Here is a 144179-nt window from a genome sequence, read left to right as displayed (position 1 = left end):
GCCAATTTGCTTCTGAGTCCAATTCAAGGTCTATAAGGTCCTATATGGCAAGGTGCCAGGCTACCTACAGAACCAGCTTCATCCTATCACATCAGCTTTTCTTACCCAATCAGTCAGGCAAGATATGCTGCAGATATGCTCAATCAAATAATTCTGATTGGCAGGTTCTAGGAAGATAGCTTCTCTGCTATTGTCTCTGTCCTATGGAATATTCTCTCCCAGGAGGTGAGACGGGCCCTCACTCTCCTGGCCTTCCAAAAAAGGGTTAAAAAATTGCTCTGTGACCTTGTATAGGGAGCAGTCATGGGATTGGTTGGTGTCATGAGATCCTTCCCTTTGCCTTTGTCAACTAATTTTAACAGGATTTAATTATTCTTGCCTCCTTGAAAATTGTTGTAATTTTAAAATGTTTAATTCTAAATGTTTAACCCTAACATTTTAATTTTTATATACTTTTTATATGTTGATGCTATGTTGTACACCATTCAGAGTTCTGCTTTGCGGGAGATGGGCAGTTCAGAAATGTGAAATATAAACAACTAAAATAATGTTTTACCAAGTTTTCCTTCAAAGTGAGTAGTGTCAAATCTCCCCATTCCTGTGCCTATAATAATATGGCCACTGTAATCATATATTGAAATAATCTTCAGTAGCTTTTTTCTAACTGTTTATCCATTAGTCTTAAAAAAAAAACTTGTTACCCTCCTACATTGTTCTGGCATTGCTGCTCTAAACTTTAAGCAAAATACTTTTCCTGTCAGTTCCAGTAAATTGTCCAAATCTTTCTCCATCTGTCTGTTTATAACTTCTGCTTATTTCCCCCTAAAAAATTAATCAAATTATTGACCACTGGGTCAATAATTTGTTTTAAGTTTGTGGCCAGTTATACTACAGATTCTTCAGTCCTCTTAATTTCTTTCAAATCTTTTTTATTCCACTTTCTTCCACTTCCTTTTTAACTACCGCAGTCAACTTTTTGCCAAATTCTTCAAATGATTTTTGAGATAAATCTGATGAAATGACATCGTCTGCAAGTTGTTCTAGTGAACCCTTGCCTCCTTCTAATAGAATAGAATAGAATTCTTTATTGGCCAAGTGTAATTGGACACACAAGGAATTTGTCTTGGTGCAAATGCTCTCTGTATACATAAAAGAAAAGATAAATTTGTCAAGAGACAAGAATCATAAGGTACAACACTTAATGATAGTCATAGGGTACAATAAGCAATCAAATTATACTAGGAAATGTCAATATAAATCATAAGGATACAAGCAACAAAGTTACAATTATACGGTCACAAGTGGGAGGGGATGAGTGATAAGGAGTGATGAGAAGATTAACAGTAATAGTAGTGTTGTAAATAGTTGAACTTTGTAAATAGTTGAACAGTGTTGAGGGAATTATTTGTTTAGTAGAGTGATAGCTTTCGGGGGGTGGGGGGGAATTGTTCTTGTGTTCTGATGTGAAGTGTTCTATAGAGTCAGTTTAAGGGAAGGAGTTGAGACAGTTTATGACTGGGGATGTGAGGGGTCTGTAAATATTTTCACAGCCCTCTTTTTGACATGTGCAGTATACAGGTCCTCGATTGAAGGCAGGTTGGTAGTAATTGTTTTTGCTGCAGTCCTAATTATCCTCTGAAGTCTGTGTCTGTCCTGTTGGGTTGCAGAACCAAACCAGACAGTTATAGAGGTGCAGATGACAGATTCAATAATTCCTCTGTAGAACTGGATCAGCAGCTCCTTGGGCAGTTCGAGCTTTCTGAGTTTTTTTTTTCACTTTTCATAAGTCAGACTAATAGAAATTTTTTGGAAACCTATAGCAGCGTGATACTCCAAAATCATTTTAATGTATGTGCCTTATCTATTTTTTCTTTCTGAAAGGATAAAAATAGATACCCCTGCAAAAATGCTGATAATCAGTGACAATGTGCCAGGCAGCAGCAAAGTCTAATTAAATTAGTGCAAGGAGAACTGTCCATAGTACAGTACGGATTTTTTTTTATAAATTATTGCCTAAATTAAATCTTTCCTTCTGGAGCAACTGATTTGCCTGAAGTCATATGGTGCATAATACTTTAAGAACTAACCTATTTTTGTACACAGCATTGTGAAATATTTCCATTAATTTAGAATCTAAACACGGAGCTATTCAATTATATATTTTTAAAGTTTAATCTACCACACACACACACACACACACACACACACACACACACACACAGATTTACACTGAATTTTCTTTATAGCTGACTGTAGTTGAATATCAACTCTAGAACCTTTTTCGCATGAGATGACAGTTCTCTTCTTTCATCATTTATTTGTTTGTGCATGTTTTTTTTATAAAAGGACAGATGCTGTAATTAAAGCCAACAGGAAATAAAAATTCTATAGAAAAATGTACTCAGATCAGCACATCTGGAAACATCCAGTCATCAAAATATGCATTTTGTATAAATACAAACAACAGTGCATGATTTGTATATGTCAAAATGATTTTATTAATCTTTATTGGAAACAAGCACATTTGCTCAACATTCCATTAAGGAAACACAAAAACCACCCAAATTGAAACTTTTTATTACATATTGTAATATTTTAAAATGCACTGCTACCAGTAGGAAAATCTCATTTATACAAATATTGATGTTAACATCTATATTAAAATAATATGAAATGTTTAATAAGGGAAAAACAGGAAACTGAGAGTAATTTTTAATCTTCACCTTAACCAAACATCAATTTCTCCAGAACCGAGGGACTTTTGCAGAAAATGTGATTGTACTTAGTTAAGTATAATATGTTTAATTTTATGTTCCTAAAAGGGTCCAATTTCTATTGCCTACTTTTCTGCTACTATGGATAAAGAAAACTAAGAAAAAAATTATCCCACCTATAAAATATTATAATAAAAAAAAAAAAAAAATTCCCAAAAACCTAACCCCTTCCAAATAAAAAAAAAAAAAAAGAACCTTCCTGCAATTGTCTTCTCTGCTTGCCACACAGTCCTGGGAACTTCTAAATGGAATACTATGTGTTAGGTCTGGTCGGTGGGTCCCAGGAATAGCCCAGGATTGACCAGGAACCTAGCTCTATAAGATAGATTCGAACAGAATGGCCTCGCTCCTATATACAGCTGGGCTACTAACCATTGGCGAGCCCAATTTTCCCGTCTGGTTTTCCAATCCGGCAAACCCTGTAACCCTAAGTGGAATTGCAGCCCAAGCCATATCCGACTGGATTTTACCAGGAACCCGATAAGTCAGACTCAAAAAGTTAGTGCCCTCCTAAGCATACCAGTGGGCTATGAATCCATTGGTGATGTCCATTTTCCTGTCTGAATTCATGGAGAGCTAACCCTAACCCTAAGTGGAATTGCACCCCAAAGGGATTTTCCCATGTATTTTACCAGGAACCGCCGATAAGCCAGACTCAAAAAGTTAGTGCCCTCCTAAACATACCGATGGGCTACGAATCCATTGGCGATGCCCATTTTCCTGTCTGAATTGATGGAGAGCTAACCCTAACCCTAAGTGGAATTGCACCCCAATGGGATTTTCCCATGTATTTTACCAGGAACCGCCGATAAGTCAGACTCAAAAAGTTAGTGCCCTCCTAATCATACCGATGGCCTACAAATCCCTTGACAATGCCCATTTTCCTGCCGGAATTCATGCAGAGCTAACCCTAACCCCTGTGTGGAATTGCACCCCAAAGGGATTTTCACATGTATTTTACCAGGAACTGCATTTAAGTCAGACTCAAAAAGTTAGTGCCCTCCTAAGCATACCAGTGGGCTACGAATCCATTGGTGATGTCCATTTTCCTGTCCGAATTCATGGAGAGCTAACCCTAACCCTAAGTGGATTTGCACCGAAAGGGATTTTGCCCTGTATTTTACCAGGAACCGCCAATAAGACAGACACAAAAAGTTATTGCCCTCCTAAGCATACCAGAGGGCTACGAATCCATTGGTGATGTCCATTTTCCTGTCCAAATTCATGGAGAGCTAACCCTAACCCTAAGTAGAATTGCACCCCAAAGGGATTTTCCCATGTATTTTACCAGGAACCGCCAATAAGTCAGACTCAAAAAGTTAGTGCCCTCCTAAGCATACCAGTGGGCTACGAATCCATTGGTGATGTCCATTTTCCTGTCTGAATTCATGGAGAGCTAACCCTAACCCTAAGTGGAATTGCACCCCAAAGGGATTTTCCCATGTATTTTACCAGGAAGCGCAGATAAGTCAGACTCAAAAAGTTCCTGTCCTCCTAATCATACCGATGGGCTACGAATCCATTGCTGATGTCCATTTTCCTGTCTGAATTCATGGAGAGCTAACCCTAACCCTAAGTGGAATTGCACCCCAAAGGGATTTTCCCATGTATTTTACCAGGAACCGCGGATAAGTCACACTCAAAAAGTCAGTGCCCTCCTAAGCATACCAGTGGGCTACGAATCCATTGGTGATGTCCATTTTCCTGTCTGAATTCATGGAGAGCTAACCCTAACCCTAAGTGAATTGCATCCCCAAAGGGATTTTCCCATGTATTTTACCAGGAACTGCCGATAAGTCAGACTCAAAAATTATTGCCTCCTAAGCATACCAGAGGGCTACTGAATCCATTGGTGATGTCCATTTTCCTGTCTGAATTCATGGAGAGCTAACCCTAACCCTAAGTGGAATTGCAACCAAAGGGATTTTCCCATGTATTTTACCAGGAACCGCAGATAAGTCAGACTCAAAAAGTCAGTGCCCTCCTAAACATACCAGTGGGCTACGAATCCATTGGTGATGTCCATTTTCCTGTCTGAATTCATGGAGAGCTAACCCTAACCCTAAGTGGAATTGCACCCCAAAGGGATTTTCCCATGTATTTTACCAGGAACCGCCGATAAGTCAGACTCAAAAAAGTCAGTGCCCTCCTAAACATACCGATGGGCTATGAATCCATTGGTGATGTCCATTTTCCTGTCTGAATTCATGGAGAGCTAACCCTAACCCTAAGTGGAATTGCACCCCAAAGGGATTTTCCCATGTATTTTACCAGGAACCGCCGATAAGTCAGACTCAAAAAGTTAGTGCCCTCCTAAGCATACCGATGGGCTACGAATCCATTGGTGATGTCCATTTTCCTGTCTGAATTCATGGAGAGCTAACCCTAACCCTAAGTGGAATTGCACCCCAATGGGATTTTCCCATGTATTTTACCAGGAACCGCCGATAAGCCAGACTCAAAAAGTTAATGCCCTCCTAAGCATACCAGTGGGCTACTAATCCATTGGTGATGTCCATTTTCCTGTCCGAATTCATGGAGAGCTAACCCTAACCCTAAGTGGATTTGCACCGAAAGGGATTTTCCCCTGTATTTTACCAGGAACCGCGGATAAGTCACACTCAAAAAGTCATTGCCCTCCTAAGGATACCGATGGGCTACGAATCCATTGGCGATGCCCATTTTCCTGTCTGAATTGATGGAGAGCTAACCCTAACCCTAAGTGGAATTGCACCCCAATGGGATTTTCCCATGTATTTTACCAGGAACCGCAGATAAGTCAGACTCAAAAAGTTCCTGCCCTCCTAATCATACCGATGGGCTACGAATCCATTGCTGATGTCCATTTTCCTGTCTGAATTCATGGAGAGCTAACCCTAACCCTAAGTGGAATTGCACCCCAAAGGGATTTTCCCATGTATTTTACCAGGAACCGCCGATAAGTCAGACTCAAAAAGTTAGTGCCCTCCTAAGCATACCGATGGGCTACGAATCCATTGGTGATGTCCATTTTCCTGTCTGAATTCATGGAGAGCTAACCCTAACCCTAAGTGGAATTGCACCCCAATGGGAATTTTCCCATGTATTTTTACCAGGAACCGCCGATAAGTCAGACTCAAAAAAGTTATTGCCCTCCTAAGCATACCAGAGGGGCTACGAATCCATTGTTGATGTCCATTTTCCTGTCTGAATTCATGGAGAGCTAACCCTAACCCTAAGTGGAATTGCACCCCAATGGGATTTTCCCATGTATTTTACGAGGAACCGCAGATAAGTCAGACTCAAAAAGTCAGTGCCCTCCTAAGCATACCGATGGGCTACGAATCCATTGGCGATGCCCATTTTCCTGTCTGAATTGATGGAGAGCTAACCCTAACCCTAAGTGGAATTGCACCCCAAAGGGATTTTCCCATGTATTTTACCAGGAACCGCAGATAAGTCAGACTCAAAAAGTCAGTGCCCTCCTAAACATACCAGTGGGCTACAAATCTATTGGTGATGTCCATTTTCCTGTCCGAATTCATGGAGAGCTAACCCTAACCCTAAGTGGAATTGAACCCCAAAGGGATTTTCCCATGTATTTTACCAGGAAGGACAGATAAGTCAGATTCAAAAAATTAGTGCCCAACTAAGCATACCGATGGGTTATGAATCCATTGGTGACGTCCATTTTCCTGTTTGAATTCATGGAGAGCGAACCCTAACCCTAAGTGGAATTGCACCCCAAAGGGATTTTCCCATGTATTTTACCAGGAACCGCCGATAAGTCAGACTCAAAAAGTTAGTGCCCTCCTAAGCATACCAGTGGGCTACGAATCCATTGGTGATGTCCATTTTCCTGTCTGAATTCATGTAGAGCTAACCCTAACCCTAAGTGGAATTGCACCCCAAAGGGATTTTCCCATGTATTTTACCAGGAACCACCGATAAGTCAGACTCAAAAAGTTAGTGCCCTCCTAAGCATACCGATGGGCTACAAATCCATTGGTGATGTCCATTTTCCTGTCTGAATTCATGGAGAGCTAACCCTAACCCTAAGTGGAATTGCACCCCCATGGGAATTTTCCCGTGTATTTTACCAGGAAGGCCAGATAAGTCAGTTCCTGCCCTCCTAATCATACCGATGGGCTACGAATCCATTGCTGATGTCCATTTTCCTGTTTGAATTCATGGAGAGCTAACCCTAACCCTACGTGGAATTGCACCCCAAAGGGATTTTGTCATGTTTTTTACCAGGAACCGCCGATAAGTCAGACTCAGAAAGTTAGTGCCCTCCTAAGCATACCGATGGGCTACAAATCTATTGGTGATGTCCATTTTCCTGTCTGAATTCATGGAGAGCTAACCCTAACCCTAAGTGGAATTGCACCCCAAAGGGATTTTCCCATGTATTTTACCAGGATTCGCGGATAAGTCAGACTCAAAAACTTAGTGGCCACCTAACCATACTGATGGGCTATGAATTCATTGGTGATGTCCATTTTCCTGTCTGAATTCATGGAGAGCTAACCCTAACCCTACATGGAATTGAACCCCCATGGGAATTTTCCCAGGTATTTTACCAGGAACTGCCTATATCTCAGATTCAAAATGTTAATGCCCTCCAAAGCATACCAGTGGGCTACTAATCCATTCGTGATGTCCATTTTCCTGTCTGAATGCATGGAGAGCTAACCCTAACCCTAAGTGGAATTGCACCCCAATGGGATTTTCCCATGTATTTTACCAGGAACCGCAGATAAGTCAGACTCAAAAAGTTAGTGCCCTCCTAAACATACCGATGGGCTACGAATCCATTGGCGATGCCCATTTTCCTGTCTGAATTCATGGAGAGCTAACCCTAACCCTAAGTGGAATTGCACCCCAATGGGATTTTCCCATGTATTTTACCAGGAACCGCAGATAAGTCAGACTCAAAAAGTTAGTGCCCTCCTAAGCATACCAGTGGGCTACGAATCCATTGGTGATGTCCATTTTCCTGTCCAAATTCATGGAGAGCTAACCCTAACCCTAAGTGGAATTGCACCCCCATGGGAATTTTCCCATGTATTTTACCAGGAACCGCAGATAAGTCAGACTCAAAAAGTTCCTCCCCTCCTAATCATACCGATGGGCTATGAATCCATTGGTGGTGTCCATTTTCTTGTCTGAATTCATGTGGAGCTAACCCTAAACCTACGTAGAATTGCACCCCAAAGGGATTTTCCCAGGTATTTTACCAGGAGTCGCAGATAAGTCAGACTTAAAAAGTTCCTGTCCTCCTAATCATACCGATGGGCTACGAAACCATTGCTGATGTCCAGTTTCCTGTCTGAATTCATGGAGAACTAACCCTAACCCTGAGTGGAATTCCACCCGAAAGGGATTTTCCCATGTATTTTACAAGGAACCGCAGCTAAGTCAGACTCAAAAAGTCAGTGCCTTCCTAAACACACCAGTGGGCTACAAATCCATTGGTGATGTCCATTTTCCTTTCTGAATTCATGGAGAGCTAACCCTAACCCTAAGTGGAATTGCAACCCAAAGGGATTTTCCCATGTATTTTACCAGGAACCGCAGATAAGTCAGACTCAAAAGTTAGTGCCCTCCTAAACATACCGATGGGCTACAGAATCCATTGGTGATGTCCATTTTCCTGTCTGAATTCATGGAGAGCTAACCCTAACCCTAAGTGGAATTGCACCCCAATGGGATTTTCCCATGTATTTTACCAGGAACCGCAGATAAGTCAGACTCAAAAAGTTAGTGCCCTCCTAAGCATACCGATGGGCTACGAATCCATTGGTGATGTCCATTTTCCTGTCTGAATTCATGGAGAGCTAACCCTAACCCTAAGTGGAATTGCCCCCCCATGGGAATTTTCCCATGTATTTTACCAGGAACCGCCGATAAGTCAGACTCAAAATGTTAGTGCCCTCCTAAGCATACCGATGGGCTATGAATCCATTGGTGATGTCCATTTTCCTGTCTGAATTCATGGAGATCCAACCCTAATCTAAGTGGAATTGCACCCCATTGGCAATTTTCCCATGTATTTTTCCAGGAACCGCCGATAAGTCAGATTCAAAAAGTTAATGCGCTCCTAAGCATACCAGTGGGCTACTAATCCATTGGTGATGTCCATTTTCCTGTCCGAATTGCGCATGGAGAGCTTAACCCAACCCTAAGTGGATTTGCAATCAAAGGGATTTTCCCATGTATTTTACCAGGAACCGCTAATAAGCCAGACTCAAAAAAGTTAGTGCCCTCCTAAGCATACCAGTGGGCTACTTAATCCATTGGTGATGTCCATTTTCCTGTCTGAATTCATGGAGAGCTAACCCTAATCCTACGTGGAATTGCACCTCCATGGGAATTTTCCCATGTATTTTACCAGGAACCCCAAAAAAGTCAGAGTCAAAAAGTTAGTGCCCTCCTAAGCAAACCAGAGGGCTACGAATCCATTGGTGATGCTCATTTTCCTCTCCGAATTCATGGAGAGCTAACCCTAACCCTAAGTGTAATTGCACCCCAATGAGATTTTCCCAGGTATTTTACCAGGAACCGCCGGATACTTACACACTCAAAAAGTCAGGCCCCTAAGATACCAGTGGGCCCATTGGTGATGTCCATTTTCCTGTCTGAATTCATGGAGAGCTAACCTAACCCTAAGTGGAATTGCACCCCAAAGGGATTTTCCCATGTATTTTACCAGGAACCGCCAATAAGTCAGACTCAAAAAGTTAGTGCCCTCCTAAGCATAACAGTGGGCTACGAATCCATTGGTGATGTCCATTTTCCTGTCTGAATTCATGGAGAGCTAACCTAACCCTAAGTGGAATTGACCCCAATGGGATTTTCCGTATTTTACCAGGAACCGCATGGATAAGTCAGACTCAAAAAAGTTAGTGCCCTCCTAAGCATACCAGGGCTACGAATCCATTGGTGATGTCCATTTTCCTGTCTGAATTCATGGAGAGCTAACCTAACCCTAAGTGGAATTGCACCCCAATGGGATTTTCCCATGTATTTTACCAGGAACCGCCAGATAAGTCAGACTCAAAAAGTTAATGCCCTCCTAAGCATACCAGTGGGCTACGAATCCATTGGTTATGTCCATTTTCCTGTCCGAATTCATGGAGAGCTAACCCTAACCCTAAGTGGAATTGCACCCCAATGGGATTTTCCCATGTATTTTACCAGGAACCGCCGATAAGTCAGACTCAAAAAGTTAATGCCCTCCTAAGCATACCAGTGGGCTACTAATCCATTGGTGATGTCCATTTTCCTGTCCGAATTCATGGAGAGCTAACCCTAACCCTAAGTGGAATTGAACCCCAAAGGGATTTTCCCATGTATTTTACCAGGAACCGCAGATAAGTCAGACTCAAAAAGTTAATGCCCTCCTAAGCATACCAGTGGGCTATGAATCCATTGGTGATGTCCATTTTCCTGTCTGAATTCATGGAGAGCTAACCCTAACCCTAAGTGGAATTGCACCCCAAAGGGATTTTCCCATGTATTTTACCAGGTAGCGCAGATAAGTCAGACTCAAAAAGTTCCTGCCCTCCTAATCATACCGATGGGCTACGAATCCATTGCTGATGTCCATTTTCCTGTCTGAATTCATGGAGAGCTAACCCTAACCCTAAGTGGAATTGAACCCCAATGGGATTTTCCCATGTATTTTACCAGGAACCGCCAATAAGAAAGACTCAAAAAGTTAGTGCCCTCCTAAACATACCGATGGGCTACGAATCCATTGGCGATGCCCATTTTCCTGTCTGAATTGATGGAGAGCTAACCCTAACCCTAAGTGGAATTGCACCCCAATGGGATTTTCCCATGTATTTTACCAGGAACCGCCGATAAGTCAGACACAAAAAGTTATGCCCTCCTAAGCATACCAGATGGGCTACAAATCCATTGGTGATGTCCATTTTCCTGTCTGAATTCATGGAGAGCTAACCCTAACCCTAAGTGGAATTGCACCCCAATGGGATTTTCCCATGTATTTTACCAGGAACCGCCGATAAGTCAGACAAAAAAAGTTATTGCCCTCCTAAGCATACCAGAGGGCTACGAATCCATTGGTGATGTCCATTTTCCTGTCTGAATTCATGGAGAGCTAACCCTAACCCTAAGTGGAATTGCACCCCAATGGGATTTTCCCATGTATTTTACCAGGAACCGCAGATAAGTCAGACTCAAAAAGTTAGTGCCCTCCTAAGCATACCAGTGGGCTATGAATCCATTGGTGATGTCCATTTTCCTGTCTGAATTCATGGAGAGCTAACCCTAACCCTAAGTGTAATTGCACCCCTATGGGAATTTTCCCATGTATTTTACGAGGAACCGCAGATAAGTCACTCTCAAAAAGTCAGTGCACTCCTAAGCATACCGATGGACTATTAATCCATTGGCGATGTCCATTTTCATGTCCGAATTCATGGAGAGCTAACCCTAACCCTAAGTGGAATTGCACCCCAAAGGGATTTTCCCATGTATTTTACCAGGAACCGCCGATAAGCCAGACTCAAAAAGTTAGTGCCCTCCTAAACATACCGATGGGCTACAAATCCATTGGTGATGTCCATTTTCCTGTCTGAATTCATGGAGAGCTAACCCTAACCCTAAGTGGAATTGCACCCCAATGGGATTTTCCCATGTATTTTACCAGGAACCGCCGATAAGTCAGACATCAAAAGTCAGTGCCCTCCTAAGCATACCAGTGGGCTACGAATCCATTGGTGATGTCCATTTTCCTGTCTGAATTCATGGAGAGCTAACCCTAACCCTAAGTGGAATTGCACCCCAAAGGGATTTTCCCATGTATTTTACCAGGAACCGCCGATAAGTCAGACTCAAAAAGTTAGTGCCCTCCTAAGCATACCAGTGGGCTACGAATCCATTGGTGATGTCCATTTTCCTGTCTGAATTCATGGAGAGCTAACCCTAACCCTAAGTGGAATTGCACCCCAATGGGAATTTTCCCTTTTATTTTAGCAGGAACCACAGATAAGTCAGACTCAAAAAGTTAGTGCCCACCTAAGCATACTGGTAGTCTACGAATCCATTGGTGATGTCCATTTTCCTCTCTGAATTCATGTAGAGCTAACCCTAACCCTAAGTGGAATTGCACCCCAATGGGATTTTCCCATGTATTTTACCAGGAACCGCCGATAAGTCAGACACAAAAAGTTATTGCCCTCCTAAGCATACCAGAGGGCTACGAATCCATTGGTGATGTCCATTTTCCTGTCTGAATTCATGGAGAGCTAACCCTAACCCTAAGTGGAATTGCACCCCAAAGGGATTTTCCCATGTATTTTACCAGGAACCGCGGATAAGTCAGACTCAAAAAGTCAGTGCCCTCCTAAGCATACCAGTGGGCTACAAATCCATTGGTGATGTCCATTTTCCTGTCTGAATTCATGGAGAGCTAACCCTAACCCTAAGTGGAATTGCACCCCAAAAGGATTTTCCCATGTATTTTACGGGGAACCACAGATAAGTCAGACTCAAAAAGTTAGTGCCCTCCTAAGCATAACCGTGGGCTACGAATCCATTGGTGATGTCCATTTTCCTGTCTGAATTCATGGAGAGCTAACCCTAACCCTAAGTGGAATTGAACCCCCATGGGAATTTTCCCATGTATTTTACCAGGAACCGCAGATAAGTCAGACTCAAAAAGTTAGTGCCCTCCTAAGCATACCAGTGGGCTACGAATCCATTGGTGATGTCCATTTTCCTGTCTGAATTCATGGAGAGCTAACCCTAACCCTAAGTGGAATTGCACCCCAAAGGGATTTTCCCATGTATTTTACCAGGAACCGCCGATAAGTCAGACTCAAAAAGTTAGTGCCCTCCTAAGCATACCGATGGGCTACGAATCCATTGGTGATGTCCATTTTCCTGTCCGAATTCATGGAGAGCTAACCCTAACCCTAAGTGGAATTGCACCCCAATGGGATTTTCCCATGTATTTTACCAGGAACCGCCGATAAGTCAGACTCAAAAAGTTAGTGCCTCCTAAGCATACCAGAGGGCTACGAATCCATTGGTGATGTCCATTTTCCTGTCTGAATTCATGGAGAGCTAACCCTAACCCTAAGTGGAATTGCACCCCAAAGGGATTTTCCCATGTATTTTACCAGGAACCGCCGATAAGTCAGACTCAAAAGTTAGTGCCCTCCTAAACATACCAGATGGGCTACTAATCCATTGGTGATGTCCATTTTCCTGTCTGAATTGATGGAGAGCTAACCCTAACCCTAAGTGTAATTGCACCCCAATGGGATTTTCCCATGTATTTTACCAGGAACCGCCGATAAGTCAGACACAAAAAGTTATTGCCCTCCTAAGCATACCAGAGGGCTACGAATCCATTGGTGATGTCCATTTTCCTGTCCGAATTCATGGAGAGCTAACCCTAACCCTAAGTGGATTTGCACCGAAAGGGATTTTCCCCTGTATTTTACCAGGAACCGCCGATAAGACAGACTCAAAAAGTTAGTGCCCTCCTAAACATACCGATGGGCTACAAATCCATTGGTGATGTCCATTTTCCTCTCTGAATTCATGGAGAGCTAAGCCTAACCCTAAGTGTAATTGCACCCCAATGGGATTTTCCCATGTATTTTACCAGGAACCGCCGATAAGTCAGAGAAAAAAAGTTATTGCCCTCCTAAGCATACCGATGGGCTACGAATCCATTGGTGATGTCCATTTTCCTGTCTGAATTCATGGAGAGCTAACCCTAACCCTAAGTGGAATTGAACCCCAAAGGGATTTTCCCATGTATTTTACCAGGAACCGCCGATAAGTCAGACTCAAAAAGTTAATGCCCTCCTAAGCATACCAGTGGGCTACGAATCCATTGGTGATGTCCATTTTCCTGTCTGAATTCATGGAGAGCTAACCCTAACCCTAAGTGGAATTGCACCCCAATGGGATTTTCCCATGTATTTTACCAGGAACCGCCGATAAGTCAGACTCAAAAAGTTATTGCCCTCCTAAGCATACCAGTGGGCTACAAATCTATTGGTGATGTCCATTTTCCTCTCTGAATTCATGGAGAGCTAAGCCTAACCCTAAGTGTAATTGCACCCCAATGGGATTTTCCCATGTATTTTACCAGGAACCGCCGATAAGTCAGACTCAAAAAGTTAGTGCCCTCCTAAGCATACCGATGGGCTACGAATCCATTGGTGATGCCCATTTTCCTGTCTGAATTCATGGAGAGCTAACCCTAACCCTAAGTGGAATTGCACCCCAATGGGAATTTTCCCATGTATTTTACCAGGAACCGCCGATAAGTCAGACAAAAAAAGTTATTGCCCTCCTAAGCATACCAGAGGGCTACGAATCCATTGGTGATGTCCATTTTCCTGTCTGAATTCATGGAGAGCTAACCCTAACCCTAAGTGGAATTGAACCCCCATGGGAATTTTCCCATTTATTTTACCAGGAACCGCAGATAAGTCAGACTCAAAAAGTTAGTGCCCTCCTAAGCATACTAGTGGGCTTTAAATCCATTGGTGGTGTCCATTTTCCTGTCTGAATTCATGTGGAGCTTACCCTAAACCTACGTAGAATTGCACCCCAAAGGGATTTTCCCATGTATTTTACTAGGAACCGCCCATAAGTCACACTCAAAAAATCAGTGCCCTCCTAATCATACCGATGGGCTACGAATCCATTGGTGATGTCCATTTTCCTGTCTGAATTCATGGAGAGCTAACCCTAACCCTAAGTGGAATTGCACCCCCATGGGAATTTCCCATGTATTTTACCAGGAACCGCCGATAAGTCAGACTCAAAAAGTTAATGCCCTCCTAAGCATACCAGTGGGCTACTAATCCATTGGTGATGTCCATTTTCCTGTCTGAATTCATGGAGAGCTAACCCTAACCCTAAGTGGAATTTCACCCCAATGGGATTTTCCCATTTATTTTACCAGGAACCGCAGATAAGTCAGACTCAAAAAGTTAGTGCCCTCCTAAGCATACCAGTGGGCTACAAATCCATTGGTGATGTCCATTTTCCTGTCTGAATTCATGGAGAGCTAACCCTAACCCTAAGTGGAATTGCACCCCAATGGGATTTTCCCATGTATTTTACCAGGAACCGCCGATAAGTCAGACTCAAAAAGTTAGTGCCCTCCTAAGCATACCAGTGGGCTACGAATCCATTGGTGATGTCCATTTTCCTGTCTGAATTCATGGAGAGCTAACCCTAACCCTAAGTGGAATTGCACCCCAATGGGATTTTCCCATGTATTTTACCAGGAACCGCCGATAAGTCAGACTCAAAAAAGTTAATGCCCTCCTAAGCATACCAGTGGGCTATGAATCCATTGGTGATGTCCATTTTCCTGTCTGAATTCATGGAGAGCTAACCCTAACCCTAAGTGGAATTGCACCCCAATGGGATTTTCCCATGTATTTTACCAGGAACCGCCGATAAGTCAGACTCAAAAAGTTAGTGCCCTCCTAAGCATAACAGTGGGCTATGAATCCATTGGTGATGCCCATTTTCCTGTCTGAATTGATGGAGAGCTAACCCTAACCCTAAGTGGAATGGCACCCTAATGGGATTTTCCGATAGATTTTACCAGGAACCGCGGATAAGTCACACTCAAAAAGTCATTGCCCTCCTAAGGATACCAGTGGGCTACGAATCCATTGGTGATGTCCATTTTCCTGTCTGAATTCATGGAGAGCTAACCCTAACCCTAAGTGCAATTTCCCCCAAATGGGAATTTTCCCTTTTATTTTAGCAGGAACCACAGATAAGTCAGACTCAAAAAGTTAGTGCCCTCCTAAGCATACCAGTGGGCTACGAATCCATTGGTGATGTCCATTTTCCTGTCCGAATTCATGGAGGGCTAACCCTAACCCTAAGTGGAATTGCTCCCCCATGGGAATTTTCCCATGTATTTTACCAGGAACCGCAGATAAGTCAGACTCAAAAAGTTAGTGCCCTCCTAAGCATACTAGTGGGCTATGAATCCATTGGTGGTGTCCATTTTCCTGTCTGAATTCATGTAGAGCTAACCCTAACCCTAAGTGGAATTGCTCCCCCCAGGGATTTTCCCATGTATTTTACCAGGAACCTCAGGTAAGTCAGACTCAAAAAGATAATGCCCTCCTAAGAAAACCAGTGGGCTATGAATCCATTGGTGATGTTCATTTTCCTGTCTGTATTCAAAGAGAGCTAACCCTAACCCTAAGTGGAATTGCACCCCCATTGGATTTTCCCATGTATTTTACCAGGAACCGCCGATAAGTCAGACACAAAAAGTTAGTGCCCTCCTAAGCATACCAGTGGGCTACGAATCCATTGGTGATGTCCATTTTCCTGTCTGAATTCATGGAGAGCTAACCCTAACCCTAAGTGGAATTGCCCCCCAATGGGAATTTTCCCGTGTATTTTACCAGGAAGGGCAGATAAGTCAGACTCAAAAAGTTCCTGCCCTCCTAATCATACCGATGGGCTATGAATCCATTGCTCATGTCCATTTTCCTGTCTGAATTCATGGAGAGCTAACCCTAACCCTAAGTGGAATTGCACCCCAAAGGGATTTTCCCATGTATTTTACCAGGAACCGCCGATAAGTCAGACACAAAAAGTTAGTGCCCTCCTAAGCATACTAGTGGGCTAGGAATCCATTGGTGGTATCCATTTTTCTGTCTTAATTCATGGAGAGCTAACCCTAAGTGGAATTGCTCCCCCATCAGAATTTTCCCATGTATTTTACCAGGAACCTCAGGTAAGTCAGACTCAAAAAGTTAGTGCCCTCCTAAGCATACCAGTGGGCTACGAATCCATTGGCGATGCCCATTTTCCTGTCTGAATTGATGGAGAGCTAACCCTAACCCTAAGTGGAATGGCACCCCAATGGGATTTTCCCATAGATTTTACCAGGAACACTGCGGATAAGTCACCTCCAAAAAGTCAGATGCCCTCCTAAGGATACCGGATAGACTACTCTGATCCATTAGCGATGCCCATATTCCCTGTCTGAATTGATGGAGAGCTAACCCTAGCCCTAAGTTTAATTGCACTTTGAATGGGGTTTTCCCATGTATTTTACCAGGAAAATTACTCGTTCCAAGTTTCAGCACAGCTTATTTTCCTATTTCAACCAAATTACATTATCTGAAACTGAGTAACTATATTATGTACTCAATGACTTATTGTGACCACCTTCACATCATATTCTTTTTTTTTTATTTATTATAATAATTATCCCCTTTTTTTTTATAAATTATTTTATTATTTTATTTTTAATTTTAAACCCAAAAAAAAATTTTGTTTTTTTTTTCTCCCCGGGCTTGAAAACCCCCCTTCTTTTGAACCCCAACCATACCACAAAAAAAAACTGGTTTTTTTTTTTTTTTTTCTATATTTTTACCCCCAAAAAACCACAATTTTTTAATCCCCATTGATATTCTTGTTTTTTTTATTAAATTGACAAAGTAATTAGAACTGTCATGATGTGAACAAAATAAGTTAGTTGTCCTCCCCACCATGGATTTAGTTATTCTTAGCTACTACATGAGGTAATTCTTTTATCTTATAATAATTGCAGATTTAGTCAGCTGTGCTGTTTGAAATCAACTAATATATAAACTTAATATAATTTTAAATTACTGTTAGGAATCATAAGAAAATCAGATTTGGTAACTTTCTCTTTGTCAATGAAGTGAATAGTTTTGCTAGCTAGTTAAAAATGATCTTGCAACAGGTGTTATATTAAAACTAAATAGATATTTTATGTGCCTTATTTATTTTAGATATTTTTATATCTCACTGTTCACAGATGGGCATATTTATTCCAAATTAAAACAATTGTTATATTAAATTTCAAACTAAATATCTATCTTTAGCTAATTATCCTGACATTTTGAGACAATTTAATTTCATTCAAATGTTCCTATATTGTGACATACAATATATGGAGTCTCCTTATCTTACTAAGATGACTACTATGTTAATCTCTTTATCTTATAATTCTTGGAATGGGCGGAAAATTTCTCTATCTCTGTTTTGGCAGTTCCACCTGAATGAATGTGAACTAGCTATTTAATTACAGCAAAGAGCTACTGAGGATAGCAAATAAAAAATCTGTTGAACAACATTTACCTGTTTTTCCACATTGGATATTATAATTATATTCTACATGTGTTATAATTAACTTCTTTGAATCATAGAATATGAAATTCCAAATTCTTATGAATTCCCTTAATTACAGTTGCAATATTTTTATTTTACTAAAAACATAGATTATGTTTTAGATAACTTTTTAAATAATAAGGTTATTTTCCTTGCAAAGAGCCTGAGTGTGTATCTATACATGACCCATATCAGGGCTGTCAAATTCCCGGTCCATGGGCTGGATACATCACGCACTGCTCAAGCCCTGGCCTGGTTTAGCGAAGCGGAAAGAAGTCCCAATATGTCACGTGACGCTGCCATAATGATGTGAGTTTAACATCCCTGATCTATATCAAACAGGAATAGAGGATCATGTAGGTGCCACAAAATTTTATCCAAGATTTAATACAGGTAGACCTTTATTTAGGATCACATTAATTAATGACGTTCAAAGTTATGATAGACCTACCTGGGGGCTACTTATGTCCCAGAATCAAGGTTCCAATGTTTGGGTTCCCCTTGCGGTCACATGACCAAACTTTAGGCACTTAGCAACCAGGCCCTATTTATGTCTGTTTGCAATGTCCCAGGGTTCCATGCATGCATGGCAATACCTGGCATTTTCTTCTGCTTTTTAGGCAAAATTGTACCCATAGTAAGTCATTGGTTCACTTAATGACAACAGTGTTTGCTAAATGACCACTGCAAACAAAGTCATAAAATCAGGTTGGTCAACACATTTTCATGACTATCATGAATTATGACTGTAATGGGTAGGGTCAATTATGGTCGTGTCAAGATGCATCTGTACTGGTTTGCATTTTATTAATAACTTGAATATATAACTAGAAAGACTGCTTATCAGATATGCAGGTGATTCAGAACGTAGTGGGAGGATAGTTAATATTTTAGAAGATGCTAAAAGGGTCCTTATAGGTTGGAGAAATAGGTTGAAAGTAATGCAGTGGAACTGAAAAAAATAAAATAATAAATGTACCAGGATATACAAAAAGAAAGACCTTGGGGTAGTAGTCTGATCACTAGCTAAATGCAAATTTGCAGTGATTGCCAAAAAGGCAAATGCAAATTTTTAGATGTAGCAATCAAGGCACAGTTCCCAAATCATCAGCAGAAAAAAGCCAGCTCTTTTCTGCATTAGTGGGATCCCACCCTGAGGGTTGGTATCCAACCCTTATGGTCACTGTGCAACAAAGTTGTACGAGGAAAGGTGGCAAGAACCATGTACTATGGTGCTTAAATGTTTACAAACCATTTTGAATTTTTAATGTTTCTGCACTGTCGTGTGATCAAAATTGTAATCAAGGTGTAAATACAACCAACATGTATTACTGTAGGAGATGATCAGGCTGAGCCCAAGGGAGGGGGTCAAATGCATCATTCCCACAAGAGATCTGAGTTCCAGCCCACTTTCAATTCTGTTGACTCTTAGCTATCACGCCTATGGAGATTCTCAGTCATCCAGGTCATGGTTGTCCCATAGGTGCTTTTTTAAGAGGCAACTGGACTTTTTCAGTTGCCTCTTGAAAAAGCACCTTGAGGTCTTGGTCTATCACCAACTCACTTTCACCATTAATAGTTCGGATTCTTGTAGAGAGCTTTACTATGCAATAAAGTAAATATCCATTTAAACTGCCTGGACTCCAGATTTCCTGTGATTGACAATGTATTTGTGATGGTTGCAGTGTTCCAGGGTCATGTGATTGCATTTGGGGCCTTCCCAGCTGGCTTCTGACCGAGCAAAATCAATGGGGGAAGCTGGATTTGCCTAAAGATCGCATAATTCACCTAACAACTGCAGTGATTCATTTAACAACTCTGTGTGTGTGGAGGGGGGGAGATCATAAAATTGAGTGCAGCTCATTTAACAACTGCCTTATTTAACAATAGGAATTCTGGTCTCAGTTGTGGTTGATTACCTGTCTGGTTCTGACTCATTTGTTATTAGATAAGAGTTTTAGGATTTGGATCAGGTCATATTTATGCAGAAATATTGAAATTAAAAAAAAGTTTCACAAACTTTTACATACAATTGCAGAAGTGGTATTCAGCAGGTTCTGACTACTTCTGGAGAACCGGTAGTGGAAATTTTGAGTAGTTCAGAGAACCAGCAAATACCACCTCTGACTGGCCCCACTCCCATCTATTCTCTGCCTCCCGAGTCTCAGCTGATTGGTGGGTCTTCTTTTGTTGCCCTGCACAGGAGAACAGAACTGGAAAGCAGGTTAGTGGGATGGGAAAGAATGGGGATTTTGCAGTAACCTTCCCCCAGGAGCGGGGAGGGAATGGAGATTCTATAGTATCCTTCCCCAGCCATGCCCACCAAGCCACGCCCACAGAACCGGTCGTAAAAGTTTTTGAATCCCACCACTATACAATTGGCTGTTTAGCCTTTGAATAGGAGACTGAGAGGGATTATAACCGCCTAAAATGTAGCCCATGGAAGAATGCATGACCTGTTTTTTATTCTCCCAGAATCTGATTTAAGGTTAGGATAAAAATTCTGTACTCAAAGCAATAACCTAGGGAGGTAGAAATTTGGATGTGTTCCAGATAATTAATTTGGATTCCTGTGCTGAGAAGGGTGTAGGAAATGATGGCCTAAATTTTCTCTTCCAACTTTGTGATTCTTTGATAAGGGAAATTATACCTGCGACATATTGTGCAATTAGTGCAAGTGTAATTGCAGAACGGGGTTTCATTTTCCCACACATAGAAATGCACATTTATTTCTACATAGCCTCTTTGAAACTACAAATGAATTTACAATGCAAAAGTTACATTTCAAATATATAGTTCAAATATTGGAAAAAACAAGTACAGTCCAAGACTTAAGACAACGATGGAGCCCAACATTTCTGTTGAGACATTTGTTAAGTTGGTTCCCCCGCATTTTAGGACCTTTCATGCCATAGCTGTTAAGTGAATCACTGAAATTGTTAAGTTAGTAACACTGTTGTTAAGTGAATCTGGCTTTCCCTTGACTTTGCTTGTTAGAAGGTTGCAAAAGGGGATCCCAGGACACTGCAACCGTCATAAGTAGGAGTCTATTGCCAAGTATCTGAATTTTGATCATGTGACCATGCAGACGCTCCAACGGTTGTGTGAAAAACAGTCATAAGTCACTTTTTCCACTGTTGTAACTTTTAACGGTTATTAAATGAACTGTTGTAAGCTAAGGATTACCTGTACAATAGGTGTGTGTGGTATGTATCAGAAGACTGGGTTGAGATTGTAACAGTTCATAGGATTCCTTAGGGGAGCACTCATCTGTATGCTATAGATCAACGAGTGAAGCTGGATAAAGGAAATTTATTTTGTTTGTAGGAGACTATGATCCTACTGATAATGCTGATCAACCACTTCTGACAGCCATCACTGCTAGCCATACTGGTTAGAGATATTGGGTGTTGTAGTTCGACAACAGCTGATGTGACAAGATTGCCTATCTTTAGCCATGCCTGCATGTGTGTTACAGAACTATAAAGAGAAAAACAAATGCATCAAACTTAAATTGTTGTAAGGGGAGAACCATGTTAATTTTATGATGGGAAAAAATTAGAAGTTATTTGGTAGCACCTTTTCTAACACATTTTATTAAAAGGCAATTCTATCAGCAGACATACAGCTCACAAAAGCTTATGACTTTTAATAAGGCACAAATAGAAATGGTGCTACCAGACGTCTGATTTGAAGCTTATGATAGTGTAGCCTCAATGCAGCAAGGTACCAGTCACAAACCTGGAAGTAAAAATTAAACAAAGTCATGGAGGCTATGGCTTTTAGGCTACTAGTTGGAAGTGTGTTTTTTTAAAAGGAAATGCCTCTTGGTTAACATTTGTTATGAAACCTGAATTGTAGAGTGCTATTTATACCCTTATTTGTGCTTATGAGCTTTCGGTTACAAATTCTGTGCTGTGCGAGTAAAACATTTGACTAGATCGACCTTTGCTTTGTGCCAACTTGGCTCTTATAATAATGTGAGCTCATAAAGTGTCATGGATGTTGTTCAAAACATTCCCACTCTTTGGAGAGTAAAACCACAAGCATGTTTGCTAGGACTAATAGATCTGGGTAGCAAAAGTATGGATAGTGCTTTTGTGACAATGAAGAAACGAAGAAAACACTGTTTGCTGTAATCTAGCAGTGCTGGATCTTGCAGCTCAATTCTGCCAGCTATAATATTTGCATCGTGAAGGAAAAAAGTGGTTTACTAGGTCAAAACCTCACATGGGATCTATAAGAACAGTTGTAGGCAGTAGACACTTGTTTCTTTTGCTGAAATTAGTGTGTTCGTTTACAGATTCCTTTCAGGTAGAATTCAGAGTTCTGGTCTCTGAATGATTGAGGACCGAGATATTAAAAGATTGCTTTTTCTTGTATAAACCTGTTCATTTATTGACATTGTTTTTTTATTTATTCCTCTAAAGAAAGAAGTGAAAATATATTTAAAATAATTAAAACATACTGATGGATATTTAAAAAAACAACAAACAACCAATGTTTAAACTTTAATCAGATGATTAAAAATGGGTCCATTTGTTCATTGGAGCACTATAAAAAATTAATAGATAAAGGATGATTACATATCATCAAGCCAGCATTTAAACTGGGTGTAATAAGAGTCTTTGCACTGAAATAAAAACATTTTTCTTATAGATCCAAAGTTTTTGATGAATGAATTCCAGATTTTCAGTATATTTTAATGTTGTATAATTTTACACTTTCTCTTTCTAACACCATATGAATATTCATAAGAATATTTCAGAAATATGTCACAACTATAGAATAAACCCAAATTATGTATATCAATATCCCCTTATTAGATTAAGTTTCCAACAAGCTGAAATTGTCATTTAGTCTTTGTAAATATCCTTTAGTTGATAATCATCAACTAAACTTACAAAATGTTCCGTTGAATTATTTTCATATAAAAGTCATATAAAGAAAGCCAGTTTGATCTAACAGTTAAGGCATCAGGCTACAAAGCAAGGGATCATGAGTTCAAGTCCTGCCTTAGCCATGAAAGCCAGCTGTGTAACTTTGGGCCAGTCACTCTTTTCAGCCCAACTCAACTCATAGCACTGCAGCTTGTGGGGAAAAATAGGAGAGGAAGGTGTGTTGGATAGCTTCTTCACCTTATTTGTAAAAATAATAAAATGTGGGATACAAATTAAATTAATAAAGAAGAAGAGATACAATTAGCTTTATTTAAAATTCTATTTATTGGTTTGTTAAAGAAAATATCCTAACTCTATACCAAATTTCTTGCAGATATTCAATTTATCTTAATACTCTTCAAATGTCTTCAAATTATGGAGTTAGTTTAGTATAACTGAAACCTCTTTCCAGTGTTAATATAAGTTTTTTGGTCATAAGATATTTTAGTTGAATATTGCCTTTTAGCAATTTTAGGCAATCTAAAAAATACTTCTTGAAGCACCTCAAATGTTTTAAAGATTGATCAACACTAGATATAAAAAAAGATAAATTGTAGTTCAAAAGCCCTCTCCCAAATTACCTGAAATTTTCAAATTAAATTAACCAAAAGTATAGTTATTTTTACAGTACATCCAAATGATTCTTGTGGTCTTTACTAATGGAAAAACTCTGGTATCTCTGAAGTTGTGCCCAAAATGATAGCTGAGATAAAGGGCATGAGATCTAGAAAGAAATAGAAATAGAAGTCCAATAATATTGTTGAAAATCAATGTACTATAGATCAGGAATGTCAAACTCACGTTGTCACAGTGGCGTCATATGACAGATTGCAACTTTCCTTCCCTTCACTAAACTGAACTTGGGAATGGCGCATGACACGTCTAGCCCCAAATTTTATCCTTCATTATCAAAACTACTTAGCAGAAAGGCCTTATTTCAATGTCCCTATTGTGACTTGATAATGGATTTATGTGTCATTATCCCCCCCCCCCAAACTCTCCCCCTTTTACCCAATTTTGGGTAGTTTACCTGGTTTTGGGAAGCATTGCTTAGTTGATAGGTAGCATTTAAATATTTTAATAAACTAATAAAAGACATAAAGACAGAGACAAGGGAACTGCAAATTGAGCAACAGGGCATGAATGAAAAGATCATGAAGGAGATGGAAAAAATGCCAGAAACTGTTAGACCTCGAGCATTAACATTATTAACATAGGTTAATAAAGCATAGGGAAAAGATAGGTAACTTGGTGCCCTCTAATTAGGTATATCTAGAGGGCACCAGGTTACTTATCCTTTCCTTATGCTTCCCTTTAAAACATCTGACTCGGTATCTATAATCAGAGGTTTTAAAGGGGCTGATTTTGTCCAACATATCATTGCTATTTTAACTATGTTTTATCATGACTAACTTTTCTGGTTTTATATATCACAGCACACCATCAATTGACCATCTCAATTGACATTGCATAAAACACTTTAACTGAAATATAATTGCCTCAGAAATGATTCAGAAAGAAGTGCTTCGGATCTTCAATGAGCATAACACCTTTTTGCAGCTCATTAAAATCTGAGTGTCTTTTTTCAGGTCTTTTGTGCAAGTGTAAAAATGATGTTGCTGCTCAAGAGCATCCAGAAGGAAGAGCAAACGATGAAAATAGCCTTGCAGTGAGGCAACACAAGCTCTGCATCTTCTGTGCAAGCTGTGTCCCTTATAAACAAGCAGTCATGGAAGAGATAGAGGTTGCATTGCGACAATGTGATCTTATGTTCAACTTTTTGATAAAAGCGCTCGAACCTCAGGATGCCTTTGCTACTGCTGTAATGAAGTAAATCATTAAAGCAGTATATGTTTAATGCAATTCTTAAAAACAGCAGCATTATTTCTCAGACTCTCATGGAAAACTGGAAAAAAGGCTCGTGTGATTTAATAAATCATACAAAGGTGCTATGTTTGAGCGAAGTCAAAAGCAATTCTTCTGAAGCTATGCACAGCACTCATGCAATGCATTTAGTTAGTTTGCAGATTAATGCGCTGGTATGAACACAGCTGGCTTGTTTATGTGACAAAGTAAGGCAGATTCAGCATTAATCATCATTAAGGGCCACACCTAGCAAACTACAGACATGTCTTGACAATGTACTGTTTCACTTGGTAACCTAGTCAACTTTGTTGTGCTTAGTAAGTCAATTATTCCTGTTTGTTTTTATTTATTTGAATTATTGAAACAAATCATGGTAGTTCAGTGAGGTAACATGCATGCAAAGCTAATTTACTCCTAGCCTCTTTGTTTTGAAAATAGCTCCTTGTGTACCTGGGGATGGAAGCAGCAGCAAAAAACAGACAGAGGAAATCCTTCTACTCTATAAGACCCACTCTGGTTTGTGATTGTATTGCTTTCTTCCCTACCATTTTTTTCTGAAGAAATTAATTCCTAAATCATAATTTAATCCAGGGGTCTCCAACCTTGGCCACTTTACGACTTTGCGAATGCTGGCTGAGGAATTCTGGGAGTTGAAGTCCACAAGTCGTAAAATGGCTAGGGTTGGAGACCCCTGATTTAACCAACAGTCTAAGACTAGTTGTCTTGCTGTACTAAAGTGAACTAGCCTTCAGTGAAATCATGGTTACAAATTGTGATTAAGCTCTTCTTTTAGCACAATTTAACTTACAGTTTAGATTTTGATCCAATTGATTCAGAAAACTCGCTAAGCCAAAATGAAGTGTGCCTTTGATTTAGTATGATACTAAACTTATGTCCTCAACTTATTAGTTTAGTAACTGTTAAAAGTTAAGACAGCACTGAAGAGTCGTACAACCAGTTCTTGTACTTACAACTGTTGCAGCATCCTCACAGTCACATGATCAAAATTTGGGCTCTTGGCAACCAGCATGTGTTTAAGATACTGTCCTTGCATTGGCCCGGAGTCCCATGACTGCCATTTGCCACCTTGCCAACTGGATTCCAACAAAGCAAAGTCAATGGGAAGGAAACTGAATTTGCTTAATGACTGCAAGATCTAACAACCACAGCATAAAAGTTTGTAAAATCTGGTAAAATCATTCACTTAATGACCATTTTATTTAGCCACAGAAGCTCCAGTCCCAGTTGTAGCCATAACTCAATAACTGTATATAAATAGAAACTAGACAAACATGAATTGAGTCTAGACACTGTGATCAAATCAACTTGGTATTCACACTGAACCACAGAAATGGATCGGTAAAGACCTACATGGATTCCTAATTGCACTTGGAGCTTTACCTGAGGCTTAATGCATCATATAATCTTGAAATTGTCACCATTTTGAATGTCTGTAAATTGGAAGTGAAATCTTCAATTTGATTTTAAATTGTTTTTTTTACACATCCAAAACTGGACTTGTTTAAGATTCAGATATATTAAACCTCTATTATAAAGAATTACATGTATACCAGAATGGGGAGAAGTACGAAAATAGAATACTTTGCATGCTGCTAAAAGAAGTCTTACAAATACAATGAGTCCCTGACATCAGGATTGCAATCTATATGGAAAAAAGTTAAAGTGTTGGCAAGGAAATGATTTTTAGCAAGGCCTGTGATTGAGAGAGAATGCTCACGTTTAAAAACCAGCTATTGTGATTTGAAAAAATTAAGCAATTGTAATTGGGATTTTATCATTGTTACAAAATTATATACATTTAAATAGGTGTGTTTACAATGACATACTTAACCATTGTTAACTTACTGAATTTAAAGGATATGTAATTATCCATTAGCAGAGCTCATATAATCTGGACAAATACTCCATATTCAATGTGTTCATGTCAACAGAACCAATGTTTATTTTAATTTTTTAAATAACTGGTTTGAATATTGAATATGAAAAAACAAATTAATTTGAAAACAGTTAATTGTACCAAGTGACATATTTGCACAACAGCCATAAATTATTTATTTTAACCTAGTTGTGTGAGTGCAGTTCCTGGGTAATTTAATGCATCATGTGAATCCAGGAAATTGGGCTGAGTAACAATCCATTAACTAGAGGAGTTTCACAAATGCAACCTTTTGTTCAGTGGGACTTACTCCCATGAACAAAGCAGAATTGGACTATAGCCCAACTAATTTAAATGATGTTCTGTAAATCTCCTGCCCTTGTACTGTTGTTTCCTCAACATTTAAGTTTGACCTTGGATTTGCTAATGTTGCTCTTGTTGATTTGTACTCAACCTTCCAGTTCAAGATAATTCTAAATTTTGTTTTGTTTGACATGTCTCCTCCTGGTATCGTTAATGAAAATACAGGAGGTATTTGTGGCAAAGGGAACGAAGGACTGAAGAACTATCTGCAAACTGATCCTCACTTACACTGGAATAAATCTCGAATAAACTGCTTAATAAACAGTTATAGAATATATATATTATTCCGAAGGAAATGAATACTGTACACGGTTTCCGCCTCGATTTCTTGCTGCAACAATTTCGCAAGATCTATGTCTCTTTGGCATTTCCAAAGGTGTGAAATAAAAGTTTTCCCACTCGTCCCGTGGACTAACGATATCCAATTTTGCTTTAGATTTCTCGTCTTTCTCAGGTAAAGCTACTGGCTGCTTGCTTTTTCACTTCTTGCCTTTCAACGTTATGCTTTCACCCCTACCTCCCTTCCTGGAGGGAAAATCTGCACAACTTAAATTTCCTTCGGTGGCCGAGGCCTCTCTATTTAGTCCTCGGGTGAGTTTTTAATCCTTTAAAAAAAAAAAAAACCTACCCGGAAACAGCGCCAGCAGCGCATTCCCAGGGAACGGGCAAGCACGGTTTGCCAGTCGCCAACCAAGAGCTTCAGTGCTTCCTTCTGCGCATGTCTCCCTGTCGCGCGTTCCCAGTTTGCGCCTGCGTAGAGCGCCCGGCTGGCCGTCAGCCTTTCTCTTGGTCAGGCCCATTGGAAGGCAGCTCCACCCCTCTCATTCCCTTTTCCCCTCCCCGGCAGCGCGGCGGCGGCAGCGGCTGCTGCTACACCGGGTAGGTTTCCAGTCAGTATGGCCGCTCCTGCTGCTGCTGGGGAAGGTAAGAGCGCGCGGGCGAGCTGGCGGGCGGGCGGAGGGCGCTGAGGCTCGTACGTTCCGCTGTCCTTTCGCCCTGCGCGCCTCGAGCGAGCCGAGAAACCCCGCGAGGGGCGGGCGAGCCGGGGCCCGCCTGAGCCCAGAAGGCTGACCGGGTTTGTTTTGATTTTACAGGTCGAGGGAAAGTTTTCGTGCACAGCGGCCGCTTGACACCCAGTTCGTAAGGCGTCCGGCCTCCAGGCCTCTCCTGGGGCGGGAGCGGGACAGAGCTCCGGCAGGGCGAGAAAAAGGCGCCTCAGGAAGGGAGTGAAAATCCTCCCCCCTCCCTTTCGCAGCCACCTGCAGTCCCGACTCTTGGTCGCCCGCGGTTCCACCGGCCTTCGCCCTCCCAGTTTCCTGAGGAGATTCTGCCGCCGTTTGCCCCGAGACCTCCTCAGCGAGAGCCGCCGGATGGCTTCCTCCTCTTTCCCCGATAAGTTATCTGCGCTGGTTTAAGAGTCCCTCGGCGGAAGGGACCCCAGTGGAGCCCTGCTTTTCATCCGACGTCCGCATCTGGCTGACCAGCCTCCTGTCCGTTTCTCTCTCCGCTCGAGAGAGACCCGTGGTATTCGCTGGCTCGGATATGTGGCCAGGTGTATTGCGCTAAGATGTATGGGGAAATACTTGCATTTCCTTCATGATCGCACTGGGGTTTCCGTTGGCTCCTTGAATATTGGAGTCTGGGCCTATGCTGCCTAGGGAGGGGGGGGAGAACCTTTTTTTTTGTTTTTGTTTTAGCAAGGCATCCTCCCTTTTCTGATCCTGCTGATGTGTGAACGGATGAACCACAGACTTATCCCTGGATCGTTCTCCAGTTCTTAACTCCTCTCTTGTAAAACCTCTTTGAGTCCCTCTCTCTTGAAATTTTTTATTGCTCCTCTGGTGAAGAAAAGCTTGGGCAGTGATTACGGAAGAGGATAAGAGTGCTGCGTATGGATAAGAGTGCTGTGTACATCCCAAACAAGTATTTTTTGGGTGAGTCATTCACTTGGATTTACAACTATCTCCACCTTAATTTGAACAAGTTTTGTTTCTTTTTGGAGTGGTCATATGCTTGTTCACATCATTGAGGGAGATGGATTAAAGTGGAACTACTTAAACTTGCTACAGACCTTTTTTAAAGAAAGCAATGGGGCTTCTCTGTTGGATTATTGCCTGCGTTAGTTCACAGACTGGAGGTATGAGTTGTTAGATCTTGATGGCAGGTAATGTTTGTCCTGCTTTAATGTGAAGTATAGTGGGAGCTTTGCTTATCAACTGTGGAGGGGAGCTTGGATCAAGAAGAGTTTCTCTTCTTTCCTGATTGGTGTGGCACCACATATCTATCCTCAATGCCTTCAGCCTTGGCTATCTTTACTTGCCGCCCGAACTCTCATCCATTTCAAGAACGCCATGTCTACCTGGATGAGCCTGTCAAAATTGGACGATCAGTGGCTCGATGTCGACCAGCTCAAAATAATGCCACCTTTGACTGTAAAGTCCTGTCTCGGAATCATGCACTTGTCTGGTTTGACCACAAGACTGGAAAGGTAAGACATTTTAAATTTCTCAAGAAAATTTTATGAGCATGCTTTCTTTAGTATTAGTTACTTTAATATTGCTAACTCTTTGAAGACTGAAATGTTGATTTGCATGTTTCAGATTTTATAAAATTTTGCCCAAGGGATTGGTTTTTAAGAAATTATTTATCAATGAATAAACAATTTTATTTGGTAAAGTGTTTAAAAATAATTGTTGAACTTATTCTGACAACAATCTTCTCATTGCACCATTATACACTTGAAACTGAGAAATGACTTGTATGCAGATACTGCACATCCATCTCAAACAGTTACTATTGACTTATTGTCTCCAACACTGCATTTGTAATATATAATTTGATGTCTGAAGAACAGTGGGTATTTCCATACCTGATCAAAAGTACCTTACTCATTGGTTCTATAATAAATCTTTTAATTTAAAAAAGAAATCAATTTTTATCTCCACTATCTGTGCTTAGATGGTTTTTTAAATTGTAATATGGTTTAAAATTGGACAAATATTCCAGTTTTTAGTAATTGAATGCTGTAGCTATTGATGCAGCTAGTTTTTTGCTTGTCATTCTGAGGAAAGCAATACTTAAGTGAAGTATTTTTTTAATATTCTGAAGCTATAATTTAAACCTCCAACTTTACATGGCAAGCAGATGCACATTTTATTGAGGATTCCTTTGGCTAATTTTTATATTCACCCTTCATAAAATATAACTGATTGTATCTGAGCAATGTATCTCTATTTGGTTTGTATGTTTTAAAATATATTTAAGCAAGACTGTTCCAGTTTTAAGAATACACAATTTAATTTTAAGCAGTTAACACAAAAATTTGGAAATACCTTTACAGGGTATTATAGTTTATATTAGTATCATAATGGAACTGGGTTGTATACAAATTAAGCTTTTTAAATCAGTGGTAAAAAGGTAAGTCATAACTAAGTTCTCAACTGATTGACTTTGGTGTGATCATACTTGTGACTAATATCATCTAAGACATGTCAGTTGTTTCCTGAAAGGTACAATGAGAAGTCTAGGTTTCTTGTAAAAACTTCTTTGTTGGTAAGACTATGTTGGGTTGCATAGGCACTCTATATTATTTTAGCTTTAGCTTATATTAAAAGTTTTTGTGGTATAAAGGCAGATACTCTTTAAATGTTAAGCATGCAATAATACCTATCTTTCTCAAGTAGAAACTAAAATAGGATATTCAGATGTTGTAATATGTTCAAATCAATGCTTTAACTATTCAAGTTGTAATTACATTCTTTAAAGTACCGGTAGTCCTCAATTTATGACCACAATTGATCCCAAAATTTCCTTTGCTAAACATGATAATTATTAAATAAGCTTTGCCCCATTTTAAGATCTTTGTTGCCAGCATTGTTAAGTGAATCACTGTTAAGTTAGTAACATGGTTCTTAAATATATCTGGCTTCCCCATTGATTTTGCTTGTCAGAAGGTTGCAAAAGGTGATCACATTATCCTGGGACACTGCAACTGTCATAAATACATGTCAGTTGCCAAGCATCCAAATTTTGATCAAGTGACTGTGAGGATGCTGCAATGGTGTAAAAACTGTAAAAAATAATCAAGTTACTTTTTTCAGTGCTGATGTAACTTTGAACAGTCATTTAATGATTACAACCAATCAGTAAATGAATGGTTATAAGTCGAGGATTACCTGTAGTATTTTTAGTGACTATAAAATAAAATGTTAGTGTGCTGTCAGGTATTTGTATGCATTTATTATTTTGAAAACACTTTCACTCTTTTGGTTTATTTTAATGAAGGCTACTAATCAATATATTATTATTACCACCTGGCACAGTATAGCATGGGCATGATAAGGATGTTTATTTTCCTGTACATTATGCAATAGGGAAAAAACAGAACAAACTGAAAGTTGAATAAGTTGTAACATGAATGTCATATGACATTCATGTTACAACTTGTATTTAAGATGTCAACTTGTATTTAAGATGCATAAGGTTCCACTTTGAATTATTTTTAATGGTGAAAATTAACATTAAATAAGGAACAAAGTATTAAAATAATACTGGTTAATTTGTCTCTAAAGTTGGTCTTCAGTCCTAAAATCAAATCTTTCTAGTTAGACTGAATATGCTGAAATACCTTCTGCAAGTGTGTCTCTATATCTTTGACTTAATTTATTCTGTACATTATTTTAAAACTATACTACACTGTTCAGCTGAGGTACAATTTCTATTTCAATCTGGCTACTACAATCTTGGAACAAATAAGAGATTTTGCATATTCTGCTCTATTTAGTTGTCCCTTTTCACCTCAGGCTCAAGTGGATGCACTTACTTGAAGTTATCTTCCTACAGGTTGTCACAGGTATTTATCTTGGTTCACAGTGGATAGGTGAGCAGTGCTACATGTATATTCTGTATCTTTGACCTCTTGAACATAATTCAATATTATAAGCTCTTGAAAATAGGAATGGAGCTACATATGCAGTTGTAAACAGTTGAATTTGGAAAGCACACATAGTGTAACGGTTGAAATGAGATTGAGATCTGTTTAATCTGAATTTAAACATTAGGCCTTTTATCATTTAATGCTTTCATAGTTGATATCTGCAAGATTGCTGTCCTCCATGATGGCCTTGAAAGATAATATGGCCACACTTGTACTCTATTCATCTGGCATAGTCACAATAATGATAGAGTATTAGGAGCTACCATGGTTTTAACTAGCAGAATCATCCGTGAGATTTTTGACATTGCACAAGGGTAAAAAGACAGATTTCACATTATTGTTTGGAGTCTCTGGCATGCTTTGGCCCAAATATCCCATTGGCCTCTGTGACTGCTGGAACTAGAATGATTTGTCTAACTTATATTTTCTGTTGTGTAGCAGAGCTTTTGGCAGAAAGGTGATCCTTGCTATGCTTTTGTTTACATATTTAGATTCTGTCAAAGAATGAAAACAGTCTGGGCAAATATATTGTACCTTGCACAATTGTGTTCTGTGATCTATATAGTCAGTTTCTCATTATCAAGACTGTAATGACTCTGGCATATCATTTGTCAGTTACTAAATATTCTATATATTACACCTGAATACTTGTGCACAGTAAATTAACATCAGACCAGAGTTCAGATTTTGCTGCAAATCTGATGAATGGTAAATATGTAACTATTAAAACATTTTAAGAGTTGAATATGTCTGATTTAGGAGTATTTATGGGAACACCTAACATGTAATGTAGTACAATATCTTAATCAATCAAATAAAGTTTCATCAATAAAAAGTCAGAATAATTATTCTAGGATAAAAAGTACAATATTTTGGTCAGATTTAATCTGTGTTCCTAAATGTTACAAGGCATTTCTTTTTCCAGATTTTGAATGTTCTCAGAAGCAGTGTCTAGTTAGTAATTTATAAAAAAAGCATTGGTTACAAGAGGAGAAAATTGTTCCTCTTATATTAAATTAAAACAGCTTTACTGTTAACAGTATTTTATTTTAGAATTTGGAAGAGAAGTGACATCAGCAATTAATAGCTGGGAGATGTTACTGCCTACTGATCAGGATTTTCCTGCAGAGATACTAATGTAGTCATTGCTGCAGAGCTAATACTGTAATTGTTGGAGATGCTCCAGTATATTCACATAGCTTTAGTTTTCTTGAACCTGGACAATTCAATGAAATTTTATATCTCTCAAAAGTTCACCTTTAGCTTTCCAGTGTTGATTTAAAATGGACATTAAGCATTTTAGTTAATGTTAATTCAGATGTGGACTTACAGTAACTATAGAAACAACAGAAGGCTATCAGTTTTAATTGTTAAAATGCATGTGATAATTTGCATATGCATAAACAATGCAAAAGAGGATAATCTCAACTGGTCAAGGCTAAAAACTCTGTTCTTGTGGCAATGGTGGACAAGTAAAACTGATAATGTTTAGGCCCCAAAGCCATAAAAATTGCGATAAAAATATAATTAAAAATAGTTTAAAGGATATTGATTAGTTGTAGCAGATACCCAAACAATTTTATTTCTGTCAAATTTCATTATTTTCTTCTTCTTCTTAATCTATACCCTCTTGTTCCCTGGCCAATTATGGTGCTTATGTGCAGTGTCTGCTTTGGCCTTCCCTGGGCATACCAGCTCTGCTGCATCATTTAGTACTAGAAGAAAAAAAAATCTTATTAATCAATATGTATGAATATAGTATTCTGTGGGCTGGCTTTTGCTAGTTTATGCTGAAATTAATGAAGATACTGTTTTAGTTTCAAACTATGTTCAAGCATGATGAGTTGAGTTCTATAGTATGGTTTGAGACCATCCAAATGAGTTCACTGCAGAAATAGAATATAAATGTATATTTCTTGTGTTCTGGAACCAGGAATTGGTACTTTTAGGTTAAAAAAAAATATTAAAAGGAGCTCTATTTTAGCTATCTAGAATAGAAATGCTTACATTTGAAGATTTATTTATATATGATATATTATAGATATTCAATATTAGTTATTACTTTCTGTAATTCTCATTTGTACATAACATTATTGATGTTATCAGAATTGATTAGTAATACTAACAGCACCGATAATATCACAAAATACTTCATCCAACATTTTACACAACCTAACATTAAGATTCTGTGCCTAGTCCAAACAGGAAATGACAGAAAAATGAAGCTCAATAACCACATGTACTAATCCAGCCTAGCCTCATGCAACAGGAAGGGATTTTTATGGAAGCTATCAGTGCTTATTGTGGTGTAAGCAGTCAAGTTCTAGAGAGCATCTCTCAGAGCATCATCCCTACCATCCTTAGTACAATAGCTCAGCAAGCAACAAAATACATTTGTAATTAAATTGTTGTCAAACATTCCTGTTTATGTCTGCATACAAATTGGAATATATTGAGGGAACCCAAAATGTTGAGGTTATATTAACTTTAAATGGGAAAATTAAATGACAGTAATAATTAACCATAGAAATTTATTACAAATTTTATTATAAGCTTTTACAGGAGAGAAGAAAGATATATTATGCCTGCTCTGTATGATTATATCAATCATATTGATATAATTGCTTTATAATTATGATGGAAGTAGTACTTCTGTCAACATTGGAATACCATAGGATTAGCTTCAGTGTGGTTGGAACAGCCTGTTCTGAATTCAGAATCATGAAATGTTTTGTACACCTTTTGTATTTTTATTTTATTTCAGAGTAAAGGAAAACAAATACCTTTTTATTCTGATTGACACGTTGGCTAATGTTAGTTATAAGGTACCCTGGTATATTAACATTTGGTACACTGAGTTTATATATCACACACAACTATAATATGATATGTTTAGGTTCACACGTTGTATTGCTAAACCTAACTATATTATGAACAGTAAGTTCATGATTTAGTGCTTTGCATAGAATCCAACCAATTTTTTAGTCCACAGAATTAAACAAATTTCTGTAGATTAGTTTCTTACATTGTACTAAACTATGACTTTCAACCATGATTTATTGAACAAACTGTAGTGGGTTGATTTGCACATAATGATAAACTATAAGACAAGGTTTGCCAAAAGCTGGTAGTATAGTAATCAACTTCAGTTACAAAATTTTGATGTTTCCAGATCTGGCTGTTAACAGTCAGTGATGAAGAGATGATAGCTTGTTAAAGTCATTATGAAGTTATTTAAAAAACTATGGTATTTAGATATGCATAATATACAATAATGGTTTCCAGATGCACGTCAACCAAGATTGCCTGTTCTGAAGAATGATTTGCAAATGAACATTGAAATTGTGTAATTAAGGATCTGCTCATATTGAATGTAGCAATTGAAAATTATCCAAAGTACTTAGATCCAAAAAGAACTAGAGACTTCACTTAGGATCGCAAAACATACAGCAATTTGGGATAGATTCAGGATGAGGTTTAAGAAATACATGTCTCTTGTAGGAGAAGAGCAGGCAGAACTGACGAGCAGAGTTAAATAAGTCATCTTTACAGATGCCACGAACGATCAAAGTTCATTCCTGTCACCCCTGAATTCTGTTGATCCTCTCTAGTGCCAATTTAATGCTGATCATTAGTTGCCTAGATTGAATAAATCTTCTGTACTTCAGATGATCCTGACACTTCTGGAGATAAATAAACATTGGATTCTTTGCTTTAATGTTGGCTAATTAAGTCTCCCATGGAGAAAAACTTATCTGTTAGTTACTTGAAGCTGAACAACAACAACAAAAACAATCATAGGACTGTAAAAGGACCTCAGAGATCTAGTCTCCCTGCTCAAGGTAGGAGACTATATACTATACCGGCCATATGGTTGTACAGTTTATTTTTTTGAAAACTTTCAGGCTAATTGTACACCCACAACTCTGGGAGGCAAGTTATTCCATTGATTAATTGTTGTCACTGTCAGAAAATTTCTCCTTCTTTCTATACTGGATCTCTTAAGGGAATATCATCATCAACAACAACATCTCAATCTTTCGAAGACTGAGATTTTGAATCATAGTTAAACAAATGATACGAGTTCAAAAATAATGCTTTGACCTAAGGATTTAAAACTTAAAACATTGCTCATGATACCTGAGAACTGGTTCATTAGCATAAAGATAACATTGAAGCCTTATGTATGTTGATACAAAAGTCCTTACCAAGTCAAAATGAGAAAATGAATATCAGATAGTCCATTAATCATACATTTAATAAATAAAGCCACATTTCCTATAAAAGAAAGTCATTTCATTTTGGGAATTTAGCTGGCAGCATTTTTAATTAATTAGAACAATATTTATTTTTTACGTCCTGTGATGACTGCATCGTTAGTCTTGCTTGCAATTATTTATGTCAGCCGTGATATCAATATTCATTTGTTAATTTGAAAAAAAAAACTATATAGTTTCCAAACATTGTTAGTATTTTTTGTAGAAGTAGTATATAACTTGGCAACTTTTTCTGGAAAGAAAATTGTAGAAATCAGTCCATCCATCTCTGTCTCTTTCTCTCTCCCCTTCTTCCCCTCTCTCCATTCTTTGGAGAAAGAAAAAATATGACCATCTGAGGAGCCACTCACTGCCTTGCTGTTTCCTTCTCCTTGCTGCTTCCTTCTCCTTGCTATGACTTCAAGTGCAACTCTGCATTGAGGCGCTACCACAGCCAGAGCTGGGACATGCTCCAGCCTCCCTAGCTCCTCCTTGTGCAGCCATGCCTGAACAGTGAATTGACAGGCCATTAACTTATTGGCACACAAGATAGTGGTGGTCCACTATAATTAGAAAGCTAGATTTTCAGTTCAGGACAAATTAATAGAGAAGACAAATCTTTTGGAAATAGTCTGAAGTTGCACAGAGGCAACTTTCCTTGCCCAGGAAAATATCAGTAGGCAAATGATTAACACACTCTAACCCTCACAAGCAAAAGAAATTTAAAATTAATTGCAGTGTCTAACTAGAGCAGCTATCTGTTACATAATTCAGTTAAGCTGAATTATGTAGTCCTTTGTCCCTAGACCTACCCTGTGTACTTGAGATAACTCCTCCAATCATTTATCAATCCGCTGAAGAGAGGGGTGCATTCTTCCTGCTTTCTGAACTCAGGCAGAAAAACTTCTTGTTTCAAATCTCCCGAAGTTCTGCCTTTTCAAAGATCAACACTTTTTCTGTTACCTAAGAAGGGGAGTGGTTAATGAAATCTCTTGTGTATTCATGGTAAAGGCCATGCCTAAGAGTAGGTATGTATTCAGTCTCAAACACTTCCTAAACTAGCAAGGAGACTAATATTGTGAATGCTGACTATTCACATCATAGGTATTTATTTGTTTGTTCCTTTATATTATTTATAAGAATATGTAAATGTATATGCAACTGTCACGGAGAACAAGGTTATTCCTTCCAAACTTCGTAAGAGGACACAAAAGTTACAAATTGCTTTTTAAAGGTATTACTGTATAACTAGGGGTTCTATAAAATGATTTTGTTATTAACCACAAACCCTGCTCTTACTGCATCTTCTCTAGGATTTAATATTTTTCAAAATATAATTTGGCAATGCTGTTTTAAGTTATAAAACTTTTTCCTCTTAAATTTTTGTACTAATAGCGTCATGTTTTTCATACTGCCTGCAGTCACTCATACCATCATGACCTCTTGTCTGGATTACTGCAATGCACTCTACATTAAGAGCATTCAGAAGTTGTTGCAGAATATGGCTGCATGGGTAGTTAAGGGTATCATATATTTGACACATATAACATCACTGCTTTGTGAGTTGCATGGTTTGCTAGTTTTGTTTCCATGCACAATTCAAGGTGCTGGTTATCACCTTTAAAGTTCTTCATGGCTAGATATTGTGTTATGTAAAAGTCTTCTCCCAGTTGCTTTTCCATGTCTAATTCAGTCAGGAAGATTTGACATGCTGCAAGAGATTCTCCTAAATGCTGCTGCGAGAGCCCAGGATGGGTTAGACTCCTGATGACATCATCAAGCTGGATCTGTCTTGTATAAAAAGGACTGCCTGTGGGAGGTTCCCCCCAGCTTTGACTCAGCTTCTTTCAATGACCATAAGCTGGTGTCTCTGAAAAGCAGTTTAGTTAGCCAAAGCGAAAGCTATCTTCATCATTGGCATCCACTCTCCTGCAACAAGGAATCAACATTTTCTTCAACAGAGGGAGACTGTAAATAGGGAGTAACCCTTGATCCTCCCCCACAGTTTTCACTTTGTGAATTTGTGCTTTTTGAAGTTGGGATATTCAATAAAATATGAAGAGATTGGTGTGATAGAATGGCCAAGTATGTTCAATAACATTGATAGATGCACAATGATGATTTAGGGTTTCTGTAGACATTGGACTGGGCATGTGTTGGACAGGTTCTTGTGTGGAGAAAGATGAATTCACCTTTTCTTACTCTTGCTTTGTTTTCCTGTGCTGGGATTACTAATTGTACTATTGCTCTGCTATGATACACCTGTAGAGAGCAAAGGAATATGACCATTTCACAGCTTCAACCAGAGGCAGGAACTGCTCACTGTCATTGCCATTCCTGCTCCAATCCTCCAGATAGGATTGGGATTTTCTAACCCCCTTAGCTCTTTCTTGTGCAGCTCCATGTGTGAGCAGCAAGTTGTCAGGCTTGGGCATTTTATTGTCCTGAATGCTATGTTTCCCACTCTTAAATCTATAATAGGAGGAGCTATTGCAGTGGTGGTAGGAAATGCCTTTATTTGCCCCAGATAGGATTGCAAGTATGCGATCCTTGCCATGCTTTTTTCTCAGCCTAATTGCCATACACTAAATAAATGTTGGCCTAATAACAGATGAGAAAGCTGCTTTTACAGTTATTGCTGTATGTGAACCCACAAAATAAGTTGGAGGTTTCATGAAGGGGAACTTACCAAATTTGCAGACGATACTAAGCTGGCAGGAATAGCTAACACCCAAGAAGATAGGCTCAACAGAAAAACCAAAGTACACATATAGACTGGGTGAAACTAGGCTCAATAGCAGTAACTGCGAGAGGGATCTTGGAGTCTTAGTGGACAACCAGCTAAATATGAGCCAGCAGTGTGCAGCAGCTGCCAAAAAAGCTAATGCAATCCTAAATTGCATTAATGGAGGGATACAGTCAAGATCAAGGGAAGTACTAATACCACTCTATAAAGCCTTAGTAAGACCACACCGAGAGTACTACATCCAGTTTTGGTCACCACATTATAAAAAATATGTTGAAACACTAGAAAAAGTACAGAGAAGAGCAACCAGGATGATTAGGGGACTGGAGGTTAAAACATAGAACGAACGGTTGCAGGAACTGGGCTTGGCTAGTCTAGTGAAGAGAAGAGAAGGACCAGGGGAGACATGATAGCAGTCTTCCAATATTTGAGGGGCTGCCACAGAGAGGAATGGGTAAGGCTATTTTCTAAAGCGCCTGTAGGCCAGACAAGGAATAATGGATGGAAACTGAACAAGGAGAGATTTAACCTGGAAACAAGGAGAAGCTTTCTGACAGAACAATCAACCAATGGAACAGCTTGCCCTTGGAAGTTGTGGGAGCACCATCACTTGAGACTTTCAAGAAGAGATTGGACTGCCATTTGCCATTTGGACTGCCGCTTGGGCGGGAGGTTGGACTAGATGACCTACAAGGTCCCTTCCAACTCTGATTATCTGTATCTGTATCTGAAGCCATGGACCATAAATTTGCTTTAATCTAATAATCTTTCTTTTCTCCCTGAATTTTAGATTGACTAGTTTAGATGTTATGTAGCACATTTCTTTTGGGTCATTTGTGTGTCTGTATATGTGTGTAGAACCCCCCAAAAAAAAAAAGTACAGAAATCATGGTGGATGAATCTAATAACAAGGAAATAAATTGCAAGTAAATGATGTCTTTTGGCACAAGTCATTAGGGCAAAGGGACATAGCAGATAATGATTTTATATGCAGTTGCTTTCATTTTATAAAAAACCATGGGTTTCTGCAAAAACCTGATAAGACTAAAGTCATTTAAAGAGTGTGGGTTGGAATGGGGATGGGCCTAAAGATAGGGCATCAAATGTTTTTGAGGAGAGGCATCATAGACCTTCTGGACCAAGGCATAGCTGTTTCTTCCTCCACAAATAGAGAACGCTGTCTTATCTCCCATGAAACATTCAAAAATTGACAATATGTTTTTTTTTCTTAACTCTGTCAATTAACAAGGAATAACTGCTAATACCATATAACATTAGGAAATGAATTTGTTAGTTACATTTGAAATGGCAAGGGAGAAATAGCATATTTCTGTACATTTATACACCCCCCCATACTACCACATCTTACTATACTAGACAACACAGTATCAACAATAGAGACCTTCAAATTTCTAGGTTCTATTATATCATATGACCTAAAATGGACACCTAACATCCAAAACATCATCAAAAAAGCACAACAAAGAATGTTCTTTCTGCGCCAACTCAGAAAGCTCAAACTGCCCAAGTAGTTGTTGATCCAGTTCTACAGAGGAATTATTGAATCTGTCATCTGCACCTCTATAACTATCTGGTTTGGTTCTGCAACCCAACAGGACAGACACAGACTTTAGAGGATAATTAGGACTGCAGAAAAAACAATTACTACCAACCTGCCTTCAATTGAGGACCTGTATACTGCACGAGTCAAAAAGAGACCTTTAAAAATATTTACAGAACCTTTCACATCCTGGACATAAACTGTTTCAACTCCTTCCCTCTACACGATGCTATTGAGCACTGCACACCAGAACAACTAGACACAAGAACAGTTTTTCCCCGAATGCCATCACTCTGCTAAACAAACAATTCCCTCTGCACTACTATTACTATTAATCTTTTCATCACTCCTTATCGCCCATCCCCTCCCACTTGTGACTGTATGACTGTAACTTTGTCACTTGTATCCTTATGATTTATATGGACTGTGTCCTAGTATGATTTGATTGCTTATTGTACCCTATGACTATTATTAAGTGTTGTACATTATGATTCTTGACTCTTGATGATTGTATCTTTTCTTTCATGTACACTGAGAGCATTTGCACCAAGACAAATTCCTTGTGTGTCCAATCACACTTGGCCAATAAAAAGAATTCAATTCTAATTCTAATTCTAATTCTAATTCTAATTCTAATCTATTCATTTTAGCATATAGTTCCAATAGAAAAGAATATCTATAACTTGGGGCTGGGTTGTAGAGTTCTTGGAAGTATTCTCTGTGCTTGATTGTTTGCTTGCTTGCAGTTACCATCATCATCAGTTATTAGCTCAGTAATGAAATGTCTGCAAACAAACAGTTTATGTCCAGGATGTCCAGAGAGCACCAAAAATTCCATATAGTTTATTCTCCAAATTTACATGTTTGAATTATGTAAAGATATTTGCTTAAGACTTGAACAATGTTAGGTATTTAAAATATATAATTACCTGTAAGTAGACAATGTCTAATCAAATGTTTATTATCTATATTTAAATTTTCAAAATTAAAGTAAATAAAATTAATATTAAAATGAGAAAAAATCAGTGCACCTGCTGTTCAGTGAAACAAATGCTTACAGGCAATGCATAAGGGAAGTGCTCACCTTATAGCTTGATTAAATTTTACATGTTCTGTCATTATGAAGAGCAAGATAAAAAGGGAAGGGTTGAAAAGGAATACTTGTTTTCCTTTGAATATGCTAAAATTTCTAGCTAGCTGAAAAGCTCTATGACTTGAAGAGGAGAAAAACTACTGCTAACTTTGAAAGGGGAAACAGTAGTCAGGGATTACACATCAATCAGTCTAACATATCTGGGAGGATTTTAGAGCAAATTGTAAAATAATTCTGTAAGGATCTTGATTTTTAAAATATTGATATTTTAGCCTACCTAATATTCAAATGTAAAAAAGGTGTTCTAAAGTGGGGCTAAAGTAGAGGCCTGGGTATGGTGACAGCTTTCTTTATTTCAGCAAAGCTTTTGAAAAAAATTCTCCATGACATTCCATAACATGTTTGTTAAGTGTGTACATGTTTGTTAAGTTTGTAATAGTATGAAAATGTAGTTTTTCTTTCTATTTCTCCCATTCAGTCATATCTGAAACTCAGAAACTGGACAAGTCTCTGTAGTTTTCTTGTTAATTTTCAGAAATTGATTGTCTTTGCTTCCTTTTTAGGGCTGAGAAAGTGACTGGCAAAAGGTCACCTAGCTGGCTTGGTGTCCAAGGTAATACCAGAACACAGTCTCCAGGTTTCTAGCCTAGTGCCTTAACCACTACACCAAGCTGGATCTTAGTGGATATGTAGCTAGCTAAAAATTGTAGTCAGCGGCCTTAGATAATCTGTAGGGTGAGTCTGTGATAACAAGAAAGAGGAGTTAATAGACTCGGTCAACTAACCTCTACAACTTTAATTTTAACTTAGAACAGATTTGATCATGAACACAAACTAATTTCATCAATCATTTACATTGTGAAAATACCTAAACCCAACTAGTTAGACGTTTTCATTCTTAGTTCACTAAGAAGACTACTAGTAACTGGTAGAGAATTAATTACTAAGGCCTGATGTGCAGAATATATCCTTAATACAAATTATGTGCAGTGGCTAAATCTGTTGCCTGTTAGGCCAGTGGAGAAGAAGATAGTGTTTGAAAGTGTTCTTTCTCCAGTGAGCTTTTCCAAGCATCCAGGTCAGGGTTGTACTTCCATCTGCTGTTCAATAGGCTGAGCAAAGATCTGAGGACACTCCTCCTTGCTGCTTGTCCCCAGTTTTAGCTCAACCTGTTGTTTGAGCTAGATGTGCATTTCTGACCAGGATCAATGGAAAGCTACTACTAATTCATTGACAAGCCTTCAGAATTTGGAAGGTTCTTATTTCTATATTTTTTCCCTTTTCTAAACCGCTGACAACTAACGTCAATTATCAGCTGTTCATTGGTTGAAGCAGGTCCCTTATCAAGACCTCAGTGGCATGAAGAGTGGGAGCGCAATTCCACTGCTGTAGCCTCTTTAATTGCAAGATACTTAACAGTAGACTGACCTGAGTGGAAGAAACAAGGCTCTGCTCGGTGCTTACACGAGCGCCGAAAGAATCATTGTTGTTTCCCTTTATGTTACAAGCTTGCACCAAGGCTCCCAAAACTTCCCATGCAGTTTGAATTGTGTGCAGGCAGTTTTAGCAGCTGGCACCATTTTGGATCGGCATTTTTTTTCTTTTTTTCGTGCCAAAATTTAAAGAACAACCAAGGTGCCCTCATTTAAAAACAGCAGCGAGTCTTTACCCCCAACAGCACAGCTTTGAGGAAAAGCCTGATTGCAAATAGCCTCATTTGTTTTATCAGGCATATAGAACCTTTACTAGCCTCTGAAATTACTCTCCAATGAAGGGTCTCATCTGGCATTATCAGGGCAGTTTATAGTTTGCACCTAGGCCATTGTCAGCCTACGCCCTTACTGTTTATTGATACAAAAGGCTACCTTCTTGGGGAGCTACAGGTGGAGGGGTTCATTAAAATTCTCCCCCCCCCTCCCCAGCTGGGACAGGTCAGTCTCTAATTTTACATCTCAAAAAAAAATTTGGGAGCAAAAGATTTGCTAATTTTTGATTTGAATACCTACTAGGTCCTGACTCATATTAATAGGAGTCACTGCCCGCATTCTGGAGCAGACTCCCTGGTGGGCGAATAGCTGCATCCCAATAAATATTTTCACAGTAAACACACCTGTATTTTGAACATGAAATGGAGGAGGAAGTCTCGGTTTGTTCCAACAAGTCCGGATCCAGAATATCAGCCTGAGCGATGACAAGAAACAAATTTAAGGTCTCGCAGACCAAGAAGACAAGGCAGCCGAAAAACATGAAAAATGCTGCTTGAAGGCACTGGAGAAACACCTGAAGAGGAGCCTGAGAGAGGCAGAGAAAAACTGGCAATCAGCCTCCCCACTGAGTGCAATACCTTCTCCTGGGCCCATGTCAGTCCCACCTTTGTATCTTTCAGTCATCACCAGAGACGGTGACAACTTGCGGACCCTGTCTTGGTCATCAAGAGGAGCAGCACCTGAGGCCTGCATTCCTCAGGCTCCGAGCCATGGGTCAGGCTTACCAAATCAAGAGGACCAGACTAGCACCAGAGACCACTTTCATACCTACTGCAGTGGGGCTCTGTGCAGAGGAATGCCGTCCTCCAGACATTCCCCCTTCCATGCAATTCTGGATGTCAGAAGTGATCAGGCAAGGCATTGCCGAAGGTGTGCAACAGACCTACCAGATGAGGTCTCAGATGTCAAGACCTATCCATAATCAAGGGCAGCCTCCACCCATGCAACTCAGGGTGAATACACCTGACTTCCAGGTACCACCCCAACCCATGTACCCTACAGGGCATTTAAATCAATTTCAACCACAACCTCATCCCATGCAACTCATTGGGGAACATCGGAGGGCCAAGAACTTTACTCTTTTGTCTCACCAGATGACACTGATTCCTCCCCATTGGAGGCAGAGGGCCAACTTGACAAAGATATGTCAGAGGATGAAGGACTGGCTCCCGAGTAGCCTACATTCAAGGGGGCTATTCTGTCTGCAGCTTTTCAAGTCCTTGTTGTTCAAGGCTAAAAACACTACATGCCTTGACAACCCGTCCATCCCATCAGAGCTCATCTTGAAGGATGGGGAGTCAGAGGATTTAATTTTTTCTGAATCTATCACAGAGACAGAAGTCATACCAGTCCTGAAGATGTTCATAGATATAGACAAGAGGCAGTGAGCTTCTACAGGCTCCTACAACCCCACGGGGTACGATAGGAAATTTTACAATCTGGCTCAGGAACTGTCTAGGTCGCTTCAGGCACCAACAATTGATGAACCAGTGGTGGTCCTAGCATTTTCCTCCACCGTGCCCAGCGAGATGGAGGTTATGTTGAGACCAGAAGACAAGAGGGCAGAGCTAGCACTCCGCAAGGTGCACCAGGTGGATGCCTGGGCCATTAAGGCAGTCACTGCCGCATCATTTTTCACCTGTACTCCCTAAGGTCGTCACCTACAGGAATCTATTCCAACCACCAACATCAGAGCCCACAAGGACATAGCGAAGCTAGTAGCGGCCACTGAATTTTCCGTAGATGACATTCTTAATGTGGTTAAATTCTCATCCTGAGTCATAGCCTCCCAAGTTATAGCCCATCGCCTACTATGGCTCTGCCATTGGCAGGCAGATGCTAAACATAAGTCGAGGTTGGCAGCTGCCCCCTTCAATGGGACCAAACTATTTGGGGCCGCCTTGGATCCTGTCCTGGTAGAAACACAGGACAGGAGGAAGAGTTTATCTTTCCAGTCCTGCAGATATGATTATTGCTCAGCCCAGTCCTTTTGGAAGAATTCATTTTGATCTCCCTACCAGGGAAACAACTTTCAAAAGACCCAAAGGTCCTTTGGATTCTGACAGGGCCAACATCCTGATAGGACAGGGTTCAGAGACAGGAACAGGTGGGGAGTCCAAACTAAGAGGCCTTTTCACGGAGCTGGCAACAAACCATTTCATCACTCCAAGTGATCACCTAACCGATCCTCACATTGGCGGCTGGTTGACCTTTTTTTGCCAATCAGTGAAATAGGACTACTTCAGATGCCTGGGTCTGAGACCATATGATCAGGTCTCTCTCTGGAATTCATCGCCACTCCCCCAAACTTTTTTCTACCTTGCCTGGTCTCACGGGATTCCACAAGAAGAAACCTCATGGAGTCCGCAATCCAACATTTGCTGGAGATCCATCCCCCAGATCAGCAGGGACAGGGGTTCTATTCCCTCCTTTTTGTGGTCCCAAAGAGTTTGGTGTGTGTGTGTGGAGAGCGTTTCTAGACCTGAAGCGACCTGAGTTCCCTGAAATCTATTCTTCTAAATCTTAGGCAGGGAGACATCTTGACCTCAGTGGACCTGACCAGAGCATATCTGCACATTCCAATAAGACCTTCACACAGAAGATTTGTATGATTTTATTATGCCAACTGCCATTATGAGTACTGCACTCTACCATTCGGCTTGGCTTCGGCCCCTCAGATTTTCCCAAAGGTGCTGGCGACCCTAATAGCACATCTCTGGAGCATACTGACTCGTCTACAATGCTATTTAGATGACATATTAATACAATCCTTGTCTCATCTGCAGGCAGAGACGGATCTACAAATCACACTCCGGGTCCTTTGGGACCAAGGCTTTTCAGTCAACCTGGACAAAAGCCATCTAATACCTACCACTTGATTTTTGCACCTGGGCGCTGTAATCAATAGAATGACAAGTGAGGTTTTCCTTTCACAGGACCATCATCAGGGAATTGTCCACGCGCATTCGGTCTCTCAGATGAATGCCCCTCACCCAGTTATCTCAACTCTGGGAAAGATGATTTCCTGTATTGCAATAGTCCCTTGGGCCTAACTCCATGCCAGCACTTCGCAATGGTTTCTGCTCCCATTTCAGAGATCCTGAAGGAGCAATTCTATGACCAAGGTCTTGGTCCCGCAGAAAGTTCTCCTTTTGCTCCAATGGTGGACTTCCGGGAATATCAAAAAGGACGGCTTCTTCAGAGAGGTGCACCAATTAGCAATTACTACCGACGCCAGCCTCTACGGCTGAGGAGCTCATCACCAATCCCTAGTTGCACAGGGCCGCTGGACTCCAACAGATCTCAAGTACAACATCAATTGGCTGGAACTCAGGGCAGCTCATCTGGCTCTATGCCAGTTCCAACAGAAGATCCAGGGCCAACATATCCTTCTCACAGACAGTGTGACCACCAAGGCCCACATAAATTGACAGGGGGACACGCATTCAAAGTCACTCATGAAGGAGGTGGAAAGACTTTGCCGCTGGGCAGAGAGGCATCTCCAATCCATCCAGGCAGAGCATATCTTGGGACAGAGCAATATCCAAGCGATTGGTTGAGCAAGTCCACTGTTGACCATTCTGAGTGGTGCCTGCATCCGAGTCTCTTCTGGGAGATAGTGGATTGGTTCGGCCTCCTGATCTTGCATCTCTATGTCTCACCCCACAACACTAAACTACCAAGGTTTTTCTCGAGGTTCCCGACTCAGGGAGTGGAGGGAGTCAATGCTCTCAGCTGTCCCTGCCCCCGGGGCTTCCTATACACATTCCCTCTCCTCCCCTTGATACCCAAAGTAATCAGGAAACTGTTAGAAGGGAGGGCAGAATTTTCCTTCTGGCACCATACTGGCCCAGATGCCTGTGCTTTGCGGACCTCATGGACCTCTCGTTTGTTGATCCTTGAAGAATCCCACCAGATGGGGTCTCCCTCAGCCAGGGGCCCATACAACACCAAGAGCCACAGTAGCTTCAACTGCCCGTCTGGTGCTTGAGCAGAGACTTCTGAAAGGTAAGAATCTCTCCAACAAGGCCATCGAGTCTATCTGGGCTGCGAGACGATCTGTATCTATAACACCATATGGAAGATCTTTTGCAGGTGATGTGACAAAAATAAGATAGACCCCACTTCAGCATCAGTGGCAAATATTCTGGACTTTCTCCAAGAGGGATTAGATAATGGCCTCTCCCCCAATACACTGTGTAGGCAGATAGTGGCCCTAGCTTCAGTCCTCTCCTGTGGTGGATTACAATCTCTAGTTCACCATCCGAGAGTACATAGTTTTCTACAGGGGGCCACTAACTTAAGACTTCCTGTGGTCCATAGATACCCCACCTGGGATTTGAATAAGGCTCTTACAGCGCTCTCCAAACCATCCTTTGAGCGTTTGAGGGTTACCAGTCTAACATATAAGGTGGTTTTCCTGGTGGTTATAAGCTCTACCAGGAAAATATCTGAGCTAGCTGCTCTCTCGGTGAGGGAAGATCTTTGTGTCTTCCACTAGGATAGGGTGGTCCTTCATCTAGACCCAACGTTTATACCCAAGATCAATACTTCTTTCCACCAAGTACAGGAGTTGATTCTTCCCAACTTCTGCCCTAGACCAATTCATGCATTAGAGAGACAATGGCATTCCCTAATTCTGCATAGGGCCCTCCACTTTTACATCAAAAGGACGGTTGCCCACAGAAAGTCAGGCCCTTCTGGTTGCTCCTGGTCAAGCATGATGAGCAATGTGAAGAGCACAGTGGAGTAATCTACAACGTTGACTTCGCCAAAACTGAAGACAAGCAGCAAAGGGGTGTGTCCTCAGATCTTTGCTCAGCCTGTTGAATGGTAGACAGAAGTACAACCCTGACCTGGATGCTCTTCACAGCTCTCAGAGAATGGTTGTATCAGGTGAGAACCAATGCCCTTTCTGGTTCAGAGGCTAAAGGAATATTGAGCACTTCTTAAAGAAGATAGCAGGAGATCTAATCTATCATAAAATCCTTGCCCAGGGAAATCGATAGGACTTGTGCTGCTATAATCCATGACTTCTACTGCTATAACTATAGCTAGACTGGGTGTCAGCAACTCTTGGCTCTGGAGCCTCATGGGCTCTTTGGGCCCTCTGCTGCATCTCCCTGTCCTATCACTGGCTGGTCCTCCCTTCCTCACCTGGCCTGAGAAAATAAGGACAGCGGGGGATGGACAAGTGGCTGGGGCTGATTCTTCGGTGCCTCACTCTTTCTGCTTGTTGGTGCTGGGCTTGCCCTTCTGCCCTTGTTGGTGCTGACCATGCCTTGTAACTGAAGCCGGCCTCACTAACATGAGGACTGGCGGGGTGGGAATGGGATCTGGGAGGACAGGACAACAGAAAGTGGGATGGGCCCACAGCGCCCAGCTGTGGCTTTAAGAAGCTCAAGGCAGCAGGGAAACGGGGCTGGGCCCACCAAATCTCACACATCCACCCTGGGGTTCAGGCTTGGAGAAAGCCGGGGTCCCTCACCAAAGAAGCTCGCCTGTCAGCCGTTTTCCCCCTCTTTATGTCTCTCTCTCTGTATGTGTGGTCTCTCTGTATGTGAAGCTCTCTTGCGCTCTCTGTCTCTGTGTCTCTTCTCTCTCTCTTGGAAAGCCATGGCTGGGACAAGCCAGCAAGCTTTTTTGGCTATTCCTTTTATTTTTTCTTTCTGGAAATTCAGGCTGGCTGAGGAATGATCGCCAGCTGTGGCAGAGGTTTCCCTTCGGGTGACCCTCCCCCTCCCCCTCCTTCTCTCATGACTGGGGGCTGTGGTGGGGCCAGGAACATGCACACATACGGGGAGATCCTCTTTAACTGAGCGCCAAAACACAGCAAAGGTGCATGTGGGGAATGTGGCCACTTGTTTAAGGAGAGCCTTAACAGGACACAGCTTATCTCCTGCACTAAGGCTCTAGCTATCGCCTTGCCGTGTCGTCATTCCCCCCCCCACCCCCCCGCAGCTCTTCAGCTGAGCATGGAGGGAGTGAGCTCCAGCCTGAAGTGGCAGGAAGCAAGGGCTGCCTTACGCACAAATGTGGCACAAAGGCAGTACAGGGCCACATTGCTCCTGCACTAAGGCTTTGGTGACCCTCCTCCTCCTCCTCCTCATCTTGTGACCCCCTGGCTGGCTGTGATGGGACTGGGAGGGTGCGCACATGTGGGGAGACCCTCAAGCGAGCACCAAAGCACAGCAAAGGCACACGTGTGGCAGTCGGCTGTTTGCTTAAGGAGGGTCTCCCTGCCCGTCCCAGCTTCACCAGAGCCAGCTAGGGGGTCACAAGAGGAGGAGGGTTGCCCAAAGAAGAAATAAAAGGAATAGCCGAGAGCCCCAAAGAGAGCTTGTTGGCTTGGCCCAGCTGTGGTTTTCAGAACAAGAGAGAGAGAGAGAGAGAGAGAGAGAGAGAGAGAGAGAGAGAGAGAGAGAGAGAGAAAGAAAGACATAGACACACACAGAGTGATACACAGAGTGGGAGAGAGAGGGGAGATAGGGAGAGGGGGAGAGAGACATACAGAGAGATACAGAGAGAGGGGGGACATAAAGAGGGGAGAGAGAGGGAAAGATAGGGAGAGGGATAGAGAGACATACAGAGAGATACAGAAAGAGGGAGGAGAGGATGAGAGAGATACAGAAAGAGAGGGGAAGATAGAGGGAGAGGGACACAGAGAGATACAGAAAGAAGGGGGGAGAGAGATCCAGAGAGAGGGGGAGAGATACAGAAAGGGGGGAGAGAGAGATACAGAGAGAGAAGAAGAGAGGGAGAAGGGCAGAGAGATACAGAAAGAGAGGCATAAAGTGAGAGAGAAGGGTTTTGTGGCTCCCTGTATGTTTTTTGGGGGGTCCAAATGGCTCTTTGAGTGTTTAAGGTTGCAGACCCCTGGTCTAGACTATAGTCAACAGCGTCCCTAGACTTCATCACTGACTTATGAAAATCTGAGGGGCAAACATATTTCCTGAGGCAGAATTGGTGCATAGTTCAAGGATTCTATAGGATTTGTGGCTTCTGCTCAAAGAGAAGATGGTATCTATGGTCAGGAAGGTTTGCACAATACGTTCATTCATTTTGTAAGCACAAAGTGTATTAGCCAATTTGAATAGTTACATCTTGTGTGTCAATTATATTTATTCCTTAATTGTGATGTACAGCTCATGGTCACTTGTTCTGTAATTGATTAAATTGTCATAACATGCATGACACGGGACTGTTCTTGATGAGAGTTTGGAAGTGTAGACTGGTCTAAAAGAGTGATGTATTGCGGTTTAATATACCACAGTATGCTTATTGGCACTATTCCTATATGAGCAGAATTGGTTTTCAATGGGCTGGTTCAATTCAAGATGTTTGTTGACCTCTAAAACCCTTTATGGACCAGATTACTCCAGTGGTTTCAGTACATCCTTCTAGATCTGACAGAGTGGCTGTGCTTTAGTTCCCAATAAGCATTTCTTAGGCTCCAATAAGCGTTTGTTTTCTGTCGTGGCTTCTGTTTTGTGCAGTAGTATTCCCTCCAAGATATAGCTGACCCTGATACTATTATGTTTTCAGAAGGCTATGAAGATCTTGCATCCCAATCACTTGGACTGGGATGTTGATGGAGATCTAGCATGGCTGTGGTTTTGTCAATATGTTGAGAATGTAATTTTTAGGGTCCTCAACCCAGTTTCTGAGCCACATGGCTGTTAGTGGTGTTATTTTTTGTGTTTTAATCTCTTTTTATTTGTTTATTGTTAAATTTATCTTGGCATGAGGTTACTCTGGCAACTTACAATAGAATGTAAATTGATAAAAAGTGTAAATATAAAACAATGACACAGTAAAAATAAATAATGAAAGTAATGCAATATGAATTAAAAGATGGCCATTTTTAGGGTCCTCAATTTTTAGGGTCCTCAACCCAGTTTCTGAGCCACATGGCTGTTAGTGGTGTTATTTTTTGTGTTTTAATCTCTTTTTATTTGCTTATTGTTAAATTTATCTTGGCATGAGGTTTTTCTGACAACTTACAATAGAATGTAAATTGATAAAAAGTGCAAATATAAAACAATGACACAGTAAAAATAAATAATGAAAGTAATGCAATATGGATTAAAAGATGGCCAGGGAGGGAACAGAATGCGCAGGGTGGATGGGGTCAGCTATTAGTGCAATAGCCATTTGCAGTGGTTATTGGACTAATGTCCTATAGTCGTAAATATGTCAGTTGCCAAGCTCCCAAAATTAAGTAATGTGACTCAGGGGCGACATTTTACGTCCTTTTGAAAACAGATTCTATTGCCTGCCCACTTCCAGATGGTAAAAAGTTATCCATTGTGATAGTTATGTATTTAGTGATAAGTCTTTAAAATTCAATATTTTTTAATTAGAAACTTAGTGTTAGAAAGAACCTTAAATATTTATTTTGCAGTAGTTTTTCCTCCTCCTTCTGTGGCCATAAAGGGAAGGAGGCATGACCCTGAGGGAAGGAGGCAGAACCAGTCCATCAGATATATGGAGCAAAAGGCCTGAATATGGGCAAGAATGAATAAACTTCCTAGACAACTCCCCTGTAGTTCACACAAAACTAAAGGGGAGGTTCCTAGCTTGGTCTACCTTGAAGGACTGATAGTGGCTGGTTTCATTTGGTATGGATCGGCAAAGAGACATTCACACTTGGCTGTCATTCCCCTTTTCTTTTAACATCTACATGAAACTGCTGGATGAGGCCGATTATTGATTTGGAACCATTTAACATCAATATGCTGATGGTACCCCCATTGTATACATTGACCTTGAGCTGATCAAACAGTGCTGTCAACGTCTGGAGGCTCTACTGGTCTGAATTGAGAGGAACAGAAATAGGCTCCATATTGACAAGACTGAATGCCTGTGCTTATTTGAGGCATCCTGTTCTGGGGATATTCCATCATTGGTGTTTAATGGATTATGCTTCCCCATTCGAAACTTGTAATCTTAGGGGTTACAAGTCTCACAGCTCCTGCTCAAAGAGCAAGTGGCAATTATGGTTAAGATGGTCTTTGTACAAATTCATCTAGTACCCCAATTGCTCCTGATTCCAAAGGCCTTTCACAGTCACATCCTGATCACCTTTTTATTGGATTACTATGCAGATAGTACTTAGGTGATTTAGGACCATATTTGAGCCCGAAATTTCCTTTGCTAAGCAAGGCTTAGTGAGTTTTGCTTAAGTGGGTTTTGCCTCATTTTACATACAGCCTTCCTTGCCACAATTGCTAGGTGAATTGCTGCACTTGTTAAGTTAGTAACAGGATTGTTAAGTGGAGCTGGCCCTTGACTTTGCTTGTCAGAAGGTCACAAAAAGTGATCAGATGATCCTGGGCCACTGCAACCATCATAAATATGAGCCAGTTGCCAAACATCTGAATTTTGAACATGTGACCATGGGGGTGTGTGCTGCTATAGTTATAAGTGCAAAAAAAATCAATTTTGGTCCCATTGATTAACAATGTCATTTGTTGGGAAATTTTATCTGTTGTGGCTGTTGCCCTCCCTGATCTGTACCACCCATATAGGTTTGGTGTTTTTTTTTTTTGCTTTTTTAAATAGGTATTTTCATTGACTATAATATTATTATGTATATTGCTTTCTTTTCTTTTACAGGTAGCCCTTAACTTATTATCATAATTGAGGCCAAAATTATGGTTGTAAGTCATGCTGGTGATTAAGATCACCATGTGATTGCATCTGATTTTACAACCAGATTTGCAGTGGTTGCTGTGAGTGGTGTTTTTTTGGAGGGGAACAGAAACCGGAAATAAATGCAGCAAACATTGTTTCCAGCAAACATTGTAAAGTGTGGTCACATGATCACAGGATGCTATAAACAGCTGTAAATGCGATTTGTTAACATCTCTTTTAGATAGCAATTGGGTATGATATACTAAGTAAGGCCTGTTGAAGCAAAGTAGAGAGAGACAACTACTTTCCATTCTTCTGTTTATACATATCAATTTGTCTTATCAGCTGCATCATACTGCTCTGCTGTCTTTTGTTCAGTTTGTTATGTACCACAACACCCAATTTATTTTCAGTGCACTGAAAAGTCAAGTCCTTCCCATCCTATACTTGTCCATTTCACTGATTATCCCACCTGCAGGATTTTATATTTCTCAATTTTTCTTCTAAAATATTAGCCAGTCTTTTAAGTATGATGTAAATATTTATATATTAATAAATAATTGCTTTATCTGAATCATATGACTATTTTATATAACTTTGTTACTCCTTATTTGTTTGTGCCGAAAATAGGTATTAGGTATATTTGTTATATGAAACAGCATAAGAATGAGGAAAGTAGTTATTCCATAAAATTATTTATAAATTTCTTATAAAATATTGCCCATGAACACGATACCCAGTTTTTAGGGATTTTTTCCTTATTGGGTAGCAAAAATATGTCAAGGAATTATAGTTCTTCTCTTTAAGAATTATTTGTGATAAAGGAGTAAAATCTTGTTTTCTAAGCTATTTTTGTTTTGGTTATATGGGAGATTATTCAGTTAAAGAAACACATTTTCAAGATATTCTAAGTTGTGTTTTTGCACTAAGAACTGTATAATTGGAAAGGCCTCACCCTTCTTTAGTTGCCTCTGTTTCCAATTAATTACTCAGATTCCTGGTGGAATGCTTAAGTTGCAAAAGACAGGATGGAAAATGATTACATAAGTTAAATATCAAATCTCTTTTAAAAACTTAACATATAGGACATAATATAAATATGTTTGAAACTAATAATCACAGCAGGAATTCAGTGTATATTACATATGGTTAGTTATATACACACATACTTGATTTCCAATATGGTGTTGTCACATCTGATTTTTAAAATCTTTTGAAAATTGCAATTTAAAAAGGTCACTGTATATTGATTAACAAAAAGTTTGCATGCTGTTAAGAAACAGAATTTAACATTTTGAAAAATAAACTTGCTTCTGGGATGTAAAATTTCTTAGTATATAAAAACAAAGGAGACTCTACATTAATTTTATATTAGCCACCCAGAGTTGGCTGAGTGGCTATATAATTTTGGATAAGTAAAATTAAATTGAATAAGGCCTATTACCTTTTAGTCTAGAAAAAGTTAAGCTAAGAGAGAACATTGTAGAATCTACAGTGAATGATGGGAAGCTACGTAGTAGTTGGCCTTTTAGGTATTGATGCCTATTATAGAAGCTGTTTTATGAAGGCACACAGGTACTCTTTCGTATCACCTAATAAGAAATCTAAGTAAATAATGTATAGTTTTCTCCTGTCTTCATGTAAACATAGCATTACTTTTTAAAGTTTGCTGGTTTGACTTGCTGAGTTGACAGTAAAAGGAGTTATTTGGAATATTTTTAAATAGATCAGTTTAGAAATAGAATAAATTCTGAATCAGTATGGTAAGGTAAATCATAAAAATTAACACTTATCTATATCTATAAACCATTTCACTTGTAGTATTAGAGTAATGTTTATAAAAACATAAGCATTTTGTAGAATATGGGTATATCTTCATAATCTATATATATAAAAGTGACATACCACTCACACATCATCAAAAAATCACTAGAACCGTAAAGCCTACAAACTTGAAATGTGGCATGTATGTTCCTCTTGGCTTCTAGGTGCTCAATAAGAAAGGATTTTTCGAAATGACCATCAGTGCATTAGTATTTTGTATATTATTATTAACACACTCTGATGCTAAGGAGTTCTACTCCCCATCCCCTTCTGAAAAAAAAGCTGTTCCAAATGCATAAGGGGAGAGGACTTTCAGTTTTAGTTTCACAGCAGCAACCAGCTTTAGTACAAAACAGTTGAGCTAAGCCAAGCCTAGGCTCCTTTGCTATCTCCTTGCTCACACTGCAAATACTGTTTCAGTTTCCATGTTTCAGTTTCCAAACAACCCTCAACTCACACACACTGCGAGGATGCTAGCCAGATGAATACCGATGGATGCCGACAGGCAGAGGCACAATTTTTTCCCTTTATTTTCGTCCCCAAAAACTAAGCCTGATCACATAGTTTCGTAGCAAAGCATGGGTATAGAGCTAGTACATTGATAAAACAAGTCAACAAACTATAAGAGAATTACTGAAGTTACTTAATGAAAAGTACAAATGGACAAGGATAAGAACTTCAAAAGAAGAGGCAAAAATTCTAAAAAGAAGCAATTATGGGATTTAATGATGGCCAAAAATTGGTTTATTTGACTGGTTAAATAATGAATTGCTATCTTTAGTAATTAATGGTTATCTGGATTGGATAGTTTCTCTTGAAATATTTAATGGTGTAATCTAATTGTTTCTAATATTTATGCTACCATTTTTTATATCTAAATAAGGGGTTATTTCTACAAAAGCTTAATAGCTTTCATTTTTTATTTTTTTTGTAATTTTAAATTGTTAAGAGATGGATGAAGAGGATTTAGACTAAATGGAAAGAAAGATTATATACTTATATCTTTTAAGTATTTTTGTTAATGTTTACTGGACATCTGTTGATCCCTTGGCAGAACTGAAGATTTAAAGATGAGTTTATAGAAAATGGGGTGAAGTTTGTAATGAAGATGTGATTGTAATATAAAAGACAATATAAATTGTTAATGTTAAATATGCCTCTGGGGGTGAAGAAGAAAGTTTCTTTTTCTTATTACCTTTTTCTTCCCATCCCTAAATTTTCTTTTACCAAATATATTCTTATATTAGGTTTCTTTGTTAGTTTTATCTGTTTTTTATGATTAAAAAAATTAAAACTTAGATGCAAGAATTTTTACTAAAATACTTCTGTAATAACAGTTCATTGTGCTCTATACTGACCAAATTGTGACACTATTATTGTAAGTATATTGAATTTCTTTGTAATGTATTTATTAAATTGATACCCTATCTTACGAGTTATGCTCAGCAATAAAAATAAGATATAAAATAAAGCATAATAAAAAATGAAAACAAATTATAATCATACTAATTAAAATAACAAAATAAACATTGCAATTAATTATCATCCGCCAACATGGATGATAATTAATTTTGCTTTTACTTGAAAGGATATCCAGGATAAATTTAGTGTGGCTTCTCTTGGTCAAAATTCTAGTTTGTGGAAAGACTTCCATCATTTTCCTACAGTTAAATTCTGATAGTGACAGGAATCCTGTTTTTTTTAATCTTGACATGGTATTCGTCTATAGTTTTACACATGTTTACACTTATTAAATAATTCTGTTTAGGTTCAGTGTAAGCATCTCAACAGTGATTAAAGTTCTTCCCATACAAATTGTTTTGGGCTAGTTGGAAAATCTAACTAGTGATAGATGAAAAGAAAAATTAATTAATCTTACTTTCCATACAGTTACTTATTCACATATACACCTCCAAGAACAATATAAAAATTTACTCCAGAACAGGAAATATGGCTCTTAGGGCTTTAAATGCATTAAAGAATTTATGCAGATTGCCTCTTCTCTTTCCATTGAGGAAGCATTTTTAGTGGAACATTTCCAAAGTGAAATTTCCTCAGATGAAAAAAAGGCCAGATCCAGACAGTTAAAAGATACCACCTTTCCTGTATGGCTGTTTTATCATGGTCTTTAAATTTGCTAGTGAAGAGAAAAGGTGTATCTTTTGAAGAGAAGATACTCAACTAAAAACTGAAAAAGAACTACATAGAAAGGAAATTGTAATTGTGGTAAATATGTTGTATGATTCTTGTCAATTCTTATGGAGAAGAGTGACAAATTTTAGGAAGGAAATGGGACTAAGTAATTTGTAGCTTGTTGCAGTAAGATATAACTAGCGAGCTAGATACACACATATATACAGATTTACTTAAAGAATATTTTTTTAATTCTTATTCTTTTAATAAAGTTAAATAAAAGTTTATGAATCTTGTATTTCATTGGACCATTTTCTTCTGATTTTATTTTAGGGAATTTAATGTTATGTACCGTAGTATATTTTTAAGATCCTACTTAAAGACATTATTATATAATAGGTTAGGTTTTTTCCCCTTTTACATAACATTTTATAAAATAACAATATGGTTAAACACTTATGTACTTTATGTATAATATGCTTGCTGAGAAATATTAAGTGTAATGTTCTTAAAAGTGAATAAAATTATTTTTGAAAGATATCTTTATTAGTACAGATTAGAAAATAAAAAGTTAACATTGTGGGTACAGAGTTAAGTTGGCAGTCGGTTCAGTTGACTCCCTTATAATGGAGGGAGGGAAATTTGGTGCCATTTACACGTTTATAGCAAGGTTATAATCAGACTTACAATCCCAAGTCAATACTCACTCAATTCCCTAAATACTTTTTGTATTGATGACTAAACGAGTGTATACAAATACACTGAAATCTAGAAGCCTTTGATCAATTAGTATTTAGGTGTGAGTCAATCTTTCCTCCATTCAGATGCTTTGTTCCTAATGGTCAATGAAATGTTCAGTGATTTGAAAATAGCTGAGCCAGTGCAGAATGAATAACTTATCCAGTCACTAGAACCTATAATAAAGTAGATCTATTTATTATATGTTGAATCTAGTATGGATAGCTTCCAAGGGATTATATCTAACACAAAGTTCTGGGTCTCATCTGGGAAGAATTTTCACTAAGAGGAATTAACACTTCAGTTGACCGAGATTGGGTTTCAACTGCCATAATAAATAAAAAGTAAAGTAAAAGTTATGTAACGAAAATTTTACTGTAAACTACAATGGCAGTCAGGCAAAATTCAGAGACCAACTTGTGTTGTTTAGATTTTTGAAGTGCAGGAGTATGTATATTTTTAAGTTATGAGCCTCCAGAAGGAGTGAAATAGAAGTCTTATGAAAATATTTTATTGCATTATTATTGTATTTTTATAATTTTATTGTTGGAATGCAATCTATGTTGTTCTGCTTACAGAAATTAGATGATGCTATTAGTTCACACAGTTTTTGTGAGTTATTATGTGATAAAATTAATTACAGTTAATTATAATAAAATTCAATGTAGAAAATTTCAGCTTTGTTTAAATTCAATAAATAACAGACAGTACGTATTAGGTAGTAAACAAGTAATAAAAATAATTACACCCTGAAATATTTGGCTATATTAGTTTTTAATACAGACTTCACTTAAAGCTAATATTTATTTATTAAAATGTTTGTGCCAATATTATTTATTTCTGGATAAGCAGAATGTTACAGCCCAAACAAAAATATACATTAACAATTCATATATATAATTCGTTTACTATAAATGTGCTCAGTATTTCTCAAATTAGTATAAATTTGGCCCACACTGGCTGTTTTCTATTTTCTATGTCTTCTATTACGCCATCAAATTAAACTTAAATGGTATGTAGATAGGGCTGATTTGTTAGAATGCCAGGTTTATAGGAATACCCTGACATTGTTTTGGTCTGCTCTAAAATATTTTTGCTTACCAATTGAAATTGTAGTTGTATTTGTTTAAGTGTTTAGAGATGAACATGCTTCAAATTATTAACACAGTTCGACTGCAGTTCTACCGTTGGACATTGTGTGCACACAGAGATGACATTTCCACCAGAATTGATTCTAAAATGAAGCAACTGACATTTTGTTTCAGTGGCATTCCTTGCTGAGCTATCATCTGCACATATCCGTGTCTGCTTATGTGATGTGGGGAGGCCCTTCAAGCTGCAACACTAAACCTATCAGAAGATGTAGTGCTTTGATAGTTCAAACAGGATATTTGAATAAGCACTGCTCTGTTAAATGCTTTGTTAAACATTGCTGTTGAAAGCAGTGAAAGTGTGGGGTCTTTAGTGTTCTCTGATTTTAATAGTTTTCTTGCATACATTTCATTATCAAACTAGGGTAGCATCATCAGTGTTAGAAGAAAATGGGAGTTTGCTTCTTTTTTTCAAACTTGAGCTACAAATATTCTCTTATTGGCACCAATGTAAGTAAATAGTTTTTGGAGTGAAAATATTGGGTGATCTTGGATGAAAGAACCAACATTTTACTTTCTTTAATTTTATGTTTTATAAAATCTCTTTCCCTTCATAACATTTATTTTGTCAATGAGAGTAAAAAAATTTGGGTGGAGAACATTAATGGCCTTTCTCTCAGAGTACCTTTATTCTCAATTTTGTTTCCTTTCACTTTTTGCTTTAATTTTAAACATACTTATTATGAAGTAAAAATTCAGAATGACTATAGCTCTCTCTCTCTCATGAATAGAATTCCAGATACTTACATTGTTTTTTAAAACAAACTTCTATAAATACTACTACTTTGTTGAGGGACGGACAGCACTGTGCTCTCAGGGAAGTAATGGAGAGTTGGGATGAAGAAGAAAAGAAAGAAAGACAATCATTCAGATGGTTCATAATTTATTAAATGTTAATAATAAGGCTAATTTAAACATAAATTTCTAGATAATAGAATAGAAGTGAATGCAATTCAACAAATAGATGATCAACTGTGGGATTCTTTCATTCTCAAAATGTAAGGAATAAGCTCTTTTATTATGCTTCTGCCATTATAATATAGACATTATCTGATAGTCCACTTGAATTATCATAAGTATCCTTTTTTATTTTCATATTAGTGAATTGTCTGCCATTTTAATCTTAAATTTGACTTAAACGTTAAATAATATGTCAGATAAAATTACAGCCCTTTTCTGTTTGTCTTATAGTTCTATCTTCAAGACACTAAGAGCAGTAATGGTACCTTTATAAATAGCCAGAGATTGAGCAGAGGATCTGAAGAGAGCCCACCATGTGAAATTCTGTCTGGAGATATTATACAGTTTGGTGTAGATGTAACAGAGAACACACGAAAAGGTAAGAGTATGGATCACTTTCTTTTCTTCTGCCATTGTAAGAGACTACAGGTGTTTGAGCTTGATATTGTAAAGCATTATTTCAATGAATTTCTAAGAAGTGAGGCAAATATACCTCACTTTCTTGGATATTGATGCTGTCCCCATTGTCCAACGGATATTCTACCTGAGCTAGTTGGGATAGGTGCAATGCTGATTTAGAAATCAACCTGATTGGAGCAACTGAGATTTTATAGACTTCTTGGAATTCATGAGGGTTGTCTTAGGTTATATCTGGCCATGCTTATAGTTGGATACTGTCACTAGACCTTTTAATCTGTGACTGTCTACCACTAGCTTATCAGGTGAAAATGGGTTTGAAAGGCATCATTTTACATTAATTCCTTTCTTTCCTTTTAAATCAGTTACAGAAGATGACACTGGATATTCCACCCTCTGGAAATTAGAATATCACAGTGAAATTATTGGGATAAGCTAGGGAAATTGGGGTTCCTGTGCCCATTCCCTGCCCATTATCAGGGAAGCTGTTGGTTTTCTGAATGAGTATGTAGCAGCAATTGTGGGCTGGTAGGTTTTAATAGGTCAACAAAGCAGAAGTTTTCTGGGTAGGAAGCAGATGGTCTCTAGACTAAGAATTCAATGTAGTTTGGATGAGATAGAATATCTCTTAAGCAATCAGTGTTATATCTTAGAGGTGGAACTTCTGGATTCAGCTTATACAAATAGGTTACAACAATTCTTATAACAGTTCATTTAGTGACCGTTCAAAGTTACAACAGCACTGAAAAAAGTGACTTATGACTATTTTTCACAGTTATGACCATTGCAGAAGCCCCATGGTCATGTGATTTGCATTTGGATGCTTGACAATTGGTTCATACTTATGACAGTTGCAGTGTCCTGGGATCATGTGATCAGCTTTTGCAACCTTCTGACAAGCAAAGACAATGGGGAAATGAGATTCACTTAACAATCATGTTACCAATTTAACAACTTCAGTGATTCACTTAACAAATGTGGGAAGAAAAGTCAAAATGGGGCAAAACTCAATAAATTTCTCACTCAACTACATACATTTTGGGTTCAGTACTGGCCATAAATTGAGGACTACTTGTACTAGGAGGCTCAAATAAATACTTTTATTCAGCTTAAGCTAACTCACTGATTCCTTATGAAATCAGATTTGGTTAAAACATTATTTATAAATCAAATGTATTAGACCTCTCAAAGTTATGAAATAGTGGCCTTATTTAAACACATTTATTTAAATAAATAAATATATTTAAATATATTCCTCAATTGCATCTGAGTTGGATTAATAATAATTAGAGCACTATATGTGCTCTTTCAGGTTACATTTGAAAAGTCTTTGAATATTACACCAGTCTAGAATGTAATAGTAATAAAATTGGTGGATGAAAGATTGCTATATCCTTCCTACAAAGGCTATAGTGGTTACCATCTTGTTTCTAAGTGCAACTCATTTACAACCTTACCATTTTTCAACATTTTCAACATTATGACTTCCTTTTCATCTATATTTGTGGGACAGTAGCATTTATAACATCAGTCTTATCACTGTCATCCCCATATGTATCTCTAAAATGATTTCCCAACTTTCCTTTACTTCATATTCATTTCAAATCTCTGATATTAGTGATTTTTTTAGGAGCCATTGTGGCGTAGTGGTTAGAATGTAGCATTGCAGGCTAATTCTGCTGATTGCAGGGGTTTGATCCAGACTGGCTCAAGGTTGACTCAGCATTCATCCTTCCGAGGTCGGTAAAACAAGGACCCAGATTGTTGGGGGCAATATGCTGACTCTAAACCGCTTAGAGAGGGCTGTAAAGCATTGTGAAGCAGTATATAAGGCTAACTGCTATTGCTATTAGTAACTTTTGCTTTTTCTCTCATATTATTGAAGCAAATTCAATTCAAACAAATTCAAAAGTGCATACTTTTTCAGGGCAGGTTACTAATTCTCATGAATTGATACTCTAATTTATTGGTAATGGAAAAGAGTTTTCTAGAGAGCTTCTCAGAATTTGAAAAATAATTTTATTGCCATAGAATAATGTGCATGGCATTTTAAAACTCTTCCATGCTTCTTAAAGCAAGGCTTGATGAACCTGCCGCCCTTTAAATGGTATTGGCATACATCTTCCAATTGCTGCAGCCAATATGATCACTGGAGAGAGATCCTTACCATTGCTGAGTAATAAATAAAGTCAATAGAGGGTCCCTTTCCCTGGCCTTATTTATCATTGTTACCAAACCCTTTTTTCCAAAATTTATTCATCAGTTTGCCCCATATAGTTGGTGATCTCCTAGTTTTATTATTCTCTATTTTTCTTAGCTATTTTCCAGTCTTTTACATTGGGGAATTGATCAAATTTTTATTGTTTTTGTTCTGCACTTGTGAAATGATCTTTTCATAGCATGAGATGGGAAGTAGCATGGGACTTAGAGGTCTTCCTGATATTTTTAAATAGCCTGCTACTTTTTATATCTTAGAAAGAAAGAATATTTTGACTTTCTATTTGAACTCCCAAAATGTTCACTTTTTATTTGTGTATTGCTTTTTATCCTTCTAGGTAACATTATTGCAATTATAATAAATTGCTTTAATAAAGTAATTTTAATAACTGGACGCTTAGAACTTAAAAGTCTTAATTTTTATTTATTTTTTTATAGTCACTCATGGATGCATTGTCTCAACAATAAAACTATTTCTCCCTGATGGTATGGAAGCTAGGCTACGGTCAGAGTAAGTGCAACTTTAACATTATTTTAATATCCAATATATTCATATATTAGGGAAATTTCCTATATATAAGGATAGCCTGATTTTTTCATGTGAGAATTTTAATTCATGAGCCACGGCTGGCAGGCTTGAATAGCCCATTTGGAGAGATGATATTATCCTTTTTTGGTATTTTTTATATATTGTAAACAGTTTGGACTATTCAATATGATGTATCTATTTAAAATAAACAGTTTGGACAATGTAGTGGTATTGGTGCATAACAAACCAAGATTTCTGAAATGTTTTGTTGAGTTTTTCAAATACAATACATGATTTTGTGCATCCATGAAATCTTACAGAATATAGCACAGTATAATAGTAATTTCTAGAATGCTAACAGATAACAAATACTGTATTTCCCAAAATAACTATCTTAATAATTGGGAAGGTACTCATACATTCCTTAATAAAAAATAAAAGTAGATTTTAAAGCAAAAAATTGAGCAAAAGATTCCAATGAATGCAAACATGGTGCTAACATGAATATTAGAATAAAGAAACATTAATATAAACATTTGCCTCCTTTTTTCTTTCCTCATCCAGTTATTTCTTCATCTTGCTTAATCTCCAAAAAGTTTCAGTCCAATTATGCACCTACCCCTTCTGTTTATTTCATTATCATCTTATATTTTTTTCCTTTTCCTTTTTGATGTTTCTTGATAAAAGGAAAGGAGCAATTTTGTAATTTTCTTTTTCTATGTACAGTAGGTCTGAATTTATATGTAAGACAATGGTTGATATGTGCAGATAGAAATCAGTTAACTTGGTATTTTAGTTATTTATTAATATGTTTTTTTCTCTTAATCCTGTCCTTTTTGGGGAAGATGGCAAATATACATGTGCATATACATACAGAGCATCACATCCATGCTTTTATTGTTGGTTTCTCTATAATTGGCATCATTGATTTTGGCAGCTGTAAGATTAAGTTTATTGAAAGTAGGATTTTGTTGATTTTAGAATGCTGTGTGTGGGTGTAAGAGAGGGAGAGACAGAAGAAAAGAGTGTGAGAGACAGAGAGAGAGAAGTTGAACTCAAGATTGATTTCTTTGCTAAATATTGTGGAAATATTTTTAATTGATAGCTTTTCCCCCCATAGTGTCATCCATGCTCCATTACCAAGTCCTGTTGATAAGGTAAGCCTTAGAACATTTCTCATTCAGTACCCTGTATTGGCAAGGGAAATAGGATGTTTTTCACAGATCAGAGCTATGATTTATTGTCTTATATAGTTCCTTAACCCTTCAAAGTTTAACCACTATTAAACAAACTAATGATACTGTAGTATAAATGCAGATGCCTTTTTGTGGTATTCCTGTTTAACGTAAATAAAAATATATTGGGTGGCTAGTGCTTCCTGTTGTGAGAAACTAAAATAAAATGTTGGTATTGTTATAGTATACTGCTTATGGTTTACATTATTTAGAATGTATGCCATTTCAAGAGTTGTAGCAATAACAGTCTAATTATAAATACCTTTGATTTCTAATCTTCATACTAATAGAGGCTAGGTTAAAGACCAATGTGGATTTGAAAGTTGACTTTTGCCGTGCAGGTACATTCTTGTGTACTTTTGCAATTGGCTATGTGAAAATGATTTCTTGAACATTAAACATTCCAGCACAATGACTAAGTACTCTACCAAGGTAATAAGCATTTTAGTAGATTATTTTCTTCCATATAAGGAAGAAAATTGAGCCCAGAGAAAGTTGTGTTACTTTTTTTGTAGTCTTTTATTAGACTTAATACTATGTTGTATATGGCTTCTCATAGATTTACATTGTCTGTATATCTAGACAAGGTTATCAAAACTGTATTTCTTATTATTAAAAGGGGGATTTTGATAGGCATATGGAGTAGTAGAAGTCATTCCATGTTCAAATTCATTTTTACGAACTTTGTGTGAACTTTGTGTGATTTTTCCTGTATTTATATTGCCTCATACAAATTATTCTGAATACAAATTATGCTAACCTCAATTTTCTTTGTAAAATTTTACAAATTCAAATTCATTTCTGATTTTTTTCTTATTGAATCAAAATATATATAGTGGTGTATACAATTTTGAGAAATCTTTTTAATTTTGGGAATTTCTGCATAAATATGCTAAAGTGTTGTCTGTTCTCCATACAACTAGATAAAGAGAACCCAATTAAACAAATGAGTCAGAAATATTACATGTTCATTCTGTCAGGATTCCGGCAGTTACCCCAATTAAATCATGAGCCAAACTTCTAAAACTTCAAAGGATTTACTGGGAGTTAACATGTCTAGCACAGCCTGGGTGTAGCTGACTCAGACACATAATTCATTGTCACCCTTTTCCCTGGTTTTCCCCCACCCCGGGTATATCATAATTCATATTCTCCAATGAAACACATCCATAGCCAAGAGTCATCAGACATGTTCTCCAGTTAGATTTTTGCGCAGCAGAAACTTCAGTCACCTAGAAAACTATGTATGGAAAACTATGTATGGAATGCACTTTTGATTTCCAAGCTGCCACACTGCTCTTTCAAACCCCTCCCCCCCTCCCTTTTTGTTGGCAACTCTAAAACCATAGAAATATTTTATGAATTGACACATTCATTTGTTGAGGACTTCAGTGATTTTTTAAAAAAAATCATATCTTGTACTATTATGAACAATTCTACCCATTTTCTATCTAACTTTTATTATATTACTTAACCTGGTAATGAAACATCTACAGGAAAATAAGCAAGCTAAAGACTAAAAAGGTAACAATTAAACTCTAAGCTACATGTATACTCCATTATTGGAAAATAACATAGATACTTTGCAATAACTTATCATACACACACTCAGTTATTCCAACCATTCATTATGGGTTTTTGCTTATAGGCTCCTTATCTCATTTTAATTACAGTCCTATTAATAACTTATAATTTGACAATGTCTTTCCTATAATGTGGTGCCCAAAATTGGATGCAGTATTCTAGGTATAGTCTGACCAATGGAAAAAAGAGAGGATCAATGACTTCCTTTGATCTCAAATTTCTTTTGAAGCAGCCCAGGATTCTTTTTTTTTGGCAGCTATATCAGGCTGATCTGCCAAGACACCTAGATCCTTTGTGAATATACTTCTGTCAGTACCATTCTACTATCCTATATTCTTGCCTGTCTGTTTTATCCTAGTGAAAATCTTACTGATATCTTCCCCTTGTTCCAGTTTATCACAATGTTCTTAAATCTTGATAGTGGCCCATAAGTTATTTGCGTCATCTCTAAATTTCATAACTATATTTAACCCTTCATATAATTCATAAATATGTTGATCAGCATGGGGCTTAGAATGGATCTTATGGGATATGACTTGACTCTTCATTTTTCATCTTTATACAGTCGTCATGCAGTCATTGGTATAATCTTCTCTGAATCATCCATCCATCCATCCATCCATCCATCTATACATCCATCCATCCATCCATGATTTATTCTTCTAATTTTAAAATGGCCTGTCTTTTTCACTGAGGGACTCTAATGTTTCTCATCCTCCTTACTACAATCTCACGGGAGATTTTATCAAATGCTTTGTTAAAATCAGAGTATATTTACTCTTGAGTAGAGTTTATCATTTCTATTGTAAACTAGACTGGTTCTGTCGTAATTAAAGGAGAATAGATTGATTCGGCATGACTTGTTTTAATAAATCTCCATTTTGGTTTCTACTAAACAATACACTTTTCCTAAATGTTGGCAAATCAATGTAATAGCCTGTTCCAAAAAACTCTGTTTCCCCGCATTATTTGTGGTTACCTAGGTTTTCTTTTTATTTTCTATTATTCTTGGGTGGTGGTTGTGGAGTCATGTAATTTTCAGTGTAAAATGCATGATGTAAGATAAAAACTCTGTGTTTCAAGTCTGAGAGCTCAAAATATAAAAATGGATACCATTAATAGAATATGCTGTACTGTAACTCCATAGTGATTACAGCCACTATCCATTTCCTATGTATTCTCTCAGCTCACACACAACTCGTTATATTACCATGCTTCAATTTCTTTCTATAGTATCTTGATTTCCAAAATGTCTTTTGGAAATAAAGCAATTTTAGAGACCTTTCCATCTTGGCTAAGGTCAGTCTACTAACAGAGGTTGATGTAATTGAAGTTTCCCATTATGTTTTGCCTTCATAAAAATTATGGGAAGCATTGTCTGGTCAGTAAAGACTTTATCCAGATTATATGCCTAGTTTGGTGATCAGTAGCACATCTCTGCAATACATTTTTTTTGTTTTCCAATTTCTTGTATATTGAAGAATTGCTTCAGGCTTTGTACAAGAGGAGCATCACCTTGTTATGTATTAAAATAAACTATTTTTTTTCAAAAACGTCCTTTTGTTTCAAGAGTCATCTTTACTTTAAAGAATGGATTGTTTAAAATAGCAGCATTTTTATAGGTTTATGCTTTAAGAAAAAGCAGAGGATCTATACTTGATCTAGAGTGGGTTCTGAAACACTTCTTGCAAATAATTTCTGTTGCATGTTTTACTTTAATATGAGAGAACGTTAACAGTGACTACATATCCACTGGATATAGTATGAAGAAGTTATTTGTAAAAATTAAAAGAATGGAAGCTACACAAAATAAGGGAAATTTTAATGTAATATTTTATTAATGTATTTTATACATATAGAAGCAGAAAGATAGCGTTTTAAATTCCTTGTTGCTGCTATCTGGAGGTTGTCTGAAATTTGGCAGCTGAGATTAGGTAGCCCATAATTTATTAAATATGAAAATATTAATATAAAGCACTAAAGAAGTTAAAATCTGACATGAGATGAATAATAGAGGCCTTTGTTTCCCATTTTTATAGGTTGCTGCTAACACTCCCAGCATTTACTCTCAGGAACTGTTTCAGCTTTCTCAGTATCTTCAGGTAATATTATATGTACAGTTCTGAATAAACTCATAAACATCAGACTTATAAAATTGTATTATAAAATGTAAACAAGAGCTTTAATGTGATAGTTATGTAAGAAATTAGGCTGCAGTCTGATAATTATATACTGGTAATATTGACAACTAAAGTTCTTGCAGTAAAATTTGAAAGACTCTTAATCTAAGACTTGAAAGACGTTACCCCGGATGCACAGCTAAATAATAACACAGCATTAGTCATGGTTTGTCAATTAATTATATTAAACTAAACATGTAGCTATCATATTAATAACTATAGTGGTAAAATGTTAACTTTCTAGTCTCTCCCTTTGCTGGTTATATTTTCATAGCCATACATAGCATGGGGCCTGTTATTTGAGGGACTTTCTCGCTTCTTGATACATCTAGCCATCCTATCAGACTCAGCAGAGAGGGTATGTAGGTCTCATCTACTGGAGTATTTCATCTGGTGGGACCCAGGAGGAGTGTGTTTTCTGCCATGGCATATGCCCTATGGAACATCTTTCCCCCAAGTTTAGATTGCCCCGACCCTAATTTTCCAAAGTCCCTTAAAACCCAGTTTGCCATTGGGCCTGGGGATTTCATGGAGACGTGGAGCCTCAAAATAGCTGTATTGTGTGTAAGATTTTGATTATACTTTCATGTATTTTATGTGCATAGTTTTTAAATGGTGTAATTGTTTCTAACATTTTGTTGCAATTGTTGGGTTTTGCTATTTTAATTGTGTGAGCCACCTATAGTCATGTATTTGAAATGGGTGGTTTTATAAATTAGATAAAATACTTTTTAAAAATAATCTCCAGTTGTCTGTGAAAAGACATTACATTTCTGGTTTCCTTTGGTGGCATCCAGGTAGTGGTTATATCTTGATCTAACAGCTGTTTATTGTAGTTGAAATCATAAAATTATAAAGTTTTGCCCCATTTTGTGCTAATTTAAGTTCAAAGTATTATTGTTTACATGGTTCTGTTGAAAAGGAAAGAGTGAAGTTTGCCATCTAGCGGCTGTTGGTGAAGAGAACAGTAATCCTTTCATAGGAAATGGGTATTATTTTCAGAGTGGTGGTGTTTGATACCTTAACTGCTTTGTTTTCCTTGTAGCAGAAATAGCCTGATATATTTTTATTATTAACAGGAAAGGTTTACAGCAAAAGGAACAAAAACATTTGTAAATGGCCCAAACATAAGTTATACATATATATCAGCAATCTGCAATCTCCTTAAAGCAGCCATATCTTTCCCCTGGGTGGTTAATCTATTGACTGCCCAGTTCCAGTGTATTCCAGGGCTGTGCAGCTATCTTGCACAGCTAGAAGTCATAATGATTATATCTGAGCTTTAGCATGCATAAGGTGTCTTGAATCTGTGAAGAAAATTAAAATGATGCATCCATTGTATTGAAGTTATTCTGATCATTATACTAAAGAGAGGAAAAAGAAAAGCTGTTACCAAGCTGATACTTATTACTGTCTCCATTAATGCATATGTGGATTATTATGGCTAGGCTGAAAAAAAGTTAGATATATGCAGAGCTTTTGATTGCTATGGCTAGGCTGAAAAAAAGTTAGATATATGCAGAGCTTTTGATTGCATTTTTTGCGCAAACAAACTACTGTGCTTCTGAATATCACATGTCATATAAAATTGATTATATAAAATTGATGTCTGTATAGATATCATGTGTGTGTGTGTGTGTGTGTGTGTGTGTGTGTGTTACCTGCTTACTAGAAACAAGGGGACTATCATACCATATAAAAACTTGTTCATGTGCAAAGTATTTGAAACCAACCAGAAAAGAAATTAGTTTTAAGCAGTGAGTTCTAAAAGGCAACATTCCTATCTCAAACTATTACTTTTAAATTTAAAACAACATCTATGCAGAATTTTAAATTTTAAATAATGTTATAATTCGCTGCTGTTAAAACTAAAGAGGTTTTTTTTTGGTTCAATGCAGGAGGCCTTACATAGAGAACAAATGTTAGAACAGAAGTTGGCCACCTTACAGCGTTTGCTAGCTGTAACACAAGAGGCATCAGATACAAGCTGGCAGGTATTCTATTCCCTTCCCCTCCCCTCCCCTCCCCTTTTTATTAACTAAAAAGCACACTTGCTTATTTATCAAAACCACAAAGCTCTGCTGATTAAATTAAACTTTGTGGAGATACTATGTGAACTTTTATTGTTAATATTGTTTCTATGGTAATACTGGTATTGATTTAAGGACATGTTTGGATTTCTTTTTTAACAGGCTTTGATAGATGAAGATAGACTTCTATCAAGGTTAGAGGTTATGGGAAACCAGTTACAAGCTTGTTCAAAAGTAGGTTCCATACTCAGTTAAGACGTCTAGCATTTGGGAGCTTACTAATATGAAAATACTTATTATTTGTTTAGTGGCAAACACAAGAAGACCCTTGCTAATTTAGTCCAAAGATCTATCTGTTCCCTTTTCCCACAGTGACTATGTAAGTGCTTCTGAAATGTTTACATGCAAGGAATGAAATATTCTCACACTATGCTGTTTTCCCTTTAGCAACTATTATTGAGTAACACAACATCTCTGACTATGGAGCCTTTATCAATAACATGCCTAATATTCCCTAATAGATGTTTCCACTATTAACCATTTAATAGTTAGTTTTAATCATTTAAAATCCATCTAAACTTGTGAGTATCATCATCTCCAGCCACCATCTTCCCCTACTAACAAAAGTATTCATATGAAGTTGAACTTAAGGATCCTGTTGCTGTTTCAGTATTTTGTTTTTGCTGTGTTGTTTTAATTGTAAGCCACTTCAAGTTATGTTGTAATAATGAAGACACTTTCTAGAATCAAAGCATCCCCACTATCTGAAGTGACTTGTGACTTGTGACTGGTGATGAACAATAACTGAAAGATTAGGTCTTCTTGTTATCACTCCCACCATTCCTTTGTTACAAACTCTTACCACCAACCTTCTGGGGACTAGGTGAAAGGCTGAAGGAGAAATCCTTGCCCTACCTAAGTCTGGCTAAATGGCAGAGAGAGAAACCAGACAAAACTCTGGGAAGCAGCAGTTTAGCTAAACCGAAGGTCACCGACTATCTTTAGGATTGAAACAGAAATCAGCTTTATTAAAGATCCCTAAAGAAGTTAAGCACCATTGTACAAAAACTGAAATTCTTTTACATAAAATAGAAAGTTGAGATCAGATGGATGCAATTTAATACTTTCTGATTGTTTAAAATAGTTTTTTAATATATGCATGTAAAGAAGAATGGACTGGTTTATGTTATAGCCGTTTAAAAATTTTAAGCCGTAATTAAGATCACCAAATAATTCACTGCTAATTTAATCATGAATTCAAATGGAATTTTCTTTTTCTACAACTTAAATTTGAAATAATATTTGGACATGCATCAGCCCCCACCCCCCTAAGCACTTTTTACTATAAACAAATCAGAGTAAAACCAGTTAAAAAAAACCCTCATATACCAGTTGATTCATATAATTGTAATAGAAACAATATATGATTGTAGCTGTTAATTTATCTATGAGGCTTTATTCTGATGTTCAGATATACCCAGGGAATTTGTGCAGTGGTGAGATTCAAATTTTTTTACTACCGGTTCTGTGGGCATGGCTTGGTGGGTGTGGCAGGGGAAAGGATATTTTAAAATCTCCAGCCAGAGGTGGTATTTGCTGGATCTCCGAACTCAAAATTTCCACTACCGATTCTCTAGAACTGGTCAGAACCTGCTGAATACCACCACTGAATCTGTGGGACTTTTGGTGTTTATTAGATTATTAACTTCCAGGCTCTCATAGAATGGAAGACAAGGGCAGAGAGAGATATGATTATCACATATAGTCCTGTAACATCTGCATTAATTTCTTTGTTTTGATTGTGAGTTTCAAAAAACATTATGAACTAGTACAGATCTAACATTGTTGAGAGACTGGGAATATGTACTTTTTCATTCTTTACTAATTAATTATAACTTTTTCACATTAAAATTAAGGAAAATGAAAATACACTTTAATTATGGTTAATATTAATATTAACCATAATTAAATTCAAATTAATCCAAATTAATCAGGATTAATAATTATTCAATTAGAATTCAGAATTACAACTAACATGTGTATTCAAATTTTAGTTCATTGAAATCTGTGTTAGCATTAACAGCAGTTAAGTTTATGTTTATATTTTGCTAAATCAGATTTAAGAAGTATTTATTTTTCTGTCAAATTTCTACACTGCCCATCTCATTTAAGTAATCACCTCTAGGAGGTTTAAAATTATGTACTTGAAAGGAGCAGGGACATACAGTGAATTCTTAATATTGATTCCTGATATTTAAGCATGATCAAGGAGAAGTCAGTGTTATCTGTATATACTTATGTAGCTCAGGACACTGTTTTTGCTGTTGAAGTCAGTTAAATGAACAGATATATTGGGGTGATTGGCCAGAAACAACTCTGAAATCACGAAGTGGCAAATACTGGAAATTTGAAAGTTTTATTCCTTGGACAAAGTTTTTAAATGAAGTTCCAAAAAAGGATAATATATTTTATAACATTGAGAATGTAAACAAATATATGGGGTTATATAAGAATTATGGGTTTAAAATCTCTGCCATGTTATATTTCAGAATCAAACAGAAGATAGTTTACGGAAAGAACTTATAGCATTACAAGAAGACAAATATAATTATGAGACAACTGCCAAAGAATCCCTGAGGCGGGTCCTTCAGGAAAAAATTGAAGTGGTCAGAAAACTCTCAGAAGTAGAGGTATTTACTTATTACATTTTGCCAGATTTCTAAAATACAAATGAAGGGTTGAGGTCATGCAAGTAAACCTTTAGTGTGTTTACTTTTCATAACAGTTTGATTACTTAATTTTGTGTTTGTGTTGAGAATTCTAGGATGTTCTGCAGATTTTTCTATCATAAGATTTCCATTTAATTGTTAATGTTCCTAGAAAATACTGGGTTCATATGTTGGGCTTACATGATCTCTGATTTTAATTGTTTTTTAAATTCAGGTAAATACATTCAAATTCTTCATTTATTTTTATGTATTTAATCTTCCATAGTCAGAGGATTGCTGTTAATTTTTAAAGATTGATCGGATCAGAATACAGCATGCTAACCTTCTAGTGAACAAGTTGAGGGTTTTTTTTGAGCACATCAGGGTTAGAAAGATATTCACCTGTCTAGGAGATTGTTTCAGTCAGATAATTATGCAAGCAGTACTTACTTAAAGTGCTGTTTCTTTCTCCTGCAGAGAAGTTTAAGTAACACGGAAGATGAATGTACTCACTTGAAAGAAATGAATGAACGGACTCAGGAAGAATTGCGGGAACTAGCTAACAAATACAATGGAGCTGTAAATGAAATCAAAGATCTTGCTGACAAACTAAAGGTAGAGACTAACACTTTTTATTTATTATGTTATAACAATTAATCAGTGAACACAGAGAGATACATCAATGAATATGGCCTTTGGCTAAAGAAGGCTATCCATCCTTGATGTAGATGTTCTTTCTGAGTTTAGTGAGTTGAATTATTAGATCCCAAATGCTGTGGATAAAAAAGGAATATAATCTCTATAGCAGTCTTTCCTCATCATCACTATTCCTTGTTCTAATGCCAGTGCTTCATATACTTCCAGACATTGACACTATTACAGTTAATTCCTTTGTACCAGGAAGTTTGAGGGTCTCGAAGGAGTGATAATTTCTAGGCAAGTATCAATAGACATTTATCAGCCTCCTCACAGAGAAAGAAAAATAACATTAAGGTTACTTCTTAGGAAAAAAAGCACATTCAAAACAATTCTGAGTCATGCTCAAGTGAAAGCAGTTAAGGGGGCAGAATCAATTCTAGAGAAGTATGCTGAGCAGCTGAATAAATTTATTTCTAGCTCAGTAAAATGTCAGAAATGGTAAAAAAAGAGATATTTCTTTTTTCAGTAACTAAAGTCCCAGATACAATGATGAATTGTGTTCTCTGAGTTCAGCTGAAATAGCATTTCATTCACAGATCCTTCAAGGGAAATGATGACTGGATAGCTTCACAGATCACCTTTATAAATATAACTCAGAATATTATTTCCATTTTCTATAAGCAAACAAATGCATGCCATCTGCCACTTTAAAACGCAGCTGCACTTATTTGAGCTTTTTGACTCTAAGTCCTTGCAACTATTATTGTGCACACAATAACCCAAATAAAAGGAGAAAGAGTTCAGCTTACTAATTTCTTTGACAATGCAACAGTATGCAAAACTTGTTTCTTTTGGAGTGAATGTGTTCTGGATACTGCATTTTTTTTCTTTCCCACTTGTACGTAGAATAATATTAGAGGATACTTGTCACTTCTAGATAGTATCTTCCTCCACCCTGCCCATTCTGTTCCTAATGTCTGTCTGCTAACACTATGTCCTTCATATGTCTGCAGCTACTCATGTAACTTGGAGCTATAGTTAAAACCCATGTGGCAATGGAGTTTCCTTATAAAACTGCTATCTTGATAACTTCATTATTAACATGGGATATTTAAATGCAACAGAGGCAGTATAAGTTCCTTATCAACTCTGCAGCTAACTTTCTCATATATATTTCTCATATATATTTCTCATATATTTATAGCACAATGTATTCTGGGAATATGGCTAGCAAATTCTTTTATTTCCTTTTTATAGTGTAAGATGTTTCTTTTCTTTGTTTTTCTTTTGTATGTTTTTGTTTTCTCTTGGAATTAGAAGCTTGGATGAGGGAATTAAATGAATGATTTTTAGGAAAATACTTTCCTATTGGTCAGCTGGAAAGAGGACACATTGACTTATTGTGTAACTTGCCTGTGTTTTGATGCTGCAATGATGATGATGCGCAATTGGCTTCAAAATTATTTAGAGATTGGGGGAATATTGCCAATATCACAAGGAAATCTCCTGAGACATGAAGAAGGATATTAATGTTTGATTAAAATAAAGCAAGAAGGGTATTGTTTCATGATATAGCATCATATACTTTGTAGAACCACCATTTCAATTTTGTTTTCAGCTACTAGAACATGAAAACCGTATTAGGTGGTTTCATAAAATAGTTTATTGAGAGGTGATTGCTTTCTCTTGCTTTAAATAGATAGCTGAAGGTAGGCAAGAGGAAATCCAACAAAAAGGGCAAGCTGAAAAAAAGGAATTGCAACATAAAATTGAAGAGATGGAAGAAAGGGAGCAAGAACTTCAAGCAAAAATAGAGGCTTTGCAAGCAGATAATGACTTTACCAATGAACGGCTAACTGCTTTACAAGGTAAGTCCAGTAATCCAAATATATTGATGTTACATGTTTTCCTTTAAATTGTGAAATATATATATATTTTGGAATTCTGTTTTCAGTCCGGTTAGAACATCTTCAGGAGAAAGCTCTTAAAGAACACATCAGCTTAGGTAGGTATGACCTTAAAGTACTTTGCTTAGTTTTTTTGCTCAATTTTTATAGAATAATTACATATTGTTATAATTCTTGAGCAGTGGGAATATGTTAAAAATATTCTGGTTCTTTATACCTTCATTTCTGGAGCATTGATAAATAACACAACAAGCAGTAGAGGGCTCTGCTTTTAATTTTTCTTAATGTCAGCTCATGAAGCCTCACAAAATATATTAAATAAGAATAGAATATTTTTGAATACAGCTAAGAACCTTGGCTGCAACTGTGTTTTTTTGTGGGAATTATGACATTATTTGAGATCAGGAAAAGGAGCAATTGAGTCAAACAGTTTAAGAATCACCAGAAGCTAAATTTTCAACACTAATTCATCCATGTAGAAAGGCATAAGTATGCAAGTGAATGTGTTCTGAATATATAGAATTAATACAGTTATTTAATTCTAGGCATACAAGTTGATGACTTCGTTCCTAAAATTAATGGAAGCACAGGAAAAGGTAGGGTTCTCAATTTTTTCTTATAGTGGTTTGTGCATTTTAGGTTATGAATCAGTTTTGTTCCATATAAAAATAAATGTAAATACAATATTTTATATTTTAAAGATTAAAATATTAAACATGGAAATTTTTATTATATTTTAAAATACTTTAAAATACTTAAGCATGGTACTTTAAAGTGAAATCAAATGTACAATGTCTAACTATTCTGCTGTGGGGCTGATCTTGCATCTTTCAAATGCCAGCAGAGAAAATTTTAATAGCAGAATTTTGTATCTGTGTTAAAGAATGTGTTGTAGGACAGTTGCAATGTACTATTTAGAAGTAAACCTTGCTGAATTCACTTGGACTTCCTCTTAGGCACGAGTATATGAGATGTTATCTTTAATTTGGTTATTAAAAGTGCATTGCTATTTACAATGTGAGGAATGTATATTGTTAATAAAATCTCTTGAATCTTTTAGCATTTTAACTTCTACTTATATTGTCTTTCTAGATTAGAGTAGATGTTTTATTTACCATTTTTTTTTTTTAATTTTTGCTAAAAAAATTTACTCTTACCAAATCCCATTGAAGCTTTCAAATAGCTGAGCTTTCTGCACAATATTACTGCCATGTGCCATACCTAATGCAGCAAGACTTATTTATAGTCAGTTATGGTGATCATATGGTTATAAAAGAACGAAGATGGCAGAATTGGGGTTCTTTATGCTTTCTCTGGCTTTTTGGAATTGTATAGCTTTTAATCTTAGCTAAAATGAATCTTCACTCTTCCTTTTTCTTACTTATTAAAATGGGTGGGGTTCAACCGGTGTTACTACCAGTTCGGTGACTACGTTTAAAAGTGCATCTGGGTTCATTTTAGCCAGAATTAGTAATTTATTATAAATGTATAATGTTATGCTTATTTGGGGGAAAATAATTGGAATGTGCATGAAAACTGCTAAATAAATAATAGTAATAAAAATGGAGGAGTACAATTCTGTCAATTACTATCTGAAATCGGGATCCTTTTACGTCCAGACCTAGCCAACACAGAGATAAATGTTACTAAAAATTAACTAATAGTGGCTTCTATTAACTACTTTTCTTTTTCATAATTATTTACATAGTTTATTGATTGTTCAAAAAGCAAAAATGTAAGAGATTAACTATGTAGATAACCAATAACAAACAAATACTATTTTTGTATCATATACTTGCAGATTAACAATCAATTTAATTTCTAAAGTAAAATATATTTAAAGTTAATAGAATTTATTATTTGCTTTCATACTGAAATCTTTTTACATCCTTACTTGTTTATTAGCAGATATATTTACTTGTTTTGCTGAAGGAACTTTCACACCCGACATTTCTCAGACTATTTTACTCCATTTGAAACTTGACAAATCCTCTTTCTCATTAAGTATTATTAGACGATTTCTGTTATTCTTTTAGTCACATTCTATTGGCATCCCTTTGTCTACTACTCATTCATTGTTCATAACTTTTCTCAACACTTTACATGCATGTTGCGCTTCTTGCTGTGGGACTCATCAAAATATCTTCTACTTTAATTTTTTTCTCTTGCTCTGCCACATCCAGTTTTCTTATTAAAATCTTTCGATGTTTATCACATTCTTTTCATTTTCATTACCTTGGACTTTGCACTTTAAAGAGGTTATAAGTAACACCACAAATGGGATCTTAATTATTTTAACTACCAATCCCATCTTCTTCTGTACTAGTTACAGATACCAATCTTTTAGCCTTGTTTTTTTTAAAGAGGTGGGCCACATTCTGGTCTGTTGTTGCCTCAGAACTCCCAGTATTTTTGTTCTGTTATATAATATTAACAAGGTACCATCTTATAAGATTTCCTTTGGATTTTGCTCAATCCCTTCCTCATCACCACCTAGTTATTAGGCCTTCTGTTTATTTTAACAAAACATCACTACTGTTCCCTATTACAAGAAAAGAGGCCAGCCTTTAGCACCAGAATTAGTACTTTGCATTGTAGTAATTATTTACAAAAAAAACCAATATTTGAGGGGAAACCATGAACATGTATAATGTAATTTGATGCAGTCAATACATGGACAATACAAGTCTCTGCAATTTCCTGGGCAACATTTCAGAAGTCATTTACTATTGTTTTCTTCCTACGGCTGAGAGAAAGTGACTATCCAAAGGCACTTAACTGTTTCCAGATTAAAACAGAACAGAATTGATAGTCCCCTTGCTACTTTCTAGTGCTTTTCACCAGTATACCAAATTGGCTCTTCACATGAACATATACTAATGAACACATCTAACTGTGCAACTGTGATGTACAGTTGAAATTAGAAACCTCGAGAAAGTGAGATAAACTAAAATGTAAAGATTTATCTCTGTAAATGAAAAATATGTGAATGATCGTATTTATTAAAAATATGTAATATAATTACATAGGTATCAATTGGATGAAAATGACAAATACTGGATTTGGATAAGAGATACTAGTCTGTAGTTGATTAGTATTTGACAAGTCACCCTTTTTTTGACCAAATATACTTCACAATTTAAAAAAAGCAATGGGGTAGAGATATAACCAATAAACATTTTAATTTGATTGACATTAGTTATTTATATTAAAGGTCAATCTGAAGTATCAAAAACTTCTTAAGTATCAGCCATGACTAATTTCATTTATAAAATGAATTCTGGTTACCGTATTTATCGGCGTATAACACGCACAGGCGTATAACACGCATTCCCTTTAATATGCGGCGGGCGCAGTGTCACGATGCTGCGCCGCCGCTAGGCACTATTGGGAACGGGACATCGGCGTATAACACGCATACATCATTTGCCCCCTATTTTCAGGGGGAAAAAGTGCGTGTTATACGCCGATAAATACGGTAATTAATATCAACTACAGTATTACAAAAGCGATTTAAACATTACTTAGGGATAACAAAAAGTCCAAATACCAAACCTCAAAGTTTTTGCATTGTTGAGGAAGTGAACTTGTTCCATCCAATGATATGTAGATCAGAAACCAAGTTCAATACATGGTTTCAAGGACAAAAATTGCCTTTCAAATGGAGAATGAATGACTTCTTGTTACTCCAAGAAAGTATATTACAATAGTATAATGAAGAACAAAAATGTTACAGATATTCCTTGACTATGAACATTTGTTTTACATAGTTAAGAGAATGGATACAAACTCCTAATAGAACAATACCAATTTTAGGCGGACAATAAAATTTTACAGACATGTTTATAAAGAAACAAAAGACCAAAAAAAATGGAAGAAACTTGTTGTGAGAGAAAATCTGCTTAAAAATTTGGAACCTTCTGAAAATAAGGATAAATCTGGCAATTTCACCATTAATATCACTGTCAAGTGCTTTTTATTTCAGGGATAATTACAATAAGAACAATCATATATGCCAAAATGCATAACCAAATTCAGAAAATATGGCAGGAATTGATTAACAAAAATTGGTATTTATTGTGGTTAAAGAAGTTTAGAATTTATTTAGAAGTTAATAGAATAAAAAGTGATCTCAAGAAAGAAGATAGCACTTTAGGAAAGAAGAGTTTAAAATGCTTTTACAGAAATAAGATCATCTGTTGGGACACATTTATAAATTGTTATTGAAATATGATGCAGACACAGAACAAATTAGAAACTGTATGATTAAATGAATGCAAAACTTCAAAGATGCACTTACAGCAGAACAATGGGAAGAGTTATAGGAAAAATAATAAAATGTACTCCAACGCACAGTTGGAGATAATAAACAAGATGGATAAATCATACAATAATAAATGCTAGACATACCTCTGTAAAGAAGGAACATTCTACTACATCTGGTGATTATATTCAAATAAAACACACACAACCAGAAGTATTAGAATACACCGAAATATTCAGAATTTTTTAAAAATAAAATTTGAAATGAAACCACAAATGTTTTATTAGGTATAATTTCAGAGAGCAGTCTACTAAGGTACATGCTGACAAAAACAACATCCAGTTTGGCACAGCATTAGAAAAGTGAAACTCTGCTTACAATATAAGAATGGGAGATCAGCACTGGCGTTTATGCAATAATGGCACAGCATATATTTGCAGTCAAACTTTAACTAAATACTAAGTTTAACCAAATAAGCAAAAATTCCTCTGTTACCTAAAATACATCACATAGCAAAGAAAGTTCAGACATTTGGAATATAATTTCAAGAAAAAAAATGGTGTTAAGCGATGAATTTAAAATAATAGATGAAATCATTTTTAAAAATATGAATCAGCTTTAACTTTTCAATAAAAGGACAAATACTTATGTAATGATTAGTGGCTAGGGATAATGGAATTGAAGGGTAAATAAAATGAACTATTTTATAGTTCCCTTTTAAATATTTTTTTTAATATTCGAGGATTTTTTAAAAAAAACTTTTTATTTTCTTTATCTCTACTAATTTTTGCTGTCAGCATGTGAAATGACCATGCTTATAATAAAGCTTCAAAAGAAGAGGAAAATAAATAAATTAATGTTTATTGCAGAAATAGGTCCCCTGTTTACAGATTTCATTGAACAGTTGTCCAGTACAGACATTTATTTGTTTTATTGAACAAATGTCCAGTACAGACATTTATCAAATTCATTTGTTAAATTATAAAGCTTATGCACTCTGATCATGTAAACATATTACAGATCATTTATTTGATACATGGTATATCACTTGTACTTACTGCAGAAGTATTTTGGTTTGTGCCTTTTTGAGGCATCCCTTTCCCCTTACCTCATATCTGAGGCTTGTATGTTTTGATTTGAGCCCTCAAAGATGGAGATATAACCTAAAGGTTTTTCTTTCTTTACTAGAGCACTTTCTTTCAAAGAGTGGAGGGGACTGCACTTTTATTCATCAGTTCATAGAGTGTCAGAGTGAGTACATAGCATTCATCACATTCACTAAAAAGTCTGTCCTATATAGAATGGGAATAGTGATAATTTTGTTGATCAAACAAGCAATGACAAGCATTTTTTAAAAAAATTGATTACATTGGTTTAAAAATTTCAGGTCCCTTTAATTAACCAAATATGTTACTTCACACGTTTAAAGGTGAACAATTATATTAGCTATGTAGTGCTGTGGAAATACAACCTGTAAGTCTGAGTAAAATATGCAATATTAATAACTATTGAATACCAGTGATAGGCAATAAGGCACATGAGAACTTCATTTTTTCCCAGCTTTCACACGGTAATTCTGATACAGATTAAAGAAGGGATAAATTGTTATTTGATAAACAAATCTTGAAAAGATTAAGAATTTCTTCTGGCAAACCTTTGGTTTGACGTGATAGATTCAGTAATGCTAAATCCCACAATCTAATATAGAATCTTTTTATTTCTTCTGTTCAACCCTGTCTGATTGTTGGGAACTGCATGGACAAATCCGTGCAATTTTTTTGGCAAGATTTTCAGAAATGGTTTACCTTCTTCCAAGAGCTAGGAGAAAGTAGCTCAAAAGTAGCTCTTCCATCTGCTTTTGTACCCAAGACATCACTAGAACTCATGGTCTCCAGGTTTCTAGCCTGATGCTTTAACCACTACATCAAACTGGCTGTTGAATCTGCTTATAACATTTATTAATTAAAATCTTAATACCATTTGTATATTTAGAATAGCTACTACATACACCAAAACTTTAAGCGCAAGCTGAATTATTCTTTGGAAATTCATGACCCTAATTTGTATATTTAACTCACAATTCACTTTTCTAAACGTAGAAGAATTAAACCCCTTGATGTTTTTTGGCATAAGAAAAACTGTCAGAACCAGTAGTTAACCTTAGAGAATAAGGAAAAAAAAGGCAGATTCATCATATGTATGGGAAACCATCAAAACTAATTAGAAGCCAAAAAAAAAAAAAAAGGAAGGGAAAGGGGTAAATAACAAAGCTATCATTATAGACTACCAATAGTGAAACATCAAGCAATTATTGTTGATGATAATGTTGATAATATGTTTTAATATTACATGAACCAAATCATAAAGAAAACAGAATTTTAAAAGTGTCTGTTATTAATCTACATATGTAATTATTATTATATACATCTAATATATTTTAGTTACCCTAAGCAAAACCAGATGAAGGAAAATAGAGATGTTTACAATTTATAATACTTTCCTTGTAGTTCTAAAAACTTACATAAGTAAGCAGATGCCTTAGTGCAAATTAAAGATATGAAATGTTCATTTGTTAGAAGGGAAGGCAAGTACAATAGCAAAATTATGGAACAGTTTCAGTCAGTTGAAGAGGTTTTAGTGGTAGAATTTAGAAAAGCCATACTGTACAGCCACGGAATCTTGAAAAGATTCCATTGGAATCAGATAAAATATTTAAAAGAGGCGCTTCATAAAGTGTGTTAGCACAAGCAAAGCATCCTCTTTCAAAATATTATAGCAGAGCACAAGCCTTCCAAAAGATCTAGCTGTTTTGAAGGCTATCCTAAATGCATGCAAGTGTACAATACAGGTAGTCTTTAACTTACAACCATAATTGAGCCGAAATTTCTATTGCTATGTGAGATGGTTGTTAAGTGAATGTTGCCCCATTTTACGACTTTGCTTGCCACAGTTGTTACAGAATCCCTACAGGTGTTAAGTTGGTAGCATGGTTGTTAAAGTGAATCTGGCTTCCCCATTGACTTTGCTTGTCAGAAGTTTACAAAAGATGATCACGTAACTTCAGGACATTGGAACCATCATAAATATGAACCAGTTGCCAAGCATCCAAATTTTGATCATGTGACCATGGGGATGCTGCAATGGTTGTAAGTGTGAAAAATTGTCATAAGTAATTTTTTTTCAGGGACATAACTTCAAACGGTCACTAAATGAACTATAAGTTGAGGACTACCTGTAATGTGTATGCACAGTGGTTTCCCTTTAAAAACTGAGAGCCCCAATAGAACTATGGGGATCCCTTCAAAGTAATTGCTTGGGCTTTCCAAAAGACATGGCTGATTTCACAGTTCAAGGCTATATTGATGTACTTTACAATGCAGCTTTTTGGAATACTCTGCATAGCTCTAATTTCTAGATGCTGCCAGTTAATAATAATGAAATAATTTGATTACAAATAAATAATTATAAAAAGACAATTAAAATAACTTTGTGGAAGAAAAAATGAACTAGGCTAGCTAAATTAGAAATTGTGATATTTTTGTTGCCTCCCAGAAATTTAGTTCTGTGTGATTGTACATTTATATTTAAAATTAAAACCAGTTTCTAATCTCTAGGAACTATGAACCTTTGCTGCTAGTAAGAATGATATAATTTTATACATCTAAAAACACAGTTGAGAAGTACATGGGGACATTATTCAATCATAGTTGCATTAATATTCAGGAAAGGCATTTTTTTTTTAATGGCACATGTTAGCCAGGAATCACCGAGGTGGCTGGCTGCCTCTGTGAAAGGAATATTTTTGGGAGGTGTTATTTTTACCCGCAGGACGCCTGAATGCCAGTAGGCAATCGGGGCGGGGCTCCTTTCTTGTCCCTACATGGTTTATTCGCTCACGGGAATCGAGCCATCGACCTCAGCAGTGCACATGCCCAGCATCTTACCCCGTGAGCCACCGCGGCCCCCCAGGAAAGGCATATTACACATTCACTACCTGTTATTCTGCTATATATCAGAGGTCCTTTGTGGTCTATTCTTGAAATGGTAATACACTGTCCCAAAATTTAGAAGAAAACCCCTTAGGATTGGGGAAGAATTGTTTTACCTAAGTCATAAAGTAATATATTCAAATTCTTTATGATTGAGCATAAGTATCAAGTTTGACCTGTGTTTATTTCAGTAACTACACTTACATGTTGAAATATAGCCTGTTCTTTCTTCATCTGTTTATCATAAAACCTTGAAATAGTTTTGTTTATTTTGAATGTATTTTCATGGTCTTTGTGCATCACATATGACTTTGAGCATCACATTTGCATTTATATAGACCAGTGGTGGCTAACCTTTTTCAGCTCCCGTGCTGATAATTGTGCACGCACTTGCTTTCGTGCACTTGCAAGCCAGCACCCAGAATGCAATTTGTGCTGCCCCCCCTGTGCATGCGTATGCGACCCCCCCTTCTGCGCAGTGTGTCTGCGCCACACATCTTTGCACATGCATGTGCGATTCTCCCTTGTGCATCTGCGCATGCACGTACGGTTCCCCCTTCATGTGCCACACATCTTTGCGCATGCAATCCCTTTGCATGCAGCGCATCCCTGCACATGCGCACATGTCTCCCATGCATCCCCCTCCACCCCCTGCGCACACACACCAGATACTCGTCAACCGGCTGTCGGGCGGTGGTGCATGCATGCGCACTGGGGCTCTTCCAGGCAACCTCACGTGTGCCGAGGAAATGGCTCTGCATACCACTTCCAGCACGCGTGGCATAGGTTCGCCAACACGGGTATAAACCCTTATTGAAAAAGTTCTAGAGCTGAATTTTTGATAGATACCACCAATCATATTATTTACAGTCCATTCTGTAAACCTGACTCGAATTACTGATTTCTGTGGTTTTATTCTTTTTTCCCTGTTCATATTTCAGATTTTGAACTATCTTTTTGGTAATTATGGCTCTTTGAGTGGTCACCTGTATTCATTGAATCGATTTTTCAGTCCTACTACATGTGCTCCATAGACCATTGCAGTCATTGTAAAACGAACAGGAACACACCTTTTAGAATGCAAGAGAGAAGGGCATCTCTTTGAAATACAAAAAACCTCTACCAGAACATTTCAAAAGAAGTTTTGTGCAAAATCATTGGCATTTATGCCATCCATTTATAGCTGTAAACTTTTATTATTATCATTCAGCAAAACTATACATAGAATTGCTTAATTTAAAATTTAAAATCTTATTTGCATTTGCATTTCACATTTATATGATTTAATTACTCTTCAGTAGACTTTAACATAAATAAATGAATTTGTTTTGTTGAGCAAATTAATATGGAAATTTTGTTATGGTGTTTCAGTTATTTGGTGGTCTGATTATATTTAATTTGACAATGAGCATTAGTATTTGTACATTTTCAAAATTATTTCCATAACTTCTCGCACTTTATCATTTTCTTTTTCTGCTTGTTCCTTCAACACACTACAAAATGTGGCTTTTTTCTGCCTCATTGTCTTATGCTACAAATGGTTATATCTTGTTCTTTTCTGATTCATTTTCTGTCTTTGTTCTTTCCACTGATACTTTCTTTTTTGTCTCTTGATCTGACTTTTTTGTCTACTTTTGTGTAGTGCTTTCCTGACTGTGTAAATAAAGAAGGCTACCACACTCCTACATTTAGGAGTGCCATCTACAAGCCTTTTTAGGAATCATTATTCCAAACAATCAAGAAACTACCCTATTGTCTGCAATCAATTTATTAGAAAAGGACATAAATATACTTTCTCCCTTCAGTTATTTGAGATAATAGCTGGAATGCTATATATTCCAACACTGGAATAGGAATATAATCAGTGACATATAAAGGGCTAGGCAAATAAAATGGATATTTATCTATGGAGGATCTGTACTACCTCTTACATCTTCCTCTTCAAAATTATTTATCTTTACTTCTGTATTCTTAGTGTCAAGAATTGACTATCAGTTAATTAGTATTTCTAATAAAGAAATATGACCTATGTTCACTATGTTGTATGTTACCATATTTTTGTACTAACATCTAAAATCTTTAGATAAAATTCCATAAGTGAAATCAACTAATATGTACATGCATGAGCATTTCATGGGGATGGGGGACTCCATAGGAATTGTTCTGAAATTTCTGTTCTGAAATTTATTAAAAAGTTTAGATGTCTTGCTTCAATTCCTTTTGATAAAATATCAGCAAAATCATGGATCAGAATGCTTTCAGTGTCTATTAGTCCTGATAGCTCTAAATTTCCTTTATTCTTACAGACAGTATGCTTTTAAGCCAAATACAGAATTCTACAAATGAAAAGGTCCTTTTTATGTTTCGTTCTTAGGAGATTTTTTTAAAGTGGTGTGATATGATAGAAACAGAATGCTGAGCTAGTAATCCTTCTATCATGTTGCAGGATTCTGACAGCTGTCTGTTAGAGATTCTTTAATTCTCTGAACTGGATAATACTTGATGGCCTCGATGTCTTTTTCCAACACAAATGAATCTATATTTTTGTGCTTCAGTTCAGAGTTTTAATATTTACTTATGAGTAGATAATTAATACTATTTTTATAATTCTTTTATTCAACTGGAAAAGTCCTTTAATTCTTGTTCAGGAAAGTATGAGGTAATACTGCTGTGTTTAAATTTGGGCATGGAATGTAGATTAGAGACACATGCAAAGAATTTGAGCTTCGATAGTAATCCCTATTTTGTTCAGCAGACAAGCTCATGGATGAAGGACATCTTTCTCGAACGGATGAAACAAAGATACTGAAAGGTCAGACTTATTACAATATTTTTGTTTTGAAATATATATTTTATCTTCAGACCTAGACATTGGACATTACATGTCAGGGAGACATATTTTAAGAATTATGATAGACAAAATATTAAATTACTTATTGCATAAGAGGGTTCCAAATAAATATATTTTAAAATGTGAACTTTAGATTTGAGAAAAGTTTGAAGCAGGCATTTTTTTGCTTTGGGTTATTTTTTTAATTTAATGTTTGCAATATAGAATTAATCTAGTTTAAAACACTTGCCTATTACACATTGTAGTGAATTATATAATATTCTCATGTCTATTCAGTAAATATCAGTGATTGAATATTAGCTTGTTATGAATTAAATATTCCATTTTTTTTTATTTTGTCAGATTTATTGCGTATCAATTCTAGAAAATCATAGTTCAGATCCTGCCGGCATCTGCTCTCCTATTTTTTTGCAAAGTGCAGGGAGCATGCCATATTTGGAAAAGAATGCAGACAATAAATACAAGTGTAATTTAATGCTTGCATGCTAGTATTATCTTGCAGAATGTTGAACTATTTTGCATTAATATGTAATGTATTCTACTCTGAAAATAATTCAGTAATGAAATTATTAAATTTTTATTGTATCCTATAGTTTATAAGACTGTCCTAGAGAAAATAATATTATAAAAGTACTGTATATTATGAACATAATTCTTGATAGATATTAAATTATATCTATCATTTATTACATTATAACTAATAAATATATGAAATTTAAAAGAAATTGCTTTTAGATTAGTAGGCAAAACTTATTTTAAAATATAAATACATTAGATGTCAGATCTCTTTCCTGAAAAAGAAATTAGAAAATTATGAGTGATGAGAAATTTCTTTATTCAAAACCTTGAAGATAAGTGGTGGACAGTGGACAAACTGACCTTGTAAGAGAGATTGCTATTCTCTTAAGTTTAATATTGATAATTGAATTTAGGACAGAATCATCTTATATTCGTTATAGTTATCACATTGATATGGTTTATCAAGGGATAGTGTTCTAGCATTTATTAAATTTTTGGGTTCATTCTTGACTCTTTATTTGAGCTTGTATAGACTTCAATGTCCTATAAAACATTTTGTAGGTTGTAACTGAAATCTAGAATCAAGCTCAAAATTTTGAAAATTGAATCCTAAATCTGTACTAGGTTAACAATGCAGAATTCAAATAATCTAAATAAGTATAATTAGCTTTTTAACATATTTACTACTGTGTGTATTGCTGGCTACAAAAAATCATGTGATCAGGATTGTAAATCCTATAAATGAAGATTAGAAAGGGATTTTGAAAATGTGAAAGAAAATTAGAGTTGTGTGATTCACTGTTTTTCATGCCTTTGACTTAAATGACTCATCACTAGTGTATACTGAGAGACCAGTTGTTCCTTTTATTTCCATATAAGGAAGCATCAGTTACCCAACTACATGTAACACATTTAAATTAGTATTTTCAAATTAGTGGGAAAGCAAGCATTTTTGGTTATTTTGAACTTGTTTGCAGTAAAATAACTTCATACAATAATGGTATTTAAGAGTGTTAGGTCCTACCCCTATTTTAATTACAATTTATTGTGTTAAAAAACCTAAGGTTGTTTATAGTCCCCAAACAAAACAAAGTAAATAAGCACAATTTGGAAAAAAAACACAGTAAAAGCAATTTAAAACACCAGATAAATGAGAAACAGTAATGTTGCATATTGGGCCTTTTTGAAAACTATTAAAATATAAAGGGAAGATGGGTTAATATTTGAAAGGTAGCCAAGCAAGTGCAAAGGAAGAATTTAAACAATGATAGTGTCATAATAAAAAATTCTTGGTAGCAATTGTCCAATTAATTTTAAAAGTAAAGGAACCAAGAGGAAGGTTTATGAGCCCACAGCAGTTAGCATGGGGAAAAAATCATTTATATTTTCCAGAACAGAGTGCAAGCTATTCAGAATTTTAAAAGTGCTAGTTAGAAATTAGAAAATACTTGGCTTTAAATTAAAGTTAAGGATTGCTTAAAAGAATTCATATGCTCAATACTAGAGAAGCGATATTTCACATTATTTACAGCTAAATATTTTAAATAGTTTGTTTTGTGAGCATGGCCATTAATTTTCTAGCTGCCATAAAAAGATTTCTTTCTGTATGACTGTAGGACTCATACAGTGAATGTGTAATCTTTGCAAATTACCATGTTTTGCCAGATCTTGTCAAAATAATTCTCTTCGGTATTCATCGGTTTTCTGCCAGTTCTATCTTTAATGTCAGTATGTGCATTTTTGAAATTTTGATATGTGTTTTGGAGGGGACAGATATAGGTGTTTCACTTGGGAAGAGAAAAACCCAGGTTCTAATCCTATCTCAAAAGCTCACTGGTCTTTGAGTTTCCCTCTCAATCCAAGCCATTTCAGACATGGGAGAAGGCAGTACCAGGTACAATTTCTTGGGCTCCTATACAAAAGGCATGATAAAAATCTAATAAATATATTGGGGAGCTTCTAATACAGTAAAGGATTTTCAGGGGAAAATATTTGTAGCTATGAAAAAAATTGGAAAAGAAGAGCTATTTTGATAAGTTATCCATTATCCCTAAAATGAATTATTCTGTAAATGGCAGATTATAGCTATTCTCTGCAAAAATAATGTAGTGAAGTTAGATTTTGAATGCTTTCTGTTTAATTATGTTAGTAGACACTTCACTTCTATTTGATTCTGTCTTGTTGTTTCAACATGGCATATAATTAATGTGAAGCTTTTGTGATAGAATTCATTTTAAGAAAAAATAAGTTTGCTGAACACCATTATGGAACATTAAATATTTTCCTAATCAAATTCCCTTTCTCTTTACTGATGTCAATTTTGGTCAATTGTAATTTCTTTAAACTTTAAAGCTCACTATACAAAACTCGTAGATGAATCAGAGGATATAGTTAATGGCTCACCAATAAACTAATGGAGAAAGAATATATTTCCTATCAGTGTCTTTTTAAAGCATTTCATTTTAATTGCCATGTTATTTGAAACATGGTATTATACGTAATGCATCAACTTATTGTTACTTTATCCACTTAAGTGCTACAAAGCAGCATTTATTCCTAATTGTAGCTCTTTTCTTTTCAAGTTACAATATAGACACTGTTTTAAAATCCCCTTTCTTTGTCCTACTTTCTTGATTTATACTCAGAATTAGTAAACAAAACAACTAATTTCTCAGTGGGTTTCAGCTGGCCAAAATACAAGTTTCAGACACAAGGCTAAGCAGCGAATGAACCAACTTCATCCTGCATGGGCTAGTTTAATATTAAATGTATGTTTTGAAAACATTTAATCCAGTTTGAACAGGAATTTAATCTACTTGTTATAATTTATGCTGGAAGTACAGTATGTATATAATTACACATTTATTTGAATGGCATTAGTGTTTATATTTTACAGAAAATCAGGCAAAAGCTAAAGAAGCTGAGCTTTCAGATACTTTGAGCCCAAGCAAAGAGAAAAGCAGTGACGACACTACAGGTATGGTTGGGGCATATCTTTCAGTGAACTTGCATTACAGTGACAATTTGTAATAAGACTTTTTTGAAAAAGCAAAATTTGAAAAAGTCATTTAAAACAGCTTCTTAATTTTCTAATCCAGGTGAATTTTTATATTTTTGCCCTATGCTGAGTTTCTAATTGATTTAAAATTCTAAATTCTAAAAATAAATTCACATTTATTCTAAATTCTAAAATAATTTCACATTTTTAGATGCTCAGATGGATGATCATGAATTAAATGAACCTATTGCTAAAGTTGCTCTCTTAAAAGGTAAATCATTATTTTCTTAATATTTGATATATTTCAATTAGCAAATAATTTAATATTGGAATTAATATTAGTTGGAAACATGGATTGAAAATTTAATTTTATCTGTAATTTGCTTTTGATGATTGTTGCTAAAGCACAAACTGATACTTTATCTATATATGAAATATAGGTAGAATCCAAAACAAAACAAATAAATTTCAGTGCACCTTATCCTCTAATTTTAATTTGGGCATGAAGCATTATTTTTTTTTAATATATTGAGTCCTTAGGGCAGTAGGCTTTGTTATTCTCACCTCTCATAAATGAAGATTGCTGTGTGAAAAATGATAGCTTTCAGTCCAAAGTCTTTTTTGCCCCTTTAAAAGCAATAAATCTGTATTTCATTCTTGAATAATAAACTATGACAAAGTCTGAAATGAAATATCAGGGTACTAGAAATATTTTTAAATATATGTATGAAAACTTATTTAAAATCTTAAGGCTGCTAAGGTTAGAATTAGCAACCTGTTTCTGTCAATGTATATTTTACAACTTCTTGCATGGCTTGGGTATATACCGTGTTTCTCCAACGATATGACCTCCCCCAATAGGAAGACCCAGCATGTTTTCTAGGCATAAAATGAAATTAAGCCCCTCCCCCCAAATTTAGGCCTATTTTAAAACTAGCAAAATGGTGGGAAGGGCGGGGGGACTTGCCATTAGGAGTGCCCCGTGGGCAGCAATTCCTCGCCACCAGCTGCTCCTAATGGGCGATCATGGCAGAGCGTGGAGAGCTCCCTACTCCTGCCAAGCACCTTTGCGGCAGACCCAAGACCTTCAGCACCCGCCGCTGTTGATTTCCCCTCTGCCCATGCCACCTCCGCGTTTGGAGCTGCCACTTCCATGTTTGGAGCACCACTGCCGTTTGGAGCTGCCGCTTCCACGTTTGGAGCACTGCCGCTGTTTGGAGCACTGCTGCTGTTTGGAGCTGCCGCCGCGTTTGGAGCTGCTGCTTCCGCGTTTGGAACCCCACCGCTGTTTGGAGCACTGCCGCTGTTTGGAGTTTCCATGTCCGCATTTGGAGCTGCCACTGAGTTTGGAGCTGCTGCTTCCGTGTTTGGAGCACTGCCACTGTTTGGAGCACCACCGCCATTTGGAGCGCCGCCGCTGCTCCAAACACGGCGGAAGTGGCAGCTCCAAACATGATGGCGGTGCTCCAAATGGCAGCGGCACTCCAAACAGGAAGTGGCAGCTCCAAACATGGCAGCAGTGCTGCAAATGGCGGCGGCACTCCAAATGGCAGCGGCACTCCAAACATGGAAGCGGCAGCTCCAAACGTGGCGGCGGAATGGGCAGAAGGGAAAGCAACAGCGGCGGGTGCCAAAGGTCTTGGGTCTGCAGCAAAGGTGTTTGGTGGGAGTAGGGAACTCTCTGTGCTTCCCCATGATCACCCGTTAGGAGCGGCTGGTGGCGCTGCCCACGGGGCGCTTTAGATGAGGATGCAAGGGGGGGGAATTAAGTCACCCCCGAAAAGACGGCCTAGTCTTTTTTTTCGCGGCTCAAAAAAATATAAGAGCCGGCCTTATTTTATGAGAAACATGGTAGATACTTGTCTTATTTGTCTCCTAACCGTTCCCTAATTCATAATGTATAGTTAACTAATTTTATCTGATTCCTATTACTTCACAAAGTAATAGAAATTAAGCTACTGACAAAAATAATGCTTTAAAGAAAAATGTTTTTTTAGCAGATGAATTGCAGGGCGCACAATCAGAAACAGAGACTAAACAGGAAATTCAGCAGCTGCACCATGAACTGATTGAAGCCCAAGAGCTAGCTAGGACCAGTAAACAAAAATGCTTTGAATTGCAAGGTGAGATGAAGAGTTCTTTGAGATGTAGAATTCCCAGGAAAACATTATACCCCAAAACAGTGATTGAAGAGGGCATTTAAGTCTGCGATCTGTACCTTTTTAATCTAGATGCCCGGTATATGATTATACCATACTTTTAGCCGAGGGGGGAAAGGCTGCTATTTTATCAGCATTTAATTGGGAATAAGAACTTAGCAGAACTTAATTCAGAATAGACATGTATAGTAGTATCTTTTGATTTAAGTTTTCAATAAATATTTAGCTTAGCAATTTAATAAATAACTATTTAGCTTAAGCAATTAAAATGAAATCAGTCATTTTCCTTTAGTCAATTTTTCTTCAAAGTAAAATGGTATCATGAATGTATTAAAAAGTGCATGATATTTTAAACAATTTTAGACAAAGTTTATTAACTAGCACAGTAATAATTTAAATATGGTAATTTACTTACATTGGTTATGCCAAAATTTTAATGACATACTAAACAAAGTAATCTTTTTAAAAACTAATGCCTAATATATACTGTAAAATTGATAATGAAAGTCATAATAAATTGGTATGTTGAGTATTTTTATAATACCTACAGCTCTGTTGGAAGAAGAGAGAAAAGCATATCGATTGCAAGTTGAAGAATCCACCAAACAAATCCAAGTTCTCCAAGGTAAAAAAAAAAGAATCTTCAGAAATATAATAGAAAAATGCATATGTTGTCATTGAAAAGAACAGAAACTGTAATAATTTTCCATACAAAATTCTTTATGTAGAATGAAATGTCTGTTAAAATGGTTTATAAAGTTAACTACTGTCTGTGACAGGACATAAAAATGTTGTGAGATGGATAACAAAATAAATAAATGAATAAATATTTAAATGAACAGGATTACTTTTTAAAGATTATTTAAATGAATGTGTGATTATTGGAGAGACACTCTAAAAATCTGCCTTATCGATGTTAGTTGTGCGTGATATTTATTAGTCCATATTATGTGATTATTTATTGCAAATGCTTCCGTGGCAGTTTAGTCACATAACTTAAGTGGTTTACAGTAAAACAAAGAATATTTATGATGTATTGCATCATTTCAAACCAAGCAGCCAGATACAAGCTAACTCGGGTATCTCTCTCATTCATACTTCAGTCCTAAAGAGCACATTTAAAAATCTGTGTTTCTAAAAACTTTCTGAATACAGTACTACAACAGAGGATACAGTTCTTATATCTGATAGGGAATTTCAGAGGAGGAATCATACTCACCCTGCATAGTGACATTGACATTGTTTTGAGATTAGCCATAATTTCCTCAGACATTGTCCAAGACAAAGCTTGATATTAACTTTTATTGCATACTAGGAGAAAGTCATTATAAATAGTTGATTGACTTCTGTTAGATGACACTAAAGTCCATTTAAGCTATTTTTCTTAATAGGTTTCTGGTTTATTTTGTTTTGCACTTTTCACTCTTAGACCATTTAAGAGTAAATATGAAACTGATTAATCTTTAAAAAAATATTGCTCTATAAGAACATTGTTAGGTTTCTGGTCTTGTTCAAAATTTTTCATTTTCATAATTGTCTAAGGCCCTTTTAGATACGATGTTATCAAAATAATGTTGAATGTACATTTTTCTTACTATAATTCTTATTTAAAAATGAGGCCTGCTGAAGTGAACACTTAAACTTTCTCTTTTAATTAGGTTTGTAATATTCCTATTTACAGTTAGTAAACTTTGGGAAGACTTTATGTAGAGTTTCATTATTACCTTACTTTGCCCTCCGAATGAGAGAAAAAATAAGTAGGACTACTATTGTTCCTGTCTTTCATAGTTATATCCATTTTTATCAATACATTTTATAACAAGAAAAAATAAAATACAAAACTGCCTTGAGACTCCTTATTCTCAATAGATTGTAATTTAAGAACAATGAAATAAATTACAAATATATGATTTTGCTCTCCTTAAGTAGCAGCTGCTCATTTACTTTAATAATTACAGATAAACTGCAGGAGATTGGTTGCTGTAGGAGCAAACAAAAGTACTATTTAAATAAATAAACATAGCTATAAAAGAAGGAAGGTTTGCAACAGCTGCTATGGCTTTCTTGAAGTGCAGGGCAAGGTTATACTATACGTATTCGAGCCAACTTACCAACCATACTGTCTTTCCAGTGCTTTCTTATTATTTCTTGCCATTTATCAGAATTTTGAGAAGCTAGATTAATTTCCTTTTTGCCTATATTGTCTAGGAGTATATTTGTATAATAAAATAGCTTCCAAGAAGCAGATCTAAATTTAGAGGAGTGTTGTGATAAATGTATACATTTAACGTGATAGTAAACCTCAAAAATCAACTCAAAAAGTGCCTCCTATATTGATATTTTTGAAATTTTGTCTAAATATTTCAAATATAGCAATGAGGGACTCATAAACTTTTGTAAAATTTATGCTACAATATCGTAATGTAATGTGAACATTTTTTCATCTTACACAGTAGTATTACTTTCATAAAAATATTTTACAGTTATATTTGAATAATATAATAATAATATGATATTAATAATTTCTAATAAACGTTTATAGCTCAGTTGCATCGATTACAAAAGGATATTGAACGTCTTCATGAAGAAAAGGAAAATGTGATTTCCAGTACACGGAATGAATTGTTGACTGCTCAGAATGAGATCCTGTTGTTGCAAGACGTGGCAGAAAAGGCCGCATCAGAAAGGGACACAGATGTCACTGTTTTAAAAGAGGAGCTTCAAAAAGTAAGAGCGGAGCTTGAACAATGGCGCAAAGAGGCTTCCAAATATGAAAAAGAAATTGTCAGTCTGCAAGCCAGTTTTCAGCTACGATGTCAGCAGTATGAGAATCAGCAGAGAGAGGAAGCCACTCATTTGCAAGGTATACACAACTGTCTTAACAATAATTTATATAAAAGTGGATTTTGGGGTTACATTGTTTTTTCATTAACAAAAATTAGGTTAATTACAGAAATTGAGATAGAGTAAATAAATATTTGAATTTTAGTTACATCATCATAAAAACAGTAGTGGGGTTGATGAACTTTAAAGCAAATCACAAGTTTTGGAAAGGAAACTCGGTCCAAAATTAAAATTTCTAGTGCATTTTGGTAGGCCAGAGTCAGAAGTATAGCCATTCCATAAAAGTATCTGAACCAAAACAAATAAAATATTGTACATTTTAATAATCTCATTTAAAGTTATAGAACAATAGAAAAAGTTTTTAATTCTAGTTTTCAAATGATCTGTTCATTGTATTATGATGGTGTTTTCCAAAAGTTCATTATTTCAGTCAAATTATTGATGAAATTCTAAAGATTATTACATTGTAAGACTGTCAGGATCTTTTCATGCCCTTTTTTGAATAAAATCATTCAGTTCAGATTGATATTATGGAAGAACAAGCAGTGATTAATTAAAAAATGTACTGGTGCTTCTTCAGACTGTGTGGAAAATTTACTAATTCTCCAGATTATTCCTTAGAAGTATGCCAGAACTATTCTGGACCAATGTTGTTCTGAAAGTAGTTTGGTGGCTTCTGGAAACAAATTCTTTGGAAAAGAAGCCATTTGATATGTTTTGGATATGACGTTCTGGACAAAATAGACCTATTTTGGGCTGAATTACCCATGAAATATCTGGAACCATTGTTCATTTTTAGGATTTAATTCTGGAAATTGCTAAGCCTCCAGATCCAAAGGAGAAACAAAGTTCCAGAATTGTCCAGAATGTTCATTGCCAAATCAGTGGGTTTTACACATTATTAATTTAAAGTTGTTTTGTTTAAAAAAAGCGTACCCCACAAAATACTGATGTGTCATAGTGAAAAAAACAGTTTTTAATCCCAGGCATGTACATTCAGATATAATTGGCAATAATAATTTTTTTAAAATAATTATTTATTAGATAGCTTGAAGAATATTATAGCACTCTTTGCTTTGTAGGTGAGCTTGAAAAGTTAAGAAAAAAGTGGGCTATTCTTGAATCTGAATGTCTCTCATTAAAGAAGGAGAATTCTGTGCTTGCATGTGAACTTCAGCAACAGGAGAAGGAGCTGCATAAGTAAGTGCCACTGAATCAAATGGGAAAAGGCCAAAGGTGTTAGATTTAAAACAATGTGTCCTGTGTTAGGGGTGAGTTCTTATAGTTTTATTTCTATTTCTTGAGAATGCTACAATTCCTCTAAATCTTTCCTCTTATTCAATTGAGCTGTTTTAGCTACAATTCTCTTCCTACTCATCCACCTCAATGAGCTAATAAAAAGTATATTATGTAGGAACAATAAGCCTTCTATGTTGGGAAATACATAGATGGTACCCATATCATTCACATCATTTTATATAAGCTTTGCTTTACTTAATATTATGAAAATAAGCCTCTCAGGCTCACTCATTTTCCTTATGTTTTCTTCCAATATAATTGACATTTTAAGCTAAGGTTATTTTTGCCTTTATTGTTAACAACAAATGAACTTTATAAACTTTAGACTTTAAATGTTGGGATCTGCTTGGTTGGGTTTTGGATATAAGCTGCTTGGAAAATACTTGCTTATGCTGTTGCTGCAATCCAATACATGAACACAGTAGCCTGTCCAACAGAACTTTAATTATAAGGATATGCAATAGAATAACAAAGAGCATACATTCACAATGCATTAATTTAAAACCCTCTGGAAAAATATGAAATATTGTGATTTTTTTTACTTCCTTTTATAGCTCTCAGCAACAGAGTTTAGCACTTAACAGTGATCTGAGTGTTCTGGAAGTAAGCCGAAAGGAACTTGAAAATAAAATGGGTTCTTTAAAAGAAGAACATCAACGTGATGCAACTACTCTAAAAACACTTCTTAATGAGGCAGAAAATCAAGCTAAGGATGCTCAGAATGAGGTACGCTTCAAACATGCATGGATGTTTGCATTTCTTTAAAGAGGCCTAGAATTAGGAGACTATTTTGTTCTCCTAACATTGGCCCTTTTATTGGATAAATTGGAATGAAATTAAATGGGTATCAGACTTCTCTCTCTTCTCCCCTCCCAGTACTTCTTTGAGCAAGAGATTTGAAACTTTTGTTTCAATATTCAGTTAAACAGAATTGCTCATTTTATTAAACAGGAATATAGCTAGTGCCTGGGTTATTCAGGGCAGTAAACTATGCACCCTTTCAAAAATAATACCATTCTATTTTATATAAAAAGGTTAGACATAAAGCATGGGTGTCTGCATTAAATATATTAAACAACTAAGGTGGAATCACATATTCATGGTCACTTTTGCTTCACTAAGTATTTAATATATTCTTAAATGTGTTTTACTTTTATCATATACTGGTCTTAATTCTTTCAGAAACTCAACTTTCCATTTGTGCAAAACATTCTGTAATTCAGTCCTTTTAACTTCGTAATATACTTTATCGAAATCAACAAAACTTCCCATCCAAATTATAGCAGTGTCAAGAGAACCTAAACTAGCACATTGGTGCAGGGTTGTAATAATATCATTAACTACCCAGAAATACTTTGGAAAAGGAGATGGGCAGCATATAATGTATTAATATTCTAATCAAGTTGATTTTTAAAAATATTTTGTATGTTCAGTTGGTAGTATGCCTGTAAAGAATATATATATAGATAGAAATAATAGTAATTCTTTCAGACACTTAATTAGCTTTGCGGATCTTGAATGGATGCTTTTGGCAAGATCTGTATTTTAAAGCGATTCAATTAATATTACTGAATTTTTTCTTATTGGGTTATCTTAAAAATAAACAATCAAATTTGAAATTAAGGTTTGTAGTTCTGAACAGTTAATTTATAGATAACGGTTCTGGTCAGTTAGATAAATTATAGATCAAATTATAGATCTGGTCAGTTAGTAGAATTATAGTAATATATTCACATGAGGTATATTTAAGTGATCAGTTTTATTTGAGAAATTAATCCATGGCAAATCTCTGGTCTGTATTCTCGCTTTTCTAACAGTTAATGAGTGATGTCATCACTTTTTATCACTTGATTGAAAAAAATGTAAGACATAGTTCTGGTCAAAGAAATGCTTTTATTGTCTTTTGTCATATTAACAATAACATAATTTATATGCTTTCCAACTCACAGCAACTCTAAAAACAGGACAATAGTTCTTATTCACTGGCAAATCAGTTCTCTTCCTAAAGGCTATTATTGAGCATGCATTCTTAAATTTGCCTTTATCTGGACTCTTCTTCTAACATATACTTACCTGTAAAACGTGACAGAAAATTTATTTCAGGCATTGACCAATAAAAGTACATTCAACAAAATTATCCCTAACAATGTAGCAAAACTTTTGCTAGTTTTAGAGAAATAAAATTTTGTTCATTGTTTAACAGATAGTGCAGATAAAAAATTATCAGAATGGCTTGCATATCACAAGGGCATTAACGGGATTCATATGGAGTTTTCCTACATTTTCCTTCTAGGATAACTATGAGGAGAGCATTAAATTAAGGTAAAGTTAAGGCTCTCCTAAATTTGGGAACTGTGATATATGAAACTAGGCACTAAAATTTGGTAATTTCAATTCTATTAAGAGAAAAAGCATCCATTTCTATTTGACGTTCTATATTTAAATCTAAACCTTCTACATTTTTGCTTTAGTAATGATATAGTTTAATCTGATTCTGAGCTTAAGACGGCATCACTGGAGAAACCATAGAAGCTGAGTTTCTTTTGCTATTTCCTAGGAAGATTTGTAGTTCTCCTACTAATATTAGATGTATCAGTCCCTTAAGTTTGTATAAAGCATGTGAACATTTAAATTCATATTCCAAATCCTTATAATAGAGAGTAATAATTTTTTAAAGAATTAAAAAATTATCCAAAAGTTATTTTTGCTTTTGCTCTTTTTATTTCCTTTAGTACGAAAAGACACAGACCATGCTTTCAGAGCTGAGGTTAAAATTTGAAATTACTGAGCAGGAAAAGCAATCAGTCACGGATGAACTTAAACAGTGTAGAGAGAACCTGAAGCTACTTCAAGAAAAAGGAAAGAATGTAAGTCAATAAAGATTGTGTATGCCAGATTTTATTTAATTTCCACTGTGACAATATTTGGACAAGATATATATGAAAGCAGTTAGTTCATATTTTCCTGGCTATAGATGATAAGAGCATTAAGGAAGTAATTTTAATTCGTTTATTATCCAAAAATTGAATATTTTTCCAGATCCAATTGGAAGGCTTCAAACATTGATTTTCCTTCCTAATCCCCCTCCCCCACTATTTTCTCTCTCCTGAATATAATCTGCATTACAGCACCCATTTTGCAGGTGCAAATAAATGTTTTACGTTGAATAAGGATGGAATTAAATAAATGGAGGTACAAAAACTAAGAAAGATGCTGATTGGGATGATCTCACTCACCTTCAAGATTGTCCCTCTAAACTTTTAATTCTGAGGCTTGAAAAACATGCTTTTTCTTAGGCATGGCTTAAGTAGCCTCTGATTTTCGTTCTTTTTTACGTAAACAGTTTGGCTAATGGTGACATTTCATTTTGTATAAATATTGTAATAATATTGACATCTGAACTATCTTGCTAATATTGAAAGCCACAGGACTTGAATATCCAAAAAAAAGTTAGTTTTTAAAAATCATTTTAAATTAACCCAGGTAGGTATATGAGATTTTAGTTCTAGTGATATCAAGATTTCACTATGAAAAAAATAGATTTATTTGTGTTTGTTTATCAGTCAAGCTTCTTACCTATTCATCTCCCTCACATAGGGCTCTGGGCAGTGTATAATTTAATCAGTATAATAAAACATCCATATTTTAGGATGCTATTGATCCTAGTATATCCTAATAAGCTTGCACTTTTGGTAAAGCAACCAATTTGCTCTTTTGTATCTTGAAAAAATACTTCATATATTATTGTACAAAAAAGCGTTTTCAAAGTTTTGATTATACAAAGAGAATTTGTGATCCTGTACAGGATATAAAATTCAAACATGTTTTTATGTTCTTTAAAACGGATAAATGTTTAGTGAAATGATTGTTAACTCCTGGGAACAGTCTCAAAATAGTTTGAAAATTAAACATTTAAAAATTATATGATCCACTGTATCATAAAACAAGTGGGGTTTTTTCAGCAAAATTGGAATTCTGAAAACATATGATAGGTGGCTTACAGAATGACTGATGATTTCAGCCACACGTTTAAGTAAATGTAGGTAACATAAACAACAGTATTGTGGAATTTTACAGAATTGCACATGTTGTGCATGCTATACCTATAAGTACCTCTTTGAAGAAGTTGCATCTTTTCCTGGACTTGTAAGGTAGCTTCACCAATATAGCAAAATGCATATGTAAGCTAAGATTCAGGTAGAAGTTTGAAAGACAGGGTATGTTTCTTATCTCAGAAATGCATATGTAAGCTAAGAACACTCTTACAAGATGCAGGTAGAGGTTTGAAAAACAAGGGTATGTTCCTTAACTCAAATATGTATTTTTCTAAGATTGAGGGGCTATCCAGTGAGCTCAGGAAAAGTTGCAGTTAATTTTAAGGGGACCAAACTAATGCTGTGTGCATGCCTATACACATTCCAAAATGTTGCATATACCTGGTCATAAGTGTATTTTATTTCAGTAAATATTTTTGTGCGGACCACATCTTATTGCCAAAATACTTTCACTAATTAAGTTGCTGGCAATATATTTTTTTAATTGATCTACTGCCTAATACAGGTCTTGCAGCTTTAATTTTATCATCCATAATTTCCATTTACCTGTCTATTGTTCTGATAAGAAATTGATGCAATTATGTAAATAGATCATTTTTAGGAAACTACTACTAATAGATTAACAAGATTGAATTATTAGGTCATAAGAATCTCTAAATGTGGGATTAGAAATTGGAGCCCCAATAAATATTAAACACAGACAGCACGGAAGTAAAATATACAGTTGTTGTTTTGTACCTTTGATTCTCTTATGGTTCGGAGTGCATTTTCTTTAGGACTGTTAATATTCATTGCTGACAAAATAATACAGCGTATATTATAGTATAGGATATTTTTCACTGCCTGAATGCTTGAGGTAAAGCAAGCTATCCCATTTTTAATTATCGTAGTTGAAAAATCTAAGAATCTAACCAGTAAGATTCTAGTTAATATTAGATACCATTCAAAAAAGAAAAAAAACACCAGAAGAAAGCAATGCCAAACTACTTCTGTATTGTTTATAGGATAATAGACATAGATATGTCTCTATAGTCAGCCAACAATTGAACTTGACTTAGAAAGTCTTCGCTTTTATTTTAGAGAGCATAATGAGACACTACACTGCTCAAAAAAATAAAGGGAACACTTAAACAACACAGTGTAACTCCAAGTCAATCACACTTCTGTGAAATCAAACTGTCCACTTAGGTAGCAACACTGATTGACAATCAATTTCACATGCTGTTGTGCAAATGGAATAGACAACAGGTGGAAAGCATAGGCAGTTAGCAAGACATCCCCAATAAAGGAGTGGTTCGACTGGTGGTGACCACAGACCACTTCTCAGTTCCTATGCTTTCTGGGTGATGGTTTGGTCACTTTTGAATGCTGGCAGTGCTTTCACTCTAGTGGTAGCATGAGACGGAGTCTACAACCCACACAAGTGGCTCAGGTAGTGCAGCTCATCCAGGATGGCACATCAATGTGAGCTGTGGCAAGAAGGTTTGCTGTGTCTGTTAGTGTAGTGTCCAGAGCATGGAGGCACTACCAAGAGACAGGCCAGTACATCAGGAGACGTGGAGGAGACTGTAGGAAGGCAACAACTCAGTATCAGGACCGCTACCTCTGCCATTGTGCAAGGAGGGACAGGAGGAGCAATGCCAGAGCCCTGCAAAATGACCTCCAGAGGGCCACAAATGTGCATATGGCTGCTCAAATGGTCAGAAACAGACTCCATGAGGGTGGTATGAGGACCTGACGTCCACAGGTGGGGGTTGTCCTTACAGCCCAACACCGTGCCGGACATTTGGCATTTGCCAGAGAACACCAAGATTGGCAAATTCGCCACTGGCACCCTGTGCTCTTCACAGATGAAAGCAGGTTCACACTGAGCACGTGACAGATATGACAGGGTCTGGAGACACCGTGGAGAACGTTCTGCTGCCTGCAACATCCTCCAGCATGACTGGCTTGGCAGTGGGTCATTAATGGTGTGGGGTGGCATTTCTTTAGGGGGCCGCACAGCCCTCCATGTGCTCGCCAGAGGTAGCCTGACTGCCATTAGGTTCCAAGATAAGATCCTCAGACCCCTTGTGAGACCATATGCTGGTGCGGTTGGCCCTGGGTTCCTCCTAATGCATGACAATACTGGACCTCATGTGGTTGGAGTGTGTCAGCAGTTCCTGCAAGACAAAGGCATTGATGCTGTGGACTGGCCCACTCGTTCCCCAGTCCTGAATCCCATTGAGCACATCTGGGACATCATGTCTCGCTCCATCCACCAACGCCACATTGCACCACAGACTGTCCAGGAATTGGGGGATGCTTTAGTCCAGGTGTGGGAGGAGATCCCTCAGGAGACCATCCGCCACCTCATCAGGAGCATGCCCAGGCATTGTAGGGAGGTCATACAGGCATGTGGAGGCCATGCACACTACCGAGCCTCATTTTGACTTGTTTTAAGGACATTGCATCAAAGTTGGATCAGCCTGTAGTGTTTTTTTCCACTTTAATTTTGAGTGTAACTCCAAATCCAGACCTCCATGGGTTGCTAAATTTGATTTCCATTTATAATTTTTGTGTGATTTTCTTGTCAGCACATTCAACTATGTAATGAACAAAGTATTTAATAAGAATATTTCATTCATTCTGATCTAGGGTGTCTTATTTTTGTGTTCCCTTTATTTTTTTGAGCAGTGTATATCAATGAGGCTCATGATAACAGTTGCTGACTCAGAAGTAAACCTTAGGGTGCAGTTGTTTTACCTGTTGCTGCAACCCTGTCATTTTGAGTAATTAGTTGCTATTTTAAAATCAGATTTAGATGTTAACAGTATTTTAGATTCAGATAATACTATACAAAATGAAACAATATTGCTTGTGAAAATGATGTGAATATGCTTGTTATTCTTTTCCCTGTTGAAAAGCATTGTGCATAACTTAGTGTTTAGTCCACACAAAGTGTTGTCAAAATTATAATTACACAGTGAGGCATCATTTTGAAGAACACATATAGCTATACAAAATCAGATATGTTTGTGTGTTCTTTACAGTGGATATTGTTTTCCATTGGAGATACTTTTTTTTTTTCATGGAAATGATGCTTATGTAAAAAAAGTATTTACATGACCGCCACCAATAATTTGGCTACAGGATTTGCATTTTATTATAAATCGGTGAAGAGAAAGATGTTTGAGGGAAAGTACTTTATGGACAGAGTTCTAGATCAGTCTTTGAAGTTCTAGATTGAGTACGGGTGAGACTCTGGCATTTGTTGTACATATAAAATGTACTGGACGCTATCATCTAGTGAAGCCTTCCAACCTAGCCTCCTCCAAATATGCTGGACTTGCTGGGTAGTGAGATAGAAAGTCCATCATTTCTGAAGGGAGATAGTCATCTAGCCAGTTGAAGAAGGCTGCTGTAGCAAATTCCTTGTGACAAGAAAATAATGTTTCATTTTTCATTATCCATGTTTATTCTGTACAGTGGTGTACTAACTTTGTATGCCAAAGTAGTTGTGTCTTGTTGGATGTCTTTATGTTTCAGTTGAAACAAGAATTGATCTTTGAACTATCCCCCTATCTAAATCATCTTTACCTTATTGATTTTTTATAGCACAAAATGATCTTAATATCCCTTCCCTTCCCTTTAGCCTTCCATATTTCCACCCGTCCCAGCCGTTTTCATCGGCCTTATCCTGGCTTTCCTGTTTTGGTGTTACAGCCCATTGTGGTAGAGAAAGGTACTACAAGCACTATTCAGTCCGTGTATGTTCGTCCCTTGTCACCTGTTTGTGCCATTTTTGTAAAAAAAAAATGCATGATGAAAAGCGAACACTTATTTACCTGACTCAAGTCAATTCTTCATTTAATAAGCCATTATTTATAATATTGGCAAACCAAGCAAACTAATCATTTAACATCTGTCTGTTTCCCCCTGTGCTAATGCTAACAGTATTGTAAACATGTTTTTCTGTTCCTTTTCCAATACACATTTGTCTTTCATAAGGTGCTGTAATTAGGGTCTGGAAGGAAACCTAACTACTTACTTCACTCTTAGCAAATCAGATATTTGCTTGCTTCAGTTTGGTTCTTGAATTCCCTTTTTTACCGTCAACTAATTCCAACATTTCTCTCTGAATTTATTTTTCTCACTATTGTGGTGACAAAGATGGAAGGGGAAGGACAAGGTGAGGAAAGTAGGTGGATGGTTTGCATTTCCCATTGTAAACTTGCAGTGGTTTCTATTACTTTCCAAAATGAATTCTGTAAGACCATAACCATTTATATAAAATAATCATAATGGTTAATGTTTTCAAGGAGTGGACATGAACAATTACACATGTAATATTAACATTGCAATATTTCTGACTCGTTTTAAATCTAGGCAAGAAATGTTAAACATGCATTATTTCAAGGCATTTGAAGACATTTTTGAAGAATTCATAATTTGGCATGGGATTTATCTAGCTTTACTTGGAACAAAGCATAAATGCTGTTAATGAATTCTCAATGAATTAATAGGAAACATTTGAAAGCAAGAAAGGGCAGTATGCATGCTTCAAATACTGTACATTAATCCTGGGCAGCATAATTTATAAAAAAAAAAGATAGTTCACATTACATGGAGGATAGCAGGTTACCTAGCTGGCTAAATTATAAACCTAATGCAGTTAAGAGAGAGCCAATTTGGTGTAATGGTTAGGTACCAGGCTAGAAATTATGAGTTCTAGTCCTGCTATTGACATGAAGTCAGTTCAGGGACCAGTCACTGGGCCACTCACTCTCCTAAAAGGAAGGCAGTGGCAAACGTCTTTCTAAAAACCTTGCCAAGGAAACTGCAGGGACTAGTTCAGGAGTCAACACTTAACTCAGAAGGCAGAAAAATAAAAATAAAAATTAGATCATGGATATTTGTGTCCACTTAAATTTCTTTTTAATGAAATTATATTTAATTAATTAATTGAAATCCAGCCAACATTTCCCCCAAACCTAAATTTGTCGGAAAACATTCTAGGCTTGCCAAGAAAGTTAAAGAAGTAATATCAACTACAACAAATGAGAGATTGATTCTTTTCTTTTTTCTTTTTCTTTTTTTTCCTACACAGAGCCAATGGCCTTGGATGCCTGTGATGGCAGCTTTGGTAGCTGTGACAGCCATGGTGCTGTACCCAGGCCTCACCAGAGCTTCTCCATGAGAACTGTTGTTGAATCCCTACCCCACCCTCCATCTAGAAGCTGGCATCATTCACACATTAAGGGAATCAGAGAATCATCCTCTTCCTAACCCTTTTTTTACCTCTTAGAGTTTGGCAGCAGCAGGATCATTGCTTTACACTGTACAAACTGTATCTGTTATAAAGAGAGAATAAAATAATAATTTCATTCTATGGTGAGCAATATTATTGCTTACACATATATGTAATTCTTAAGATTGTATGTCGGAGTCCTAAATACTCTTATGGTGGCCTCAAGTAGGCTTCTTGGTACCAAATTATTTATGATGGTTAGGTGTGTGGGTATTTTACATTAAAAAATTGATTGCCCATTTGAAAGCAATGCATTTTCCCTTATTTGGATACCCATGCCAAATATCCTTTAAATACTTGGAAGTCGATGCAGTGTGCTCAGTGCCTTTCAGTTTGATGTTATTTGTACATTAACATATCATTATTTTTACTTGCTGTGAGTCACTGAGCTATTGGGAACAATTTTCTTTTTTTTCCATATCTTCTGATAAAAATAAATATTTTTGTTCAGTAAAAGCCCTATTTTATTGATGACTTGGAGCTTGTATAATTCATTGTCAGCCTTAAAGAGCTCTAGAAAAAAATGAGTGAAAAGCATAAGTCTAGACTGTTTTTGTGTGCATGTGTGTGCCTGAGTGAATTAAGGTTTTTCTGGGAGCAAAATCTTGATTTTCAGATGAACATAGTGCAGTAATCCAATTTTTAGTTTGAATGTAATTTATTAAATTTTATGTATATAGACACTATAAAAACCCAATGTATTTTCTCACATACCACATTAGAAAAATGGTTTTTTTCAGTCACTTATTTGCAGAACCAAACTGGGGAAAGTAGCGTTTGTTTCTTTAATTGTACTTGTGTTGGCATAACTTCATGACATGAGGTTCTTGAGTGCTTTTAGTGTTAGGGAAAGGAGGAAGAAAATCAAATTGGTCCAGTTTTCAAGGAAGGGTGGAATCTTAATTGGTCCTCTGTGTACCAATTTATGGTGAAAGAATGTGGTGTCCATGATTAAAAGCTTCACATCACAATTTGTTCGACCTTAATCTGAATGTTTCTAGTTGAGTATTGGTTATAAATAGGAACAATCATAACTTATACCTGATTGTGCTGGTTTTCAGTACATATCAGTTCAGTTTATTAAGATCTGTAATAATATAAAAAGAATTGAAAGGTGAAATGATTCAGCTGATAGAAAATTCATAGGAAGATTTTTCTCAACTAAAATTGAGTTGTTTTCAAGGATTTAATGGCAATCAAAATCTAGTTCAATATTTAAATAGACTTTTTAGATTATTTGCCTTTGAGGGTCATTTTTATTTTAAAGGTTCTATCTTACGCTATTTGGAATTTGTTAATAGGAGGATCCTTTAGATTTAAGGGAATGTTAGTTCACAAATGTAGAAAATATCATTTTTGTTCATTTCATTATTTTCAGTTGCAGGAAACTGTAACTCACCCACAACACACACATGCCAGTGGTACACAGTACCTCTTGTATATAGGTTATTGCAAATATTATTCTGAAAATGCTTAACTTCAGAATTACATTTTTAAAAGTAAATAATTGTTTTAAATCTATTTTGTAAAGATATAAAAAACAATAGAATTTCTGGAGTACAGATTGAACTATTTGCACTAACACATGTGATGTGCATGATTTAATAAAATAACTTTACTCTCCCTATGAATCTCATTTGAATCTTCTTTGACAACCACATATTTTATTTTATACATCAGAGTATGATAATCAAAACTTATCACGGTGTTTGAATTACATCTTCTTATAATGAAAAGGTGTGTTTATTTGCCATACTGATTTATTACCTGATTATGAAATTTATTATATGTGATTCTTCATTAATTTTTATTATTTTCAAATTTATTTACCTCTCATCTCGCAGTTTGAAGTGACTCTGAGTGAGAAAATGAAATCTGATTTCATTTTTACCAGATTTTCAATAGTAGTTAATAATAAACTACAGGTAACATAAACAAGTGTATAAATAAAACATCCATTGAAATGAATACTTAGCAAGATCCATAAAATAATCAAAGAGCATCATAAACCCCTCAATGATGTAGATACTTCAAAATAATTTAGTTTCAAAAGATCAACAATGTGGAAGCAAATCTGATTTCCAGAGGAAGGTTGTTTCTTAACATAGGTGCAGTTATTAAAAAAAGAAGTCCCCGTGAATTTCATCCCCTCTCTGTTCACAGAAGTGGAAGACCCCTAAAAGTTTATCTCAGGAGATAGTGCTTGGGCAGGTAAGTTAAAACAGGCACTTTGAAATGCACCTAGAAGCAACAGATAGCCAATATGGTATCTGATTAAGGTATTTGTGGTGAGAAGCATTAACCAATACCTGAATTACTACATACTAAACCAACTGAAACTTTGAAGACATCTTCAAATATCAAATACAGCCATGTTTATGGCATCCTATTATTTAATCAAAGCCTTTAGCCAACGACATGATGAAGATAGTAAATCTGAGTGACATTATCAACAAAGTGCTGAACAAACTCTCACAAGTAGGAGAGCTGCCTGATTGCCTTCGACTAAGGCAGGAATTACCTACACTTAAACAAAGCTTCTGGCCAATTGGACCCGTTGATCCAATTCAGGAGAAGTAATGATACTTAGCTTTCTTTATCAACATGATACAGGTTTCAAACTAAGCTTAAAGCCATGCTTAAACAAATCCTCTTCCTCTGCTGGCAATTCAGGGATTGTTTCTACTTCATTTCACAGAGCTCAGTAAACCATTTTGGTGCAATGGAAAACCCCACTCTGGAGAAACTATGTCAAGCCCCTATTGTCAATGGGCCACTAAGAAATCAAAGAACTGCTTCCAGAGTAGTTGAGGATCTCCCCAAGTCCCTGCCAGAAAATATCAAATCCATTACTTTTATTCGCTGGTGAATGGTGAATGGAACGGAATATAATAAGATTTTACTCACACAAAACCAACCATTGCATTAACTAACATTTTCTTGGCAATATAAGTTGAGTCCAGATATTAAGAAAGATGCCAGAAGTTTTGTTAACATCTGGCATTTTTATATCTTGACTGTTAGGTTGGGGTTTTTTTTTTAAGAAAAAAAGAGTGATATATATGTCACTTTACTACAAAATTGGGCAGCCCTGCACCAAGTCTGTTGCCCTCCTGGGGTTCATTACCTAAAATGGGTCACTGTCTTTTTATTCTGGGCTGCCATAGCCCTGCTGATAATTAAAATTTTCCTTCTACGTAGCATATTGAACCCAGGGGGTTTAATGAAGTAAGTTAATTTGACAGTGAATATATTTTCATGAAGGTGTGAGTTTGACCGAATTAAATAGATGAATTTCAACCACCTTTGAGAGCCATTCTTACTGCTCATTTCCAATTCCCAATTTCATACATAGAAAACTAATGGCAGAAAAAGATTGAATGGTCTTTTAAGTCTGCCCTTTGAGTTTGTTTTTGTTTTCTTTTTAATTAATTTGTTTATTTTTATTCTTTTATTTTTTGTTAAATCCTGTCTGATTTGCAGTGGCCTTGCTTAGAAAATTCAGTATTACAATATAAGTAGACTTGCTTCTCTGTGTTATGACTATATCATGCAGATAATCTGGCAGAGTATGTGAAAATGATATAAAAAGAGTGAGCTTTGTAAGTAATAAATGTACTATTAGGGTACTTTTCTCTCTCTTTTTTACTAATTTGGATTTGTATACTTTCAAAATGCAGTGAAATATCAATACAAAGTACAAAGAACTTTAGATGTAGCCTACATTACTCATTGCCTAGAATAAGTACGCCTCAATATACACTATGTGTGAAGTATTCAAACACTATCACACTTCGAAATGATTTTTAAGCATGTACAAAGTAAACATGGTTCTTTAAATATTTGTATGTAATAATTCCATTATATAATACATATTTTTTAATTATTAGTTATAATTTAGTAGTATACTAATAATTTTTGTACATAACAGTAAAAAAACAAATAGGAGAAACTTGATTCAAGCTGAATTGGATTATGAAACTGAAAATATGCAGGATCATATAAAAAAAAACTATGAATACCTATCCTATACTTAAGTTTAGAAAAATGTGAACCATATATCGATGTAAATACAGCCCCTTGTACATGCAAAAAATAAACTCCAGCAGTAGGCACTACTCACCATGGTGTGTATCACATAGAGGATTGGTTTGGGGGCAACAGGAGCATGAGGACCTTTTAAAACGTTCTAGACTTGCTAGATTTTGGCAGATCCATTGTTCATGTTCCTAAGTCAGAGTTATTTGCCTCAGTTGATACTGATCTGTGCTATGGTAGCATCTCTGAGAATGTTTGTCAAGATTAAATCTTTCAATTTTTTAAATTTCTTTTTTTTTTTTGAAAGTTTTATTTGGGTTTTCACAAAAACAAAATACAAATAAAACATCTTTTTTGAAAATAGCATGGTCCCAGGTTATCACTTCTTCATACAGACACCAAACTCAATTTCATGCTCATTTTTATATTCTATTCCATATCTTATTACCGTTTTATATTTTCTACATAGTTTTTCCCCTCTTTTAATTTTCTCAACTTTATTTTAATTATCTCATCTCAATCAAATCATTATATTTATACTTTTGTCTGTCCTGTTTCAATTTCATATTATCTTTTCTTATTAAACAAATGTTTCCCTGTAGTTACCAATTGGAGTATGACACCTTTATATCTTTTAATTTTATCCATTCAAACTCTTATTTAAGTTTCAGTGTATACCTTTAAGATTATAGCATTCAATATAATACATAACTTCCAATCGAATTCTGCTTGGTACATTCTTAAAATACACAATATATTCTTAAAATAAATATATATATATATATGGATCTTTGGTTATTCGGGTTTTCTCCCGCGTAAGATTGGCAGTATCTAGGCAACGTTTCGATGAATTCATCACTCTGAGAAGCACAGAGCCGAAGAAAGAAGCCTGAAGATGATGAATGAGACTTCATCGAAACGTTGCCTAGATACTGCCAATCTTACGCGGGAGAAAACCCGAATAACCAAAGATCCACATACAAATACCCGCGAGAACCTCAGAAAACACACACACACATATGTGTGTGTGTGTGTGTGTGTGTGTGTGTAAATAAAGCACACATTCCATTCCAATTCAATTCTGTCATTAATATTCATTAAAATCTTAACATCTTTAACATTTCTTTTCAATTAAATATCATACTTCCTTGAGAACACTTATAAACTTTCCATAGTTAATTCTTTTTTCCCCATATTTCTCACTTATATTTTTATAAATCATTACTAATAATTAAAAATGTTCCCATTTAATTCTCTCAATCATTTTAATTCATTTATTTATTACCAAACATTCAACTACATTACAGTAAATATTTTATCCATCATTTTAATAATATTTTCTAAAATTATTTCTGTTTATAATATAACAATGCTATCTTATGTACCTTTGCAGAATCCCTTTTGCAATTAAATTTTCACCCATTATCTCTAAACAAGCTTATAGTTACAATCCTTATATCTTTTCCCTGTTTCTCCATTTCTTGTTTCTGTCTTTTACAACTTCTTTTCCTTGCCTTCTTCCCCCTCTTCTTCTCCCTCCCCTTTTTACCCCCTTGTCTCTCTACTTCTAACTCATCTGTAATCCCCTCTTCTGTTGCTTTCTAATATTATACTTATCTTTCAAATTCTTCTTTTTGGTTGTTTTTTCTAGTCTTAAACCTTTCACTCTCTTTCCCCCCTTTTCTTTTTTCCCCCCACTTAAAATTATTTGATCATTAAAGATGGCTTCTTCTTTGTCCCAACCTTCTTGTTCTGCAAGAGTTTCTTGTTGTTTCTCATAGTTCCAGATTTCCATTTCTAAGAATTGAAATACAAAGCCAAAAGAACCTCTCCCTTCTTGTGCATCTTCTTTCCATTTTTTAAGTTCCATTTTCAGTTCTTCTAAGAGTGATACCATTTCAAAGACTTTTAAACAACCACCCGGTTAATTTTAGTCATCCAGATGCAAAAACCAAAAATCACCAAGTAATCCTGTTTCTACTTGCTTCTTTTTCCCACTTTCTCTTCCTGGGGTTCTATTATTTTGTTACCAAGTTTTAATTAAGATGTATCTTTGAGGAATCTTGTTGAAATTTCACTGTAAGTTCCTTTTAGTTACAGTTCCGTTCCTTAGTTCCAGGCAGTCTCCTCCATTTTTCCAGATCCTGCCCTTTTATTCTTTTTTTTCTCCTTTTCTGCTTTTAAAATCTTTTAAATATCCAGAAATCTTTATTATCCCTTTGACTTTTATTTTCAGCTTAGATGCCTATTAATGTCAAAGTGGATTTTTTTCAATTTCTTGCTTAAGTCTCAGCTGTCGGTATAAGAAAGGGAAGGGGAAAAAAAGCGCTAATCCTTTCCCTTCTCCTTCGCAGCTTCAAAATCTTCTTTGGGAACAATGTTATTAAATTTAAATTCCAGGGTACCTTATTTGTTGCTTTTGCTGTTTGACCCGGTCAACCAAAACTTTCTCCTCTTATCTTCCTCCTACACATTCTTTTCTGGTCGAGTTGTTCTTTGTGGTGGCCATTTCTGACCACCACTGCAACTGCCTTCAGGAAAGGGAGTAATGGTCAGCTGGGGAGGAGAGATGCAGCTCTCTTCAACCCTGCAGGCAGTCTCCCCCTTCTTCACCACCTCTACGGGGTGGCTTAGCCCCAAAACCAGCCGGCTCGGGGTGCTCCAGCGGCGAGCACGGATCAAAGCCTTGCAGAGACGAGGTTTTGGTCTGTCACCGAAGTTCAAACCGGAAGCCCCAAATTTCTTATTTCTTCAGTTACTTGCTAGAGTTAATTTAAAACTTGAAAATACGTTAAATATACATTAACTATGGCAATAAATTCTCTATTTTAGGCAAGCATTCATTGTGCCTTATGGATTAAGGAAAATAATACTTAGTGAACTTTTTAAAAAGTTTTAAAAATAAGCCTATTGCAACTCTTCCTGTTAGCTTCTCTCAACTTTCAAGTATTTCATTATGGTATCAGTTTTCAAGCCAGGTTTAAGAAGCTCTGGCTAGATTAGCCTTGGCCCAAGTGACATTATTAACAAGAACTACACCATATCAATAGTGGCCGTGTCATTTTGAAAACCCCCCACAATGAATGCTGGCAATGGTATTTCAACCAGCTTTTATTGGTCTCTATTATGCAGATATTAGGGCTAATTTGGATGAATAGTACTTTTTTCTTTGCTACAGTAACCTCCCTACATTATTTTCTTTAAGTATATATTGCAAATCACCATGCATGTGATTTACATTGACTATAATGAAAAAAAGTTGCTTATGCATAGTGTAGTTAGTTCTCTGAATCTGTGAATGTACACAGATGGCTTCTATATCCTCTTGGACATTCCCAAGACATTTAATTGGTACTCCGATATCTTCATGGAAATAAAGTATATCCCCCCTTTTACTGGTCTCTGAACAGAACTTCTGTTCAGTTATACCAAGCCTTGCCTATAGTTCACAGTACAGTGAACTAAATATAAATAATTTATTCATGCAGGCAAATAACTTTGATGGATATGGAAATATCTCGTTCCTAAAATTCAGACACAAAAGAGTTAAATTAAAACCTTATCTGATATTACTTTGAATATGTCACTTTTGGATTTTATGTTATGGAAATTATTTTGAACTATAGGACTTGTTTATTATTTGCTCTACTTATTCTCTCCCCACACCCTTTTGTGGGTGAGGAATAGCTGCAGATAAACTCTGCAGATGTCACTGTAGGCATTTCTCTTTTTGGATTTTATCAGACTCCTAATTCCACTACGCATAGAGATAGACTTGAATTTTTATTGCATTGGGACCCTCTGCAAAAAGGATGTAAACTAATACAAACATCTACCTTGTCTGCTAAGCTACAGGAAAGGAGGAAAGCAGGGGGGAGTTTCATCCAAGGAATTCAGCATCATGAAAGAGACTGACTACATTAATAAGAGGCTTTTCTTAAGAAGGTGTGGGGGGGGGGTATGTGGAAGGGATGGTGGCAGGGCTTAGGAAACCTTGCTTGAGGAAAACTGGAGGGGCTAGCCTAGGTACCCCACTCACGCCTCCGTGAACACTCCACTAGAGTGATAGGGAAAAGTAATCTATTATGCCCACTGTTGCAAAGCGAATTGAAACCAAAGGCACTTTACTGCTGGAGTATAAAGCACTGTATATCAATTTGTAGTGAGGTGATTGACTGCATTTATGTCATGGAGAATGCAGCTAAAACCAAACCAACCTTCTTATGGCTTAACATGAAGTGTCAATATAATCATAACTCAGATGCTCTCAGCTGTAAATAGAATTTGGAAATTCCTATGGGTCTCAAGATTTTCCTATCACTGACTCAATGTGCGATCAGAAATCCCTGCATTTCAAAGCATACCCTGGAGATGGATGAGGAACAGAGCCAGCAGATGTTGCTTTCCCCTCCTCTGCTCAACTAAAAACCATGAACAAAATATTGTCCCCAAAGGCTACTCTTGAATTTCTATATATCTTCCCCACCCAAATCTTTTCTGTAAGTCTGAAGTCAATCCCCCATTAGCTCTGTATCAGCTATAATTTGAAAGAATGGGATTTCCTTCTAATTTACAATCCCTTGTATTTTTAAACACCAAGGTAATCCATGTCTGTACAGAAATTACAAAGGGATAGGAAGACAAAGGCACTGAATGAAAAAGCAGTTAAAATAGCAATATACCAATATAACTATACCCTTCCCTACATTGCTATGTTTGCTCTTACTATTGTTCTTCACTCTGCTCACTTTCCTATTCCCTCCGTGCCCCCCTCGATGCCCTCCCTCACCCAAAGCATATTTTCCCACAGTTTATGATAGCGAAATCTCTATTTTAGCCTTTCTGGTAAATATGTAGCAACAGCTTTCACTTTCAATGCTTAAAACATTCCTGATGGCTTATGGAGGGAATTGTTTTAATTAACAAGGGGGAATTCAGATTATGATGAATGAGAAGCAAAGAAAACAATAGAGTAGGCCGTCATAAGCCCTGACTTTGGGGAACTTATTTTTTCTTGGGCTTATCAGATAAATCAGTTGTGTGGTCTTTGAAAAATATCCACACAAATGAGAGACCAATACTGTCGTTAGCTTTAACCTTATCAGTGTTCATGCATCAAAAAGATATTAAGAATAATCCACAGATCTTTAGACTGATGGCTCCCAAGCAGCTCAACAATGTCTCCAGTTCAGACCTACGTGCTATTATGGTTTTGCGGAAGCATATTACTTTCTACATGTTTTACTGAAAGATCCATTTTTAAAACTCTTGACTCAATTCTTCTTAGTTCTAGCTATGCTAAAGAACTCAGAATTCTATGAGAAAGAATATGGTCAAATACGCATACAATTAAGTTTGGTTTAAAAAAAAGCTACTTGATAGTTACCCTTATGGTATAAAACACTTGGATCATAAATATGAAAGTTTGTTTCCTACATTCCAGTCATCATCTATTATCTTATTATGAAATATGAGAATTGCTCAAGATTCTGAAAGCTCAATATTACTTGCTTGTTTATTGCATGGATTCTCTCAGGTGTCTGTGTAAAATGCAATCATAAGATTTCAGTGCATTATAAATTCATTCATTCTAATTTTGGAGGTAGTATTGCAAAATTTACAAGAAGCTATCTTTGTCTTGTTTTACAAAACACCAAATCATCACACTCATGAGGTTCACAATTGTTCATATTTCTACAGCAAAACATACATCTATACTTTAAGTTCACAAAACATTTTTTTCAAAGTTACTTCTCAAGGTGCTTTGAGTTTCTTGCTCCCTCCTTCCCCCTCCCCTTGTTTTTACTTTTCCAACTGTCAGATGCAGTCATGAAAATGAAGGGAAAGGCCAAAGGTTTTATTTGTTTTGAAAAAGACAAAAGGGAATGAGAGGTTTTCCAAGGTTTCCCCCCACCCTCCAGGTAAATAAAGAAAATTTTCCATGCAATAGGGAACACATTTTGCTAAAGCAAAATTATACATTCAGAGTCCAAATGATGGTTACTGTAAATATTCCTCAAACCATATGAGAAAGAGGATTGAATAAGTTGAGTGGCCACAGACTGTTATTTTAACAATAAAAATTCCTATAGAAAGAGGAAAGTAGAAGAGTGACTGTGACAACTACAGGAAGACTACTCTAAAAAGTAACAAAATTTACCAGCGCAGCACAGTTTGAGCGGGGCAAAAGATGAGTTGATGAGATTTTTCTTCTGGATTGAAGCAAATGATTTTGCACTGAGCAGGCTTAAAGGGAAGGGATGTTCCCTCAGTTTTGTAATGGATGAATGTATAATACACATACTCATTTATTGGAATTTGTCAAATAAAAATGAGAACAAGAATAAGAGAAAAATACAATGACAGGGATGATAGGCACATTAATGCACTTATGCAGCCCCCCCTCTACTGACCACTTAATATGAAGTAAGGGCCATGGAAGTCAATTTGTGATTGAAACTCTGAAAATTTGTAGTTTTGTGTGTGTGTGTGTGTGTGTGTGTGTGTGCACTTCCACATCTGTGATGGATGCTGTTTTCTTGGCTAAGAGGCCAATTTGTAGCAAATTATGTACAATGCACCATGAGGCAGAGATCTGAAAAGTAACTCATCAAAGGTCAAGCTGGTTTGGTTCGCAGGGCACATTGATATCTTAGAATAAATGGTGAAAGCTAGAATAAGTAGATGAATTTGTGTGCCTGGGGAAACTTATTTACTGAACAACAGAAAAGAAAATGAAAAGAAAAGAGATGGCAAAATATTCAAGCATTCTGATAGAAAGGGAGTGAGTAGTATGTGATCTGAATGAATGAATGAATGTTTGTCAAAAGGAGCAAAAAAGGTTGTGCATGACAGCATGTTTCTTCCCATTTTGTAATGTTAAAGTTAAAGATAGGTATCCAGGAGAAATGTTAAAATGTTGAATGAAATTAGAATAATTGGATGAAATTGTTGAGATTCTAGGAATGAGTTAGGTTTAAGAAAGTAATCTATGAATCAATTTATGAATGTAGTGAAATCAAAGATGGTTTGCAAGAGAAAAAAGACACTGAATGTTTATGTAACTAAAATATTCCTACAATTCTCATTAAAAGAAATCTTGAAAAATTACAGCACATTGTTAGTATGAATGAGATCTCCCAGATTTCCTTCCATCTTATCTGCTTTCTATTGTTCACCAGTACAGTACTTAACCTTTTACTACATGTTGCATGAGGTTGCTCATTCTGAATAGGATGATGAGTATGTATGTACGTATGTGATATGTACATATGCAATACTTTGCTCCAAGTTCCACTTGTGTGTTCCACTAGTATGACCCAGTTCCTCTGTTTGTGTTTGGTTATTGCAAATCAGATTTGCAAAAATAAAATGGCTGTGGGATCTTTACCTTGGATTAATGAAGAGTTACAGTCACCTTCTAGTAATTTCTTTTGTGTGTGTGATCTTTTAAAATAACAGTATTTATAAAATTAAAGCTACAGGAGATTCAAAATCCAGCTGACTGAACCACTGGAAAAACTAAAGTTTTTTAAAGGACAAAGGAATCATCATCATCACCATCATCATCATCATCATCATCATCATCATCCTAATACCAACAAGAAATAAAATGAGAAAAAAATAATGGTGTTTGGCAGTAATCTGAGTGCCTTTTCTTTTAAAGTATATCTACTCTTCTGAAGAACTGTAGCAATAAATTCTAACACTAGATACTAATAAAGGGTTTATGGATTGCAGCAGATGAGCCCCAGATCCTTGAACACATAGTTTTTAGGTTATCTTGTTGTGAAAATGTATTTTTAAATGTTGCTAAACACTAGCATTGTTTTCAGTCTTCAAACATTCTGGGTGCCATCTCAATTTTCTCCAAGATTTGTCATTAATAGCAATAACAATAGTACTTAGACTTATATAGCTCTCCATAGTGCTTTACTGCAATCTCTGGGCGATTTATAGAGTCAGCCTATTGCCTCCAACAATCTGGGTCCTCATTTTACCAACCCTGGAGGGATGGAAGGCTAAGTCAACCTTGAGCCTGTTAGGATTGAACTCCTGACTGTGGGCAGAATTAGCATGCAATACTGCAATTTCATCAAATAATTTATCTTTATCTAAAAGTTTTGAATCATTTAAAAACTACTGAATGAGTTCCATATTAGAGAGCTAAATATTTCCCCCTTCCAATGAAATATATATTAATCTAACACTTGATTCACAAATTGCTCCAAATATTTCATAATTAGGTTTCCCTGATTTGTTGAACTACTATTGGATGACTGTATATTTTAATTAACTATGGTTACAAACTGCAACCTGGATTAAAAGAAGATAAGCCAAATGGAAACAAATCATATTATGATTTAATGAGATTGTGTATAAATCTGTTTGATTATGTATGAATATGTATATACATACAGTGTAATGTATAGCGTGCATCTCTGCAACTTAAACTCACAAGGGTTTTTTGTGCTGTAACTTCCCAGCTCCTAATTCTTGCTTTGCCTTTGCTGTGAGAAGATATTCCTATGAGCTTTCTTTTTACATATTCACCAATGATTCTGTTTTTACCGGACTCATCTTTCATAATTTGACAGAAACTCAGAGAAAAGCTAAGAGTCACCTGTTTAAATTTGAGCCCAACCTGTACACCGATTTTCATGTGGAAATCATAAGAATGTACTTATTTATTGAATATGAATCCTGTCTTTCCTCTGAGAACTGAAGGTAGCACCCACAAGGAGCTCCCCTCATTTCATTCCTGCTAGAGCCATCTGAAGAGGTAAGTTGTAACCAAAGCCATTCAGGAAGAGTGAGTACAATCAGGGGTGGGCTGCTGGGGGTTCGCAGGGGTTAGGGAGAGCCCCTAGCTAAGGTTCTATGCAGTTCAGATAACCCCCAGTCCCACTCCTGGCTGGACCCACCCACCCTTCCCCTCTCCTCCCCGGAGTCCCCACATGGTCCATTTTGGATGCAGGTAAATGCAGGGTGCGCATGGAGCCTTGGGGAGGGCAAAAAATGGGCCTCCCAAAAGTTTGGGAAGGCCGGAAATGGGCCTGTTTCCAGCTTCCAGAGAGCCTCTGGAGCCCGGTGAGACCGTTTTCGCCCTCCCAGGGACTCAAGGAAAGCCTCCAGAGCCAGGGGAAGGCAAAAATGCCCCTTCCCCACCGTGGTGCAGGAGGCTGACTCGGCCACGCCCACCATGGCCATGCCCACCCAGCAACCGGGCAGAGAACCCTTTGCTAAAATTTTTGAAGCCCACCCCTGAGTACAATACACTCCAATCCCTATTTTACAGCTGTGCCTGGGCCATCACGATGAGCCATACATGGTTGGTTTTTGCTTCGAGTATGAATATAGATCTACCAGGGAAACATTCTGCATTTCATGCTGCAAACCACATTTTTGCCTTGCAATTATAGTCAAGGGGACCAATCTATAGTGCTGTGTGTCTGAGACAGCATTCTAGAGCAGGGTTGAGGGTCCAATGTGTCATGCGCTGGCCACGCCCACACCTGGTTTAGCAAAGGGGGGGAGTCCTGATACGTCACGTGATAATGCCGTGATGACATAAGTTTGACGCCCCTGTTCTAGAGCTATACAATGAAATAGGAACCAGTGTGGATATTCAAAACATGTTTCTATGCAACAAATGCAAGGTGTCTCAACAATAATCCTATTGTCAAGGAACACTGCTTTAGTTTAAATTACTCCTTTGTTCTGGAAGGAAGACAGTTGTCACATTTGACTCAAACAGGTGGGCACAAGTAATAAATCTAACACCTGTGCTAATAATGATACTATATAAATTTTCTTCATTTGTACATGCATGGTATCTTAGGCATGGGCATTTTGTTTCATTGTCTAGTGCAGGGACTCTTTCCCTTGGACAAATAAGTGATTACTGCAAGCTGTGCCATGTCACAAACCAACGAGGTGCATTCAATTGAGGTTGACGCTTTCCCCAGAGATACAGGAGGTGCAAAAGAATTGCTTTTCCCCCTCCTTTCTGGAAAACCATTTCATGTTCAAAACTGGCAGCCTAGAAATCAGAACAGAACAGCAATTAAAGACCCGACCATCCATTCGTGGGAGCAAATACAACAAGAGGAAATGGATAATGTGGAGCAACTTCCAGAGGTAAACTAACTAAATCCTCTCAAGGTTGTCCTGAGACTTGGTTAGACTCCTTGCAATGGTATTTTTTGCTGGTAGGTTGAAAAAAAAAAGAGAGAAATTGGTTTACTGTATATGCAAGGAATGAACTAAGGGGCTTAAAGCTAATCTGTGCCTCTTGTATTCTGAGCAGAGATTTTCCAGCATCTTTTCAAAATGCGATTAAGACACCCTAACTCAAACTGATTTGTGTTTAACAATAACTTGGAAAGAAATACCTGGAAAAACAAAGGAAAGGCATTCTAAATAAAAAGTGCAGAATGCGTATATGTGTTTGCATTGTAGTAATTGCTCTTATCGATGTTCAGGTCTTTCAGCGTTTCCTTGTTTAGGATTAAACTATTACGCTTGCTGCAATGAACAATGCAAGGTTTTCTCCCTTTTTAAAGGGAAGTTGAAATGAATATTTTACTTTTATCTTTGTTTACATGGCACAGCTGTTTTTAAAAGCAAACAGCTGAATTTGCTTCTGTGGTCTAAACAGAGGACAATCATCATTTTATGACTGTATAAACCATTTTTGAGTCCTGGGGAAAACCAGATGTGTCAGACCGTACAATATAACCAAACTATTTCTTTGATTGCTTTGTAGGTTTCCCAGCAAAATTCATAGCAGGAGTTCATTGGATTGTGGATTATTGGTCAGGGTTTTTTTTTAGTTGATTTTGAACTTTTAGAACAATTTCATTTGATTAGCGTACAGAAATATAATCAAAACATTCCATTCAATTTAATTTCATAGAAGAGGAGAGAAAATCCTTAATCGTGGTTAGCAGCCATTATTAGCATTTGTCATATATTGGTTTGGACTGTTGAGGGCAGCATGCAACTTGGTTATCACTCCAGAGCCTTCTGAGCCTCTTTCTTCACATATCAACATTTTCCGGGTTTGCCAACTAATTGCTCAGATTTGTATGTTTTGCATATAATCCAGAATTGTGCGCATCCCGCCCTATTGATTTCATATTAAAAAAAACAGCTGTTGATTTGGGCAGATTTAATGATGTAGTTCATTGCAACTGCTCCAAGGTTCCCAGCAATGCAGGCAAAGAGAGTTAGGGCAAAGAGAATCTGTCTTATTTAGATAAATTCTGTATCCCCCTTCCCACATTCTGTTCACATTAAGGCAAGGGTCTTCAAACTTGGCAAGTTTAAGACTTTTAGATTTCAACTCCCAGAATTCCTGAGCTAACATGATTGGAGGAGGAATTCTGGGAGTTGAAGTCCACAAGTCTTAAAACTGTCAAGTTTGAAGACCCCTGCATTAAGGGATATTTTTATTATTATTTCAGAAACATCTCTTGGCTAACCCACAGGCAGTCTTCAATATCCTGTACCTGTTTAGTAAGTGATTCCCATCTCCTCCTGTAATGGTATGTAGGAATGACACTAGGAGACAGGGAAGAGTTGCAGTCTGGGCAATAGTCAATAAGAGGCAGCCTCACCTTCAGTAGAAATTTGGGCATGGCAGATACTTTAGAAGGCAGCTTCCTTAGTTTCTCAGGCTGTAAAGCAGGTGGGGGAGATATGCACTTTCAGACTTGCAAGATTATGTTAATGTAACCTTACAATAAAGTAGAATTAGTTCATCTGGGCATGTTTCTTCTCTGGACTACCTCACAAGGCTGACACCTCTATTCCAACTATTCCACCATGGTTACATCTCAGTAGGAAAAGTGCCTGGTTGAAATATGATAGAGAAATGATGACTTGGGGCTTTGAGGCTACTCCTTTATAATAATTGCTTGGTATCTTTATCAGATAAATGCATATCATACTTTTGGACTATGGAGATGGGTGACTAGCAGTGTGTTTTATTTCCTTTGTTGCATGGACGGGAAATGTTTATTGCCTCAGGCCTTGTGTTAGCTTAATGCAAAATACTAACTAAGTAACACTAACAATAGCCCTTGTTTCCATATTTTTAAACTCATACTTTTTGTTTGTCAATTTATCAGGCCATTAAAAAAAAAAGTTGTCAAGAAAACTGACTCAAAGGCAAAAACAAAAAACCTCTAAAAAGGAAAACCAAAAAATCAAAACCATGTGTGTGTATGTGTATGTGTGAGAAGAGTTTCTTAATGTAAACCAGACATGGTCATGTGATCTTTCACTTCATGATTGCATTGATTACTGATGGAGTTGCCAATCTCAACTCCAGTTAGTAAGTGAGGACTACCTGTTTCTGGGCCAAGGGAATAGTATGATTTTAGGGTACCTAAATTTAAGAAAGAGATTTGATAATGTTGATCAAATACTCCTAACTAAAATAGAACAATGTGAGTTTTTTTTAACAGTAGTGTCATTAACAAATGGGTTTACAGTTCCAACAAATGGTCATTAATTGATCTACAGTACCATAAAATAGAATATAACTTTATTATGATCTTAGACCAGCAATAGACATCACTATTTACAATATTAAAAAAAAGTACTAACACATTATAATACATTAATAGTGGATAAAAACATCTCTGTTAAGAAAATACATGTTCTCAAACAGTTAGGGTCACTCCCTGGTTTATATGAGTGGAGAGCCAATAAGTATGTGTATAAATATCATTTTCCAAAGATCGTTCTATCTCCAAAAATAGGCACAAATTGACAGCTATAATTATGTGACCAATTTTTTTCTTGTAGACATTGCAGTAACACCTGATCTATAGTACATCTACATGTAGGAAGGAAGATAAGCAATGGAGTACTTCAAAGTTACCGTATATCCTATGGCCAGGGCTCTTCTATAAACCTATCCAGTCCTGTACTATGTTCTCAAAATAGCAACCGCATGTTTATGGAAAGCCCAGCAAATTAAACATCTTCTCACCTATTTCCAACAAAAATATCAAAAATAGTGCATATTGTGCTACTGAATAACATACCTTGACTAAGGGCCATTAATAGCTTATTTTTTCTCAGTTATTTTGTCTAATCCATTCTGAAGTCATTTAAGGGTGGCCAGTCAAACTTTATAAGATAGGGCAGTTCAGCAACTTAAACAACACAGTACTTCCAATGAAATTTTTTTTTTGCCACTTTCTTTAAATTACTCCTACAGGAGTTTTTAAAGATCAACCTTCACAGCCACTCTTTCAAGGCAGAGCAAACAAGGAGATGCTAGTGACCCACAGGAAAGTTTCTGACTTTCCAGATAAGTGCCTGAGGCATCCCAACCTCTGCTCCACAGCCATCTTAAAACCATAGAATTGAAAGGGGCCTTTAATGTTTTCTAGTCCAGCTGTCTATCCAGAAATCCTCAAACATTACTTTACACCTGATAAATAGGAAGGATGAGAAGAATAGTTTACACAGTATACAAACTAGGTCAATGTGGAGGCAATGCATGCAGAGAGAAGCTGATCTTAAGGATGTAGCCCAAATTTTACAGAAGATTTGGGTGTTGGCAGAACCTTTAAAACCTTTGCGCCTTTGTGGGCTTCAAACAGCAGAAGGACATTATCCCTCTCTATGGCAGATACAGATGAATGCTTGGTTAATTCCCCAGTATGCAACACTGTATGACATTTCCCACAACTCTTAAAGGTCTCTGGAAGGAAGAGGGTTCATGAGCAGGTGGTGATTCAGTGTTAAACTCTCTGTCTCTTCCTGGACTGTCACTTCCCCACAGCCTTCCCTATACAAAGCCCAGAAACTGTGAGCATAGCCAAGCATATGGCCCCTTTGGCTCAGGAGATGCAAGAGATCACACACATACCTTCCAGGAGGGACACTATCAACTTTACTTGACTTACCTGATCCCCATTGAAGAAACTCCTGACTCTTACTTCATCCATACAGTCTCACATCCATCTCATGGATTGAGGTCTTCCTGTTTTAAAGACCATATTTTGGGATTTAAAAATCAAATTTCAAGAGGAGAAGTTTTGGGAGGATTTTGGAGCAGTTTCATTATCAAATAATCCAAGAATGACAACACATCAATTGTTTGCTTATGAAAATCCATCTGAATATCTACGGTAATTAGAAACAATCAGAATAAAATAAAGATCAGGGAAGAAAATTATTATTGGGTGTTATATGGACATTTTGTTGTAGTTTCAGATACACCTTAACAAAACAAATGTGTATTATAGCAACATACAGATGATTAATGTTTCCTTTTTTTCACAGAGAGCACTTCCTCTTAGAAAAAGCAGTAAAAGCAAATATGTGGGAAAACAATTGGAAAATTCCTGTCTGGCTCCCTTGGGGCAGTGAGGAAAATGGTATGCAATACCCCATAACAAACAGATAAGAAAGCATGAGGGAAACACAAAACCCACAAAGTAATTAAGGATCAGGAACCCTTCCAAATACCTCTGCAAACACGTTTACTTTCCTTACATGGATAGCTGAGTATGTGCATTTGTGTCAGGAAAGTTCAAAAAATTGTAACAATGACAGCATTGTGTCCTGTGCCATGAACTTGAGCATATAAAAGCTCAACAAATCTTATGAGCAAATGCTAAAAATCTTACCACAATTTCAGCCAGCATACAAAGGACACCTTGACAAGCGCTTGGCATTAAGAATAAATTCCTATAGAGTTTTCAGATAGGACTGATGTAAAATCCTTTTCTAAACAGAATGCATCATTCTGTTGACACAGTCTTTGCTTTTGTATCTATAATAATATATCGGGATATTAGAATAGAAAGAAAAACACCAAAGGGGCAGAATGTTGACAGTATTTATCTAAAAATAAAATGAGAACTAGTTTGGGATAAAGCATCAGGTTAGAAGCTAGGAGACAGTGAGTTCTAGCCCCATCCTAGGCACAGGACCAGCTGGATTCTCTTTCAGTTCTAGGAAGTAGATGAGGGGAAACCACTTCCTGCCAAGAAAACTGCACAGGGACTTATCCAGCCAGTTGTGAAGGCACTAAATCAATCAATCAATATTCCTTTAGTTACGATAGAAATCAATTAAGTGATAATAGTAAAATACAGGCAGTCCCCGGGTTAAGAACTTCTGATTTAAGGACAACCCTTAGATATAAATGGACTGTCTATCTGGCTTTATAAACTTAAGTGGGAGCAATTAAAAAACTTGGGTTCAGTGGTCAGAATCATGTCTCACTTTTTTGTGATGGAAACTTTAGCATAAAATACATAGTCAATAGGTATATTTTGAAATAAAACCTCAGCAAGCTTCCATGTTTACAGCAGGGATAAAAAGAACAGAATTGGAATGACAGTTAGAAGTAAGATAGACATCATGACTTTAATATATTTCTTCGGTCTGGCCCCTGAACAGAAAAAATAGGACGCTAGAAATGTCAGCAAAGCTAAATGTTTACACAGATCAAATTAAATTTGTTCTCATTTATCTTGTGACTCAGTAACTTGTGATGCTGTTGTGAACTGTACAATGAATGAATAAAATTTATGATTGGGGGCATATAATAGTAAAAATATGCAATCAAACCATCTTTAAGAGTCACCTCAGATTTGTACATCATTTTAGTTGATCTGTGAACGGGTATCTCTCTGAAAATAAGGCATTATTTATCCATCACACAGTGTATCTCAGCTAGCCATATTAAGGGGGGTGAACTTCAATTCTGTAAGCTGCCAAGAGTCAATTTTTGTGAGACAGTCAGCCATATAAAATTGATTCATAAATAAATAAAACGGAATTCCCAACTAGCATGAAATACTGCACTAAAGTCATAATTTGAGTTGATTGGTTTTGACTTAAGGTTTCATACGAATCTAGTCATTGTGATCTATTATGGCCTATTATCAGGGATTCTTTTTGGAGGGAGGTAATCATGATTGGGACCCCAAAGACATACATAGATAGGAACCCATTGAAAATATTATTCATTACAGTATTTGAAATCAACTGAAAGATCAATATGTTTCATTTAAAGTAGCAGAATTACTCAGTTAAAATATAATCTTGGGAGTTATATTGCAGATATTCTCACAAACTCTCATTTCCTAGACCATTGATTTCAGGGACCCTTGGTGCTCTCTGAGCTTGTTTGTTTTCTCATCAGTGCTCAGAGCACTGATGATGTTACCTAGTTTAGGTAATGAAATGTCTGCAAGAAAACAATCAAGCTCAGAGAGCACCAAGGACCCCTCATTTCTACCCTGAGCTACAAATATTCTCCTTTACTGGTACCATTGATTTCAAAAGATACAAAAAGGAATCGTATTAGGCGCAATGAGCAGCTCAGACCTTCTGTTCTCTCACATTCTGAAAAGAGTCCTGTTTAGTAGCCAGCTGCCAAGCAAACCATATCTTAGGGAATATTTCACAAAACATGGAAATGTGAGTCCAGTTTTAAATCAATATACTTGCTGCCCTTCCTATATTGTCTGTTGAATAAAATACCAGAGATGTTCCCTCTTCTTCATACTTTCTATATTAATGTGTTGTGAATGAAGAGAGCAGCAGCCATGATGTCTATAAGAGCTGGGAAACTGTTAAAATTTAAACACCAGGCCTCCTTACTTTGAAAGCACCAATCTCTATATTCTCTGTGCAAATATACCATATTTATACCATAAAGTGAACACTCCCTCTTTAAGTATAATGAATTTTATGTATGAGCCATGATTCATATCACTATGGCTGACTAGATAAGTCACAATTAGCATTCTTCACATGGCAAAGCCAAACAAATCACAGGGAACTCAGCCAATTACTTTGTTCTCTCTCTTTTGCTATGGTTGCTTGCCAAAATACAAATAATTATTGTTCTTTTATCTATATACCTAGCCTGTAGTTACCCAGGACGAAGCCACATTGATCATGATGAGACACACTGATAAGTAAACAGACAAAACGTTTTGCTGTTATTATGAAACAGAGAAAATACTGGCAGATGCATGAAAAAGATCTGAATGGCAATTTGTACCAGAAAACTAAGCTTGCTTTATTTCAGAGCAGAGAAAAAAAAATCCACCTTTTGAATCTTGTGTCTTCTCTAAGTAGTTCAGAATTTAGTACACCAGAATCTAAACAGAGCAACCCTATAAGGTCCCACCTTGTTGCAATGAGAGATCTCTCATTTTACTTTTGCAGAGATTTAGACTTAGGAAAAAGGTATGCTCACTCTAGAAGATGGTGAAATAACAAACTAACCAGAATAGGCAAGGACAGTGGGGAAGTGGTCAACATACTCCAAACATCTTTAGCAATTGAACCCAGAGGTGGTATTCAGCAGATTCTGACCAGTTCTGGAGAACCAGTAGCGGACATTTTGCGTAGTTCGAAGAACTGGCAAATCCCACCTCTGACTGGAGATTTTACAATATCCTTCCCCTGCCATGCCCACCAATCCACACCCACAGAACCGGTAGTAAAAATTTTTGAATCCCACTACTGATTGAACCCAATTAATGCTTGGATAGGAAACTCCCAATGAATCCCAGGATATTAGGCTGGACTGGGAATTTGGGAGGAGGGAAACCTTGGAAGATATTTCCCATATTTTTGTAAAGAAAGCTACATGGATGTACTGTAGTTGCCAGGAGTCATAGTTGAAGGTAATAATTATTTCTCATATTAAATGATCATTGTATAACAGACACATTATATATTGTGTTCAGCAACTTTATGCAAAGCATAGAAACAGAATAAGAAAGGATAAACCAAAGAAAATAAAGGCATAAGATCAACAAATCTAGCTAAACCTAGTTTATGCTAACTCATCATGGAGAAAATCTATGTCATTGCCAAGAGTCAACACCAACTTGGTTACACATAATCAAAAACATTTATTCCAACAGTATTCACTGTATTTCTTCATACCTTTGTATTCATCCTTATTTCTACTGTGTCTATGCTTCACTTCATACACTGCCTTTTCTTCCTTAAACTTCTTGTCTATCTCTTTTTGGACATCTCAGCTCCAACTGACCATGTCTTTCTTGATCTTCCCTTCTTCTCAACCTATTCATTCTTCCTTCATCAATTAGTTTTGCACTTCTGCCCCCAATTTCATCCTCACTCATTCTCTGCTCATCAATATCATCTTGAACTAATTGATGATTTTTGTACTCAGCCCATATTTATTCAGCATTTTTTAATTCTTTCCTTTATATCCTGGTTGTTGGGGTTTTTTGCACACCCTTTTACACACCCATCCCCACAGCATTCAACTTTTATTTCTTTCTGATGTTTCCAATTCCCATTTCAACTATCCCAAGTGAGCAGATGTACACTCTTATACATAGTATAATTTATTTTGGCAAAACATATTACTACAGTAACTTTTTATCAATATTTGCATTATTATATTGTATGAATCTCACAATTTTAGATTGTTTAACCAATCCTAAGATTCATTCCAAGTTAGAATGAAGTATGAATCATTTAATTTCTACCCAGCAACTCACAGGTCTTTATGTCTTTATAGTTAATGGAATCAGAAATCTCTTAATCAAAGATGCAGTTTTATCAATTTATACACCAATTGGTATACCGCTCTATATTGTGCAGCACAACTATCTTCTTAAAAGAAATGAACGCAGCTGGGAGACAGGAATCCCCACTGATAAATTTGCTTTCCATACTGAGCTTGGAGTTTTGCACTGGAAAATGGAGCTCATATTGGTGGGAATCAGTGCATCATGTTTATCAACAAATGAGCCTGACATCCTGATTGAATTTACTCAGTGGGATTAGTTCTGGGTCAATGAGTATAAGATTGGAAGTATCTGTACTAAGATGCATCTGTACTAAGATGCAGGGTATGGAAAACATACCTTAATGCTCCAAGGGAAGTTGGTAAGATGTTTATCTTGCCACTTAATTTAATTGCACTACAGGGTTTTTTGTATTTCATATGTTTGCCAAGGCTAATTTTGAAACTGTAACCAAAAGTAAAATAAGGTAAAGTGAAAATGTGCCATAAATTACAGTAACTTTATGCTCCAAGACATGTCTAAGCTCCACAATCCCCAGCCAAGTACAATTGCCCATGTTGCCTATGGATAATCAGATAGATCATCTGACACATCTGGAAAAAATGAAATCAATGATGTCAATGCACATAAAAAACAGGTGGAGCTTCGGTCATTTTGTTGTGGTCACCTTCATTTTTAAAAACCATACCTTATGGACATCCATGGAAAGAGAAGAAGAGAGGGAGATACCCAGAGGGAGATTTACGTTCAGTTCATATACAGTATCCCCTTTAACATTTAGTAATGCAGATTTGAAAATTATAATAAAAATACAAAATATCACCTTACAGAGAATTCTCATATGATGTGATGAGCCATATTTGAAATTAAGGACATACTGTAGATCCGAGTTCCCCAACCATTTTGGCTTTGCAACCTGGTGGGGGTGGTGTGAGGGGATGGTTCCGTGTGTGCACACTCTCATCTGCTGCTTGCGTGAGTGGGGATGGGTGCATGGGCACTCACTTGCCAATTCTGGGGCCCAGGTCCGAAAGGCTGAAGGCCTGGGCAGTAGTGGGCCACGACCTGAGGACTGGAGACTCCTGACATAGACTGTATCCATCCATCCTTTCCTTCAGAGATGGTATTCAGCAGGTTCTGACCAGTTCTGGAGAACCGGTAGTGGAAATTTTGAGTAGTTTGGAAAACCAGCTAATACCACCTCTCGCTGGCCCCACCCCCATCTATTCTCTGCCTCCCAAGTGCCAGCTGATCAGCTGGGTCTTCTTTTGTTGCCCTGCACAGGAGAAGGGAGTTGGAAAGCAGGCTAGTGGGGTGGGGAGGGAATGGGATTTTGCAGTATCCTTCCCCTGGAGTGGGGTGGCAATGGAGATTTTACAATATTCTTCTCCTACCACACCCACCAAGCCATGCCCACAGAACCGGTAGTAAAAAAATTTGAATCCCACCACTGCTTTCCTTCCAGGCAACATTGCAAACAGAAAGCAGCCTGTTTGTTGGTTAATAGCCATTAGGCTTGCATCCCAGCCACGTCTGTTCATTTGACCTATGGGATGTTTTTTCTTTACAGTTTCATGTTGTTGTTTTTAAAAAATAAAAATAAAAGGGCACCTCATTGGTGTCAAACCAGGAAAGGGGTTGACTTTCTTATCTCTCCTGTCCTCGTGGTTCACCTCTGCATATGGAAAATGAAAAAAAGTCTGGGGACTAAATAGAAGGATCACCCCTCCTACCTGGAGTAGAACAAAACGGTGGTTTACCCAATGTGTGCATCCACCTATGGCAAATTTGATTTCAAATCTTGGTTAATGGCCTTCTCTGCCTGAAAGAAACCAGGCTTAGATAAAATGGAAGGTCCAAGACCATGGCGGCTTAGCATGTCATGTCAGCACCTGCTCATGTCCATTCTGAATGTTGCTGAACAATTGCCAGCCCCTTCTTCTCTGGCCATGTGATTCTTTCTTACTAAACCAGATTTGGACTAGGTGGTTCTTTAAAATGGATTATGAGCCATGAAGCTGTTAACTCTAAGTGACCACATAGATATATCTATCTCCATGATGATCTGTCCATAATCTGGTCTTTCAGATTTGTCCCATCATCCCTTGATCCACTTTGCTACTGATTATTCTCTTCTTGACTCTCCTTTTTCTTTCCCAGAATTAATTTTTTTTTAAAGCCATAGAAATGGATATGTAAATTAAGATGTACCAGCCACCCTGTTTTACTTGTTACACAGGTGGTGCATTTCAAATGATAGGTTCAAAAGAGTTGTTCTTTCTTAAGGCAAAGTAACAGGGGAATTCCAACTTCTTTTTCTCTCTTCAAGTCAAACATAGAAGAGAAAGTTATGAATTACACTGCACTGGTAAGAAACTAAAAAGTTACTGCTAATGTTTTGGGGATGGGCATAAGGTGTCTCTCTGATAAACAAATTCAGCTGTTTTTCAAACATTATTCTCTCCCTGCCTTTTCTCTTAAAATAGAGACCACTTTTTTTCTCACTGAAGAACAGGTTCTTCTTCTCCTGGTTCATATAGTGCATGATTGTTCTCTTGTTTTGCAAGTCCGTTGTGGCAATCCACAGGTATAAAAAGACTTCTCAGCAACTTTAAATGGATTCCCAGTCTACGTACTGTAAGAAGCTTTATCGTGAGACTTTTCTTGGAGGTCATTTTGAGATGACTGAGTAAATATCATACAGCCACATTCCTGGAGCATTAGAGCATCTTTTCTCATGTTCTCATGCTGATCACCAGATTCGTATAATGAGCTCAAGTCCTTGTGAAGTTGGAGGAAGGGTAAATCAGAAGCCAGATTCTTGCTGCATTCATACGCTGCATAATAATGCATAAATCTAAATTTACAAGCTCTGGTAGCTTGGTTCACACAACCTGTTCAATGTATCATGTATTGACACTCTCTAAGAGTGCTGAATTATCTACTGTAGAGCACTGGATTTCATTAGTAATTTTAAGCACTGGGAAATCTGTTTTCACGCATGCTAACAATCCTTTGCTGGTTTTCTCCACAGGCAGTAGATGGCACCAAAGTTATGAAATTAGACCAGCCACAGTTTTATACTGGTATATTAAGGGAATATTACTATTAATAGTGAAATGAGTAGCTTCAGTCCACCATTTAGTTCAGTAGAAATGATGGCAATGAAATCTCTAGGTGATTTCTTTTTTCTTTGCTTTAGGTGAGACAGACTTTGCTTATGCTCATAAACTGATCCAAGTTGTGGTTTATTGATTAAAGTGCACTCAACATATTCAAACAAAAGCAAAGAATATTATGACTTTACAGTGTTACACGAACTAAGTCTTGATGAGCTTGTGATTGTTTTTTTCCTCTGTAATGAAGTATTTGAGTACACACAATCTTATTGTCACAAAGAAAATAATTCACTCATGCATTGTAAAGCAATGAGGTCAGGACTGTAATTCTCTAACAGGATAGGAAGATAAGGCTTCATCTTATGGCCATTTAAAATTACACACCTCTTAATATGGTGCTGATTACCAACTTGTCTGACTTCAAAAAGGGATTGGAGAACTTCATAGAAGTCATTGGGCCAATGGCTATTAGCTTTGATGATTTCTGAAGGCCATCTTCTAGGAGACTAGAGGGCTTCCTTCTATAATGGTTAACTCCTGTGTCAAATTTGATGATTGGGCCAGGGGTCCAACCCACCAGTGCACCACTTATGTTCTAATATGAAAATTCAGTTAAAATAACACCTAGGCTCTTGGATTGCACTAAACCAGGGTAGGCATGATGTTGTTGCTTATTCAGTCAGATGCATCCCATCAGCACCTCATTTTAAGTCAGTGTACTCCAAGAAAAATTGACAACAAAATGGCCCATTTTTGATTGTATGATTTTAGGTGCAAATCACCAGAAATAAAAGAAGGAAGAAATGATTTAAATCTCTTAACTGGACCAATCCAGAATTTCAATTCAATGTTCCCAAAGACCAATTATTTTCAATCGTACAGCTCATAGTGACACCACTGGTAGGCCTTTAGTGCAATCCAGGACATTAAACTGCAAACCTTCAGCTAATACCAGGTGAAAGCAACCAGAACCACTCACAAAGAATCTCTACAGTAGTTTATTGCTAGTCATCTAGGTTACAAGAATCTCGCCAGACTGACTGGATTCTCTTGGAAACAGCAAGATAAACTTCAAGCATTGTGAGGAAAGTCTAGCTTGTGCCACTTACTGCACTGCAAAGATTCTAAACTCAGTCTACATTGACTCTTCCCTCCAGTCTAGTTGGATATTTTTCTAAACCAGAACAAATAAGTATGTACAACAATGCATGAGAAATATCCTTTGCAGTACACAGACAAGGCACTTTAAATTTATTAGGCCAGTCAGCCCTACTAAATAAATAAACATTAAACTATCCTAGGACTCAGTCTCACATCCAACTAATCATAGATTTGTTTTCATTTCAGTATTCATTATAGGCTTTATATAATTGGTTTTTTTGGGGGGTTGTTATTTTGCATCATGATTTAATTTATTGTCAGTTGCCCAGAGTCATTATGGCGAGACTGGCAGCCACAGAAATCTAAATAAACAAACAGCATAAAAGGTATCTTGCTATCCATTTGAGAGAACATGTACACATGGTGCATCATTCATTGCATCCCCAATCCAGCCTAAATGTATCTCAAGCTTTTTCAACTGTAAAATAGTGTATTCTATCCCCTCTTGATGTGCCTTGAAATATGAATGATTAGTGGCAACCTATTCATCCTCTTGGTGATAATACAGATGGGATGATTTCTGTAATCATATACATACATACTTTATAAACACAAATTTGTTTCAAGATGCTGGTGTTGACCTTTACAGCCCAACATGGCATGGAACCCAGTTATTTGAGGGACCCCATCACCCCAATTATATCTGCCAATCCCATGAGATCCAACAGGTTTGTTATGGATTACGTCATTGAGGGAGTTACATTTGCTGAGCCCTAGGCAGAAGGGCTTTTCTGCTTTGATGCCCACATTGTGGAATCTTTTCTCCCCATAGATGGGGTCAACCTCATGACTCCTCAGTTTTCAAAAGTCCCTCAAGACCTAGTTAGACCAAGGCCTGGGCACCCTAGGACCGTGATGGCAAACCTATGGCATGTGTGCCACAGGTGGCACGCAGAGCCATTTGTGCCAGCACACAAGTTGCAGGCAAACTTACCTCACCACGCATGTGCATGCCTCACAGTTGATTTTCAGTGGGTTTAAGGCCTTTTTCGGCCTCCCAAAGGCTTGAGGACGGCTTCTGCAGGCTGAAAACTAGTCCCATTTTATCACTTCCTGTTTTTCTGAAAATACCAGAAGTAACGAAACTGAGCTAGTTTTGGGCCTGCAAAGCCTGCAGAAGCCTTCCTCAAGCCTTTGGGAGGCTGAAAAAGGCCTCAAACCCGCCAAAAACCAACTGTGAGACGCAGTGCAAGTAAGGGGGTGGCGGGGTGGGTGGGGATTGTGTACACATGTGTAGGGGGCGTGGTGGGTGCACGCATTGCTTTCTGGGTGCTGGCATGCGAGCACGAGTGTGCGCACAATTTTTGGCATAGGAGCCCAAAAAGGCCACCACTGCCCTAGGAGATGTATGAAGACATGAAATGCTTTGTCATTATTAACATCCCATTAATTATACTTTTTCTGTTTTCGTCCTGAATTTATCAATTTTAATACTATTTTAATGATTATATGTAATGGTTTTAGATAACAATTGTTTTATTTATTTTACTGCTTTTATGTGATGGGCGGCTATAGAAATGTGATTAATAAATGAAAATAAAATAAATAGGTACACCAATCTTCTGGAATGTTGCTAAACCTGTTATTAAATGTATGTTCCCAGTCTTTCAAAAGACTGCTAGACATATTTGTAAATAAAGGGGTGGCAATAAATTGAAACTGGGAAAGTGATATGCCATCTATTCTATCCCAAATGAGAGCATCATACATTCTCTGCTGCTTCTGCCAAGAAGGGATCTCAAATGTTTTTGCCATCTATGAATATGATTTCTTGGTGAAGGTGGCACCTTGTTGCCTATTCCAATTCCGTTTCGTACACTTTACGGCATATTGTCAGATATGGGACTGCACCACTTGTCCTCAGCACTGTTGTTACCTTTGTAGTTCTCTCAATGACAGTGAGATCTGGGTCCCAAAACAACACATCTGGCAATTCAGGACCCAGGAGGAAGAAGGAGGCAGGGTGCCTTTTCTGCTTTAATGCCCACATTGTGGAATCTTTTCTCCCCATAGATGGGGTCAACCTCATGACTCCTGAGTTTTCAAAAGCCCCTCAAGACCTAGTTATCAGGCTTGAGCAACCTAGGATCGTGATGGCGAACCTGTGGCACGCAGAGCCATTTGTGCCAGCACGCGAGCTGCAGGCAAACCTACTTCACCGCGCATGTGCATGCTGATTTTCAATGGGCTTGAGGAAGGCTTCTGCAGGCTTTTGCAAGCCGAAAACTAGCCCCGTTTCATCACTTCCTGTTTTTCTGATCTGGAATTTTCTGTCAATTCAGGACCCAGGAGGAACAAGGAGGCAGGATGCCTTCAATACATGTGCAATTTCCCTCCCCTGCTTCACCCTATTCCCCTCTGCCCCACTAGAGTTCTTGCTGGGCTGATGGATAAATCTATAGCCAGAAATAGTCCAAGTGCCAGATAACCATATGGAGCACTTCCACACTAGAGATCTCTCACTAAGGAAACTTGAAGAGTAGATAGAGTCTCCATCCCAGCACCCAGGCACCTACATCTGCTCAAGTTTGCTTTGTAAGAGTTACTGGTATCATTTCCTATTGGCAAACTGGTCAATAAGAAACAGCCCTATAATTACACTAGCCAACATTTGGATGAAATCCAACATCTTCTCTTCTTGCTATCCTTGGACAATACCCAACACTTTTCTGCACAAGAGGCAGCATGGTTTATGAGGATTTTATGGGAGAGGCTTGTTCTTTCTATGAATTATATCAGGTCTAGTATCAGTGTTAGCAGGGGAGAGGCAGGCTGGAACTTTTCCTTTCTGTAGATTATCTGATTTCAGGACCCGAGCTTTAACTCTGCCTGGTGAATTACAAATCAGCCAGCTACCTAGTATGGTATGGACCCAGCCCATATGACTAATTTAAAGATCAATATGTTATGTAAACCAGACAACAGGAATAAAACCTAGTTAATTATGAGGAAGCCTATGAACACAGCCATTATTTTTCCAATTTGTAGAGTAATAAAAACTGTATCTGTAGCCTTGCCTGTGTGAACATGGAGCCCTGTGGATAATCTTAGTGGATAGTTATGGTCACAAACATTTAAAGTAAATTTTAACCAGCACATGAAAGAGTTCTTCACATAGATTCTTCTACATTCTTCTCCATGTGGGGAGAAGGGTTGATCATGTCATATTCCTCTGGCAAGGAGTACTTGCATCAGTATTTTTAAAGGGAGCCACCTGGATATAGATGGTAAAGGTATGATACTCCTTGGGCTAGGGGAAAGGATGGGATTTGCTCATGTAGTCCCCCTCAGCTGACTTTTTATTGGTTAACTAGGTGGTCCAAGTCTCTCCTGAACATTGAATTAAGTAAAATGAAGACAAAAATGTTTCATGAATTTATGAACCAGCCCTTAAACACACAATGAAGGTGGATAAAATGTTCCATCAGTACACTGAACGTGCCTATACCTCATCCTTCTACCCATTCACTAATAGTTCAGGACTTCTACCCTTCATGCTGCCTCTTAGAATTCCTATTTTCTTATTACAACCTCAGCAAAGCTCAGGTTATTTTGCAAAAATAGAAAAATGCAGAGCCTTTCACTTTTCTCCTGCACGTAGATGGCTTGCTACACTTCCAGATCCTGGCTTTCTTCACTCCACACATTAAGACATGTTGCTTAACTAGTTTTCTGGTTTTACATGACACATTAAATCAGAATTTATAAATCACACTGCTTCCATTCACACAATATTCAAAAACCACAGGATGATTTGATGGTATTTCCCTAGTGAATTGAATTAACTTAGGGGAAAAAACCAGAGTGAAACCATAGCTTAGCATAATGTCTTATTCTGGATACCAGTTGCATCTATCCACCGCACCAAATGAAAACAAGATAATGAATGATCAAACCAACATCCTAGGCCAATTGTATCATCTGAACTTAAGCAGCCACCTTTTTCATTTACAGAAACAGAGCCTGTGACAAGCTTAGTTGTACCCTCTACATGCTACCAGCCTACAGTGGCAACCAGGTCCAGAGGACATAGTAAAGTTAACCACCTCTTGGTTAAGAGGCAAGCAGGATGAAGTGGCTGCACAGATACACTCATGAACTCAACTCTCTGGTTTAACTGCCTTAACATGCCATAAGGCTGTATAAGTGAGAAAAATCACTTAATCTCCTCCACAATCTCACCTCTTGGCATGGCACTCCAGGGTATAGATGTTTCTGTGGTTAAATCAGTCTCATCTCAGCCTTGCCAAGACGTCTCCTCCCCATGGCTGCTGTACTACTTTATGGAATCATTAGCTACAGCTGCAGGGCCTTATATTTCAGGTTCAACCTGTCTGGCAAGCCCTAAATGGTGAGGATTAACACCTGGTCCCACCTTGCAAATGTCTCATCTGGATTCTTTTTCTCTAACTGTCCCACTTCGGCAAGGAAAATATAGAAAGGGTTCAGCAATGATTCCTTTTGCTGTGGTTTACTTAATAATTTTCAATAAATCATTAACTACAGCATTTGGAAATTACAACATGCTAAGTCAATGGCAAATGGATTAGCTTACTATTTAGGCAGATGTGTGCATGTAATATATAAACTTGCAAAAAAATTGTGATTCTTTTGTCATCAAAATTTTAGGCTGATACATTTTGCTATGTCAAAATGTGGTTTATTTTTGGCTTTGAATATTGCATGAATTGAGATTTAGAAAAAATAAGTGAAGCTAAGTGCTATGTGTGAACTCATCCATTACCGCTTAATTAACAAACCATGATTTTATATATAAGTGCAAACAGGCTCATTTAATTAACAAGGGTAATTCAAAAACTCTATAGTATTCATAAGGCATGCTAAACAAAAATGCTTCATTAAGTATCACTTATGCATTGCCCTTTTATCCATTATCATACTCTTTAAACTGTCCTAGGTTTACTAAGTCATCAGGCTTCAGACCAGCCATCAATATGAGTTTGTGATAACTAAAATTTCATGGTAATTACTAATTCCAGTTTCCAAAAGGCCAAAAGAAGGGGGTTTGGATTATATAGCAAACCTAATACTTTGATGAATGAGCCATACATAACGGGATAAGACAGTGATATGTGTGATTTTTTAGCATACATTTTGGGATAGTATAGTGTTGTAGCTAGTGTAATCTAGTTAATATGTAGCATAACTGCTTTGGACTAAACAAAATGTATAAAGGCAACTTGCCTGTAGCTTACATATTTGACAAGTTTCAGGATTCACATGTTAAACTATGGTTTGTTGAACCAACCACACTAACTGGATTAACATAATATGCTAAGGCACTTTATCTGCATATTAGATGAGTCAACCATCTCTTATTCCTTCATCCCACCTTGAGCCATGTTTTCAGCAGCTGCTTGAACAGAATTTTCCTCCTTGCTCCTGGAGACACAAACATCAAATCATTCACTAAAATTGGCCTAATTGCTGTCAGCTGGGCCCATGTGTCAGTAACAACAGAAAAGATTCCCATGTAAGTTGCCAGCCTTAAAGTGCTAACTGCAGCATAATCTTTGTGCATCCTGGCCCTGATAAACTATATTTGATTTAAAACACTGGTCAGAGAAGTACATCCTGATATTTCATTGTTGATAATTATTATTTTTTACTTCTCCATCTCCCAGGTTCTGTCTTCACAAGCAGGGAAAAGCCTCTGTGATTTATGCAGCCAAGAGCACTGTGCCAAATGTCTTTTATATGAGTCCAAGGGAATTCAGCCTGGCTACCTGAAGGATTACTTTTCTACTTGAAAAACTTCTTTACTGAAACAGGATTGTGCGAGACTTGCCACTTTCTGTTAGATACAAACACATACAGAACTGTCATTACTTTGATCTAGGGCCTCAGCTAACCTTATAGCATCAATATAAGTATTTCTGTTTACTGTTTGCTATCTTTTCCTGGCTTGGTTTTGTACTTTGCAGTGAGTCAGATTTTCTTTACTGTGCTGAGAAACACAATTGTGTGGGCAATTCATCCCGGTGAACCACAGAGAAACGAACCACATTATGGCCGTTTTCTAAATATGCTTCCCTTATGCTACTATGCTTTGGATGTCTTAAAAACTGGAGTAGCTCATCCATGAGCTAAACTAGGAGATTGCTTAGGGTACCAGTTGAGAGCCATATTTTGAAGAGAAAAATCAAACTTTAAATAAAGTCCAAAAGAGTTTTGCAGGATAATTACATGACTTGCCTAGACTTCTACTTCTTTGTAAGTAGTCTAGGATCACCACCCCTTGGGATTACAGTACATTTTCCTTAATTTCCAGCCATGAAGATAACACTCCTATATTTATCAGCAATCTGCCCAATATTATAGGATGGATAAACCAGGTTACTGCTCATTCTAAGTCTTCCTAGGACTGGAAACTGTTCACCTGGGGATAGGGTGAGTCAGATAAATGGGTGCCACTGTTACAAATGTTCTCAGAATATAGTTGAATAAGCTCTATGCATTCTCCATATGAACCCACAGAAAATGACTTGTGTGGATTTTAAAAAAGTGACTAGTTTGCGAGAAAGAATAGCTGTTGTGAATTAATAGATTAAGCTGCACAAGCTTTATTGCACTGAAAGATCCCTCCTGAAAGTTCCTCTAGATGTGTAAAGGAAAACTGGAGTCCCGTATTTTATCCTTGTTTTTATCTCAGGGTTTGAAACGTTACAGGCAAAAGTAAATCAAGTCATTTTATGTATTTTGCTTAAATATGCACAGTCCAAGCAAAATTATTCACATTATTAGGAAGCTGCAGTTGCAACAGTAAAAGATTTTTAAATCCAATGATCTCTGTAATTCAAAAAGTCCACTCACTGAGTGATTCATTTAGCTGCTTGTATTTGCTATACTAAATCATAAGGGCAGGGGGAAGTTTCAAGCAGAAATGTACAATAGAGGAAGCTGAACCTCTTTTTAACCACTAAGTGCCAGCCTCAATATCTTGTTGACTAAGCCATGGTTTAACAATAAAATGCTTTGGGTGGAGACTTGAAAACCCGGCTAGCTAATTTGCTCAGATTGCTATGGCTGTGTTCCCTTCAGTAGTTTTCTTCATAGAAATATTGAAATTAGAATGGTGGTGAAAAGAAAAAACGGTGCACATTTGGGAATAATTAGTTCTTAACTTATTAAATGGATAAAGGATTGGGCAGTAATAAATATGCCCTTCAATATATACCATGCTTTATTCTTTTCCACACATTCCCTATATGCTATAATTCCCCCTAAATGAAAATGGTATAAGCTTGTGTGTGCATATACACACCCCACACCCCAATAGTTATAGTTACCTCACAGATATACAACTGTAATGTTTAAATAATAATAAAATGTATGTTAAAGCAATGTATTGTTTGGATTCTGCATCTGTTGTCATGTGTTTTATTGTAGTTTATTGAAACATCAAGGGGCATATGTTTGTACAAGTCTTATATGGCTGAACATCTATACATATTTTAAATGAACTATTCATTTTCCCAAGATATCTGACTGCAATCTTTCTTTTTCTTTCTTTCTTTTTCATTCACAAGCTATGATTAAACTACCATAGGTTAACACAATGCATATAGCTTCATATAATACTCTACGGCTATGCCATAATGTGGCTTGTTTGGTTTTTTTCTTGGTCCCAGTCATATAGTTTCTAAATTATGCCCATGGCTTAACATATCACATGACTTACTCAACAACCATAATTAAACCAATCAGTTTAGCTTAACATGTGGACCTAGCCTGTGCTATAAATAGCTGTGTGAAATGCAAAAGGGGTGTGTGTATATTTGTCTGACCAGGATTGTTTTAAAATGCAATGGATTGATACTAAATCTCCTAAAGATTTGCAGCTGTAATGTTAGCATTTAATAGTGATCTTGATTCCTTTGTCTCCATAGATTGTGGGAAAATTATAGAATGTAAGACTGAAAGAATTGAAAAGATTGAAAGCATGCCTCAGATCAAGTCTTCTGCAGTATTGACACAGAGACACTGTCAGAATTGTATAATCACATAACCGTTACAATAAAAATAGTTACTATGGAGCAACCCCATGACTAAGACAGCCTGTCATATGCTTTTTCTTCGCTAGTATCAGTGAATGCCAGCAATACTTCTCTCTCCCACACCCTTCTTCCGTTGGAAGCAAAGCTGAAAAGCCACTCCTTAATGAAATAATGAGAACAAAATTGCCTGATCCTCTCTTTTACTGAGGGAAAAAAAAAAACATTGCTGAAATCTTCCTGTAGCATTTTGAATCTGAGAACAGCTATTGTGAATTCTGGAAACAATATTGGGATTTGTTTTGGGGTGTTCTTTTTTTTTTTGCTTGGAAAAAAAACTCTCCAAAAAGAGTTTTGCAAAAACTTCTTCCTCCTGTTTGAACCTCAGAAATGTCTAAAAGATGCTTGCTTGCTTGCTTGAATTCTTTATTCTATACTCTCTATAATTCCAGCTCTATGAGGAGCTGAGGCTCAAGCTTGCAGGAATGAGGTTGTTAAAGTAAATGAAAGTACTACTGTACATATAGAAATGTGATTTGTCTCTCTCCATTTCAGGGATCTGTAATTGCCATCTCTGGAAAGCTGGCTATTTCTGAACATTTAGTGTTACCCTACATGTAGGAAGGATGAATTTGAACAATTGGTACATGAAATTGTAACAGTGGAGAGAACAACCTCCTGCCTGGTTGTGCGTTACATCTGTTCAGCACTTCCACAGTTTAACACAGCTCTTATCTGGCTAGAGATCATTCTGTTGTTCATTCCAGCATTATGGGCATCAAAATTGGTTGCTTTAATTTTACTTAAGGAAAATCTTAATGTAAAGAGCAATTGCCCCTTTCCCAAATTTTATTTTTTCCCCTAATCTATAGTTTTTTAGAGAAATGTTCAAAATCTCTACTACTGGTATGGTTTAAGCTTTGTGAATCTTGTGTCAGTATAATGAATACAACCTGACAACATGGGAGGTCTCCTTCAGACTTAAGGTTTTATAAATAAATGCCAACAAATCAGCAAAATGTCTACTTGCCAATAATTGTTCTTAACAGCTACTTTGACAGTCAATAGAATATTTTCATGAAGAAATATCATTGTTATCAGATTGTGGGTGGGATGCATTCAGTAATTTAATAAAACCTATTAATTCAAGGAAGAAATTAAAAAACCATAGTGGAAGGAAAATGTCCTCTAGACAGACATCTAGTTGTGCAACGTGCAAAGGCTAAGAAACTATCTTACTCAGTATTTGCTATAAAAGTCAAAAAAGGAACAGGATATATTGCTGAAATACACATGCATGTAATCTACACACATGCACAAACATTTGCTTTTACAATATACAGCCAAGGTCTTTCTCTGAGGGCTAACTCTTTTTTTTTAATAATACAACTCTTTAAAAATTTACTAGCAAATCTGGGCATGTTTCCAAAGCATGTTTTGTTTGAGTATGTGTTCACTGTCAATAAGCTTTCATATATTGTGGTTATGAGCACATATGAAAGGTGTTTCAAGTTTGGGGATCAAATCCTGCCCACCGTTATGTCTTATGGCTGAGAATTCCTACCTCACCCCCTCACACACACACACACACCCAAGATTGGCCAGCCTGAAAGCAATTGTAAATTGTTTCATGGCTGCATGGTGTGTATGTATTCATGGGAGGTCCAAGACATTTTCCTAAAGCAAAGGGGTGAAGGAGTTGCCACCTACATAGCTGTAAGTCTCACTTTGATCTGCAATGATACATCCAGTGGGGAAATGACCCTTGATTGACTTAAATACATACCTACCCTGAAATTGGTTGTATACAATGCACACTCACTAGCCATGGCAAAAACATGAGCTTGTTTGGAAGACTGTGATATAAATATATCTGAAACAGAAGGGTACAAACCAGACATTTGGAGTGTCTGCCTGCAACTTGGTTATTATTTTGAAGCAATTTTCTAAGGAACTTTGTGTAACCTCATTTCATAAGCACCAGACTAGAAATTTCAAAACTGTGAGGTCTAGTCCTGCCTTAGCAGAGTGACCTTGGGCCAGTCACTTCTTTTGGCCCTAGCAAATAGGCAACGGAGGACCACTTCTGGAAAAAATGATAAAATAATTCATCATTCCATGTCACAAAAGATTTTTCAGACTAATGGTTAACCATTTATATTGAAACCAAGGCTGATTTTAGATCCTCATTTGTTTTCCATTCCATAAGCTATGTGGGATACATCCAGTGGGGAAAGCTACTATTCAAATATTTGTTTCTTAATTTGAGGGGAAACTATATGGAATATCTTAATGGATACATCTGATAATGCACATTTTTCTGACTTCCACAAGGATCCATGTTCTTTTGGGACTTCATGACATCTTTCATCATGGAGAGAGATCTCTCTCTTTCTCTGGCAATTCAGTTTTTCTACATACACTGGAAAAAATACACTTTGACTATAAAATAGTTCATTAATCTTCATTTTTGAATAAGAAACGGATTCTGAAATGTAGTAAATTTGTTCGGTGTTTCCCTATAAGACCATGACTGAGGATCAATTAAGGCATACCAGAGCCATCACAGTAACATGACCTCCATAGAGATTTTGGCCAAGTAAGCTAATGTACCTCTTCCTATTTATTTGCTTATTTAAAAAAAACCTTAAGCTAGAAGTGAAGGACCACTCTGGCTAATAATAAGCTCAGTAGAGGAAAGGAGGAGTTTTTTGGTCAGGCAATGACAGCAAGGGTTGGGAAACTGCAATGAGCAAATGTTCCAGAACGCTGAAATTCCATCCAAAAGTTGGAGGCCCAGCGATGAATTTTTCAGCTTGGTTTAACTTAACAAGCCACATCATCATAATTAACTGATTTTTCTCCACAAACCCTATTCAAGGGAAACACACACAAACACACACATATATATGCATAACGTAAAAAATATGAAATATTAAAAAATGATACAAAGCAGCTACAAATCCAAATTGATTTTGGATTTAATGATAGTGTTTACAGATCGCACAAAGGCAAATATAATTTGTTTGCTTTTAATTAAACATCTCATGGTGTGACTTTAGTCATTATAGTTCATAAATCAAGTTACTTATAGGCTAGTACCTAACCATTTTGGTTTTGTTTTTTGTTTTTGCCTCCCAGTCGTAGTTGATTCCTGGCAATTGCCTGGACTAATCCCTGCAGGTGTTTTGGCCAAATTTTCGGAAGTGGTTTGCCCTTGCCTCCTTCTTAGGGCTGAGAGAGAGGGACTGGCAATAACATACAGCTGGCTTTATGCCAAGGTAGGACTAGGACTCAGGGTCTCTAACTGGGTGCCTTAATCATGGTTGCCTACACCAACTGGTTCTCCCCTTATGGATGACTTAGTAAGTAATGGATAAAACCAAAAATAGTTGCCATGACTTACCGATTTCAGCTATTCCAGAACTGAGACACATTTCCTTTAAAATATTTTAGACCTCACTAAACATATTATTAAACTAATATATTTGCATTTGTTTTCTAGTTTCATTTCTTGTATCAAACATTCTGTATTATTAATATTTCATAATGTCCATAATTAATAGCAAGTATTCCCCTTGGCATCAATGTTTTTCTCCATAAGAAGAAGAACTGGAAAGGAAGTATGGAAGGGATGCTAATAACCATGAGCTTCAGCTGGCAACTAGCTATCTAAATATTTTTCAGATGTCCCACTTATCCAACAAATAAGCTAGCATTCTAATAAACTTTTTATATTTAAAAATACTATTTTGTTCACAAAACCTGAACAA

At 36.8% G+C, this 144179-nt stretch overlaps 1 protein-coding gene across 50 annotated transcripts; it reads left to right on the top strand.

Annotated features, from left to right (window-relative positions):
* Nucleotides 1-27871: 27871 nt before the first annotated feature.
* On the top strand, nucleotides 27872-139753 carry SLMAP (sarcolemma associated protein). Of its 50 annotated transcripts, none has more exons than XM_026723584.2 (25): nucleotides 27872-27923; nucleotides 28094-29487; nucleotides 60031-60178; nucleotides 62872-62944; nucleotides 64083-64119; nucleotides 67821-67883; nucleotides 69860-69955; nucleotides 70154-70225; nucleotides 72541-72681; nucleotides 73177-73314; nucleotides 75038-75206; nucleotides 75293-75343; nucleotides 75791-75841; nucleotides 80698-80760; nucleotides 86254-86310; nucleotides 89765-89845; nucleotides 90078-90137; nucleotides 91867-91989; nucleotides 92576-92650; nucleotides 94568-94888; nucleotides 95952-96069; nucleotides 96723-96894; nucleotides 98901-99035; nucleotides 103858-103947; nucleotides 105313-107138. In XM_026723584.2, the coding sequence occupies exons 2-24, from the start codon at nucleotides 29290-29292 to the stop codon at nucleotides 103939-103941; spliced, it is 2526 nt and encodes an 841-aa protein (XP_026579369.1). In that variant the 5' UTR covers nucleotides 27872-27923; nucleotides 28094-29289; the 3' UTR covers nucleotides 103942-103947; nucleotides 105313-107138. The 50 variants fall into 50 exon arrangements, with proteins under 50 accessions (XP_026579369.1, XP_087779937.1, XP_026579362.1 ...); XM_087923811.1 differs by having other exon boundaries at nucleotides 91864-91989; XM_026723577.2 differs by having other exon boundaries at nucleotides 86251-86310.
* The last annotated feature ends 4426 nt before the right edge of the window (nucleotides 139754-144179 follow it).

Source organism: Pseudonaja textilis, chromosome 2 (assembly GCF_049901715.1).
Source record: "Pseudonaja textilis isolate UNSWEBS1 chromosome 2, rPseTex1.2, whole genome shotgun sequence".
In the NCBI taxonomy this organism is placed as follows: Eukaryota; Metazoa; Chordata; class Lepidosauria; order Squamata; family Elapidae; genus Pseudonaja; species Pseudonaja textilis.
Note: the sequence above shows the minus strand (reverse complement) of the source record. Positions and strands in the feature narration are given on the sequence as shown.

Bases quoted from the DNA above. Each gene is read 5' to 3' on its own strand.
- SLMAP (XM_087923807.1), top strand. From the start codon at position 29,290: ATGCCTTCAGCCTTGGCTATCTTTACTTGCCGCCCGAACTCTCATCCA. The intron at 75,842-80,697 runs GTAGGGTTCTCA...TTTCTTTACTAG, and splicing joins TAATGGAAGCACAGGAAAAG to AGCACTTTCTTTCAAAGAGT. The intron at 92,651-94,567 runs GTAAAAAAAAAA...AAACGTTTATAG, and splicing joins ACAAATCCAAGTTCTCCAAG to CTCAGTTGCATCGATTACAA.